The sequence below is a fragment of the Molothrus aeneus genome, chromosome 15, assembly GCF_037042795.1.
Source record: "Molothrus aeneus isolate 106 chromosome 15, BPBGC_Maene_1.0, whole genome shotgun sequence".
Classification (NCBI taxonomy): domain Eukaryota; kingdom Metazoa; phylum Chordata; class Aves; order Passeriformes; family Icteridae; genus Molothrus; species Molothrus aeneus.
Window position 1 is genome coordinate 11,831,607 of NC_089660.1, and position 139,577 is coordinate 11,971,183.

Below are 139,577 nucleotides of genomic sequence, written 5' to 3' on the forward strand. Positions count from 1 at the left end.
TTTTTTTATGGTGTTGAAGGACAGGGAGCCTTCTAATTCCTTCACATCACTGGAGCAGCAGAAATGAAATAACACTTGGACCTGAGTGCAGTGCAAGCACGTGCTGCCAAGTGTTCTTGCACTGACATGTCATTGTCCATGGAAGCCAAGGTGTCACATGAAAAATTAGCATCAACAAAGGTAAGCAGAAAGCACTCAAGTCAGCACAACTCTGCTTGACATTGCTCTCAAAGAAAAACATTTCATTCTAGAGACAGTAAAAAATTTCCTCGGAAATTATCAGGGCACAGCTTTCCTCTGTCAGTTCTCATTTTATTCTGCATTCTTTCCTAGGCAGTTTAATGAAAACTGGAGAGGTTAGGTCAGTCTGTGGTGGCCAGGAGTGACACCACAAATGTGTCACTTTCTCTTAAGCCATTTTTAATACAAATGCAGGTCCTTCTGTCTAGGAGGAATTCTGAGTAATGTTTTTTTTTCTGTGAAGTCACATGAAAAACCTGTTTGGATCTGCATAACAGGACTGCACCAAGGCTGCTGGATGGATTCTCCAGTAGGGGAAAGAAAAAAAAAAGGGCTGAGGATCAAACACACAGGAGAAGTTCTTGAACTAGAGAGCTTAAATTAGAACTGGACAGAGAAAAGAGCCTGCCTTCCCTCCTTGGGAGATTTTGATGAGCACAGATTAAATCAGAGTATTCATGTAAGTTGTGATTCTATTAAAATCAAAACATTGGTTATCAGACCTGTTTCTTTTGATCATTTTAATGCTTCTGGCTAATTTTTTTTCGGTTTGGGTCCAAAGTATACACCATCCCCACCACAGCTTCCCTAAAGATGCTGGATGATCTTTCACTAAAAAAAAAAATACTGAAAGCATTCTCTAGTGAACAAAAATTTTGTTTGTTGAAGAGAACAATTTTCCATTCAAAAACAGTATCACCAGTAATTCATCAGAACTTAGTTACCTGTAATTTGTCCCAGAGGCAAGAGAGTTGGGAAAGTAAAAAAGTGACATTCAAGGAAGTTACTTCTTTCCTAATGATGGTACAGGGATCACTTCATAGCAGAATTAATGATAAAATGCAGAACACACACCCAGAATACTATTCCTGGGATGGCATGTCTTTCACTATGAATAAATTCAGAGGTTTGTAACTCCTTTAATTTGAGACGGCAATTCTTGCTGCAAATTTAAAGGTGAAACAAAGAAAATTGGCAGGACTCTCAACACCCAATGCCATCCCCACACAGCAGAGCTGTATAAAAATGTAAAACTGCATGTAAAAATGCAGTAAAATGCATATAAAAATGCAGTGGAATCTGGAGGAAGAGCCCACATGGACCAAGAGGAATGTGGCAGCCTCCCCAGACTTTTCCAAGATGCAGAGACAAAATACAGTCAAGGGTGTCAAGAGACTTTCAAAGGGCCACAAACTGAATGAACAAAGCACCACAAACGTGCCAGCAATGTAATCTGCTCAATCTGTGGGTAAGAGGAGGAGGTGAGGACAGTCATGCACAACAGTGAGGAGTTATGACCTAATTCCAGAGAATGGTTAGAGCCTGATTTAGACAGCCAAAGGTCTTCTGTTCCAGACACTCCCTGACAGGGACCCAATGCCTCATTATTGGTGATGAGCTGCAGCTAGCTGGGACAAGCTGGGACTCTGATTCTCTCCTACCTGTGAAATCAAGCAGCCTCAGCTATTTCAGTCGTCAAACTAGCTGGCTGAGTCTGCCAAAAAAGGGTTTTTTGTCTTAGAAGGTGTCCAGGAATGTTCCAGTTCTGTGAAACTGACTGGTTCACAGATTCCTTGCTTGCTGAAGTTCACAGCAGTTTTTGATTTTGTTTGTTTGTTTTCCACTTCATTCCAATAAAAATGATGGAAAGAACAGCAAACCCCATTGTAACCCATTGAGGTGTATGGGACAGGCATTGCTGTGGCTTTTGTAACAAGGCTGTCCCGTCACCCACTGTCATCCACTCAAGGCCATGGCAGTCAGTCTCAGCATTTCTTCCTCATTTCTGCCAATGTGGTTCCCACAATCTCAGTCTCATTATCTAAAGCAGCACTCAAGAATTTTCTTCCAAAATATGAAGATGTTCATAATGCCAAAACCCCAAACTTGCTTTCTACAACTACTTAATCTCTTTTTTTCACATCATATTCTTTGTACATGTGGCTGAGTAATACAAATCATTGCTTTCTGACATTTTTGTCAACTGCTGAATACATTATTCATGAATGTTTATTTATTACTTCTGAATCAGCTCTAGAAATAGTGAAATAATATCCACTAAGTAGTTTTAGTGTGCCTTTTATTTTTATACACCAAATAATTTGGGAGTGTATTGTTTTTTAATCCAATGGGCTATGTTCATTTTTAAGGGCAGTGTACTCTGGTTAGATTTTCATAAATGCCTTCCCACAAGGAGCTGGACAAGCACATCTCCTGATAGCTATTTAAAAGACAGAAAGAAAATATTCCAAAATATGATGCCAACTATGTAGCTATGGGCAGAAAAGTGATCACCCTAAATCCCATGGTCCTTTTTGGGTACACAATTCAGTCAAATAATTATGTTATTCTAAATGCTGTGTTTTTGCAAAAACCTGAAGGTACATATACTGGGACAGGCCAAATTGAGAAAAAATTGAGATATTAAACATTTCATTACCTTACCACTAATTTAATGCCAATTCACACCCAGTGCTATTAACATGGTTTTAATAGTCCACATTTGTCACATAAACAGTGGTTTATGCCCACCTTAGAGGGAACGGTTTAGGAAAAGACAGATATCTCTGTCTTTATTTAAATACAGCATTACTTTCCATGAGCAAAGCAATATGAGCCTTTAAGTTTTTATGACACATACAATAGGGAAAAAAAATAGCAACATATATTTAATCTCTATCAAAATTTAACTGCTAAAACTTGAATTATCTGCTGCTACAAACTGTAGGAAATAGCACCTCTGATATTGCCAGCGAGCTTTTCTTCATTAGCACCACACCCCCTCAGTTTTCATGTCCTTCCAGTCCTTTAAGCAAGTTCTAAATAGGAGAGAGGCAACTTAAAAGAGTGAAGATATTTCAAGTTTTCATGAAAAAGGCCAAGGCCACTTACAAATCCTCAAATTCCAAACAAGTGCCTGTCCAATGCACAGCTCTTTACAGAAAGGAAACCCTCTGTGCAAGTCCCTTCCCGATTGCATCCAAATACAGATATTTATAGTAAATCAAAATTAATTCAGTGTTACAAAACCTTGCACTAGACTCCCATCAAATTGCTGCTGTCACTTTGGCTTAAATGTATTTTACAAATGACTCAAAGCTACTTTTTCATAATAGTTTCTTCAAGAGTTCATTTCTACCTTTCCCTATTAAATGTTTTGATTGAAAGGCTTATGAGGTCCCTGTAATTTATTGAATTTTGTCTAACTTGCAGACACACTTAAGTTCATCTGGTGTTTCAGTGAATGCAATTAAGTGCCCATAATGCTGGTTTATGAAAAGAAATGCCAGGGTTTGCTGGAAACCAGACAGTATTTCAGGTCAATACCTTATTGAGTTGCTGCACTTAAGTAATAGGATAATGCAAGAGTTGAATGTATGTGCCAGCGAACGCACAGATTAATTAATCTCACAACAAAGTAATTACTCAGAAAACGTAGAATTTAAATGTCTCCAGTCAGAACAATGTAACAGACAAATATGCTGAGAGGCCTCTAAACATCTTGTCATGCAGCAGATGGATTAACAATTACAATTAAACTCTCCAGTCCTATTTCTCTAAATGGTATCTATGTAAAAAGTGCAGACTAATCTGTGGTGAACAGGAAGAGGAAAAGAGAGCTGGGAGGTGCTTTTCAAAACTGAGAAAAAATCTGAATGCCCAAAATCTTTTACTGAAAAAAAAACCCCTACCTAAATTCTTACAGATTGTCAGAAACATATCTGCAAATTTTAAATATACCAGGGCTATCTCATTCTAATGCTGTAGTTGTATGTTATGTAATGCAGGATATAAAAATGTATTCAAGTGCATCATGAAGCACTGATGAGTCAAAAGTTCAGCACTAAGTCAGCATCTGATTTTCAGTCTAGTTCAGCTCCCAGTCTGCTATCAAATCAGATTGAGATAATCTGGGACTAAATAACACCCATTAACTTATGACCAGTATTTTCTCTCTGGAAATATTTAGAGAAATTTTAAAATGGAGTTGTCATTTTTCTACTGCTAAGAGCAAAGTGGTTCACTTCAGAAAGTGCCTTGGGTAACTCTCTGGCTGCAAATGCCACTTTGAGGAAGGTCTGAGCAAACATTTCTTTAAAGTGTCGTTTACATCTTGTTTCTATCTACTTGGCATCCATTTTGCACATTTGTTAACCCAGCTGCTTGATCCTTTAGATGTATTTGTCATTGTAGGGAGAGCAGTTTTGTGTCTCATCTATCAGCTACCTGCTGACCTGCCTGCTATCAGCTCTTCAGGCTGGGTTTATTATCCTAGTTAAAATATGAGTACCATGACAGCTTAAACCTGCAGCTCATTACTAAGCAAAAACAGTTCTAGCAAGCCTAATTTAATAACAAAAAGGAAGTTTATTTTCCTTCTAAATCTGTTAAATTGCTATATAGCCTTTGTGGTGATACTTTCTAACTGTAGATATATGTATAGTCAAGTCACTTAAATTGTGAAGCTTTTTGGACACATATTTTTCATGCTTCTGTTTAAGTACACCTACAACATCCCTCCAGTGCAAATAAACTGGCAAAAAATTAATTTCCTGCAGCCATTATTATTATTACCTTCTATTTCTTCACCTTTAAGCATAATTGACAAGTGGCACACTTCACCCCTAGTTTGGGGGCATAAGGACAGTAAAAATAGAGTATTTTCACAGTAATTTCTCAAGTTTGGCTTGAGTATAAGGCCAAGAAGAGGCAGAAAATGCGGGAGGATGAGGGCATCATTGCATACACAAAATGAAAATAAAGAAACAAATCCAACAAAATTCAAAACCACCAAACCCAAATAGGTCAAATTCATGGAAATCTGATCACTGGCATTAAAGAATAACCACTTATTTTGCCATCTCATGTAATACTTCTTTAGGGTGAAATTCCCCACCACTGCAGGAATGGAACAGGCAATGAACTCTATGATAATCCTAAACTAACCATGAAGACCCCCTTGGCAGCATTGTTCTGCTATTTGGAATGAGAAAAAATAAAAGAAGGTACAAAATACAGAATATATATATATATATACAATCAGCCCATATTCAAAATTTCCAAGCCAAAGAAATGCTATTTGGGAAAATAATTCTCAAGCAATTCAGGTTACTAAACTTTACAGGTTTTTGTGAAGGGAACAGTGTTCCTGCTTTAGGCTTGTTGGTCTTACATTTCCATCTCATTACTTCCTTGCAAATTGTGCAAAATTTGCAGTTGCCTACTAGCAGCCAAAAGCTGGTATCAAAGCTCTGCTTTAATTACCAGAAAACTGTACACAGGGCTCAGGGGCTTCACTCATTTTCCTAAACAGAGAAATTGACAGAGGTACTTTTTAATATGAGAAGATAATTATGGAAGCTCATATATAAACATACCTCTCACAGAAATTTTCACTTTGTGGCCTTATTAAAAGTGCTCAGTACTATTGCTAGCAAAGACAGGCAAAGCCTGAGGGTTGAGTGGAGAGCATCTCTCTGCTGGCTCCATTCAGCACTTCTGAGACTTTACCACTGAATTTTTCAAGGGTTAGAAGAAGCAAATTTAATTTGTATGCTGATAAATAAATTTTTACATTTAATGTAACATATCCCACTTTCATGGTGACCTTAAAATAAGGGAATTTCCATAGGCTTCAGCAATGTCAAGTTCCCCTCATTGATTTTCATGGAGCATGAGAACTCCATGTGGAAGTTTGGAAGACACTGGCTCTATAACTCACAGTCTTGATTCCAAAAGCACAAAAGAGAATTGTGAGTTTTCAAAACTAAATTCTGCATGCCACTGAATTCCTTTTAATTATAATCTCTCATCATCTGATTTACTTCCACCTGATGCAGCTTTCATTATGTAATTCTAAAAATCTGCATTTGTATTAAACATTTTTAAGATGAGACTATTAATGTGAATTTAATGTTCCATGCAAGACTGTGTATTAAATGTATGTATTAAATATAACAGTAATTTGAACATATTGTAAGGACACATTTGGTAGCACCAAATGCAGCAGCTATTGGTCATAGGAGTTCACCTCCAGTTGTGAATTATTTACTATAACAAAATAAAACATAATTGTTTGCTTTGCAATTCAGATTCTACTGGCTGCTTGTTTCAAAAGAAGAGGGAAGTGTTCTCTGATTTTTGGTTTCTACCTTTTTAATGGTTGTAGTCCTGGTGTGGATTTACACACTCCCCCCCTGCTTCCCCCCAAGCCAATAAACTAATGTTTGTTCTATGCTTCTTGATTAAAATAAGAAAAAAACCACATTGTGCTGATGAACATCTGTTCAAGACAGTTAAATGCAGATTCATGTTTATTGTTTAATTTGCTGGGTGGGCTCAACATCACTGAATTCTCTGCCCATGGGAATTCTACACCTATTGATATTCAAATAGGCCTGCATTGTTCACCCCTCACCCAGTCTGCACATCCAAATATTGACAATTTTCTTCTGCCACTGCCACACCTGTAGCTCCAATGAATAAGAATAAGCAACAACTGTCCTTTGGAAAAAAGGCATTGATTATGTCTATAAATAGGGTGAAGAAATGCAAATTAGAATCCATGTTGGAAGCAAGGGGCTTTCTGAACATAAAACTTGAAAGATTTGGGTCCAAAGTGCCAGACAATTTTCACTAATGTTTTTAAAGAATGCTTAAAATTAGAGCCATCATTTCAAAAAGTCCACATTATTTTGGTCTTGTCCAATTTTACAACATAATTATTTTTAGTAATAGATTTTTTTTCAGAAGACTTTTCTAGATAAACTACCTAATTTTACATCATTCCTGTGAGGTGAATGCCAATGTGATTGAGGTTTTGTTTGGCTTTTTATTTGTGGGTTTTTTGGGGTTCTTTAGGTTTTTTTTAGCTGATGAGCAAACAAAGATGGCAGGGTCACCACTTCAACATGACAATCAGTATCCTATGCACTGGAAAATTCTAACTCTTAATAAGTTAAGGTTGTGTATACATCTCAGATGACATAAGACATTCAAAATTACAGATCTCAATGCAATTTTCAAGGTCTGGTGAGTCAAGGCAGAAAAGAAATGAGAATTCATCACTTCCCTCCTCTGTTGCACATGTTATAGTTACCAATAGACTCACAATAACCATACAAGGAACTCCAAGGGTTGTACCATTGCGAAATAAAACATTCTGCAGAAAAGTGAAGTTCACCTGCTCCTCTTTTAGCTGGAATATTTCAACCCTTTTTTGTGTATTCAGCAAAAACTGAATTCTGGTTTTAAGGAGGCAAAGGACAGCACTCACCTATCCAATGGGTGGATTTGCTCCAAGATTTACAGAGGTGAAGAGCTAACACACAATTTCCTCAGCCACAGTCCAGACTCAGGTGTAGCAGTGAGGACCCAATTTTCATCCCAAAGAACACCAATTAGATAGTGAAGTTTCCAGTAAGTGCACTAAACAGGACTGAGGACGTTTCAATTTCTTTGCTGATGCAGTCAAAATTCTCACATATGACCTTGAGAAGTTCATGATTTCTCTGGAATTTACATCTGGGAAATCCTCACAGTAATGATTTCTGTCTCCCCTACATACACTGTAAACTCTTCAAATCAGGGTCTGTGCCTTCTTATGTTTATTTCACCAAAAATTCCCAATTAGCACCAACCCATCATTGCTCTCTGAGTTTCCACAATATATAAATACACTAAGAATTATTTGAGTATTCTAAATCATGCAAGTCAATGTCAGGAGACATTTTATCTTGTTAAAGAGAATGTCAGGAGCCTCTTCATCCCACTTATTCTGCAATTGGTGAACATTCATCCACCTCACTGTGGGTAGAAACACCTCTCACTTTCAGAAGATATGATATTTTTATGCACACACTTATATGCAGCTGTTATTAAGAATGCAGTCACATCATTTTTTATTCTAATAGTGGGAGTACATAATCAGTTCAAGTGCTTCACTAGTAAGGAGAATTCAAGACAAATTATAAGTCATAGATAATTACTATTAATAGAAAATATGCCTCAAGGAGAATGGAGTTATTAGATAAACATCACTGCAGTGCTTAGTAGCTTGGGAGTGGATAAAAAGAAAGGAGAATGACTTGCTCTGGGATTCCTTCACCCTGTAATAGTTGAAAGGATATTTTTTTAGAATCCTTTCAGTTCCTAGTCACATAAATGCAGATTTCCTTCAGGAGGCATGAGGAACTCCAGAAGTGCCATCCTGGAGCAGTGCAGCATTTGGTACCTGCTGTGGGAGATGTCCCAGCTCCCCAGCCAGAGCCAAGGCTCTCTGACACTCCTGCCCCAAAGGATCACAGCAGAGCTCCTCACAGCAGCACTGACAGAAACAGGAATCACCTATCAAAACCAAGATTTCATGTACATGACCTGGCTGCTTTAGTTTGAATTTCCATAGAGGTGACACATTGTGCTGCTTTTTGCCCTGTACTGGATGAAATGTTTCCAAGTTTGCTCCTCTTCTCTTTTTCTGAAATCTCTTATAAATTTTTTGTCCCTCCTTTTCTCCCCACCCCAAAAGCTGGACAGAGTGTCTAACTGGGGCAGTTTAACAGCAGGGAGAGGATCCCTGTGGAATATTGCCCTGCACAAGGCTGCTGGAGGCTGAGAAGGAGCTCTTAGGCAGCAGGAACATCAGAGCTGACATTAACACTGTCCTCGGTGTTTTGTGAGCGAAAAACAGTCTCCATGGGAGTTCCAGGAATCCCAATCCACATCTCTGCCTGTTTGAGCCTCTGACACATTCCATGTGACGTCCCAGACACATTCTCAGCTTCTTTATCAGCACAGCACCACAGACCCAGACCTCCCCCGTTGGACTGAGCAGCAGAACCCAGCTTGGCACGCTTTGATCCCCCTCTGTGTAAAGATGTCTCGGGACATCTGTGAACTCAAGTGGGAGGCAATGATGGCCCTCTCCTGCCAGCTGGCTGAGGGGCAGCAGGGATGGCAGCTATGAAACATCTGCTCCTCCACCTGCAAGAGCCATGGTGGCAAAGCTGCCTTCTGACCAGTGGGGGAAGAGACAAATGTATATTTTCTAATTATGCAATTGCACTCTCCCGCTTATTTTCCACTTGGGAAAGCAGAGAAAATTGGCACAACTAGAAGTTTTGCTTACTAAAGCACACATGGGATCAGCATCACATACCAGAGACAATAGTTCAAACAATTCTCAACCTCTAATCAAAGTAATGACCAGAGTTATGACATTGAGTAATTTGATGCACAGAAACTCAGCAGTGGTGTAATAGCAAAGAAATGACACGAGGAAGTATTTGAAGCCAAAGGCTAGATTTCATTGTACATATAAATGTTTCCTTTATAAGTCACAGCATTCAGAATTTGTCATTGAGACACTTGAGAGAAGAGCTAGTTCACGAATCCAGGAATCTAGGGAACTTCATTTATTCATTGGAAGTGTGCCAGAGCAGCCCTGTGGCCATCACTGGCCACAAACACACCTGGGTGGAGATTTCAGTGTTCTGCACAGCTCAGCAACACTGCAAGGTACACAAACAGGTTCTCAGAGTAGAACCTGTAACAGCTGGTTTTGGCACTCACAGCATACATATTCTCCACCAAAATACAGTGTATTTAGAACCCCTTATTGCAGTTTTGGATTGTAAAACACTTCATACAAATATAAAGTAGAAAGGTGTGACAACAAAGACTTAGGCAGCTTCAGCAAACCTTCTGAGTTTTCATACTGCTTTCAGACTCACTGAGTGCCATCCTAAAATCCTCAGTTGGTCATTCCTAGAAGGTATCATATGGAATACAGTGCTGTATCACACAGTAATAATTACCTAAATTTCCCCCTTTAAATAAATATTTTTTAAAACAGGTTCTCAAGTAAAGGAAAACTTTAGGATGAAATCTTGGGCAAATAAAACACAAAAGGAAAGCAAATAACTTTCTGCCAGCATCCTGGTGATGGGTGGCAGGCCAGAATGAGAATGTGAACATTGTGAGCAATGTGAACATGTACAGAAAGTGGAAGGATCCCTGTTAAGAAAAGTGAGGTGGGAATCATTAGATAAGGATTTAATATTTCTGAATGACCCCCCCATTTAAATCAGGGGCATGTCCAGTCCAATCCATCTTTGGAGCTGTGCCTGCCAGAAGCTCTCAGGTTTTCCAGCTCTCACTGTTGATCTTTGGAGCTGTGTTGCCAAGGGAGGAGAGCTGACAATGAAGTGCTGTCATTACAACCATAGAGCTAAACTCCTCTTTCAGGAAACAAGCACCAATATAACATAAAAATAGTTACAGATATTCAGGATTGTTTTGCTGTTGCTTTATGTATGTTTGGTTGGCTTTCTTAAAGATGGGAGTATCTCTTCCAAATCTGATGTTTGAAAAGTACCCTCATAAGGCTGGCTAAAATTAGAATGAATAGAACTAGAATAAACACAATTTCATATTAGTTTTCATCTGCTATTATTTTCAGCTCTCCATTTAACTGTGAATGATCATGAACAAAATTTATTTCTCTTACTAATGATACAGTCCTCTTACTCTTTCATGTGGGATCACTCAGATTGAAACACACTAATGAGGCTTTCAGAGCTGAGCTCACATTTCCCATTTTCTTTGAGCATTGCTTCAGAAAGCAGATTTGCTATTCGTGGAAGTAGAGAAGATGAAGAAGCTTTAAAAATGAACCCAGGGTGGGTCCCGGGGATGATCCTGAGGATGCACCAAGCAAGGATGTGGGGGTGAGATGCCAGAGGAGGCAGAGTGAGCAACCCGCACCCTACAACATTGCAGCAGTACCCAATGTTTTGCTTTTCAAAGGTGCTCACTGAGTGCTGACTCATTAATTCATACAGAATCAGGGATGATGGGCCATGCAGGTCCAGGCTGCACCAGAATAATTCAGTGTAAACCCCACACTTCCAACAGGCTGGGAAGCACAGAGACACCAGGAATGGGTAAGAAAGAATCTCCAGGAGTTCATTTGTATCAGCAATAGCAAAGCACTCTTGCTCAAACTCAGAATAAAACCAAAACCCAGAACACTCACACAGATACATTTTTATTCCATAATTGGTTTTTGCTCAAGACAAAATAAAAGTTCGAATAATGACATCTTCTTTCAGTGGTATCCATAGGACAGCAGCAGTAGATTTATTAATAACAAGCAAGCTATACCTGAATGTTTTAGGTTGGGAAGCTTTTTCTACTCTTATTTGTATACTGGAAATACACTCAGAAACCTATAATAGAGTGGTTAGAAATCAAAAAACCTACAGAAAGAGTAAAATAAAACAAAAGAGGATCAGAAACTTACACAGAAAAGATTTAGAAGAATGCAGTTCTATAAAAGGGCAAAAATAAAAACCTGTGAATATTAACAGGAAGGCAGGAAGAAAAAATGAATACTAAACATCATTTCAAACCCTTGAGAAGGTGATTTCAAAGGAAACAGAGAGATAAATGGATGACAACATGCATATTAATGAGCCCAAAGCAATTCTCAATTACAGTTCATTATCATTAACCATTTGAAAAGTAAAAAGCAGATCAACAACTCAGTCTGCTCCAGCAGGAGTTGAAAATTGCCTGGCAAGAGATGCTTCCCTCTCAGGAATTGTAAGTTAAGGCAAAGAGTGTTTCTCTGGATGTAACCCTAAGGATTCCATTCAGATAATAAAAAAAGACCTGGGGAAAGGGGAATTGAGTTGCATTGTCCAGCAGACAGCACACTAGCCACAATATTCTGAACCCTCTGGTAAATGCATCCTCCTGTGCTGGCCTGCAACAAGCAGCTGGTCTGAGCACCCAGTGCAACTCCCCTGACCTTTCCACCTTCATTTAACCTTTCTATCTCTCACCCAGCCCAGCTCACTCTGAAGTAATGCCCTGTCAGCAGCTTCCAGGGGCTGTTGATTGTTTTCCTGGTGCTCACCACTGCAGGAACCTTCCCTGAGGATTGCTGACTAAATACAATTCCCATGCAACTGCACACATGCTGGGGATCTATTCACAGCACACACATTAGAGTTCAATGTCAAAAATTTCCTGCCTTGTAACTATAAAATGAATCACCTGCCTTGCTCAGATAAAGTTTTGGAAGGGACGAGGATATCAGAAGGGGGCAGGATTTAGAAACAAAACGAGTGAAGAGACTGGTAGAGAAACTTTGGGAGCCAAGGACTCCTGTTACTTGCTGTAAAGAGTTAAGTGTGCTCTGCTTGTCAAACTGAAGTTTTAGAAACTCTTTCTCCTCTCAGGGCCTGTGACTGGCTGCTCTGGCAAGCCTAAACCATCACAATCTCCTTGGACTGTCTAGAGTTGGATAATTTGCAGAAACCTGGAAGGATTTTGGTGGCCTGCTGGAGCTGGAAATGAAGGAAGGGAGCTCAGCAGCTCCTCAGCTTCACCATCTACCAACACAAACAGGTTTTGGTAGTCTGGCATCAAGCACTTCATTCACAGAGCAGATGAGGCACCTAAAGGAAGATTCTAGGGCACCTTCCTGCAGCATAACCATGGGTTTGGCCCCAGTGCAGAGATGCCCAGAGTGCTGCCTTGGGCTCAGCCATCAGGAGGGCTGAACTGAGCCTCCCCAAGGGCCCTGCCCTCCCTGAGAGCCTGGCAAGGCTCTGGGCCTGGAGGGTGCTCTGGGTGTCCCTGTGTGGCACAGAGGATCCAGCTCCACCTCCCCAGCTGCAGCACCCACAAGGGGATGGGCCCTTCTGCCATGGCACCAGCTCCCAGCCAAAACTTCATTAATAATGTAATTTACGAACCTATTTCATCCATATTCTAAACTGATTTCATCTGTATTAATAATTTATTCTTTCTATGCCAAAGCTTCATAAATAAACAATTTATAAGCTTTTTTCCCACCAGACTTTTGACCACACAGAGATAGGAGTCTGATGAGTGACAATTTCTGTTTCCATCAGAACAGATGTATTTATGCCCTAACTGTTCCTATAAAAGTCTGTGACAAGAAAACAGTGGGTAAGAACTTGGCAAAGAAAGAGAAGCCTTGCAGTAATTTGGTGTGAAAACCAAAGGGGATCAATGCAGTACTTATTTTCATTCTTTTACTTACTAAATCTTATTTACAAACCTATAACTTTTGAGAAATTCTATGCATTCTTGATATTTTTCCTCTTTTGATGTTACAAAGTCTTTTGCTTTCATAGCTCCATTGTAGACAAAATAGAAGGCCATTTTCCTAGCCTCTAAATTTTGTAAGATTTTCATAATTGGAGCTTGAAAGAAATTCATATCCTGCCACTGGGTCCTCAGTACAATAATTACAATGATTCCCTTGATGTGAGAAACATTCATTTTAACTTTGTAAAGTAAGTTGCTTTAAACTTTTATTGCCATCATGCATCTAGTATAGAGAGAATAAAACATTTGTTGAACACTAGACCATTACAATTTCTAGGAACACTTTATTTCTTAATCAAAAGCTGAGAGTTTGTGCAAACCATCAGAAATAGAAATTGTTTGGGTTTGTTTAATGGTGCTGTCTGATAAAGTAACCAGACAAAGAATTTTTTCCAAAGATCCATTTCTTTCAACATTGCAATGTGGTTCCTCTTCTTTGTGGTGAAATCAGGCAACAATTTGGGTCTGTACAATACACACTTCATAATGCTTTTCTTACCAAAGCTGGTATTATTGTCCAGTCCTAGTCAGAATTTCAGAACAAGTGCTAAGACTTGGAACAAAGGAACAAATCTGTCCTTTTGAAACCTTTTCACTAATGAAGTCAGCAGCTTTGATGCCCAGTTCTACACAAATACTTCTACTAACACTTCTAAATGAGAATGATCTAAATTTCCAACTATTTAATAGAGTAAGCAGAAAACTGCATGTATGTAGTTGTTCAATATTTGCATTTGATCACTCAAATTTAAGAACTGTAACCTGATATTTTGAAAGCATTTGAATATTTCTTGAAAGAATTTTTTTAAACTAATTACACAGCAGCTTCTGTGTAGTACATAAATCTGATTTTGTTTTACTTTTTAATTTGGTGTTGGAATACTGTGGTATGCTTTCCCATAGGAATAATTATTTCCCAAGCAATTGAAATGTATGTGGTCAGCACAGGGTTTGGGAAAACAGAGCAGAAATGATTAATCAGGATAAAGAACTTGAACTGTAACACTTGTCCATTTGTGCAGACATCTTTCAAACACTTAAACCAGAGTTAACCTGTTATAAACTCTTGGATGAGAAGGGCTCTAATGACATTTCTTTTAGCAATTAACAGTACCTCTTCTGAATTCAAATGTGTTTAACCAGGCAGGGCTAAGGTAGAAATCAAGGAACAGAGAAGCACAGAGTTACAAAACCTATTCAAATAAAATACTAATCTTTAAAGTACCTCCCTATGCACCAAGTCCACCATGTTCAGGTAGCAATTGATAAAAATGGTTTAAATTACTTTCTGAAGCAGAAATTTCTATATGGCATTAGGAATTATCACCATTTTTTATTTGGTCTTTAAGCAACTTTCCACTTCACTTACAGGAGACCTACACAAATTCACACAACTCACTGGCATCTCACAAAATTATGAGGTTTCATTTACTCTTCATTGCAGCAGTGTGGTTGTCATGGCTTCTGGCCAAAGGGGTGGTGTGGAGAAATCACACAGCTCTTTACCAAAGCCTCTAGAGAATCCTCAATAACAGCTACTGTTCTCCTATACCTAAAGTCACTATCATATGTGGCATTAAGGAAAAAAAAAACAAAAAAAAACAAGGGGAAAAAAGCCATCTATAATTTATTTCGTATTCAATTCTTTTCCCTGCAGCTTTGATTAACAAAGTTCGCTATTGAGGGCATTTTCTGCTTTATTGCTCAATATTACAACCACGCTGTATTTTTTCATTTCAGAAGACATTTCAATGTAACATTTACTATTGAAAATGTCTTGATGACTATCAAGCCAACAACAGTTTCACCATTAATTTCAATAGGAATCAGCCTTCAAATTCATATTAAGAGATATATTTTGCTGATGTGACAGTAAGCAATGTGATTAGGGGGGTATATTACCCACTGATCATTTCAATGCATAGCTATTGCAATAAAACATTGGGTTTAACTAAAAGCTTTGATGTCATCAGTATCCATGAAAATGGAGCATAAAAAATGTGTGAATGGGAGACCTCTCCAATCTGGAAGTTAATTTGCATGACATTATGACCTTGTTTGCATAGCAGAATATTAAAATATTCCTTTTAGCAAACACTGGCATTTTGAATACCCAGGAAATGCCATGCTGAGATCTTAATAGGTTATTAGTTATATTTCAGCTTCCCCAGATTTCTTCCAGATGGGTGTAATAAAAGGAAAGAAATCCTTAATGTGAGAGAAAGGGTAGGATTTTTTTCCTTTTAAACACCCAGAATGATGTTAACATATATTAAGGGACCAGTATTAATCTATTGTCAGTCCTCCTTGTTAATATTGCACTGTATTTTATAACAATACACGTTTTCATTTTCTGTAAGAATGTCTATTGTTCAGGATAAAATTATTTCCTTTATAAAAAGCTGAATTTCTCTTATTATTATATTTGTTAATGAATGAACAGAAGGAAGTAAGGCAGGAATACATCCATCAGCACAAAATCTTCAGCACTCAAGTAAGCAATAATGCCTTATTACCCTCAAAGACAACTGAAAGGAAAAAATAACCTTGGCTCACAGCCCTGGCCCTCAGTTACCACTTTGGGCTGCCCTCCCCAGCTGCTGAGTTGAGAGCAGGCCCAGGGCTGCTCCAGGGAGAGCAGTGAAAGAGGAGCCCTGCACTGGCCAAGAACAAGCTGAGCTGCTCCCAGTGGTGGCAGCAGCTGCCAACATTCCCAAATGGATCCCTTCAGCCTGTCCCACCCCGCCTCTGATGGGGACAGACTTGACTTCTCCAACAGGAAAGCCAAGAGAGAGACAGAAGATGTACAATCACATTTAGTGTTTGAGGCAAATGGCATTTTTATGTACAAAAGTCTTTGTTATTAATGGAATCTAAGCTTCAGAAATATTTTCAGAAAGTATCATAAATCTCATCAATCTCTCACTTCTATACATAATGTCTCTGCACATGCATATAGAACTTGTACTTGAGAACTCATCAGAAGATTCAGGATGAAAGATATTTTTCCTAAATGCCCAGCTTCCAGACTAGCTCTTTGGAAAGAATTCATTCAAAACATACTGAGAAGGGGAAAAAAAAAAGTTCTGTGCCCAGGTAAAGCATTCCAAACTGCCTCAAAAAGAGACATAAATATCTCAGAAGCAGGCAGAAGATTATCTAATGGCAGTCCACAGCTAGACTCCTATTTTCATACAGAGCTATCTGCTCCTTCAAAAAGAACCCAGGAACAGCTCTTGTTTTCTGGAAAATAGTACTTAAATAACAGTCTGTTCTTTTCAAGAGTTTAGAGGTGTAGAATATTCCAACTGATGGCCAAAATGTTCTTGTTTTTCTATTTATTTTTTGCTTCTATTCTCTCCAATATGTTAGCATGCTGCTGCTAATGAAAGTGTTACAAACCATTGTATGATTCTGTGGTTAGCAGAACTTCAAGATCAGAGATAAGTGGAATCAAAAACCAGGTGGGTCATTGCCAATCTTTGGATTGGAGGGGAATGCAGAGTCGCTGGCAGGGACAGCCCAGGCCCAAGGGCAGGCTTAGCCCAACCCCTTTTGAGAAGGATTCACACATGGCTCAGACATGCAGGACACCAGGGGAGTACAGAGTCTCTGACATCAGACTTCTATGTCCAACTTATATCCCATGAGATTTTCCAGATATACAGTCATTTCATCTGCAAAACAAATATTAGCTGAATTCAGGGAAGGGGGTGAGCATTTCACTCAGAAATGCAGAGGACAGAAATTGGAGGGGAAATCTAAAGCTCTTCTCAGAAATCTTTAGAGCTTCAGAGGTTCTGACAATGGGAGGACAGGGGCCCCAGCCATTGCCAGGCTGCTGACAGAGCTGCAGGGCCATGCACCAGTCTCTCTGTTTCCCTTGTACTTATTTTCCCTTTTCTTTTTCTGCTGTGTTGCTCTTTCCCTATACTTGTTGCCTTTGCTGCTTTCTAGACTGTTTGGACAGTGTCCAGCTGCCAAGTGTCAAACCCATTTGACTGTGAGATCTCCCCTTCCCTGGGGAAGGACAGAGCCTAGGCTAATATAGGCTGGTCCTCTGACCTTGATGTTAGAGAGACCATCTTGTGCTAATTGTCTGGAAAAAAATTTTAAAAAGTATTTTTAAGTGACTTCAAGACTGACAATGCCACAGAATCCTCATGTCCATGTAGGACATGGAGCTGTTGTTCAAAGGCAAACCTTCTTTTATTCTTTATGGGCATAGAGATAAGTTCTGAAATGTTTGAAGAAAATGATTGCCTGTAGCATGTGCCAGCAGGTCTGAGTTTCTGTAACAAACGTGATAAATGCAAAGCCCAGCTCTTCCCAGCACACAGGCACTGCCTTTGAGGACTGCTGGGTGCACAGCAGGAGGGAGCCAGTGCTGGGGAGCCCCAGCTGGGTCTGGGCAGAGCAGGAGGAGTCACAGCAAACTCAAAGCCCTGCTCTTTCCCCATCATCTCAGGAGAGATGGAGACTCCATCTCTCCATCTGCATTGTGCCTGCTGTGTGCAGCACAAGGGACTGAGGTGGCTGGAGGGACCCAGGTGTCAGTTCCTGCCATGCTCTGGGGACATCAAACAGTGCCCACCTCCCTAAGGGTTTCCTCTGGTGGAGTGTTATTGGGAAAATGCACTCTGTACCATCTGAAATGAAGCAATGAAAGGTCAAAGAAAAGTAAGTGGACTATTTCCTTTAGGAAAAGGGAAAAAACCTCACCCCCTAAATGGAGGTGGCATGCCATGGCTGCTTCAAGGCTGCTGTGCTCTGCAGTTCCAGCTCGGGCCGCTGGATCCAGCCAAGCGAACGTCATTCAGCTGCTGCTGTATTTATAGGGGAACTGAAAAGGAGACTGCTAACACACATGCTGCTTCTGAATTTTGCAGCAATATTTGAAAGAAAATAGTCAGACCTTTTTTGTGATTTTTTTAATGGAAGAAGACAGTTGGACTTGAAAAGGAAGGACTAGAGCAAATTTAGCCCAAAGACAATTTGAATAGTGACTACAGAACTTAAAGGTAAACTACAGAAAGGTCACTTAGTAAATTTTCAAGATTTGGGTACTTCATAAAGCCTCTGAGGTTTTCTAGACTACTGACCCAGCTACTTTCAGAGAAAAACACATTCTGATTGAATGCTTGTTGAAAAGATACCTTGAGCAGAATGCAATGTTATACTCTTTTATCAGTGACCTGAAAATGGAGTCTTGGCTGCTGCTTCCTGCAGTGCTCCTGAAAGCATTATGCCCACTTCACATCAAAATGGGACAAACTAGATGGGCCATAAGGGCAGATAAGGCCTGGAGCAGTTTGTGTTTGGTTAGCAGGTATGATCAGGAATGTTCTGCACAGAGCCCAGGAACTTTACAAATAAAACAGCTTTTTTTACCTTTTTTTTTTGTTGTTGTTGTTTTTCATTAGAAGAAAATAATGAAATACTGAAACCATAAATTCTGCAGAATTACACAAATAATTTGAAAAGTTTTGGCTACATGAATCTGTAAATCAGCAAAATCAGTCACAGACATCTGATTTAACTTCATGCAGAAATAGATGTAGATTTAACTTCATGCAGAAATATAATTTCATGCATTTAGAAGGAGAGATTAGCATTTTCTCTCAGAAAAAAAAAAACTAAAAACAACCAAAACCTACAGACAGTTCTTTCTGTTTTGATGGTTTTCTGCAAACAGCATATTTGAGACTGTTAGCAATGAAAGAATTTGTTTTTCCTTTAGCAGCAGATGAAGGAGTTGCTTGACAAGAGTTTGTTTTAGAGAACAAAATATGAACATCCTTATTTTTACTGTGCAGATAATTTAGTTCCTTCTGCTGGTCAATCCAGTCATCCACTTATCCAATCTCGTCTATAGGTAATCCTAGATCTTGTCTGGGGTATGTTTGTTACAGCAAGAAGCCAAAGACTTAAGGGTTTTGGCTGAAATAATGATAATTTCAGATTTATTTGGTCTGTAGTACACTACTCAATACCTAATGATGAACCTAATCATCAGTACCTAATGCCACCACTGCCATTTAGAAGTAGATATTAGATATGGGATATCAGCAGTGTTGCTGACAGCTCCCATCACTCCAGTCTTTTCTTTGAGTCAACAAATATGATTTTATCAATGCATGGCATGCCATGCCCATTCAAGGGGCGGGGTTTTTCCCCTTTTCCTAAGGGGAATAGTCCACTTACTTTTCTTTGACCTTTCATTGCTTCATTTCAGATGGTACAGAGGTGCATTTTCCCAATAACATTCTGCCAGAGGAAACCTTTAGGGAGATGAACTCTACTGCAGCAAGGAATTGTGGACAGAACTCAGCTAGAAGTGCTGTGTGGGACCAAAGTGAGGTTCTGTACTGAGTCCTGTTGTGACTTAGGACCACTTAACAAGGGAAACTCTCCAAATTTGGTTCAGAGGCCTTTGTGAAACAGCCATTTCCCCTCCCTTTGCAGGGTGCCTGGGCCTGGGGGAAGCAGCAGATTCCTCCGAGCTTCAGTCACTTGGCCTGAGCAGGTGCCTCCAATTTCAGACATGAATTCTGCCCATGGTTAGATAACACATCTGAAACCCAGAGGCTCTGCTGCCTTGAGATGGCCATTCCCCCTCCCCCCAAGCTTATATATAGCAAGAATATTTGTGTGTTCTGAATCATTATTTTTCTTTGAAACATCTAAAAATACTATTGCTGGAGGAAGCCAGCCATTTGAACTATGTATATTTAGTCTTCTCCAGCTGCTGGAAATGCTGATAGGATTTGAATTTATCAGAAATTTGGTTTAGGCTGCAGGTTTTTTTCTTAGCAACAGTTGCTATGCAAATTATTCAGAGAGTTTCTGCTGCAATTGATGCTGGATAGAGATTTGGAATATCAGATTCTTAAAAATCTTTGCTGCAAGACACCAAGTTCTTAACCTTTCAATTTGCTGAAATTTGACAGCTATATAAACAGAATCACTTGCCCTTCCTCACTGCTCTTCAGTCATGAAATCTTAATATTTTCTTGATAATAGATAGAAAAATTAGTTTCTAATCTTCACAGTATTACACAAGAGAGCAGTCAAACAGAGATGAAATGGTCTTTTCTCTACCCTTTGGTTACCACAGAGGGCTCAGTCCTTTGTAAATGGTAAAACATCATTCCTGCCCAGTGACAGGGAAAAATGGGGAAAAACCAGAACTCCCATCTAGCATTATGTCTATTAACATCTTTGTGAAGTTTGGTTCAATTTTGCATTCACTGTACAGAGACATAATTCAAGTCATGACTAGGCTGAATCAACTGTTAAAACAGCACAATGGAAGTAGGAATAAAACTATCCCAAATTTCCAGCACACAATACAAGTCTGTAATAAAGAAATACTGATCATCTTTCTCAGGTCATCTCTTGAAGGTGTTGAATTTCTATTATCTGCCACTATGCATTTATGCAAAAGCATTGAATATAAACCCTCTTGTTCTGCCAAGAGTGCCAGTGGGGGAGCTGACCTAATGCTACCACTGCCATTTAGAAGTAGATATTAGATATGGGCTGAGTTCTAATCATATTTCAGTCCAGTTTAAAAGCAAGGATTCAGTGTTTGAGCTTCTGCGTGAGTTAGAGCTATAGTTCAATACTCAGTCAAAACTTGTCTTTCAAAAACCCCATGAAGTTAATACCAGGGCTTTAATTACTCAGAGATTTTGTGTTCAGTCTAGAACAAGAAAATTAACCATTAACATGTTGAGCTCATAGACACAAGCATGTTTCTAGAGCTACATATCTCCACAACCCTGCCTTAACCTAGGAAGAGGATGACTTAAAGAGACTTTTCAGCTCCCTGAGAAATTTTATATGACAAACATTATCCCTTTGCTCATTCTATTTAAATTAGATCATCACCAGTGACCTATTGATACTTCCTGAGCCACGAACACGTGGGAAGATGTGAGAACTGCAGGCCTGTGGTAATATTTGCATATTACTACAACACTGATCAGCTTAGAGGAAACCCCCAGCATTCAGCTGGAATCAGTGGCAGGTCCAAGCTGCATCCAGAGGAATGACTAAGGCAAGGAGATGCTAGGGAAAAAAGCTAACCCTGCCAAAGCTAACTAGGAAATGAAGAGTCAAATTTACAGAGATCTTCAAAAACTGAAGTTGGGCTGCTCAGAAAATTTCCCCCAAGTTCTAGTTCTGTACCTCTGCTGGATGCATTGATATTGTATAACTGGGAAGTCTGAGCTCAATCTCTATATGCCCTTCTATAATCCCTGATTACTTCTGCAAATGTCACACTGATTAGCCAGATTCTTATTGTCAGAGACTTGTGCATTTCTGTTTTGTGTAAACAATCAATGAGCAAGGAGTCCTCTTCCAAGGGCATGACAGGCAAATACATTATGTAATATCTTACATTAAGCAAGTGGTAAGCATAACACTTGGGATCTTCTAAACTCTCCAGATAAAAATGTGAAACAGAAAAAAAAAATTTATTGTGAAGAGAAAGCTGTAGATTTTAATTCTTGTGTGAAGTAGCATGCAGTGGAATAAAACTCACAGTTTAGTAATTCCTGTCCTCAGTGCCATAAGCCATTGTGGCTCAGCAGATGTGGCACTCACTCAGCCTCCTGTGTCAGCAGGGGAAGATGGGCCTTGGGAGACAACAATGAGCAGCACAGGAGCCTTTTGTAAAGGTAGCTCAGGGAGAGGGAAGGGGGTAACATCTATTGTAGTAACTTCTTTGTAAGCCATGAGCAATGAATTTACTCACTGAACTGAACTAACAGACAAAATGTTAATAAAAGCTTGCCTTGGGCAACAACTTTTTTTTTTTTTAAAGTAGTTCTTTTGCCATCATCTCAGAGCATTACAAAATCTTCCTCTGACTATTCAGCAGAAGGTTTGCTCCTGTGGCAGGAGGGCTGCAGTGCCACGCTTGGGGCAGCTCCATTTCCTCAGCAGCTCCGACTCCTTCAGGGACAAGGGACAACCAGGTTTGGGCTCGGTACAACTTCCCCCACTGTGGGGCACTGGTCTGAGCCAGCAGACACAAATTAAACCCTAGAAAGGAATCTGTGAGGAAATCTAGCTGAGCAGCTCAGATTTAACTCCCTATTTGGTATGGAGTTAAAATGAGGTGAGGAAAACTTCCCTACCATTCCATCTTCAGTCTCAGCCTAGTGCTTACCTGAAGCCATAACATATGGAAGAAGCTCTCACACAGATCAAAAATGAGTATCTTAATACCTGGTTTTGAACACTGAGTATCACCAGACAGGTTCCTTGATTCTGCCAATTCCCAATACCAAGGTAGAAGGCTTCCTTCTGTCTCAAGAATTGTCTGTTCTATTATAGCTCTGTCCATGAACATATTTCTGATCATTTGTTTCTCCCAGGAATGAGCACAGTTCTTTGCAGCCATTTGGTGTGTTTTAGGTACATCATGCTTCACAGTCAGTCACAAAACAGGGCCTTTCACTAATGGGTTCATTGGATGGGTCACCAAGGAAAAAAAAAAAGAAAAAGAAAAAGAGGAATATCCACTTGCATTGTGTCCCCATGCACAATAGGGATTAATTGTGCTCTCTGAGTGAAGAGTAAAGAAAATTACTCCCTGTTTCTTATCTGGGCATAACCATGCTCATTTAAGACAGGTAAAAAGAACTAGCTAAGTTTGGCCATTGAATTTTGAAGTACTGGCCTTATGTATAATATGTATTTTAGGCAATGGAAAATCAATTTTATCTTCAGGATTATTTCTAGAAGCACAATATAAAAATAATGAAAAACCTACAGGTATATGTTTAAAGTTATAATATGGTGTCTGGAAAGATTGAAGATAAGCCCAACTTCACATAAAGGTTTCAGCACAATAGGCTATATTTATTTAAATATTTATTCACTTTTCATTTCTCGTAGGAATTAAAGTGAACTATTATCTTATAACTTATTATAAGTGAACAAGTTAGATAAAATATTATATAGATCATTATCACATAGCAAATTTAGTGTTATTTTAATGACTTTGCTGCTAGACTGTAGGTTACTAAGATTCATAGAGAGATTTGAAAGCTAAAGTTGATTTTCCACCATAAAAGACTCTTATTCCATCCTCCTCTCAAGCCATTGCTTAGATACCTCCTATTTTGTCTTTTTACACAGCCTCAGCAACCCCAGCCTAAGAAAACTAATTGCTTTGCTGTTTTTGAAATTGCTGTGAGCATTCCACTGTAGAGAAGCTGCTTTTCTAAAGCAAACATATATGAGTTTCTGAGATAGAAAGCTTCAATTGACATCAGAGGGCTTTGGAATTGCTTCTTACTGCTCACATACTTTTTAACAAGGCTGAATTCCCTTTGTAGAAATCATTAGTGCAAAATTCTTTAGCAGACTACATTCACTTCAGTCGCTGTTTATTCTGAAATGATTTAACATTCCAAGCAAATAAAGGCCTGCTGCAGTAAAAATACAACTTCTTTCTGTGCCTCTCTGTGCCACTGCATGCAATAAATCCAGAGAAGACAGAACAGAATCAGAACAAAAGTGATTCAGACCACAGCCACTTCTCTGATATGTTCATTACTGACCACTACTGCTTGTTATGCTGATTTTAACTGACAGACTTGTGGTATTTTGCATCTCTCACTTCCTACCTGTTTCTGTAGAAGTCAGATCAATTTATCTGACCTTAATCTCATAGCTCAATAAAATGCCAAAATCCTATGCTGAGGAGTTAAATACATTTTCCAATTAAAAGTTATTATTTTCTATGAATCTGTCTCTGGTGAGAATCCTTTCCTTATGATTTTCAGCTCCTTAAGGTAGGTTTGGGACAGTATTATGTCAGACCTTCTCCAGCTTCCACAGTCTATTGAGCCAGCCTGACTGATCTGGTCCTGACAGCTGCTATGAATTGAGTAACAACTAAATCCTTCCCCAGTTCTCCTAACAGAGATCCTTCCTGCCAATGGCAGGGCCAGGCAGCCCATCCTGCAAAGCCCAATGATGCTACCACTCTGAATTTCACAAACTCAAGGCACAGGAATGGAGGGGGGCAATCTCACATCTTTTACCTTTTTACAAGCACATTTTTTGGCAGCCACCAGCTACTGAATTAAGTACGGACCTGAAGAAAGCTTTCACTTCAGGATAAAATAATAATATATGTGAAAATCTAGAAAGAAACAAAACCATGTAAAACTTCCTTTATATTAGCTTTATTGGATTCCTAACTGAAAAATTCTCAGAGACGAGCACAAGCCCACAGAGCAGTGCATTTAATGATTTCAGTATTTGATAACCTACTACTTAAATTATGAGCCAGACTTGGGGAATAAACCAGAGAAGTTTGATGTGAAGCAAAGAGGGAGCTGAGCACGTCCACTTCCATCAGCATTCCTGCAGCACAAGCTGTGGTTACCTGGAAACAACTCCTGTGGTCCTGCACAGCCCATCGTGGTGCTTAATGCAGCCGTGGGAAACATCAGTGCTGTCCTTTGCAGCTGGAAAAAAGGCTGGTGCTGGCAGGGCAGGACAATATCAGATAGAAAACTAAGAGACCCTCAAACAACTTGGGATGGAGGGAAAAAATTCTTCTCTTTACCTTCAGTTTCTTTAAACTAAAACAGAGGAACTGAAAAAAGGAAATCTGACTCTGCCTGGAAATTTTCAGTATTCAGTAAAGGTGTGTGTGGGAGACAGAAGAAAATTCCTCTGAACTATTTGTTCAACATTTTTAAATGCAACAGTTCCTGTTATTTCTCTGCTCTTTAAACTGCTTTGTCACAAGAGGCTGTCCTACACTTGATAAATTCCACTTTAATCAGCAGGTGCCTTAATTTATGACTCAGAAGAATAAAAAAATTGGTTAATCAGTCAAAAATGTATATAATCAAATAAAGAAAAACTCATAGAACCTCTGGGGCACAGTGTCTGGAGGTGATTAATAATTAAAGTTCCCATTTTCAAAGGGAAGTTTTATTCTTAGATGTGACTAATTTTCCAATCCAAGATTCCATTTTCCTTATTGCTTTAATATCTTCTTGGAGTGAGGAGAAATGTTATTCACAAAAAATCATAATTCTCAAATAAAGTGAAAATGGAAATGCATTTTAGTACCAACACTTGCTTTCCTGAGGTTAATGTGGAAATAGTTTGTCATTTCCCTCACTTTATGTATTTCAAAGGAGAGGAGGCTGATACCGTACAGGAAGAATATATTCAGAAATTAATGAAATTAACTAATAATAAACACTGCAAAAATATATTCTTACCTGTCAAAATGGCCTCCATCTTAAAACAATGCCTATAGCATAGTATTTGCCACAATGCCATTCACAGCTTTCTCTATTCTCTCTCACTCCATACAGAGATGTTTGAGAACTGAGATGGATGATTAAAGACTGTGCTCCCATTGTAATATACAATTTAAAAAAAAAATAGGCGAGGTAGAAGATATTTGATACATAGTAAAGAAATCAAGATGCTGCAACATTTTCTCCTGCCTGCAGAACAGATTAGCAGAACTGTGACAAACTATCCCTACCTAAAAAGAATCCACTTAACAGTTTCTAGTGGACCATGGTCAATAGAAATTACTTGTGGTTTTACTATCCAGAACTCTAACGCTTAAAACTCTGTGACTTAATGAAAAGCACAGCATAACCTTCAGCAATAAACCTTTCTCAGAAAGAACTTGTGTGCTCAGACTGCCAAGTGAATTTAAATACCTTCCTGTCAGAGAAACAGAACTGCCCCGTGTGGAGTGAGCAGCTCCACCCAGCTCCTCCAGCCCAGCTGTGCCAGAGGGCTCTCAGGGCTCCCCAGCCTTCCTTGGAATCCCACCACCAAAGCCAAGGCAGGACTGATTTCCTGTGCCCAGCACAGCACATCCCTTACTGGATACTGCTTCATCATCCCTGCTAGAAATTACTTTTCCCTGGCGCTTAGGGCGAGGTTTCTGCAGAGGAAAATCTCTCTTTTGCAGTGTATCAGGCTGCCCCAAACGGCAGGCATTTCACAGGACTTGTTCCTGAAGGAGGATAACCTCCCTACAAGGTCTTTACTCCTCTGCTTTGCCCATCTCCCCCAGCTGAGCTCTGCACCAGCATATTAGCATGCACAGCATCCCCTTCTGAAAAGCAAAACATTTCCAGCAAGGGCACTCTCTGGGAGTTGCTCTGCTAAGTGGCTTTGCCTTCTCCTTAAAATATGCTTAAAAGAAAGCGGATCTCAGCAAAATAGTTCCCTGTTATTCCTTTCCCTGTGCAATGCATTCAGAGCCAGGACATTTTAGACCCTGAGTGTGCACCCAGCCCCTCTCTCTGGTTCTGGAGGAGATGCTGCTCCAGGCTGTGGCAGCAGTTCAGAGCAGGCAGCCCCTGCCCTGGGCTCTGTCAGCAGGGCCAGCCTGGGGAGCGGCTCTGAGCCGTCACCTCAGGGTCAGGACAGAGGACAGGGCTGATCTGAGGGCTGCACGTGGCGCTGGAGTGGCCTTCAGTGCTGCTGATGCTGCTCTCCACCTGGGAGAAATACCAAGAGGAAATTTATGGGCCCTGTTTAGTCTTTAGGTCCTAATTAGCAATCTTCAAGGGCCAAAATCGTTTGCCAGATCCTTTCAGATTTTGCCATACAAAGTACAGTTTCTGGGTGGGTTCACAACCACTGCTGACTTTAACATATCAGAAGTTGTTATACTCTTTTCTCACGCCAAGAAGAGACTTCACAATTAGGTTCTGCAGCCAAGGCTTTCTTTTCAAAGATAAATTCAACTGTGACCTGAAGCTATTACTATTAATTTATAATAATTATTTTTATTTTTCAGTAATCATGGCTACAGATCAGAAATTCATACCAGTTTGCTTTCATTTAATAAAAAAAAAAAATCAAATGAGGCCAAAATTTACTTATATTGCTACATTTATATAAATCTCTGGAGATTCAAAAGCCACCTGGATGAGTTCCTCTGTCACCAGCTCTGGGTGACCCTCCCTTGCACTGGACAATCCCCAGAGGTCCCTCCCAACCCCAAGGATTCTGTGCACATGCATCCTGCAGGTCCACATCTACTTCAAAGAGCAGATACTGAACAAGACTATTCTAAATAGTTGTTTTTTTTTTTTTAATGCACAATGGTACAACAAAATCTCTGATTTAATGTAATGACACAACTGGATTTGAGCTACTAAAATTTCACCCCAGCAGAAATATCCATTTCTTACTTTGTCATAGAGTATGGATTTTATTCTGTTAGATCTTAACTACAATTTGAAATATTTAAAATCCTTTACACAATCCCTATGAATTTTATATTTGCCATTTATCTTTGACACTGCACAGAGGAGTTAAGAAATTAAAAATATCTATTACATAAATAGAAACAACACAAGACAATCAAAGACAAAAGATCCAGGTGGATGTTTCAGTTCAGTAAGATACTCAAGCTTCAGCTCCTCTGAATTAACTGGGACTATTTACATACTTCATTATACATTAACTTTATCATATATTATTTATTATATATTTCATATATATAATAAATAGTATCTATCTATATAATATTTATTATATATTATACTTTATTATACTATTAACTGGGACTATTTACATACTTCAAGCTGTGTGCTTTGGGCTGAAGGCCAAAGGAGAGAGCGGCTGTGCTGGTGATGAGTTTGGAAAGATTTCCCTTTGTGACCCTCTCCTGGCCCCAGCTCAGCCTGGAGTGGCTCTCACAGCCCAGAGGGGCTCTCCAGCCCGACTGCACAGCTCTGACTCCAACCCAGGACCAAGACACTCAGGAGCAGAGCCAGGCTCTGCCCCCTCCAGGGGCTGCTTTGCTGTCCCAGCCAGCGCAGCTGGAGCTCCAGCAGAGCAGATGGAAACATCCAGGCAATGTTGGTGTTTGCCACTTCACCTCTCACAGGTGCTCAGACTTGATTATGCTGAGCACAGAATAGCAATGAGACTGGCAGAGAATAGAATACAAGCTTAATGAAGAATACCTGTTAAAATACTGACTGGTATCTTTTTTAAATTGTTATAAATATAGACAATACAATCTCTGGCAAAGCCCTCAGACCTTCAAATCTATACTTAGCTCATCAAGTGAACAGGAGTAGAAGCTAAAATGGAAGTGATGGTATGTATTTTAAGAGAGCTAATAAATCATTCATCAGTCTCTAATTATCCTACTCTCTAATCAGAGAATCAAGCAATAAGTATTTTGTACCCAAATTGAACACTTCTACCTGGCCATTGACTAAAATTGGGAAGCACTTAAAGACTTCTGTTTTGGTTTAATTATAGACAGCCCAATTTCAATCTATTTATTATGTCATTTGCATCTCATCCTGAAAAACCCATATGCATTTCAGCATCTTTAATTGTGTGATTAGACCAATGACATTAATATCTGCAAGACTTTTTCTTTTATTTGACTAACATTACTCTGGTATGAGGCTTATTCTGAAAATACTTAGTCACACCTTACTGTATTTTAATAATATTCTTCAGCACTCAAATGTAAGGGTTCTTATTTTGCTGACCTGCTTAGACATATTTGCAGGGAAACTGGGTTTTCTGGGCATATGGTAAAATTAATATTAAAAAACCAATAATATCCATCCCCCACAAACAAACAAAAAGCCCATTGCCTAAAGACAAGGTCCAGATCTCCTAAATGTTCTGGCAGTAGATGCCTCCAGCAGGGCTGGGGCTTACCAGCCTCATCTCAGAGATGCTGTTGACAAAACAACTTTAAGTCTTGAAAACCTTCCAACCAATTAGGTCACCAACACAACTGAAACCAAGAGGAAAAATGTTCACTGATCTCAAAGGCAGAATGATTTGGCTGATTTATTTTTAACCTGCTTAAAATATGAAGTCCTCCAAGACTGTGTGCAGGCACTGTGATGTAATTGAATCCATTCTGAGGAGAAGATATTGGTAACAAAGGTGCTGGGAAAAGATTTTCATATTCATCTTTAAAAAAGACTTTCTTTAAGTGTTTTTAGACCTTCCAGTGAAGGATGCTTGTATACACTGGCTAAATATACTGTAGAAATTGTAGATCTGGATGTGATTGTGTAAACTGAATACCAAAAGCAGCCTATGGTCATGCTTTAAACAGACTATCAAGATTGCTACTTTATTTAGGTTCTGTTAGAGCCTTTTATGTCTGTTAGACATAACAACTGAAATAAAATGTGAATGCACAATTTTGACTGAGTAAATCTTTAAATGTCTCGGAGATTCTCCATTATTGTTAAAGTTCCATTAACATAATTAAAAAAATCTTGCACATATCATTATAGATTTTAAGCCCTATTCTGTTCATAATCTTAAAATTTAATGATGAATTTTTACATAAACATCTCCTTACAGCACAGAAGCATAACAATGCTAAGAGGAAAATACCCTTTAAGAGAGTCAAACCTGCATATTTACTAATATATTCTGTTTGTAGATGTTGTGGTTTGACACTGGCCCAACACCAGGCACCCATCAAAGCTCCTTGCTCACCCTTCCCTGCCCCAGCTGGGCAGAGGAGAGAATAAAAAGTTGTCAAAGTGTTCATGAGTTAAGGACTGAGACAAACACTGCTAGGGCAAAAGAGGCTCAGCTTAGAGGTGCAAACTGAATTTCTTACTAAGAGAGGTCCTTAAATTTTAGCAAGGGAAGAAAGCTGACATTATTCTCTGCTTATTGAAATCTCATCCATATTATCTTCATAATGTAAATTTTCATTGGGAAGATGAAAAATAACACCATGAACTAGCAGCTTGACAATCCATACCAGTTTTATGTCTTGACACACAAATAACTGGTATTGACATGCAAGGGAAAGAAATAGAAACAAAGCTTCACATTTTCTATCAGTTCCTGTGCTTTATTCTGCTACTGACTTTATTGACTGGACATGAATGTCAGCAGGTGTCCAGGTACTGATAGGAAGAATAAAAAGAAGAGATTCTTTTAAATTTTTTTCTTGTTTTAAAAAGAATGAATGTAGGTTACAAAGAATTTGTTTTATAAACTCATGTATTTCCTTTTTGATTGATTTTATTAGGTGTCTAGTCAAAAGCTGTGTTTTTAGAATGTAGATGCAGAATAATAATTTTGCTGGAAAAAGCTGTAGCATTAAGTCAATGTTTAATGCTAGAGATTTTCTTATTTATGAAGTATGACTTGAAATCCTGGAGACACTGAAAATTAGGATATTTTGAGTGCATGTGTTTTTATACTTCTCTTGATAGTCTTACCAAAAAAAAAAATCACAAAACCTGCAAAGCTTCTCCTAAAAGACACACACATTTTTCCTGGGAAGGTTAGTTATCTGTCTACTTACTCATGCCTGGTGCTAATCTTCTGAAGAGTTTTGAAAGGGGCTTTGAAGTGGCAGCAAGACAAGTGCCAATATCCCCAGCAAGTCAATATATTAATTCCTCTGCATACCAACTCAAGGCTTTGGAAATGCACATAAAAGGCCGAGGCAGAAATGACACTTAGAACTGCATTCATTAGGAGCAAGTTCATACCCATTTTCTGCCTAATGAGCATCCAAGATAAATCAAAATTACTGAGCTCCCCAAGCTTTGATTTAGAGAGATCCTTAATAACCTAGGGCATAAGATATAAGTGCAACTATAGTTACACCATCAAAACCAGGCCAAGAATAAGGTCTTGATCCTTTGTAATGGCTAAACATCAATTACCATACACTGACACACTGAATTTCAGAAACCTTGATTTACTTCCTGATTTGTGAGTAGTTTCTATTCTAAGCAAACAACTGCAAATTCTGAGTTGATGAAAAATGTTGCAATATAAATAAATGTTTAGAATATTTAATTGCTTCCATAATTCATCCATGGCATGAGTTCACTACATCTCTAGCCCTGTATAAGAACTTATTTAACTAAACATATTAGTAGCTGAAGAATGGTGCTGGGAGATTAAGACTAGGAATTGAGCATATAATGCATGTATTAAAATTACATAATGTTAATGCTCTTTTAAAGAGCAATTTCTGCAGAGGAATTTAACAAATATTCTGGCTAAAAAAATGATGGATGCAAAGCTCAAGACCAGACCCAATAATAGTGCTGCAATATTTTCTTTCAGTACAAATTGGACAGTGTTTCATAGCTTTGACTTTCAATTCCCCACATTTTGTTACAGTAGGATCCTTAAGGTGTTTGGTTAGATTTACTCTCAGCTTAATTCAGAAGCACACATCCCATATTTCCAAAGGAGCAGTAGCTGCATCATGATTGTGTTTCACATCTTGCTTCTCCTACTGTGGTGCTACGCCTCTGCTGATCCTTTTCTGTGCAAGCCTTGTCTTTAATTCTCTTGCTATACTTTTTACTGTCAAATTTCCTTTACTTAGCCCTCAGACCTTCAAATCTATAAGTTTATGTCTCATGATTGCACACTCGAAACATAGGTGTCAATGCAGGGACACTCTCAGGTGTCACAGGTTGTTTTTGCACTTGTTGTGACCAGCTCAGGGGGATAAAGTCTGCTCCCTTGCTGACACACAAATGCTTCTGCACAGGCCATGCTGGGACCAAGGCTGCCTGTTGCTGAGGCAAGAAAAACTGAAATAAAACTTTCTATCAGTGCTGGTAGGGCATAAACCACCCCTTTTGTGTGGGACTGTTCTACCCTACAGTAGTCTGATAGAATTATCAAGGAGTGGAGAATACATGTAGATACTATATTTGAAGGTCAGAGAGGAAAAGGATGACAATTCACCCTTCAGGATCTTTTAAAGATTATATTTTTCAATGCTTTAATGTTTCTTCCTCCACAGCAGTAAATGTGTGTTAAGACAAGTTGAAGGGAGCTTGCCTGTTGTGCATTTCTATTAATTGCCTGTCCCCATCATTTCACTGGAAAAACTCTTATGTGGTTATAATAATGGAAGAATCCAGTATATTTTCCAGCAAATTTAAAGAGCTTCAATATAAATTTTGTTCTGCAGTGGTTTGTTTCCTTTTTTTTTATTTTGCTAAATGTAATACAAATTGAGTAGAATTACCTGAAATGCCTGTTCAGTTCTGAATCTTTGCTATTGCTTTAAAGTTTCACTCCTACTGTAAAGCACAGCATCCAAACTACAGCATTTAAAAGTCTTCCAAGTTATTCCTACTGTATGAGTGACATAACAGCATCTGATATTGATATTTATTTCTTACCATGATGTCATCATTGCCATCAAACAAGAACACCTTATAGTTGAAAAGTATTTGCTTCTTACTCATTATCAGGACAGCTCTGTCTACATCTTTGCATTTTGACATTGAATTCTTTAATAGATAATTTTGTGAGGAATGGACATCTCACAAACATATTTCACATTTCTCTGCAGTACCTTCAAACACCTCTCACTTGAATTTCAACTGCAGTGGTTGCTATATAGTAAATGAATAGACACAATCTGATAAGGACTTCCTTGTTACATTGGCTGACTCTTGCCCTCTGAGAGCTTTAGCTTTCAATTTCTTCCTCCTGTAAAAAACTAATGAGGTCCCTTCTGTGCTGCTCATATTGTCAGTCATTCTTCATTGCAGTGGTCTTTAAAAATCTTTTCTGTCAAAGAAGCTGCTCTGAAGGTATTAACTTGGCATACTGAAATAAATGCATCCATTCACCCTAATTATAAAAACTGTCTCTTTGTATAACTCAGTAAAAATCTATTTGGGTAAATAATGCTTTAAGTTATAATCCAATTTTAGCACACATTTTCCCAAACAGATTTTTTTCCTTTCATTGTTGAGAGCAGTATTTTTTCACTATATAACAGCAATTATATTTAGTTTACATACTTTTTCTAATTTCATATAAAGAGATCTCATACACCAATATAGTTTGGGGTTTTGTCCTGAAAAAACAGAGAGTATTGTTGTGGCATCACACATTTCTCAGTGTCAAAATACTGTTGTATTGTATATTTGTCCTCAAACTCTCAACTGATGAGATACAAATTTAAAAAGTGTGAAACGCACAACCCACCAAAGCTGCTACAAAACAGAGGCAATATTTTATAGGTCTAACTTTACAGATTTTTATTGCATTTATACAACTAAGTTTTAGCTAAATGTTTATTGGTATTGTGAGGGTACATCTCATTTTTTGTCTATTAAAAATGGTGTCTACATGAGGCTTTTAATCTAATTAGTCACAGCTGAAGATGGGTGAGATGAACCCTGCCTTTAATAACCTGCATAACAGTTTTACTTTGAAAATAAACTGCTTTAGTGGTTACCTTACCACAGAATGAGAAAGTCATGAAAACTTTTTTGTCAGTCTCTGAAATATTGCCAATAATAACTTTGTGTTGTCCAAAGCCTGTGCAGTCTCGTTCTCTTTGCTAAGAGTAGACCATGGCAATCAAGAGGATGGTTCCACAACCATGGCAGCCAGTTACTCCCAAGAATACAGATCTCTTTTGCCCACAGCAGAACACAAGTGAAACAGTGGCTTCCCTCCCAGTCAGACCAGTAACTGTTAGCCCAAATACTCCTCAAATTTCGATTGCTTTGCTCTTGACTGGCAGCAGTAAAAATAGAAAAGGCTCAATAACCCTTTTTAGGGAACCAGTACTGACCTAGGAGGCCCAGTTTCTATGCAGACACATTTGCTAATTTGCATAAACAACAGTTGAAGTTCTAAACCAAAACCAATGCTGGGACATGAAATCTCGAAAGGGGTAAAAATGCACACCAATATCCCTGCAGCAAAGGCTTGGCAAATATTAAGAGTTTTTATGAAAGCAGCAAGTAAAGACTATGGATGCTGAATATGGGTTCATATGAACTTGGCTCATTTCACACATGACCTTAGCAGGCCTCCCTGCTTGAATCAGCTCCCAGTTTGTTTGAACAGGGAGGAGGGCAGGAACCAGACCAAGCTGTAACAACCCAGCTCAGCTGGGCTGGGTACAGGAACTGGGCAGCTAATCCTTACACCTACAGCACTGCTGATACTATTCAACAGTAAAAAACTATGTAGTTGCATTCAAAAATATCACTTGGATCATCTTGGATTATCAGAGACCTTCAGAAATTGTATTGGTAGAGCTCTCCCTTAGAATAAAGGGCAGAATTAGATGATAAAACAGTTTCAATTCCAACTAATATTTACATTTATTAATAATGGCCAAAAATACTGATTTTCAATTGTTTGGGAGTTTGACTCTATAGCCCTGTGATTATTTTGTCTGCTTCTGGATGAAAACAATCATTTCCCAGTATAATATAAGTATCCATGCAAACTATTGCAAAGGCAGATTTGATGTTGAAAAACCTGCCACAAAAATACAACAACTGTGAGGTATTTTTCTATTAATTAAATAGATGGAATAGAACTTGTAGTTGAATCAGTGTGGTTCAATGAACAAGAATAAAAAAATTAAAAGTTCATCAAGCAGATCTCTAGCTAACATCAAAATTGAAGTTCTGCCTAATACCAGGGGGTCTGCAAGGAAATTCACAACATATAAATCATGATTTAATCTGTAGCAGCAAAATCAAGCAACGCAAACCAGAAAATAAATCAGGAGGAACCCACCTTAGAAGGAAAATGAGTAGAAACAAGGATCCCTGGGCAGAAGAAAGGCTTCCATCAACCATACTCTGCTCTTCTATTGCCTTTAAATGCCTGCCACTAACACCTGGAGCTTCAATTTCCCAGCACAGCTGTTCTGGGAAAATTACACAGGTTTTGCCCATGTAATTTCAGTACATATAAAGCTAAACATAAATAATTTTAAAATAGGAGGAAAATGAAGAAGATTTGTCTTTTGGACAAGGCCTATAAAAGAGATGACTGCAAAAGCTAAGCTAAAAATCATATAATTACATCCCTTTGTTAATGATTGCCCCAGTGTATTCCCCATCTCCATGTGCTATTGCTCACTACAATTTTTAGCACTGAACAGGTCATGCAAAAGTTAAATTTGAAAATGTGAATATCACTGCAGTATGCACGTGGCTGTTTCTGAAGCAGGACCTCTGGAGCAGGACAGTGCAGGCAGGGCAGCTCTGACAGGGTGTGCCAGCAGAGCTCCATGCAGTGACACCAGCAGCCAGGGAGAGGATGCTGCTCACAACTGGAGGGCAAATCCATCTTGGGAGTCCCCTGGGCACCATCCCTAGGAAGTGAGGGAGGGGCTGGGGCAGGAGGAGCAGGTGAGGGAACTCTCTGCCCTGACTGGGGAGGGATCCAGCAATGGGTGCCTCACCTCTGCTCCACAAACTTCCCTGGCTTCATTTCTGCAGGAAAGTTCCAGCAAATAGTCCAGGAAAGTGCTCAGCACTGCTCCCACTGAAATCTGAAAGTTCAGATTGGCATTTGGGCTAATTGAACTTCACGAGCTGCAACTCTTCTCAGTCCAGATAAAGGCACAGAGACAGGGAGAGAAAGTAAATGTGTCTGAGGTCACCTGAGAAGTCAGCAGGGTATTTGGCTTGCAAAGCAGCAAAGCAGCAAAATTCAACCTAGAGGGACACATTTAAGTTTAAGAATATTTATGACCCATGGCCTTAAGTGGATTCTGAAATGTTTGGCTGAGAAGGGATGGATTTAAACATGTTTTAAGCATCTACCTGAATATAGATTGAGATATTCTGACTCTACATTTCTAGGTCAATCAAAGGCAAGTATTTATAGAAGGACAGGTGAACTGAAGTTTTTCTTAAAGATTTTTTGTTACTTTTAAAAAATATGTTCTATTTTTTTCTTATTTCTGTAAATATTTATTTCAATTTACTCCCATTCCTTTCATAATCACTAATTTTCCTTATCCTCAAATAATCAGTATCAAGGCTTCTTAATGCACTAAACATTGTATGGTTTGATCATTTTTTTCAAGAAAAGAAGTGTAGGCATTCAAGAATTTTGAATAATCTAGAACTTCACCTGTCATAGATTTTTGTCTTATCCAACTTTAGGAAAAAAATAATCAGTATTGTTACTTAAGAAACTATGAAGATACAGGTGAATTCACTGGTCCATAGGAACATGAAGTGTCATTAAGTATACCAAACAGCAAGTCATTATTCTGAGTCCTTAAGTCCATCTTTTCTTCCATCTGCAGAGCAGGAACAGCAGTAAGCCACAAAATTATTCACTTCTTTTTGAAGTATAACTGATAAGTTATACTTAAAACAGTAAGCCACAAAATTAGTCACTTCTTTTTGAAGTATAACTGATAAGTTATACTTAAAACAGTAAGCCACAAAATTAGTCACTTCTTTTTGAAGTATAACTGATAGAGCACAAGGCCAGGAGTCCACACCTCCCTTTCTGTGGGGAGAGCTGCCTTGCTGTTCAAGCACAGCTGATGTTGTGCTGTGAAAGCTCCAGGGGACTGCAGATCTCTGGCCAGGACTTCAGCTCAGCAGCAGAGTGAGAGTGTAGGGGATAACCCCACATGGTGCTTGTATTCCCCTGCAGATGAGTCCAGCTGCTGGAGGAAAAGCCTCCTGACAAAGCTCTCAGTGATCACCACTGCATTTACAAGTCTCCTGTAATCCATAAAAGTTCCCAGTTGTCACCTTTGTTCTTTTTGGTGGTTTTTTGTGAATTCCACAATGGGTTTTTTAGAAAATAGATTCATTTTCCACTCTTCCTTACTGACATCAAACAAGAAATCCTATTATTATTTAGGGAAGAATCCTGCACTTTTGGCTTTACAGATTAAACTTGGTGGTGATGTTTGGCAACAGCATGGCAAGGCATAATTAATTGTTGCCTCTGTGGATTAGAAAATGTGAGGAACTTGTCAGTAACTGGGTTTTCTGTTTGAAATACTGTACTCAAAGACTTTAAAACTCAAGAGACAATCATCATCTCTAAGTTTCTGGGCATCAGCTATTTTTTCTCTTTATTCCATTTTTAATATTAAAGGGGTTCAAAGAAGTGCTACTTCCAATTTTCACACAGTTCTAGAAAGAAATGTCTTTAATGGACATTGTAAGTGAGACTGAAACTTTGAAAAGAGTGTAACTTGTTTTGATGAAGATTCTCAGTTGTATGTCCCTGAAAGTTTGTACTCTTTTTTTCCCTATCTACTAATTTTTTGAAGAGGAAAGAGATGATGAATAAAACCTTATTTTAAAATGAAAGAGGAATAAAAAGAATGAACTTTTTTATATATCATCGCTTGCCTTTTACAAAAACAAAACAAAACAAAAATACACCACTAAGTGACAAGTATATGTCCCATTTTCTTCACTGTGGCTATAAATTAAAGGGGGAAAAAATTAAACCACTGAATTTTTTTATGTCTACTAAAAGTTTAACAACTGTGCTTTTGATATATTACTGAAACACATTAAAATAGAAATCAAATTGGAGTCATATATTTTACAAAATATTTCCATTTAATCACACGAGCAGGACTTGTAAATAACAGAGCTCAAAGCTTTGGAGCAGATGGTCTTTCTGCTTTAATTCTTCATCTGATCTGCTGTATGCCAGTAAATCTCTGAGTTTCATTTGCTTTATTCAAATCCCTTGGCTATTCAGGACACATTGTGTCAAAGTGTTCTGCTATGGAATTTCAGTTGTTTTATATATTCCTAAACTAAAATAAAACATATGTATACTTTGCCTACAGAAAGACAAATATGATAAAAACCACAAGACTGAAAAAATATATTCTTTCCAGGTGACCTATTTAAATACAATATATATGTATATGAATATATACCAAAGGAATAGGCCAGACTTCAAAAAGTGCCAACTAGAAATTTAAAAGCAAAAATAATTCTAACTATGCTGAAAATCTTTCTCTATGTCAATTTTAATCCATAATTTAATAAATATATTTTACCAAATTAAGATTCTATTGGTCTAACTTCACTGCTACTAATCCCTTTCACTAACATCAGGGTTCAAAGCCTTGCACAGAGCTGTGCCAGGCTGGCTTTGGCTGACTGTTTATATTTAATAATATTGTTTATAAAGGATATAGTTCTACATTCCTGTGTAACATGAAAGACATAAACTGTTTTCTGAAAACTTTATTGAGTCATAAAGCTGGCATGAAAAAAACACATCTGCCTGACGTCTTCCTTTTCCAAATGTGCCTGTAAAGCTGCAGAGATGCACATCACCTGTTACCTGGAGACGTGTGTTCAAAGGCATCTTTCCTCTCTCATTTGAACAATTTGTTCAGCAATGAAATCATATGACCCTAAGACTCCCTGGTACTCTGCACATTCCTATATATAGCTTGAGATTTTCAAAGATATTCTCTTAAGTTAGGTGCTTGAAATCCACAGACAGACTTATTTGATAAATGCATTACCCCTAGTTGTGTTTGGATTAGGTCAGTGGAATTCAGATGGAAAAGGAAAAAAGTTAAGAATTGCGAGACACAGCTTTTTTCCTTCAAAAGAGCACTTTTGCTGGTAAAAACAATTTGTATTTTCTTTTATTCCTTTAAGCAGTTGTTTTGATAACACAACCCATACACCAGCCTATTTGTTTGATTACATCCAAATATTTTTAGCATTTACTATGGAATGACATGATAACTGCGATAACAGCTTCTGAAAGGAAAAGATAAAATCTGGGTTACATGTGAGCACTGATGGACAGGAATCTCAGCCATGGAGGAAAAATAGTTTTGTCCTACTTTCTGAGCAGATGCGAATTAGAGAGAGAATGAGCAACTTCCAATTTTAGGTCAATATTTTCACCCAGTAAAAACTCAGGAAAACATAAAATCCTTTGGCACACAGCAATTGTGTCCATGGAGGCAAAAAGGCAAAGAACATCATGTGTAACCCTTGACACCTTAGTAAACTAAAACCAGTTGCCATTGTTTATATACTAATTAAAATAAGTCAAGAAAACTATAGGGTGCAAGGCTGTGTCTCATGGGCTCTGAAACTGCACAGAGGTACATGAATCTCTGTCCATTCAGTCACCCACCTTTCAGCCCATCTTTCTGTCCAGCTGCCTATGACAAACACAGAGCAAATATACTTAGAACCCTCTTCTTCATGAATAATGAAGGACAAAATGAAATAGCAAAGCTATGTTGAATATTTAATTATTTTAGTAAATATATATTATGAATCTAGAAAATATAGTTTAAAGTCATTTTAAGAATGCAATTAATGCCTTATTGACAGGGGAAGGGATCTCAGTGGTTTTACAACCACAAAATGTCCATATACTTCAATAAAAATCCATTCTGTTGTTTTTGTATACTCAGCTGAGTTTACCTTGGTTTACTTGTTGCTTAAGCAAAGCTCTCTTGTGCTTCAGTGAAAGAACAAAAACAGTAAAATGTGTTAGCTAAGAGCAAATGAAGGTGAAAATGTCGCAGATCTGAAAAAAATCCCTCTAGCCACCAAGCCTACGTCTATGCAATAGTGATTTGAAAAGTTGCTACTTATCATTTCCTTGGGAAGTGGGTAGGTTTTTCTGTTCCCTACTTTTCTGTGCACTGCTAACAGCCTTGAATCAGAATGAGATGAAGCACATTGGAAATGCCAAGAAACTAAGCCCAAAGTCCATTGCAGGCTTTTAAAATGACCTGTGGCTGTTCAGTGCTGATCATAATGACTGGCTAACTTGCTGCACCAGGGGACTTTGATAAACAAAATTTCAGTTTTCCTTGTGCTTAGGGAAATCATTGCAGTGTTTGGACTGTTATATCAGGCACTTATCCAAAATGACTGCCACCTTAGAAATTATTGCCAGCCTTAGCTATGAATGTCATTGGTTTCTTGGGTCAAATCAAAACCTTCTTTTGCTGTTACAACAGATAATGCATTTCATGAGGATGCACAGAATGTGAAATATTTAATTTAAAAATCTGGATAAAGCTTGCTTAACTGTAATATAAGATATCAGTTAGGTTATCTCTGACAAGATATATGGATTTTGATCTTCCTTGGAGCAGCATCATAGGAAGGAAGAGAAACTGAATCAGTGATGGCGTTGAAAGGAGAAGAGGGAAAGCAGATGTTATTTCAAATCCAGTAGGTGCATATGATTTAAGGAAATTTTTTTTCACCCCTCACATGCTGGTAGTGCTTTATAAGGAAGAGCTACTGTTGACGAAGGACTTCATTTTATCTTTACCAGAGCAAGGACAGCTGACCACGCCGTGCTCGTGGCAGCAGGGTCTGATAGCTCTGCAGAAGGCTTGGCGCTGGTGAGAGGCGCCTCGAGCTCAAGGCGCGGCAGCCTGCGCCGGGCAGGTGAGCGCTGCCCGCGTTCCCCGCACACCGGCACCTCCCCGGACCTGATGCATCAACTTTCTCCTTGTTCTCCGCACAAGTGCCGGCGCCCGCCGGGCTCGCCCAGCTCGCTCCCATCTCAGGGAGGAGGTGTGCAGGGGGGTTAAAGTGATGCTCGTGTGGGGCAGGACTATGTCCGTCTGTCCCGCGGCTGGGGCAGGGCAGGGCAGGCAGGGCAGGGCAGGCAGGGCAGGGCAAGCAGGGCAAGGCAGGGTAGGGCAGGGCAAGGCAGGGCAGGGTAGGGCAAGCAGGGCAGGGCAGGGCAGGGCAGGGTAGGGCAGGGCAGGGTAGGGCAGAGCGGGTAGGGCAGGCAGGGCAGGGCAGGGCAGAGCAGGCACCGCGCTCTCGGCGGGGCGCCCGCAGCTCCCGGGCCGCCAGACCGAGCCGGGCGCTCCGCGGGCTCCGCCGGGAATGTCCCGGCTCCGGTGCCCGGCAGGGCCCCGAGGGACAGCGGGACAGCGGGCAGGGGCTGGCAGCCCCCGAGCACAGCGCTCGGCAGAGCCCCCGGACCGCGTCGGGCAGACGCGGCACCTGCCCGCTAAAGGCGAGTGGAAGTAGGGGAGAGGCGCCTGCTCCTGCTGCCGATCTCCTACGGGGCTCGCCCAAAATGTGTGTTACCTGCGTTTAATTAGTATTGCACAGCATCTCTGTGCCCGTCTGCCTAGAGCCGTGGTCTGCCGCCTGGTCCCTATAGGTACACACAGTCTATAGGCACACGCGCGTAGTGCTGCATCCTCTACACCCCTGGCCAGCCTTCATTCATATTTATGCCGCGACTAAATATTCGATCAAAGGTTGAACGCTAACGCAGATCGGTTATATTTTTAATGTACGACCCTTAAAATAGACTGTTTTGTAAACTGCGAGTGCCTAAAGATGCTCGGCGCAGCCTCCCCCGGCCGCTCAGCCTCCCCCCCAGTAATAATAATGCTGCAGATTGTAGAAGGATTTGAGTCTGCAGCCAGAGAGAAAGGGATTAGGGCGAGAGCACTGGAAGTTAAATTGTGCTGCATATAAAAAATGGGCGGATTGGTCTCTAGATGAGAGCTTGGTACCACCTTCCTTTCTAAAATAAAATCTCTCTGGCATGAAGTCACAGCCTATTTCACATCCGGTTTACCCTGGGACGTATTACTACTGTCTTGGTAAAGAGAAAGCTTTTGTTGTATAGCGGCGGTCGGAATATTGGGAAGAGAAATTCGGGTGCTGAGCCCGGAGGAGCGGAGCAGCGGCGGCGATGGCCGAGGCGGAGTGAGCGGCGGAGCCGGAGCCGCGCAGCCTCCGCGCCGGCGGGCGGGCACCCGGCAGGGCAGCGGCGCCGCGGACCCGCGCCCGAGGGCTCCGGTAAGGGCGGCTGCTGGCTCGCACCCCCGGGCACACGCGGGCACCCCCGGACACAGGCGGGCACACGCGGACACACGGACGCACACGGACACACGCCCGCGGCGCTCCGGGCGCTCCCGGCTGCGGGCACCGCGTCCAGGCGCGCGGGCGGCTCCTCTGCTCTCCGTCCGCAGGTACCGCCGGATCGGGGTGGTTTTTTTTTTCTCTCTCTATCCCTCCAGCTTGAAAATCCGCAGCGATCGATGGGCTTTGTCAATTCTCTTATTTATTTATTTTTTAGCGCGGACTGATTTCCGCCGGTCCCTCGCAGAAGGGGTTTGGGTTTGGGTTTTTCCCTCCCGCGGGCGCGGTGGGAGGGGTGGATGCTCCGGGCCGGGGGATGCAAAGTTGAAATGCCGGGAGGAAAACAAGTCTCGATTTAAGCCTCCGAGAGGAGCAAATCTCTCGCAGTGAGTCAAAATGCATCAAAATGCCCCCCTTTTACTCCCGATTTTGTTTTCAGTCGTGCCCCCCCCCTTTTTTTTATTTTTTTTTTTCCAGTTGGCGCTGCTGAAACGCTCCCAAAGCGTGGCTCTTGCTCCCATTTTGAATGGGAGAGCCGGCGCTGGTTTCTCAGGCGGTGCGGGCAGGGGAGGCCGGGGGCTGCTGGGCTTTAACGCTCAACTCAGTCAAAGCCTTAATTAACATTTGCTTTTTCCAGCTGCAAGAAACTTTCCTTCTTCGGGATTTATTGTGCCTGGATGGGTTTATCGAAGCAGAGGGTGGTGTTGGGAGAAGGGGAGCGAGCGTGAAGCTCAACAGATCAAAATAGTTCAGAATAATTCACTTTCCCTTCTTCATCTCGAGGAGCCTTTTGCAAAGGCAGAAGTTGGCAGGACCGGGGGAAGGTGATTTTTGAAGCCACAGATGTTGTCTTTCCCTTTGTAAAAGGGCTGATTCCAGGGCAAGTTAGGATGCAGTGTCGTCCCTGAAGATCTTTATCCACACTTTCCTGCCACAGCCAGCTCGTTCCTATTCAGTCAGATTAGCTCAGCCCCATCCAATGCATATCTGCCGATCATTTGGCTATAAACGCATTAATTATAGCTCATTGCTTACATACCACTTTGAAACGGTATTTTATTGATTTAAATTGTCCCTGAGAGTGTGCAGTGAATTGGGGGAGCTTTATTTAAAGCTACAACAACATTTCTATGAACAGTGCTTCATTTTCTCAGGCACGTAAAAACCCTTCCAATTCACTGCTGGGGGAAAACAGAGGATTTGTATTTGTTAACCTTATTTATGTAATGAATCCTAAAAATGGACTGTATTCCAGCACACTTTGAATTGATATGTAAAGGGACCTGCAACATCTCCTGGGCAGTTAGTTGAATCTGCAGCACTGATGCCACAAATATCAGCTAACTTTTTATTTTATAGTTTATTAGAAAGCAGAAGTAACTTTGTGAGTTTGTTACGTCTTACTCAAAGGTAAACTGAGAGTAACTCAGTGAAGTCTGGAGAGAGTACAGGAGATGTTTGGAGAGGAGGAGAAGGCTGCTAATGCAGAAACATTTCCCAGCAGCGTTCAGAGACTGGTAGAGATTCAGGAGAGAGTTAGTGTGTAGGTTGTCAGCACATGGTTTCGTTATGAATTGTGTCCTTTAGCCCTAAAGTGTGCCTATGTAGCAGCAAATCATAGAGTTAGAATCTGCTCATTTTAGTCTTTTTCTGATGCTGTATTTCAGGGAAGAGGAGGATTGTTGTATCTCTAGAAGAAAGTTGCTCCCATCACATCAAAGCAGAGCAGTGGTTGTGAGGAAAGCACCACTCTCCTCAGTCACACAACCACACTCTGACACCTTCCCAGAGGTTTGGAAGGGTTCAGGCTGGTTCAAGTCAAACAAAAAAGACAATTACACTTGGTTATCTGGAAATGCAATGGAGGTGCCTTGACACATTTTCAACTCAGGGGAGAAACTGAGTAAGAATTGCCACAGAGTTTGGGGACAGCAGCTTTTACTTGTAATTGTTTTTGCTAAAGTTCAAGAGTAATGCATAAAGAATACACCCTTACCACAAAATAAATAATACCACACCCCATCCTCGGTCTGTGGGTCTAAAAGTAAAAGGTAACCAGGAGAGCAGCCAAGGCCATGCTGCACCCTTATTCAGAATGGCATCAGCTCTGCTCTTGTGAGGTCATTGCCTGACATCAAATTATTCTGCAGAAGTTTCCAATGTCAGATTTTTTTACCTAATACCTGCTTTAATGTGGGGGATGTTAATGGTTATTTTCCTTCTAGTTCCAGAGTCCACCATGAAGAGATTCCTGGTGCTTTGTGACTGCCTCTGGGCCTGGAGCCTCCTCCTGAATGCACTGACTGAGAGAAGGTGGGGAGATATTTTCTAACGCACCAACATATTTCAGGAGCCTTTAATTTAATGTAGCAGCATAAGACAAATACTGCATGGGCTGCAGTACCACTGAGTGTATTGAGGGAAGTTAATCCCCGCTCAAGTCCCACATAAGTGGGACTAATCTAAGTGAAGTTCAAAAGAAAACTACAATTTGTTTGCATAAAACTTTTTTGTTCAATATGGTGAAGAGAATAAGCAAAAGCTTTCTGAAAACAAATTGAAACTAATCTACCTCTTAAACACCTGTGCAATCTTTTTCTATTCTTATATAAAGACTACTCAGAAATACAAGTTTCTTCAGAGGGGAAAAAATATAATAAAGGGTTATTTTTAATCTAATTTAAGTGCTTTCAGTAACTATTGTGCCTGCAAGCAGAGGCATAATTTAACTTTGTCAGTCAGGACTGTGTGCTAACTTAGTAGTTGTATTGGAAATCTGAAGTAGATCTTCTGCTGAAGGGGGACTGCTTGCGTGAAGAAGAGTTTGTAAGCTCAAAGCCCAAAGTTATGCTTGACAGACCATTCTGCACTGAATATTTGTGAAATATTTGGTGAAATCATAATGTAAAAATAATGTTAGTATTAAGAAAAATCTGTAACCATACAACACCTCATCAAACAACTATTAGCAGAGACTATAAAGCAGTTTGGAATATGCTTGAAGTGCTGCCTGCAATTCAAAATTCAGTGAAGACATTTAAGAAGACTCTCAGATGTATTTCTGTATTATAAAAAACATTAATGTGCTTGTCAATGATGTTACCTAATGACCAGAAAGCAGTAGAATATTTCTATTGTCAATAGTGATCTCTAAAAGATGTATTTGTGCCTTGATCTCCACAGTGTCTTCTTATGCATTTACAGTTCTAGAGGAACTTCTTTTCTAACTGCCTTGAATATTTTACATTTGTGTGGAGTGGTAATGGATAAAGATTCATCTCCACAAGCATTTCCTTTAAAAAAAAAAGAGAGAGGGTGATTCATATAACAGCTGCTGTATCAAATACTCTTTAAGGAAAAAAACCTTTTATTTTTATAATTTATTAAGATTTGAAGTATTCCTGTAGTGCTTCATCTGACCTAACTAGAGAATTTTGTGAAAACACAGTTATTCTATAGATATTTGCACATATATCTGTGTACATATATTTATTGTAGCTGTAATGGGTGCATGTGCATTGTTAATGTGAGAATTAAAACACATTGGACCAGAGTTTAGAAATCCAATGGTGTGTCAGGAGTATAATGACCTGTAGATGGAGTCCGTGCACAGTTTTTTATGAGACTGGGGTTTAATGTGAAAACACAATTGCATGCAGTAATTTTTTCTTCAAAATGTACACACCTCACGTGAAGTAGATCTGGGTTTAAAGCCCTTTTGTCATTGTCAGTTGCCTTGCTTTCCCTCTGGAGTGCTGTTGGTGCTTTATGATAAAAAACAGCTGATAAATTAAATAAGGTGTCTTTTTTACAGAAAGACAGTCTTCCCATGCCACGCTTATAATAAAAAAGCCCTGCAATAGGACTATTTTAATATGTGTGTTTTGAATGAAAAATCCCAATCCCTCTGGAGTTACAGTCTACTCCAAATGTGCAGAAATGTTCAGAATCTTCCTGTTGTGCCCATGTCAGTCAAACCTCACGGTGCTTTTTACCTTGGCTAAGATGGTGGGAAGAGCAGGTGAGGGCACTGACAAATGGGACTTGCACATGGGAGTGGGGCACAACTGCACTGCCTCCAGCCCATCTTCCTGCTGCTCCTCACAAACATACTCATTTATTTACCATTAACATTTCTGAAGTGGTTTTGTATCCTTTTTCCACCTCAATACTGATGACCTTCTGCTATCCTTGAGATATGTATGAAGAGCAGCTTTTTTCCTGACAATGAGTGTTAATTTAAAATTTCATCCACTAAAGGTCATGTGTTGAAATTCTGGGGAAGGTGTATGAGGAAAGATCCTTTAAAAGATAAAATGCTTGCTATAGAGACAGCAGGAGAACTTGTTATTTGGTAAGATAGAGGGAGCATAAAAAAATATTGTCTGTGACTTAAAATTCAATTGTAGGCATGATCAATAAATATAAATCAACCTACTTTTTTATTAAATGAAGTTGTATGATATTGTTAGAGGAAATTAATACTATTTTTTAAAAAACTGTTAGGTATTTTGTATTTTCAATAGAAATAATGATTTCTATGCATTAAAACATACCACCCTATGGAAATAAACCAAAAATTATTCAAACTTCGGTGGATGTCAGTCCTGAAACTGATCTAAATTTGTAGTGTTAAATACTCAAACCTGTTCTGCAAAATTAACCTGGAAGCACTTCCAGGTACCTATGTACAGGGTATCCTTCCTCCTTCCCTCTCTATTTGATCCGAGTGGAACACAAGTGTGGGATACACAAAGGATGTCAGACTGATGCAGCTCACAGAAAAAACGTTTCAGAGGTATTTTAACAGAATCTGATCATTTTGTGTACCATATTCCTCCTGAGAGGGTCTTTGGTGGTTAGAGCAGCAAGGGCTGGCAGGGCACCAAGAATCACATATCCCAAACAGAAAACAGGCTGACCAGTGGAAGAGTCACTTTTGTCACTAGACCTGATCCTAAAGGAAGTGTTTGGTGCTGCACTGTCTCTCCAGTTCAGCAGTAATGTGTGCAATAAAATGATGTTTTGAAAAGCAGCACTTTTGCTTTTATCCCTGATGACTCCACGTGTTTGTAATGGAAGTCTTCTCAGCAATGAATGAAAAACCACTGCTGGTTTAGGATTTAAGACAAGTGTAATCTATGATTAAGGGAATCATCTGTGACAGGGTATTAGGTAAAGGTCTCAGATTTAAGAAAAAGGTTGATTCTGGTGTCATCTACAGCAGACAGAAACCATTAAGCCTAAGGATTTCATTCTGATTTGTATTGATGGAAGTAAGATTTTGGTAGCTGAGTTCAAAGAGCTTTAATTTTATCCTTCTTCAAGTAAAATTTCAGGACCTTTGACTGAGTTAGAGATATACATAGGGATCTATCAGGGAAGCTTTATAGACACAAGAGATTTTCATAACAGCAGATGGTTTTGTTACGTATTTGAAAGGCAAAGATGGAGATATTCCTCCAAATCTAACTGCTACAGGAAAATGAGAAATAAAAGCAAAATTACATCTACTTCTGTATTTAAAAAGAAGATATCTCTATTTCTGTCAGTATTTTTCAGTGTTCTTAATTACTTTATCTTTCTTTGTATGCAAACCGTATAGAGCTATTATGAATTAAACACACTACTCTTGGCTGACAAATGAGCATTTTCCTGAGGAAAACACATATTAGCACATTATAAACATTAAGGAATAATGAGAGAAACATTAAGGAACTGGCATTCTTTTTGTTCACCATTTATGTAGGGGCACTGATTTTTTATCATTTTAAAATCTTACAATTGGAGGAGAAAATAGAAACATGCAAGAACTCTACAAAGCACTCCAACCTGGTTATACAGAGGAGGTTATGAGACCATAAACCTGTATGAGCGAGATTAAATGGATTTTGGAATTTTACTGTTTCCTAAGGTTATTGGTGGATTACTGTTTTTCAGTGTTAACTGTTGTGTATTTCAGCTATGGACAAACCTCATCACAAGATGAACTTAAAGACAACACCACAGTGTTCACCAGAATATTGGATCGTCTCCTGGATGGCTACGACAACCGCTTGAGACCAGGACTGGGAGGTGTGTTGTATTATGATTTTCAATGTTACATGATAGATAAAAATTCAGTTAAAATTTTATCATTTTTTCCCTGCTATACTTGTTTTAATTCTGTTTATATATACACATAAAGTAATGCTGATATATAGCTTTTTTCCCCCAAAAGCCATGCCTTCCCTGTCTTTTGCGTACTTGGTTTTCTCACACATATACCCAAAAGAAGAAAATGGTTCACAATTCAAGAACACCTCTGAATGGGTAATAAAACTTTGAATGTATAAAGAATAGAAGATAAAAAATACAACCTGTGACCTGACAAATGACAAGTTGATGAATGAGGCCTAAATAGGCCTCATATATCTATGACTATTTTCATGAGGATTTGTTTTTTTTTTTGAAGTGAAAGTATCAATCTATCCTAGTAGATTGTCTCAGAGAAGTTTTTAAGATTTTTTTTCCCTACTTAGATATGTAAGGATTTCTTTCTGTAACATTTTTTCTTCACAGTTTGGTAAAAATGTCTTTCTTCTTCTGCTCTTGGTGCTGAATCCAGAGAAAGGCATAAAACCACACAGCAATTATGTCTTTATAAAAGCATTGCTACAAAACCTGGTCTTCATCAGCATCTCTGTGTTCACTCTTTGATTTGTTCTACTGTGACATGGTCCCAAAATTGGGTCTTAAAAGCTTACTGTTCGCAAACATGGAAATTCTAAATGGACAAGCACAAATCTATTATTTCCAGCGCATGGAAACGTTGGCTTTACTTCTTTCAGACAGCCTTTTTCTGTTTTCCTTTTGGACTCTTCTGATAAAATAAAACAGAGCAACCCACCCCACAAAATATAGTTCAGAGTGTTTTCCTGTACTCACTCTCAGAGGAAGTGCAATATAAGGGGGTATCACATTAGGAATTCTTCTATCATCTCCTGTGGATGAAATGGAAGGTAATTAAGTGTAAGGTTATTCTGTGGTTTGAGGCTACCATCCTGCAACTGTTCTTGAATTGTGAGCCAGGCTCTTCAATAAACTGACTTCACTGATTTTGAGGAATGGCTAAAGATAAAATTCTGATTAAAAAGTATTAATTACCACATTTAAAAATGTCCTGGTGTATAAATCTTTTTCTGCCATTTCAGGTAATAGACAACAAAATAAGAGCAATTTTTTACTTTTATCTGCCCGTATTATTGCCTGCTTTCTTGTGAACCCTTGACCTAGGGTAGACAAATGTTCCTTTATTCTTTGTTTAATGGAACTGTAGAGTTCAGTCAGCTACTCTATCACAGTAAATAAAGCACAGAAGGCAATAAATAAATGAGACTGTAAACTGAGTCTGGTACATGTCTACAAGAAAAATCTGAGCATATGATGATTTCTTATATGAGTTTTATTGCTACTATGATGTTTTTAACAGATACTAGAACGGAAAACAAAGGGAGATGCAGGGAAAGGATTTTCTCTCACTCTGGATTGCAATTTAGAGAACTAAGCATATCAGTATCAGCTCCTATGTCTGTGTCTTCATAGAGATGTTTCTGAATTCAGACTTCAAAGGTCTACTCATGAAAGAATCATCTGGTCCAGTTAAAACTTACTCCTGACAGAAAGGAAATTAACCTCTTCACAAAGTTAAATGGCAATGTCCATGGCTTTTGAAAGCAACAATGAGTGATGGGAAATATGGGATGGAGGGAAGGAGGGATTGGAGTAGTTTCTCTAATTAAGTGTTAGAGAAATTTAAATAATCTTTGCATCCTTCCTTTTTGGAATTGTGTTGCCAGTTTCTGCCTGTAAACAAGAACCTTGAATTAACAATTTTCCTTCTGCACAGTATACCATATTTTCATGGTATCAGATCAGCAAATTTCTCTCTTATGTTTGTCAGCTTTGAACACTAGAAATAAGAGTACCATGGCTTTAAAAAAACTCCAACATCTGATTAAATTGTGAGCAGTAAATTGATGTTTGAAATCAAGTATAGTAAGAAGCAGATAAACTCTTTCAACTATTGAGTAAGGCATTATTGAAAAGATATAAATTATAGATTTCAAAAACTAGGGACAAATACCTAGTTTTATAGGCATAACCTGATGTTTTCAGTCCTGGTAGCAACTTATAATAAAGGGTGTGCTCAGGAATTTGGAAATTCACATCTTCAAAATCTCCTTTCTAAGGTATCTAAATCTGAGTGAAGAACCTCAGGATGACTCAATTTTGACAGCTAAGTTAGATTCTCGGTATAATGGGAAAATGTATTCTTGAAATGTTCCATGCATAAAAATATTCAGTGACAAATCTAAATCAATATATAAAATATAGCATGGGTTTTGGAGTTGGAAGTTCAGTAGCCTTCCATCTTAGCATGATTTGATACAGGAAATTTTAAAATGCATGGACAAGCAGTGGTTTCGTTTTTCTTCCCAACATCAGTGATGGCTTCCTGTTAAATATTTTGATCAGAACACAATTTTATCCACTCTGAAGCAAAAGTCAAGAAATCTACCGATGTAACAATATTTTTAGATATGTATTATATCTAAAAATATATAATTATTTCTATAATTATATAAAAATTACTAGCTCTAAAACAGATTCCTTCAGTTTTAGCTGTGATGTAGCTATTGGAGAATTTAAGAGGCCAGAGAACCTCATTATATCTTATGTTGATAAATTTCATGCTGTTAGGCACAGTGTACATCTGTGTATCACTGAGGGCACTATAGCATTTTTCCAATCATCCAACACTGTCTATTCCATTCTTTCTATGCCTTCTGAGAAGCCGAAGCTGAAGTAAAACAATGCCTGGTGCAGTCTCTTACAGAAAAGGGCACAGTGGGGAAAACTCTGGTTATCCCAGTACAACCTCTCCTCCTGTAGTGCAGGTTTTCAAATCTGTACACCCACAGAAACAGAAAATAAACCAATTTCTCTTTCTTGCCTATGGAATAAAAGGTAGATGATAGTTCCTTCAGTAAGGTTATTTGGTTTTCCTTCCTTGCCATTATGTATGAAGAATTCAGTGATGAAAAGCTATCTCTAGTTACTGGAAAATTGTAATGAATTGTGAAAGGGATTTGATCTTCATCTTGGTTCTACTTATTTAGAAGAGTAAATGAATCCTTTTTGAAATAAACACGATGATGTTTTTCAATCGCAAGTTTGCAAACATCCTGTGAGTGTGGTGAACAGTTTCACTGTTTGGTAGAAGTGCTCTGGTGCAGCCAATGAGGCACCGTGAAGCCAAGAACAACCATCTGGAGAAATCTCATGGCAAAGATTCATTGTAGAGCTGTTCTATGTACTCATGGGAAAGCCAGGCTAAGAGGTGGAGCATTAAGATAAGGAAAGGTTTAGAGGTGTTGAGTTTTGAATCACTCTTTGAGCATGCTCAGAATAAGTACCAGATTACAAATAACTCTGCCCTGCCTTTTTCTGCATCTTGAGGTATTACTTCAAAAGGAAAACTAAAAGTCATATATGGTCCATAAAGAGTATGGGAATGGAAGTTACCATCAGATAACCCAAGGAAGCCATATCTGAAGTTAAATGAGAACCTCTGAGCAGTTTGCCATTAAACAAGGGGGAAAGAAAGAATTATTTCTCATTAACCAGAATATTATACAGTGGAGCTGGTGACCCACAGGGGAAAATTATAGTGATTGAATGTGCTTGTTATTCAAAAAATGGCATCATTGATAAAATTAATCTGATTATTTTTTAAAAGAGCATGCAACATCATGTTATGCATTAGCACATTTGCACTTCTTATCAATAATTATTGATATAAATTATGTTATTTACTTGTTTTGCCTCCTTCACATGTGGGCTTAGTCACTTAGGCAGACACTGCTAGGAAATAGCATCTGTTGTACCCATCCATAAACATGAACAAATAGTTACATTTAGTTATTTATGCATGGAAAATAGAACTTCCAAAATGAATGTAAAAATGTTGTGAATGATACTAGAGGACACCTATTGACTCTATGAGAGGATAATCATTTACAAAAAGCAAGGAGGTGGATTTGCAGAGAGTAACATATTGAAGCTGAAAAGAGGAAATCATGTCAGACATTAGGGGGAAAAAACAGAGGGAAGTCACTGAGGTAATGGCATAATTTTCTGTGGAAACTGCCTGGTTTGTAGAACTAGAGGTGATAAAAAATGGCCTAAATAATAAAGATGCTGATCTCTATTCAAATATACAGTCCTGAAAAAACCAAAGGATCAAACAGAAATAAGAAGCACAATTCACTTCAGTGTCTAGTGATCTCTCCTTGTAGTGCACTGTGTCTAGAGTGGGAGTTAAAAAAAATTGAAGAGCAATAAAAAAGGGTGGAAAAAATAAGTTCTTCTACCAGGTTTGAAATGCCACAGGGAGACAGGGAAGACTTGCTTAGGGCAGGTTGTATTTGATGATGAGGTTCATTTACATGAAATCAGGGGCAGCTACGGATTTTCTAAGACTGTTACGATTTTCATCTCATCTCCCTAAAACTAAAGGATCCACATGCTCTGAGACCTTTTAAATCAGAATAAAGGTAAATGTGGCTTATACCTTTGGAAGGGATTTTGTAGTAGAAAGGTTAATACAGAACAAACAACAATGAGTTTGATTTGAGAGACCAGAATATTCCTGAATTAGATTTGGTTTTACTGTTGGGTTGAATGCTTGGTAGATCATCTCAAGTAGATTATCAACTTGAATATTGGACAGAATTATACTTATTTTATGCTGTCAGTAAAAGATATTTGTTGATGTCTCCTGTGTGATGTTTATCAAGATTGAGTGGGGCTGTCCTTAAGTGGAATGTCAGTCAATCTCAGGCAATTCATTACTTCCACAGAGTGGAAGGGATGGGAAATGAACCTCATGGTATTATGTGAATTAGATTTTAAGTTTCAGTGGTATGAGAACATTATATATAAACATAAGTTTCCTCTTGGCTATTGAAGTCCCAATGGAAATTGTTGGATTTTTACATATCTGAGCTAATATAAAGTTTAGGGAAAATAAGGGATTTGTTTGTATGCATAATAAAAAGTTAAACTTAAATGATTCTACTCTAAATGAAAAGACCTCACCCCTACACATTATTCTACATATTATACACATAAGTAAAGGAGGACCAGATGCTACACTTGACTTTGTAAAATTGAGGGGGCTGATTTCTGTCTTTTTTTCCACTCTGTAGGCACCAGATTAATGCAAAGACAATTGTAAAAAGCCTTAGAAAACCCTAGGAAAATAGATTTAATACATGAGTGGGGAGGTAGGTAGGATGTGAGCAGCTTTGAGCTGTTAATTGGCATGTGCAGGTCCCAGTAACCTCAGCACAGACTGCAGTGGCTGATCACAGGACAGCTCACTCTTCTCCCTTTTGGTCTACTCTTACCAATGCAGCAGCACAAAATTCCTAGGAGTGCATTTGTTGTTGTTCTTCAATTAAAATACCTCACGGGACATAGCTGGGCTGATTAGCCTAAGTGTACAGGTATCACAATTCCTTTCATTCAAAGCCAGAGGAAATGTCTCCTCCGTATAAATAATTATAGCACAGACAGACATGAGACATACAGGAAGAACAAGTGCATTACCAAAAAATGGAATTAACTTCAACCACCAACATGTGCAATTCAAATAAACCTTGTGCTCAAATACTGGCAGATCAGAAAGGGAAATATTTCATGTATGGTCTCTCCTGATAAATAGGCTTATTTCCTACTGTTAAAATAAATCTGTATTTCTTATTTTGTTCTCTGTTTATAATCCAGTCACAATTCTAGCAATAATGAGATCCCTGGGAGTTTAAATCAAAATATTTATTGTTACTAATTTTGAGTTTACGCTAGTCTAGCATTTTTAGCAAAACACATTATTTGTTAACAGTAAAATTACAGCAGTTGAGGTTGACTGATGCTTTCATAGCTGTACATGGATCAATTGCCCAAAGCTGTGTTCCACAGTGTCTGGGTGTGGTGCTCAGCTGCTTTTTTGCTGCTCAGTAACTGCTTGGACCCTGTGATTGCCTTACAGTCAAACCAGTGAGTCATTATTAATTTCCTTAGGGCTTTTGACTGCAATTGTTACATGTTCTACAGATATCCCTACGTTACTTACTCCTGGTTCATGAGACAGATGTCATAGTCAAGAGACAGTTATGCATCTTTAGAGCTGCTGGATTTCCCTTCAGCAATCCCAGCAGCTCCTGACCTGAGCCTGGTTTGGGCAATAAGACTTTTCTCCAGTTCTCAGGAATATTGTGAAGGTTTTGAATCCAGCTCAGGATTCGTGGCTCCTGAAAAAAACATTCTGAGCATTTGCAGCACAATTTGAACCTTCCCATGGTAATCAAGATGCAAATTGAACATGGGTAACCTTGATTCTAAATATATATATAGCTCAACTGTATTAGTAAACACATGTCCTTTGCAGGAGTGACTCAGAACTTCTGAAGCACTTAACTAAGCACAGTTGAATCATCTAATTAGTGAAACAGTAAACAAAAATTTCAAAACTTCCATATGGCTTTGGAGCTAGTAATCTCTTTCTGTGCTTTGATACACCCTTTTTCATTGGTCTTGAAAGTGAGGCACACACCAAAGGAAAAAAAAAAGTCGTGGTCTGTACATTGATTTATCTGCATGTGAGGGGGTTAGGTGCACTGCAAAAGTGTAATCAGTGTTAAGATAACAATCTCATCTGAGTTCACAATCTGAATTTTCTAATTTTCATGTGATTTATGTGCCATTTAAAATACTTTAAACATTGTACAGAAATAAAAGGCATCACTTATTTTTTCACTCCCTTGGAAATCTTCCTTCTTAGTGCAAAAGTCTCAAGTTTCCATTTTGTGTCCTCAAGTGGTTGCCTTAAGCATCAGCCTCTCTTCCACGAGTCCATGTCTCCCAAAGCCAGAATTGAGGATAGCACATGGTATGCTGCTGATTCAAGGAGCCTATTCTGTGTTTGTGCGGGCAAACCAGCTGAATTATATTAAACAGAACCTTGCTCAGAGCTGGGACCCTTAAGGGACTCACCATCCCTTTGTGTTTGAAGAGCTTCTAGAATCGTCTCTCTCCCAAAGTGCCTCAGAGGAAAGAGGACAAGAGGAGTGAGGAACCAGGATGAAAGATCTTTAAAAGGCCATTTGAGATTCACTTTCCAGTATGTGAGAGGCTGATAGGGTTCAGGATGGTCTCAGTTTCTCAGTCCTAAGGAAAGGTGATTGGGCAGCTGGAGTCCCCTCAGCAATGTTTTACCTGTGGAACCTCCCTGTCCTTTTCCTGCCCTCTGTTCCCACATGACCTGAACTGAGCTGAGCCTCCTCAGCTTCTGGGACAGGGATGGGCTAAAGGACAGAATCCTTTCCTCCCAATGCCTCTTTCAGTTCCAGAAAGTCAAATTCTCACCATGAGCTGCTTTAAGTCCAGAGACAATTAGATGTCAAGAAAATACTGAAATTACGTTAAGTCAATTAAAAATTTGTAAATAACTATAATGTCACATATTAATTCAACTGGACACCTAAGGAGGAAATTTCACCCTATCCAGTGCTTTTCTCAATAGTCACTGTATTTTGTACACCTCTCAGTCACAGATATAAAGAATAAAAATAATATAAAGCAGTTCAGCCACATCACAGTATTTTACTTTCCTTGAGTTTGAATAATAAATTGGAAATGTCACCATTTTAATGAGTCCTGAAGATTACTTTTGATACCACCTAATTTTTGCATTAATTTATTAACAGAATATAGTTCATCAGCTGCATTCCTAGACCAACAGGAGAATCTACTCTAATATTACCTTTTGATTTTTTGTTGTCTCACAAAAGGTAATATTTTATTGTATCTATACTAGCTATTTATAGGAAACTGTTTCCATTTTTACATCTTTAGAAGTTGCACACTTCTTGAATGAAAGACCTGAATGAGCATTGTGGAACACTGATTCTCTTTGGAACTCTTGCACAGATACAGAAATGTAAATTGTAACTGGCTGCTTAATCCTGAGTTCATTTTCTTCCCTTCAGTCAGAATTTTCTTGTCAGATGGAACAAATTTTATATAAACTGTCCAAAGTCTTTTGAAATCAGATGGTTGTGTTAAATTTTTCATTAAATTCATTAATTATTTTGCAATAATTTAATTAATTATTTTGCACTATTTAAATAACATTATACAAATAGCTACACATATACATTTCTTACTCTTAGGAAAAATTTTGCCTGCTGCATGTCTGTTTACTATACATGTACTATAGTGTTTTCTCTAGGATTACTTTTAATATTCCAGATTGCTCAATTTATTTATTTTTGAAAGTTATTTCAAAAACGTTATCACTTTTTCCATGTCTGAAACTCCTACCAAAACCCCTAATGCTGGCTTGTGGAGCACAATAGTAAATGTACTCAGACTTAGATCACCGTAACTTTGGGAAGCTGGTGGGGTTAGCTGCAACCAGCACTGCTTGGATTCCTGCTGCAGGTGGTGTTACTCCCTGCAGCTATATTTTATTCAACAGGATTATTGTGATATATGGCATCCTGGGGGAATATTTTGCTCTGTGTGCCCTAGAAAACACCAGCATGCTCAGAGGTGACTGATCCTGTGTGTGTGTGTAGAGGGAGAGGAGAGGAAGGGAGGAAGTTAAGCCTGGGTGTTTCTCAAGATGCCTTTTGCCACTCCAAATAGAGAAGCCAGATCTTTGACCTCTTTCTTGAGATCACCACCAGTTAAGGCATCTCAGCACTTGTGACCATTAAAATCACTGATTTCTTCTGAAATATCCAATTTCACTGTGCCATGGGGAACATGGACATCCTGGAAATCATGGAGGAGTCCAGCTCTATGATGCAGCATATGCATATAGCCTGTGTCATGTACATGTTACAGATTTCTGAAGTATTATTTGTACTAATCTATCATTTAGGTTTATAGGACTGGAGAGCTCACGTTCTGAAAACATTTACACAGATGATTCCAGAAAGGAAGCTTAGCTGATGTTTATTTGGAAAAGCTTTAACTCTTTTTTGTTTGTTGAAGTAAAGGGTAATACAGCCATTTCTAACTCAGATCAATAAAGTATATTCATGTTTGTATACACCATGATATATTCTCTCTGTTGCTTCTGTGTTCTTGGTCTCAATACAAAATACATAACTCACAAAGCCGGGGTAATTATTAGAGACCTTATTTTAGCTTGCCCAGAAACTGAGAACCCAATGAGATATTAGAGTACTGTGTACAATATTCAGCACTAGTTATAGTATCAGACAAGAAGATTTATCAGTGAAAGGATGAAAAGATTTCGACAACAGCAGAACTGTTTCCATTGCAGCTGCTGTGCCTCAAAAAGTTCTGGGGAAAAACTGTAAAAAAAACCCCATTGCTGACAATATTGACTGTGAAATTACTTCTACAGTAAATTCTCAAGATTGTATTGCAGACCAATTTCAGAATGGCTAATCAAAGCCAATAATTTCTCTATTTATTGTGAAAATTGGTAGTGGTTAGATCTAATGAAGGCTGTTTATAGACACTCACTGTCCTAATTTCCTGCTTCATCAGAGCGTGTAACTGAAGTGAAGACTGACATCTTCGTCACCAGTTTTGGGCCTGTTTCAGACCATGATATGGTAAGTGATGGCCTGTATTTCTACAGCACTCATTTTCTCTTGACTTTTTCATTTGGAGGATAAAAGATCTATGCAATAACTTATTTACCCCCTTTAAGGCTGGGCTCTCTTTGAGCCCCTGATTCAAGGATGCCATCAGGTTTTATGTGCTGCCGTTCCTGCTGCTGTGACTGCATTTAAGTGCCCTGAAATTAGAAGCCTCAGTAACTTTAATAATGTGTTTTAACAGACTTTATATTTGCTACATAATATATTATGAAATGCATTAGGGTTTGGATCTGTATTCTTCTGAGAGTGATTGCAGAGGTCCTTGCTGGCACATCACTGATCCAATTTGCCAAGAAAGATCATCATCTTAAAATGCAATTAACACTTATGCCTATGGTGTGACATCTGTACAGTCTAACCTGTATTTTTATATTAAAAGCTACTGATCAATGGAAAGTGACTTTCCTAGATCTTGGCTGCTAAAAAGAGAAGATTAATGAGAGAATTAGTGTCACTGCTTTACGGAATGAATATTAAAATCAAATTGCCAGATAACTGCAGGGAATGGAGATGTTCAGAAAACTGAATGAAGATGCTGTGAGTCCTGGTCTTAAGAGATACCAAGAGTTGTGTAGAAATATGGATAAGGTACTTAAAATTTTCCATATAAATGAGGTGTGCACAAGTAGGTGGCGATTGAGAGGGGTAAAGCCTGGTCTGCAGCCACCAGTGTCTGCTGGATGCTCTATTAGGATGAATGCTAGAAACATCCTTGTTGATTTAAATGAAGAAATGAAAGCAATTCCAACTTGTATCTGGCTACATTTAGCAAAAGAAAGATTCAAGAAAAAAAAGAAAAAAATAAGTAGAGGAAAGGGAACAAGTTCCATTTCTGACTACAAAATGGTCAGCTGCTTAATTTGAACTAGAAATGTAGCTAAGCCTTAAACACCAGGTTATTACAAGGTTCTGACTACTCAAAACCACGTTAAGGAATAGAAAACCAGAAAAAGTAACTTTTACAAGACAGTTTATGTTTCTAACTGAACTTTATGAAAAGACACCATCTTTTGATTGCTTGGAAGGAAGTACTTCTAAAAGTACAGTTAAACGTATAAATGGTATGATATCCTGATATCCATACCATGTTGACTCCTGTTTTTCAGTCATTTAAACAGGAGAAAGAATTCATCATCCTCTTAATAAAATGTGTGACCAAGAAACACAGAGGCAGGTGTTCATATATTTTGAAAACTAAAGAATTCACAGAAAAGTATTTAGTGTAAAACTCCTACTCACCTCCCATAAAAAGTAATGTGTGTGCAGCCCACTCATGTTAAACCTTTGCTTGAGGAACTAGGTGTGAAACCAGAGACAGAAAGATAAATTGAAGAGTTTGCCAGAATGCAGAGTTTATCTGAATTTCACTGCACACTCGGTGCAGTGTGCTCTGTGCACAGACAGCTTGGACACCTCAGCTGGGGCTCCCCTGATCCCCATGTGCAGCCCGGGCTGGGGCTGGGGGAGGCTTTTGGCAGGCAAGGGGGGCATGAGCTGAGCCTGAGCCTGGGCTGGGGCTGGCCAGGGGCTGGGCTGGGGCTGGGGCTGGCTTTTGGCAGGCAAGGGGGGCATGAGCTGAGCCTGAGCCTGGGCTGGGGCTGGCCAGGGGCTCCTCCAGCTCTCGCTGAGTGTTGGGAAGGCACAGCCACCCTGAGCTGCCAGCACACCTCAGCCATTTGCGGTTTGCAGAACCCAGGGAGGCGCCTCCATGGACAAGTGAGGGTGCTCCTGCCCACTCTCAATGCACTCCTCTAAGAGCAGCATGGACACAACCTCTTAATCTATAAAGAGGTTGTCTTGGGTTGTTCTTATACTTGCAAATAAAGTTATATGGGAGAAGAGCATTTTTTAAAATAAAATCAACATTTTTGGGAGAGCTTTGCAGGTTTTCAGGCATGGGAAAGGTAAAAGACATGCCTGAAAACCTGCAAAGTGACATCATTTCAGCATGTTTGCAGGTTTTCAGGCATGCTTACATGGTGGACTGAACTGAACAACAGATACCTGCTACTCTCATACTGTCATTTTTGTGAAAATTTTTGATGTGTGTTATTTGGTATAAGAAGTGTTTCAAAATTAACTTTCTCAGACAGGATTTTTTTTCTATTAAACCTTCATTCCCAGTTTTTCTGTACAGTAAGCTTTTGGGGAATGATTATCTACCTTACTATCTTCCTGTAGAGAACCTCATGTAGGCCATAGAGTGGTCTACCCTGTGAATAAACAATCTCCAGGGAGAAGTATTAAAACAGTAAAATAGAGAACATTTAAGCCAAAATGTTATAAATATTCAATACCATAAAATTTATTCAAAGTGCAGATAGAAATCTTGTTTTTTAACCTGCATACAGTGGAATGAAGAGTCTCTGCTGTGGAGAATTTATTCCAAATTCCACCTCACTCATGTGTCTGCACATGGGCCACTGCTATTGTACAGAGTCTAGAGAAAATCCTTCTGCTCCCTTGTTCTCTATGCCCCTCTGCTGTAGAAAAAAGCCCTAATTAGAGTATCTGATGGCTCTAAAGATCAGCTGTCTGTCAGGATTCATTTGAGGAGAATTAATGTACATGCTTAAGTGGGTAGTGAAAGCTGAGGAGCTGAGATATCTCAGCCAAAATTAATTCACTCTGTATGGCGTGATGACCTGGGATAGGGAAAGATTCAGCCTGTGCCAAGCATGACCTGGCAGCTACTTTTTAATTGAATTTTATCTTATGCTCTCAGGACCCTTATCAAATCTCTCCGACTCCTTGTCCTTTTCCAACAAGTGAACCTTGTGTTTGTATGAAGTGAAAAACCAGACTCTCTGTTCTCAACCTGTTCCACCTCCCACTCACCCCTTTGCAGCTGAGGGAGAAAAAGGGAATGGCTTACATGCTGAAGTGATGTCACCTTCTGGGCATGTCTTTTACCTTTCCCATGTGTGTAGGAGGAAATTTTCTTTGGTGCTAGTAAAACATGGAGGAAATCCAAAATTTTAATGATGGATACTGTCTCCTACACCTCCTTCTGTCCTACTCCACTGCACAGCTGGGACAGGATTTGATCACAATTCAACCTAAGGCCATGACCCAGCAAAATTCTGAAGCAAATAATTGGTTATAAGTACAAACTGCTTTCAATGAAGCTGAATAAACTCAGGCTTCAGCAGTTCACTGAGCAAGTGATTAAAAAAATAGAAATACAACTAAGTATGCACCAAAATGACTCACAGGTCTGGGATATAAATAAAATAAAATTAAATTTAAAAATCCACCAAACGACCCAAAATTAGAACAACCCATGCAACTAAATTTCCATGCCAAAAAAAAATTTACTCAGATATTTCATACCCTAAAAGCAGGAAAAACACACATCAGTAAGAATCACCATTCTTTCTTGCTAATATTTACACAAGGAATAAACAGCTCAAAAGTGCTTATGCTGTATGGAATGATGCTGATTAAAATGAAAAAACACAAATCTAAAGGAATTTGATGTGGAGACACTTTGCATGCTCCTTCCAGAATGTTCCCCTTTACTATCATGTTTTTCAGGACAGCTCTATTCCTTATAGCCCTGTGTGCCCTCACACACAGTTCCAGGATTTGGCATCTCCATTTGCAGGAGATCTCAGCAAAGGTTCCCTTTGTCAGCCAAGAGAGTCTCATTCAGAGTAACTCAGAACCACGCTGGATAACTGCTTTTGATGTTTATCACAATATCAAAGATGGAAGGGGCAGGGTGATCCAATGCTGCACTTCCACATGAGGATGGAATTTTTCCCTGGGAAATGCTGTACTATGCTGCATTCACGGTTTTCCACCCCATCTATATTTGTTGTATAATATTCCAACCTATCTTTCTTACTTTCACCCTCTCCCTCTTAACTTGGTTCCTGTTGCTTTGTCACGAATATTTCTTTCATTTCATAGTGAATGTTGGTTATTTTGGTTGTCCCTGTGCCCACTGAGTCAGCCACTGCTTCTGTGCCCCCAGCCCAGTCCCTGTGCAGCCAGACTGTCACTCCTGGCCCAAAGGTGCCCTCAGCTCGTGCTCTTTGTAGCCCAGCCATTTCACCCAATGGACCATTCCTGATCTCACCAGTCAGACCATAGAATTTCAGTGAACTGTGAACTTTCTGCAGGTTGATTACAAGTTTATGCTAATGAGACATTTAGCACAGAAGGCTGTAGAAAGACCCTGCCTCACAAGGCTTATTTTACTCTGACACACGTTTCCTGTGCCACACATACTGACCACCTATCTGCAGCTTCAAATCACATTTCAAGTGGGAAAAGAATGAATTCTTTTTTATCCATTTTATTATATCTAACTCGTGGGCAACTTTTGAAATACTTCCTGATGTTTATTGTGTTGAACACAGCAATGATATTGTAACTGTTTTATAACCAGTAAGTAATACAGAAAATAAACTTTCTGATAATGACTAATTTCATTAATAGTCATCTTGCTTCTAGGGAATGGTAAGAAGATACTTGTCAAGTTCTCATATTGCAACATGTGACATCATAAGTGTTTCCCTTTTTTTCTGAATTGATGTAGGAATACACTATAGATGTATTTTTCCGCCAAAGCTGGAAAGATGAGAGATTAAAATTCAAAGGACCTATGACTGTTCTCCGGTTAAATAATTTAATGGCCAGCAAAATTTGGACGCCTGATACCTTTTTCCACAATGGAAAGAAGTCAGTAGCTCATAACATGACAATGCCAAATAAACTATTACGAATCACAGAGGATGGGACATTGCTATACACAATGAGGTGAGCCCTAAAGTATTACATCCTTCATTTTGTTTTACAATTTAACTTGTGAAAGCGTATTTTCCAGATAGAAAACTGGTTCCTTTGTGAGCATTATTTGATTCTTGCTTAATAATTATTTTCACAATAGGCCTTGGGATGATGGACAAATGGAGCTGTTTGCAGTGTTTATTTTTTGTCTCCTGCTGCGCTACCTCTACAGTCCCTGGATGCATCTTAATGCTTGATTTTAAAAAGGTTCTTACAGTATTAGGAACCCATCAGTTTGCAGAGAATCTCGATTTGGCATTGCTTTCAAGGATTCCATCAGCAAGTATAATAAAGCCTGAAAGTTTAGTGTAATCTGTACTCCTAAATTGTGTGCAAGGGTCTTTAATCTTTGGATCATACAGAAAGCAGATTCTGCGAACTAACAGATGCACACAGAATTCATTGACCATTCTTAATATTTCTTGTGCTTGGGAGCATAAAGCATCATAGCATAAAAATAGACATTTCTTTTGCCATTGATTAAAGCATTCAGGAAGTTAGGAGAAAAAATTATTTTTGTGCTGACAGCATTCATTGGAAATATATTATTCTCTTCATGGATAACTGAACTTTAGCTGTCCATTTGTTAGAGGACTTAAATAAATCCTTTTGAAATAATGATGATATACAGTCATTCTGGATTAAAAACCTACAAATTAAAAAATGAAAAAAAAGGGTATGTTGCCTCTGTAGAGGTGCACATCCCCTCTTCATGTCTCCCATGGAATGAAAACAAGGTATAAAGGGACTCGGTTGACTTCAAGCCAAGATGGATAACTTAGCACATAGGTGAACACTGCTTTTTCTTTAAAAAATTTAAAGATGTTTTTAAAATCAGCACAAGTGTTTGAAGAAAACAAATTCTCCAAGCATTTGGGATGTTCAATTTATTGTGCAATATCTTTCAAGACTGGCTAGACGAAAGTAGAATCATCTTGGCTGGTAGCTACACAAGTCTAGGTCGATTTTTCTTGTCTTTCTAAAAGCTCAGCTGGTAGGGATTTAATCCACAGGAACACTATCTTGGCAGCACATTGTCCACATGTGTCTCTTCTTTTGATCATAACCATTCCTATTTCCTCACCTTTGCAAGTGCCTTAATGCAATCTTCAGCCTACTCCTCAAGTATTACTGTTCATTCTCTGCTGATGTGTGGTATATGACTGTTTCTAGCTCATTTAACCTCTTTTATTGAGAAACATGTTTGCACTCAAGCTGATAGCAATGAAATGATTTCAGCAAATGTCTGAGCATCCAGAGTGGGCCAATTTAATGATGGCAGCAAGGAAGCAATTGCAGTTGCTAATAGATTTTAATCCTCACACCAAATGAGAAGCCTGAGCATGCCTCTGATGGACCAAGAGGAAGGGCAGAGGGGCAGAACAGTTGCACCCTCAGCCAGATAATTCAAGTCCAGTTGTAATTAATCACATAACAGATACTGTGCTGTACTTATGCTATGTGTCTTAATAGAAGTCTATTTGCAATTTCTATGAAACTAGAATAAATGTGTCCTTTTGCTCATTAATCCATTGTAGATTGACTGTGAGAGCAGAATGTCCAATGCATTTAGAAGACTTTCCTATGGATGCACATGCTTGCCCCTTGAAATTTGGAAGCTGTAAGTTTATTTTAAATGGAGGTTTCTCCCATTTTTAGGCCACTTGAAAAGAATATTCTGAAACTCAGAAAACCTCAAGGTTTTAATCTTGTGTATTTTTCAAGTTTTTGTCAGGGTTGTATCTTTATTCTTTTATATATATATATAAGAATATATATACTCTTATATTTTATATATATATATATATATATATATAAAATATGATATAATGGACCTTTTTTATGTGTGTTAAATATTCTACAATGTGATGCCTGGACATTCAGCAAAGATGAAAATGACAGTGCTCTAAATATCTAGAAAAGTATTTTGTCACATAGAAAATGTTGTTAATCTTGTTGCTTTGTTTTGTTAAAACCCAATATCAGTCCTAAAGAAAAGCAATACATGCTATGGAAAACTGAATTGGTTTAGGTGAAAACTGTTTTGCTACTGTAGTCTTGGTATGTTTAGTCTAACATTTTTCCTAGGATTAGAAGATACTCTTACACACTCATGGAACATTTTTGGAAGTGAAAAATCTCAGAGATCTTCAAATAGAGTGCTACACTTGCAGCATAGATAGCCCTAGATGAGAGAACATACTGAACAAAGTCATTGAAATATAATTGAATCAGAATTATTGAAATCAGTGCAATCTCTGACAAAGCTTTTGATAAATTGAGAGAATTTCCCCCGAAACTTCAATGTGAATAGCAACCAGCCTGACACTTAACTAAACGAACTATTTTTGGAAATAACACATAGAGAGAAAAAAAGGTGACGATCTAATTTACTCTAGTTTGTTTAACACAAACAAGGAAGTTAAAATATATGGAAGATGTAATAGTGTACAAATTGTTTCCTCAATGCTACTTTTTTTCTAACAGAAATGGGTCATTTCACTGATAATGGTTTCTTAGTGGCTTGATCAATTTTACAAGTCAACAAACAGAAAACCCGATTCATTCTTCACATGGTACCCGACAGGGTGATAATTTACTTCGGGCTGAATTGCTCTATGTTTGCCATGAGACAGCCCTAATGTTTTGTCTTTAAAGAGCTGCTAATCTCCTAGATAAGGCTTAGAGAACAAAAAGCTCATACAACCTTGGAGTACAACTGACAAGAATTGTTTGCTCCTTAAACGTTAAGTTTTCTTGGAGAGCACTTAGAATAAATCTTTCCAAACACCTCGTGAAAGAGAGTGGAGTGGGGGGAAGCTTTACTCCAGTTTATAACAGGACAGATGCTGCAGTGGCTCTTGATTAATAAGAAACCTGTGCACCCAAGATCCCGGTGAGATCAGGAGTGGCTGCAGGATCGAATTTCTTGTGATGTGCTCACTAAAGTGTCCCTGCAGGCATCGTGCTGGAGCTGCAGGCAGGGAGAGATTGCTGATCCTGCAACAAACCTGCTAATGACAATTTAAACCAGGAGCAGTTTCTGAACAAATTTGATTTACTAGACTGAATTTTATAGACACGACAAGACACCTATCAGGGCATCTGTGCATCACTGAACCATAGCCCAAACACCAGACCTTCCCTAGTATGAACAGTATTTCCCATTCTTTTCCTACACTGAGTTCTTTCTGGCTCGCTGTGTCCCAGATTAATGGACTCTTTGTTCACACACTGCACAGCTTTCCAGATTACTGAGGACTGTGCCTCAGTTAAATGACTAAGATTTGCAGAAATTATTAAATAAAAGGGATAGATAATATGGATTTGCTTAAAAGTCCAGAACCACACCAGAAGGCAAGAACAAGACAGCAGAAAAACATGCAAGTGTATCTGCATCTTTTGTATCAAAATTGATCTTTTTATCCATAAAAAATTATTCATAATATACTTAATTTTCTTAATTGAACAAAAAAAATAACTGATATTTCTGATAGACCATTTCTTACACTACTCAAAGGCAATAACTGACATTCTATACTCAGAGTACAGTTGAGGACTGTCATGTTCTATAGGATTTTTTGTTGTTGTTGTTGGTTTTTTTTGGTTTTTTTTTTTGTTTGAACACTAATGTTCTGTGGCAGCTGTCCTAAAAAAAACAAGTAACTACAAATGCTTGGAAAGATCATTAGACAAAATCAAGGAGTCTTCGAGCAAACTTTTCATTCACCCACTAGATTCAGGCGAGCTTCTAATTTGGGATCCTCGTGGGGAGGAGTTCCTCCTGTAACATGGTTTTACTGCAAACACTGCATGAAGAACTCACTGTTGAAAACAGCCCTTAAAGCTGGATCTCCCCCTTCCTTCTCATCAGATCATATGCCATAATTATCAAGTTACAGAATATTTCTTTCAATATTTAATTCTTCATAGAAATATCTCCAACAGAACAAATGGCTGGACCCAAGCAAGTTATGAAAGTGGGACTCACTGTTACACATAAAAAAAGAACAGATCTTATAATTAATTTCCACTTTTTAAGTGAGAATCATATTTAAATACGTTTGGGACATTTTAGTCAAACTAAAGCAATTAATTATAATAATCTTAATGGACTGGAAAATTTACTAGGAATGAATTTAATTGTCACAAAATCCATGCTTAAAGTGCAGACTACAATCTAACACTTAGCTCCCTAAGGTAGTGTTTGCCTAGCTCCATTTGTTTTAGATTAAATTGGATAAGAGGTTTTTTATGTCCTCCACTGTTACTCATCACTTCTTGGAGCTGGATTCCTAAAAGCCTGACAGTGAAGGAGCTGCACATCTCCTGTGGACTCTGCCCATACTGGAGGGACCAATAAATGGTTGACCCAGCTCCAAGGCTAAAGTGATTTGCCAAAGAGCAGCTTAAGCTAGAGGTTATTCCAGTGTAAATTCAATGTGACAAATGCTAAAGAAATTCTGGAACCACAAAATGCCATATGTTGGCAAAACAAAATCAGAAAGGCAGATGCTCTCCTCAACTCTTACCACAAACATCTGATTGTCAGTTTAAAACTGAGGCCACTCTGGAAACCAGCAGTGATGGGAGCAGATGGCTGCATTGCTGCTTATGCAACGTGAACGGGAAGCTGAGGAGGGCAGCAGAATTGAGCACCAAATCTGGCAGCTCAATTCTAGCACTGCCCAGTGCAGCCCCTTCCCTCTAAACCAATCCAGTCATTCTCAGTAGCTCAGAAAAGCACTCCTCTCTCTTCCAAGCTCATATTCCAGAACAAATGCTTGAAAATTAATTTTATTACTGTCTTTATGTGACTAGATTAGCAAGTCAATTTCTGTGTTTACTCTGGCCATTATTTTTAAAGTCAGAATTATTAAGACGTAGATTTGCTTTTGCCATTGACTCCAAAAACATATTCCAAGATATGTTACAGTGCTTAGGGAATATGAAGCCCAAAGATAAAAGCACCCTTCAGCTTCAATAATGCAGAATCAAATGCTATGCAATTAATTTACCAGCACATTCTACCCAACTGACTCTTCAATTACTAGCTGTTATCTCTTACACTGATAAGGTAAAATTGCTAACTCACAAATGAGGTCAAGTGAATGAGATTCTTCCCTTTCACTTCCTGCTTGTCAGTCTGAAAAAAGGGAAATTCTCATCTTGTAGGTAGAGTCCTTCTGTTATTTTGGATGCCCCATCCTGCTCCCGCTGCCTTTGGTGGGTGCAAGCTTGATGCAGGTTCTGGCCACACATTGATTCCCATTCAAGCCCTTGGGTACCTTTTAGGTGTAAAGAATTACATGAGCTGCCTCTGTGTAGTCAATTAACTCCCACCCAACTGCTCCAAGTGAGAGCTGCCAGATTCCAGACCCCACAAAATGACAGCAGAATTTTACTATGGAATTAGGATTAAAAATATTTATGTGTAGCTCAATTCTGGAAAGAAGATAAATAACAGCACAAAGCCCCTCAATGGCATGTGTAGATGCTGCTGAATGATTTGTATAAGACACCACACTGCTTGGGCTTGGAGAGCCCACAGTACTTTTCTTTTGCCTTGCTCCAAACTCAAGTCATGAGTGTGAGGACTAATAAGAAATAACCAAAACCAAAAGATAAACTAATTGTGATTTAAACTCACTTTCTCCTAGGCAGCCTCAGAAGTGTCTGCTAGGCCCATTTCACAGCAAGGACAGTGTTATGGGGCATGACCAAAATGGAGCTGTAGCCAGGCTAAGGATGAGAGGATCACTGAAGCCACTCTGAGAAGGATTTACAGAGGCCCAGAAAACAGCACACTATGAAAAATTGAAAAGTTTGGGGCTCATCTTTCTTTACAGTAGCTAGGAGTGAGAAAAAGCATTGGGGTTCTTGCATGCTCGTGAAATTCCACTTCTCACTCTCACTTCTTTACGTAAGCAGGAAATAGATGAGAGAAATAGTTTCATGCCATGGAGGACCAACCTTAATCCAGCCCCACAGCAGCTATTTAGCTATTTTGGAAAAATCAGTTGTACTTCCTATAGATAAATTCCAGTAAGATAGTTGTGGGTTCCTACAGATAATTAAAGAGAATTAAATATTCAAACTACTGCTCAAAACACTGTTCTGACAAAACCATAAGGCAACAGAAAGTGCAAAGCTTACATGCAATGTATTTCTTTTGAATCAGATGCTTATACCAGAGCAGAGGTTGTGTATGAGTGGACACGGGAGCCAGCGAGGTCGGTGGTTGTGGCTGAAGATGGCTCTCGACTGAACCAGTACGACCTGCTGGGACAAACTGTGGACTCTGGGATTGTGCAGTCCAGCACAGGTCTGTGACAGATACTTTGGAAGGGTGATATTTGGTTGTCAAGATATAATTCAGAGCAGATCTTTGTAAAAAATACAAAGACATAAGAGTGAGGGGTAAATTGTAGTACATGTACTTCAGATTTGGAAAACATGACTCTGAAAAGATAATACATCCTGGGATTATTTTCCTACTTCAACTGGTGGTAAAAATGTTTGAACAATTAAAAAGCTTCCTACAGTGTCAGATCTAGTCAGAAAAACCAATAATTTATGTAATAAAGAAGCACTCCTCATGTTCTTCTCATATTATTTGCTTACTATATAGGCTGACAAAAATAGCATAACAATATGAATCCTCAAAGATTGATATTTCTGGGGACAGTTGCTAAAAGCAAGTACATAGTTTCTCAAGTAAGTATTTAGAGAATGAAAAAAACTGTCATAAACTCAAAACCATCTGAAACACGATTTTCACAAAAAAAAACATGATGTTTTTTTCAAAAACATCCAAACACGATTTCCTTTAATCCTGGCACCAGCTTTAACTCCAAAAATTTAATGAGATACAGAAATACAGCTGACATTTATAGTATGACATACCTGAAACCTTGAAGCTGGCTACAGCCCCTTGTGTTTTTAACTTGGCAATGCTTGTTTCAAGATGTCAATTTTTTAGTTTATTTTCTGATAATTTGGACGATCTAAATGCAGTAAGAATCTGAGCACTGGCATGAACAAGAGCTCTGCTGATCAGATTGACTAGTCAGTGGACCAAAAGCAATTTATCTAAGAAGAAATACCTTTCATTCTAACTTCCTTGGGTAAGAAAAGATAAGAGATAAGAGAATATAAGATGTGTAAGCTACAACTTGTGAAAGCCCAGCCATCAGACACTGTGAATATAGGCAATATTTTGCTCAAGAGCTATTTGAAATCTTAGATTGTAGGGAATTTTATGACTGCATTGCAACGCTTTCAAAACAGAACCCCAGAGGAATTGGAAAGTTATGAGTGATCAGCAGCTGTCACAAATGTGGTGATGCTATTCAATTAAAGAAAGCCAGAAAACATGGGGAGCCAAAGCTGCAGTGAATAACTGGAGTGCTTTCATGCCCTGCAGTCAGCTCAGTCAATCTTATCAAACATCTACTATCTTTTAATGAGTGGCTGCCCAATGAGTGCAGTCCATGGGTACTGTGGAAACTTTAGAACAGGGTTGTGCCTTGTAACTGAAGTGCAGAGCATTATTGCAGGCCTCTGCTTCGCCCAGTTCACTCCCTCAGCATCACCTTTATCTGACTCCCAGCTCAGACCTGCTGCAGTGCTTAACAGATGAGAGTAATCCCTGTCTTTTTAATTGCCTTTATGCTTTGGATCTTGTTCTCATTTTCCAGAGGTTAAAAATACTTTGATAATTTAGGCAGCTAAATAAAGCATCAGAGTACAGTGGTGTGTTCACTCTGTATTCTTAGCTTGCCATCTACAATCAGTGAATTAATTCTGACACACCGTTGTGCACATTCTATATCTGATTGCATTAAAATAGTTTCCCACGTCATATTTTAAGTAGATAAAATTAAATTGTTGGCTCTCCTAGCCAAGACTGGCACCTTTTGTAAGATCATAATCTCTGGTACAGAGGAGAAGGAGTTTGTTTCAGTGAAAGTTAAAGAAAGATGAGCAAAATTTAAGTAATAATTCCCACTACAGCTGTTCCTATTTAAAAAAAAAAAATCCTTATATATCCTTTGCTTTACCATTCAATTTAAAATTTCTTCTCTTCTCTCCCTTGGCTGCTGTCTTTTATATTGAAAGGATATTGTCATATCTTATAAATAAGCTTTCCTTGGGGTTAGAAATTGAGCAAGATTGCTCAAATGAATGTTCTTCTGGACTCTGCATTACAGAAATGGGCATTTGACATGCTCTGTGCATAAGCAGTCAATGTCTAGACATAGTTTTTCAATCAAGTTTAAGCTTTTCCTGTACAAGAGCAGTTTTCTCCTTCCATCTGCCTACATTTTAAAATAGAACTACAGTAATTTCACATGTCATCTCTAATCTAGACAGAAGTTTCCACTCAGTTACGTGTCTACTTGTTTCATTCCTAAGACATTCATTGCATAATAAGAAGAATCAGTCTACTAAAAAATATAGATATAAAAAATAAAAACAATAGGTTTTTCAGACTTTGGAGAACATACTGTTTGTCAAAATTCATTTTAAATTACATAAATAATAATCTGAAAATGAGCAATATTTGCTCTGCTGGCAAGAAAGGTTTATGGAATGACGTAATTGTATTAGAATATTAGATATATTTATATTTATTATTGAAAGTATAAATAAAATTTATTTATATATAAAAAACCGATTAATTTTCATTGCACTTGGAGTACCCAGCTCATACAGCTTTGCAGCTCCAAAAGCATTAGGGCTAATGAAAATATTGCATGCTATTCTTGTAGTAATCATTTATTTCAGGAGAGAATAATCATTTACTAAGGTCCTAAATTAGCAGAACAGGGACACTTCAGCGTACATAAAGCACAAATGGTAATGTGGTAATGTAAACACCATCACACCAGCAATTACATCTTAAGCTTGGCCCAACAGAAACATTTTTGGAGGCTGTCTTGATTTAGTCTTTAGGTTGCATTTACATGGTTATGCTGTGGTGGCTTTCCATCCTCTAATGGAATAAGACTTTTACAAGAGCTTTAAACAGCCACCAGTTAATGCAGACTTTCATTCACTACCCAGCAGAGCAAATATGCAAATTTAATTAACATTTCCCAGAAATGTCTAATTTTTTATTTTTAAGGAAAAATTTACAAACCCAACAGGTTTATTAAGTGTTTTCTTCAGAGCTGACCCATTTTGATTTAAGGATTTCTATTTTATAATAGGGGTGAATGGAATGGAAAACACTTCCTTCAAAGACCTCTGCTGTGTATATTTATAAAAGCTTTAATGCTCTTTTTTCTTGGTTTTAGGGGAATATGTTGTTATGACTACACATTTTCATTTGAAGAGGAAGATTGGTTACTTTGTCATCCAGACTTATCTGCCATGCATCATGACAGTGATACTGTCACAGGTGTCCTTCTGGCTAAACAGAGAATCTGTCCCAGCAAGAACTGTGTTTGGTAAGCAAGACCTGTAAACCTCCTGGCAACCATGAGGCAATTGGGTTTCAGAAATGCTGTGGTAAATGTAGTTATTGTAACGTGGTACTGGAGAACAGTGTGAGCCTGGACATGTTGCAGCACACAAGAGCTAACAAATTTCATTGTGAAGATATAGGTCCAAAGCTTTTAAACTGATTTGGAACTGACTGTAAAAAGAGACCTGAAAATACCTCAAGCCATCCATTACCATTAGAATATTCCAAAACAATCAGATTATGAATAAAACATCTCTGACAATGGCAATAATGTTAATCATGGGATTATCAAAAAGGCTTTAATCAATGGGTATCTGTCATTTGACATCTTTAGGCCCTTGGAAAATTCTTATTTTAATTTTTTTTTTCCTTAATCCCTTTTACAGGCTACTGTTAGATCAGCAACAATTTATTGTGCTTAGAGCAGTGAATACATGCACTGAAGGAATGCAGTGAGCAGGCAATCTAAAAGACCCTCCAGTTTATACAGCTGGTCCCTAGAGTTTAACCACTGCTTGGAAATGCTCATCTTAAAAATATTCTTTCATATACTTTGGTGATATTAACCCAAGTCAAGTATATATTAAAAAAAAAAAAAGGCAATGAATTTTCATTTAGGAAAGCTAGAGCCTGAGATTTCTGCTCTGTGACCTAGTCCTTGGTGATATCCAGATGGGACTGCTGAACACCTTTGGCAGGAGGTGGAAGCATCCCCAGCCAAGCTGGCTTGGACACTCGTTTTGCTGCCTCAGGGCACTGCAAGGACAGGATGCTTTGGCCCTCTGGCTTTGCCAAAGAGAATTAACCCATTTATTCTGAACGTGGCAAAGTCAGAGAGTCACTGTTGAGAAATGCAGCCTCTGAAGCTTGTGTTGAACAAGAGCTATTTTTATGGATCTTTTCTTGCACCATTCACAGGGGTGCTTAATTTCTCAATTTCTCTGGAAATAAATCACAACTTGCACAGCCTTAGACCTCATGAACCAAGCAGTGACTTTCTCTTGATATATAGATGTGCATTTACAGAACAGTGGTTTAGACTACAGTATAATTAAATTTGATTCACATAATGTTGTTTAGATTAGCAACTAAAATTAATTCTGAATTTTTAACATCAGCTTTGCTGAGAACTACTCTGCTAGGGAGTTTTATAGTCAAATCCATTGAAATTATAACTATTTTACCTCTTTTTGCACATACCATTTAAAAAGAAATGTCTGATAATCAGTTTGAAATGCTGTACTTCACACTCATTACATGGAGAACAGAATTTCCTAGTCTCAATGGATAATATATAATACTGCACAGTTTTCAAACTGCTATCTTCACAGGCTCAAGAACCCACAAATTTCTCAGTTTTCATTTTAGAAGACAGTTATTTAGTAAATACTCTTGGGTTTGCTCCATCATTATATATCAAGATAGCTTTTTCATTTCAAAATGGCAGTGAAACAAAGCTTCAGAACATCTTGCATGAATGCATATACATACAGAAGCGCAACATTGATCTTTTAGCCCATTTAGTACCACACATAATAAAAGTTATAAATCTTTCCTCTGCTGCTATGTGAGAGAAACATAAGGTCACTAGCAATAAGTCAAAGAACACATTTGGTTACATCTCAAGAAGGAGAAATTGCTTCCTCATTAGGCACTAATAATTCAAGCTCTTCACACTACCACGTAAATACGTTGATCATTAATTGACCTATTTTAGAGCACTGCTCATTTCCACTAACACTCAGTGCAGCAAAGATGAACTTGCCAGACACATTGGAGACATGACAGTGCAGTTGTCAAGGTAACTTGTGGACATGTGATTTGATGTAAATGCCTTGCGTGCACTCGGAGATTAATTTTTCCAAGCAGCTGCAAGCAGAGTGAATCAGTGCAGTCCTGCTTGCTCTCTGGGGCCAGGTGAGAGGAAAGGTTCGTGAGGAGGCTCTGATATCAGAAATGCAAATTATACTGTCAGTCTTACATAAAATGTTTGCTATATTCAGGGTGTCAGTGAATAAAGGGACAGAAATCTGTAAAACCATCATTTAAAAAAAAATGAAATAACACAAATCTTGATGCCCTTGAGTATAGCTTTGAAGTAAAATATCCCAAAGAGGATGAAACAAGTTTTTTTTTGTTTTCTAACTATCTCATAACTGCTGCAAGAAAGAACTAAGATGTTGAATTGTTACATCTGTAGTATAAATTGCAACGCATGAATTAAGAACTGCAATGAAATCCTTCAAATACCAGGAAGAGTAAAGTAGTTCAGAAATCACATTTCCATTCCAACTTTAAAAATAATATTCTATTATAACAACATGAAAGAACAAAAGTATAAAAAACATTTTGATAATCCTGCAACTTCCACAGAACTCAAACCTGATATCCTCATTTACAAACTGAGCTCAGGCGGGGAAGTTTGTAAGAACCGGGGGTGTAGAAAAGGCTGTACCACCTACAACAGCTGGGAAATGAAGCACAAACACAACCTGAAGACCCAAACTCTGCTTTGCAGGAGTAACAACTGTGCTGACCATGACCACCCTGAGCATCAGTGCCAGGAACTCTCTGCCCAAGGTGGCCTATGCCACGGCCATGGACTGGTTCATCGCCGTCTGCTACGCCTTCGTCTTCTCGGCGCTCATCGAGTTCGCCACTGTCAACTACTTCACCAAGAGGGGCTACGCCTGGGACGGCAAGAGCGTGGTGCCAGAAAAGGTAACCCCTCCCCACAGCCACCCCAAAAGGCCACACACACTCTGACGTGACTGGTCACTCTATGGGAAGGGGTTTAGCACGTTAAAAATTGTTATTATGTACAAGAGTTATTGCTCCAAAGGAGTTTGCTGCTGTGTCCACACACAGCATTTCTATGCCATGATTACTTAGACATTTAATACCTAAATACTACTTCTGACATGCTGGGTGATACTTCATGCAATTCATAATGAAATGTTCTACTGAGATTTTGACTTCAGGAATTGAGCAGAAAAAAAAAATCAACATGTATTATTTTAAGGGAAGGCAATTATGTTTTGCTATTTGAACAAGAGAAAGCGTGGATGCCTCAGTGTAAACGTAAGAAAAACAATTCTGTAGCTGCAGTTTTTGACAGTTCCCAAGGTATAGTGCTCCCCAGCACGAAATTCAGAAGTGCTGCTCTATCATCATGACCAAGTAAATCATCATAGGGGTTCTTTTTTCCTTTCTTAGCTATAGGAAATATGTGTTTATTTAGAAGGAGGAATTGAGAGCTGTGCTGGGAGCATGCAATCCTGATCTGTACCTCCATGAATGCACTGGAGAAAACTCCCACTGATTCCTTTAGGTCTGGGATCAGACCTGGTCCACAAACCACAAGTGCACCAAGAAATTGTTGAGGACATTTAGGGGATAAAAGAGAAGTTTGCTGTTTCCTGGGAATTACCATATCAGCTGCTTCTGTGAGCAAGCTCATTCAGTTGGGTTTACTTCCCCAGCTGGTAATCATGAACACTCACAGACTAGAGATCCAACAGAACAGGTATTTGGAGGAGCAGATATTACTCACTGGTATGCAAAGATTTGTTTTTAATTCAGGATTATATGTATATATATTATTTATGTATATTCGTTGTGTAAGTCAGTGAAAAAACCTCCAAATTATATTATGGCATTTATACTGTGGCAACTACTACAAAAGTATTGTAGAACAAGGGACTGAAATATCAAAACAAACTTACAGTAATGATCTCCACACCTGCTGCTCAATGTTGAGTTTTCAGTTATTGATGATACTTTCACTGAAAATAATATTTTTGATTCTTTGTTTTCATGATATTTGTTATAAAAATGAACTGCATTGATAAAACTTTATCCTTAAATATTGCCTTGCTAATTTATCCTCCCTTGTAATGTAGTTACTATAATGAGCTGCTTCATTTGTTACCAAGACAATTACATTCTTAAAAAACTCCTACACAACATGCACCACTACAAACATAATTTAAAACTATGGAAGATTTATGGCTTTGTGCTTGTTAGCAGGTAAGGGGCTTTATGTGTCATTTGCTGGTACCTGTGAGTTTTCTGCAGTGAGGAAAAGACAGCAAGGCAAGATCTCAATGATCAGAGCATCACAGCCTAATCAAATTTAGAGCTCTAATTAGCTGTCATATTGCTTGTTCATGAAGTTGAATTTGACATGAAATATTAAGACCCAGGCTGGTGTCAGGGTTTTCTGTGGATCGAATTTCTAGTGACATTTAAATCTATTGAAAGGGTTTCCTCTGAGACTTCAGTGAAGCTGCTCTTTGTCTGCTGGATTTATTGCTGCTCACCTGTGTATCTGAATGAGCAGCAAACAGGATTGCCTTTGCACTCAGCAACCATGTTAGCAGCCTCCCTACCTGGGAAGGGAAAAAATGGACAGCCAAAAACAAACAAACAAACAAACAAAAACCCAACAAACCCCAAAACAAACAAAAAAGCCAAACAAAAAACAAAACAACAACAACAAAAAGAACAAAATAAACAAAAAACCCAAACAAAATAAAACCTGACACGCCTTTTTTTGTTGGAATATTTTTTAACCTGTTTGTTCTGAAGATTTGAAGCTTTTTCTTGGCCTGAAGCTAAGAATTTTATTGCCATGAATTAAAGAACATCTACATCAGAATCATTAGGTGAATCCCTTTCTTTACTAAGTGGCATAGTTTTAACATTTGAGCCTACATTTCCTTCCAGCATGGGTCTCCAAAGCTGTTCCTCCACAAGCCTTGCCCCATCTGCCCTGAGGTTTCTGCAGCTTCATTTCCTGTTCCCAGGTGTGCAGCAGGAGTCTGTCCACTCCCTGAAATGTTCACCTCTTGAACAAGAATTTTTGAATCAAAACTCCATTATTAGGGGGTCAAAGTAGCCATTACCCTATAGTTGATCTGTCATTAAAGGTACTGTGACCACAATATTGCCTCCCTGGGACAGCTGCTTCTTGAAAACAGAGAATTGTGTTTGCTGCCTTGTGAATGGCCTAACAGATTAAATTCCACTGATATTTTCTCTTCAACCATATCCGCCCCCCATCCCAAGAGGATAAAGTGGATAACATTTGCCTTTTCTTTTTGTGGCAAATACTGCCTGCAGATTTTGCTAAGCTGTTGGAATTGGTTTTTGCTATATGTTTTGTTGTTGGAGTTTTTTTCTCACGATTGGAGGAATCCTGATACCTTCTTAATGACCCACTACATCTCTCTCCTGTGATTATCCTTGGGCAGTGGCTGAAGAACAGGTTTGGTCTGCCAGAAACTGGACAGTTGAATTCTAACTGATATGCTCAGATGTCAAAATTTATTTTTTTTCCTACAAGTAGGTCCCAAAAATAGAATGCTAGAAAATATAAGGACCTATGGATAAACTAAGTTTAAGTAAGCTCAGTAAGTCTTCCTCCCCTAGAAGATATTCAATATATTCTTGCTTTAGCAATATAAGTAGGTGGATGAAAAAGTCATACAGACATTAAAGTCTTTGCATATGGAATGCCATTTCAGCCATTATGATCCAATTATAAGATTCAGAGAAGAACATTAAGTTCCTAATCCATAATTCATGTGCCTCTGGTGTAAACCATTAGTGAGCAGAATACTGACAGCTTTTCATCTTATTGAGTAAACCACTCCTTTAGTGCATGGTTACATGATAATTTAGTGTGTATTTTTGTGTATAAATTATGTTAAAACTCTTCATATCACAATATTTGCCTTAATGTTGGAAGGCTATATTTAGAATTTGGCATCGTGTAAGTTTTTATCCGGATCAAGGAAAACAGATTGTGAGAATATTGAACTATGAGTGCTTTGTCATTGCTATTATCATTAAAGGTGATTTTGCCAGTGAGCCTAGCTATCAGGTCTCATTTTTATCTATCATCTAATTTGGTTTACCTAATACAAGTAATACAAATGGATGATTTTGTATTTGTTGTCACCTAAATATTTTGCATGAGTTATATACCCAGAACTAACTTCTCTCTTACAGCTTATTACACTTTGTGCTATGAATTGGATTAATTGCAAAATGTTGCCGTGCTTTTTGATAATTTCATCTGTTGAGAAGGTATTGAGAATGAAATATTTTCTTCTTTCTTCAGCCAAAGAAAGTGAAGGATCCTCTCATCAAGAAAAACAACACATACACAGCTGCAGCGACGAGCTACACCCCTAATATTGCAAGGGACCCTGGGCTGGCAACCATTGCTAAAAGTGCAACAATTGAGCCCAAAGAAGTGAAGCCAGAAACAAAACCTGCAGAGCCCAAGAAAACTTTTAACAGCGTCAGTAAAATTGATCGGCTATCAAGAATAGCCTTCCCTCTGCTTTTTGGAATCTTTAATTTAGTCTACTGGGCCACCTATTTAAACAGGGAGCCCCAGCTAAAGGTTCAAACTCCACATCAATAACCTCATTTATTCATATAGTTCTGTTTTGTCTTTTGCTCTGGGAATTGCTTCCCTTTTTCACATACAGTAATTCCCATTTGCTTCATTGCCTCTGTCTTAAAGAAAATAAAGGTTTCTTTAGTTAGCAAAAGGTAAAATATAACTGTATATTTGAAAAAAAAAACTGTGTGTGAGGGAGAGAATGTTATAAACTATATACTTTGAAAAAGTGATTTTGGAGATGGAAGAGTTGTAGAGTAATGGGAGGTTGGAAAAAAAAGAAAAAAGAAACCATTTGTAGCAAGCTTAGTACTGAATATCCCCAAAAGATAGTGTATATGTATATGAAAAAGATATTTTTATTCAGAAGATTTTAGGGATGGGGGAAATATTCTTTATGACATTCCTGATGCACATCTTAGACTGTATCATTTATTCAGGCACTGTTTATAATCTTTTCAAGGATGTAAAGCTTTCCATTTGCTGAATCCCATAAAATATGTTATTTTCCTAATCCCTTTTCTCTTCTATGTTCCAAACTACCTGACTTATAATATTAAATAGTCTTTAATGAGAAAGGAAATCTACTCACTCTAGGTACAGTTTGTCACTGTATAGCACATAAGATCTAATGGTAACAAATGCTTTAATCTGCTCTCTTACTGCAAGCTCGTTCCAAGCATTAAGTTGTCACTAGACTAGATTTAAAATCAGTTGCACAACCAAGTGCAGATCCCAAATTTCTACTATCACCTGTGTAATCCAAACAATTCCTGGATGCTTTAAAGATAGCTTTTACTCATCACTATGTTTTAGAGAGTTAAAACAAAAAAAAACCAAACAAAATTTTTGCAAGCTCTAGATATGTTGAATGTATTCTTTTATAAAATGATACATTAAAAGAAGCTTTAGACTGAGATTTATGAATAGCAGAAAGATAAAATATAGTATTTAAATAATATCTGTAAATATGCAGCATGAGATTGTACATTTTTTTACTTTTTTAAAGTTGTGTTCTTAAAACATTGTGTAGGATTCACCTCTTAGCTCTTAATATGTTGTTAAATGCTCAATAAAACATATTTAGAGCCTGAATTAAAGGAAAAAAAATCAATCAGTGGTACTGGAAAGCTTACAAAAATAAATAAGCAGAAAGTGCTTGGAATTTATTCCATTTGTAAAGTGGTTAAGTGTACAGCAGCTTGCAATTTGACAATGTCATCCAATGTATACTATTAGATTAATGACTGGTCTGCTCAGGTCATGCATAAACACTAAAGTATGGGATTATATTTGGTAGGTAAAAATGGTGAAATATTTGTTAAGACAGAAGTTCATCTGTATATTACTGCTATATTTGCTGAAACATAACTGTTACAATAAGCGATGTAATATATGTAGCATTAAATACAAAGAAGTCATACATAAAAGAATGTACAGGAAAATAGATTTTATTGAGTAAACTTACTACATTTCATTTTTACTGTAGCAATATATTTGTAGGAACAATATGTAAGGGCTTTAAATACAAGATGTCCATTTTGCAGGTATTGTGCTCCCTTTAAAAAAATTCTAGTCAGTATCATTACTGCTAACTCTTAGAAATAAACTTTTAGATAAAGTTTTTTCAAAGAGACTGGAAGAATGGTGGATATTTGCAAGAATCAATTAAAAAATGTAATTTATGCTATTGAATGGATTTTGAAACAGTGCTACATGAGTCTCTAGAGAAACAGCTACTGAGAGTCAAGTTTAATAGGCAGTGATTTCTAAACTCTTAATAAATCAAAAAGTTCACATTCTCTATCTACAAAATGAAATATTTAATGTTTGATTTAGAGATTTATTTTTTTTAATAATTCTTCATTGTCTAACATTTAGTCCTGTCTGAACTTAATAAGTTATCTGATTGGATATTATTTAAAAGGGGATGTTTCATCTCTGGTATCATGTGTAGATATATGTATAGAAAAAAATAAACTATGGCTCTTTAACTTCTGTGTACTTGTTTATCTTGTTATTTTTGGCGTTAAACTAGTGTGTTCATTTAGGGCATTTTATCTTTCTAGCAATTCATGGCTACCTTTTGGTCTGCATTTTGCACATTAGATGTGAATATTACTTACCTAGTCTGCTTTTTGCTATGCAAGGATTGCATTATATCACCTCTTAGTTAGTCTATGCCAATAGTATTATACTGTATAAACTTGACTGCACAGTTTATCAAAGACAAGGTATTCTCTATGTAGCTTTTTTACAATGCTTTGCTAAACCATGTAATAATAGTAAGTCTTCCTTGAAAATAATGATACACTCTTATAGAGGACAGTTTCTGTTTACTCCTGAGATAATTTTAAAAAGATGACATTGAATGTTTATTGCACCTCAGTGCAGTGATGTGGCAATAAAACCTAAATCTAATAGAGGTTGTTTATGGCAGAAGCATGTATTGCTTTACAGAGTTTAGCAAAAGCTCTTTATTTTATGTCAGACTGTAATTCTATTATAATAATAAAGCTAAAAATGTTCAATAATGCAAGTGAATGTTTTACTTTGGTTTTCTTTAGTTACTGCCTTTTATGACACATTGCCTGATTAGCTGCTATTCATTCAAAGCCTTCGTTTCCTTGGATTTGGTAATGAATGCAGTTTTAATAGATGTGATTTTCTGTCCAGTGTTTTCCAGGGACAAATATAACAGGAATGTTTCCCAAATCTGATTTGACATTCAGAAAAGATAGCTCAGTCTGTACCATGTATCTCCAGAAAGGCAATTAATTGCATCAGATGAACAATTGTTAAGGTTTTGTACCACAACTTTGACTCATACAAGGTAGGAACAAAATAAAATGCATTTTCTCCCAGATAAAATGGCAGATAGACCAGAGATTGAGAGTAAAAGTATGACTATTTAAGCTAGATATTTAACTGGTTAAATAAACACACAGATCTAAGAAAGACTGTTAGAACAGAACCTCAGGCTATATAAAATACTATTTCCTTTATTAAAATAGTTGTAGGAATAGCTTTCAAACAAGCAACTAAAATCTTGGAAATTTTCGTTTTCAACTCCTCTTTCTTTCCCAAATAGAAAAAAGGAGAGATGAAAAGTCATTCCAGTGCATTCAGCCCCCAAACTCTCTTGGAAATGATCCTGGAAGCAAGGCTTGTGGTCTTCATGTACAGACACACAGCTTCAGAGGGTCCCAAAGGCTGCTAGAAGTGTACATTTTACATAACAATATTCATAGTGTTCTCAAGCATGACTCCTAGAGAAGGCTTCTTCAAAATGGAAGCCAAGTCTGGAAGGACTCAGTTTCTATTAATTTATTATGCTTTCCTCTGTTTTGAATGAGGATAATGCAGTCTGAATCCCTGCTCCTTGCCTCCTACAAGTGACTCCACGGAGATGAATCCTTATGAAAACCCACACGGGCTTTTCTGGAAGAGGATGGTAAAGAAAGTGTTTGAACACCCACCTCCTATGCTCACATGCCAGATGCAGAGCATACATGGGGATTCTCACATCTTTGTCACTGCTCAGACATTTTTAGGCAGAATTTTACTCAAGTAAAAATGAGTCAAAATGTCTAGAGGCAACGAGATTTGACTCAGAGGAAAAAAAAAAATTATAACATTATTCAGTTTCACAATGTGGAAGAACAGCCTCATCAGGTGACAGATTCACAGCCACCAGTCAGTCCAGCATGGCACCCTGACATGGGAGTTCTGTGTTTGTTCTGATGTAACATCAACAGAGGCTCCTTCATTTTTCCTTGAATCATCCCTAGAAGCTACTTCAGGACTTTCTTAGTGGTCAAGAACCTTTTTTACAGCACCCATGACTTTTCTAATTAAATTCTTTCTCTTGGACTCTAAGACCTGAAAAAACTGATTTTCTTTCTATCTCCTTCTATTTTTCATCAATATGATAAATAATAACAACTTATGAAACACCCTAATGTCTGGAAAATGGGGCACACATGCTTCAAGGAGCAAGTAATAAGATAACTTCTTTCAGCCTCTGCTTTGTATCTGAACGACTGTCCAAATAAATTAGTGTGACTGGGCAAAATCAAACATTTTCTTATGGGCTGTAAAAATTCAGTCATACTTTAAAATATAAAAATGCTAGATCTCCTCTGCCTTTCTATAGCAGATCCACTGAAGAAAACATCCTCGTGCTATGCATAAAGATGACATAGCTTAAATAAAAATGTGTTTACAGTCCTAGCACATGAATTTTGCAAGTGAAGTGTATTATCAGCCTGTCAAGCTGTTGATGTCATGTTCCATCTGATTACAAACTACGTCAAACACAACAAGAGAGGTAAAAGCCTTGAAACAATGAGTTTCTGTAGGCTCATTCTCTCTGGCCATAGTCCCATCCAAACTGGCAGGATGACTTCACAAATGCTGATAAATTTATTTGATTAAACTGCTCTAGGGCATTTGAAGATGCTCTGAGTGGGCTTTGCACTTGCAGCACAGCTATTATGGGCATCTCACCCAAAGACTAGAGATACTTCCCCACAGAAACCTGCAGATCAGCCAACACAGGGCGCAGCTTTTCTCAATGTGCTGTCAAGGGAGCAAATATGTGTTTGCTGAGCTCCTTCTTCAGCCAAGGATGTTTGAATACAAACAGGTACAATGAATTTCTTTTCAAGTGTCCTTATAATGCAGTATTTGATCGGCCTCAAGTGGTACAAGCCTAAGGATCTAAAGCAGCCCCAAGATGTTCCATTTGTTTAGCAGTGATTTGCTGCTGGCTCCCCAGCACTCTACCTTTGCCACACTCTTGAATTTACATGTATCATCTGATTAGCACCAGATCCCTGAAATGCCTCATAGGAAAAAATAATTCAGCTGCCATAGAATTAATGAAAGTTACTTTGGAGAGCCTGTTCCATTACTGGCCATAGCAGCAGAACCACACTTCAGAGAAGGGATTGGTGAGCTTCTAGGATGGCTCTCCATTGTAGTGATATTTATTAATGTAACTAATTTACTGCAAGGATACGAAAACTTCCAGGAAAAGAATATAAGGGAAGGAAATCTTTTATGGTTATCTAAAACCAAATATTAAAAACCATGAAATACAATAGAAAGATCTTTTTCCTAAATTATCTTTTTATGAAATACTTTATAAAAATAGTGAAATGGACTTCAGCCAAGAATCTTGCAAATGAATACACCTTTTGAATCAGAGAAAAAGACAATGGAGGTCACAGTAAAAGCCACTACCAATTATTAGGACCTGCTGTAGGCACATAAATTTAAGAAAGAAAACTACTATTTCTCAATTAAACATAAATAAGAGTTAATCTCTTTTTCTTGATGAAATTGTTAATAATTCAGGAGGCATTTCAAACAGGGTTTTGCTTTGATTTTTTTGTACAAAACCCCCCAAACCTCATGCTCGGGTTTAATCTTTCTCCTGCCTGAGCAGCTGTGAGGGACACCATTCTTCAAGGTAGTGACGTATTTCAGAGGAAATAGAAATCTTACGACAAACATTAGCTTTAACATGACCATGTAAAGTATTTTTGTAGCTACACCTCCTGCACATGACAAAATAATACACAGATTAATGTAAAATTTGTTTTCCATTGATGGAAATCCATCCCTACCTTGCCTCACCAGCCCTGATTTGTGTAGGAGCTCTGCTAATTTAGACCAAGTAAAATCTGACTTTGGGCTATTAAGGCCTTTACCCGCTTGTTCCTCACCAACCTCTCATCTCTGTGGAAGGCAAAGAAAACTTTAATGAAGTTACTGGAGCAATGTATGCTCTTTCCACAGTTAAAGGACAGGGTGAGCCATGTGAGTTATGAATGTACTGATGCAATGTTTAATGGCTGCAAAGCCAGAATGGTCACACCTGCAAGAACTTTTTACATCCATGTCATCTATCCATCAAAAGATAGCCAGATTTGCAGAAAAGGTAAGTATTTTCCAGTTCAGAGGATGCCAGCCATGACTTCACTAGCAGCTTTCTAAAAATTGGAGCTGTGTACTGGAGCTGTGTTCTGATCACTGAATATCAATGCTTATGTTCATCTCTGGTCCTAACCCAGGCTTTCTTTTCCAAGAAGTTTGCAGGGCCAAAAGTTCTGCATCCATTTAACAGTTTTTGAACAGATTTTTGGCTTGCAACTCCCAAGCAGTGTAGAGAAGAATAATTTTAAGACTACTGGGACAGAAGAGAAAGGTCACTATGGACAATACAAAGAACTGGTAAAGCAGAAAGTCCTTATCATAGCTTTAGTTGATAACTAACCATCCATCATTCAGTCCCCCGGTCTGCTCCTAGCAAATGAGTTAATAAAACAACAAAAATGCTTTCAGGTGGATATGGGCAGAATTAAACAGGTGCCCGATTCTTTTGAAAACCTCATTATTTCTATCCGTGTAGAGAATGACTTTTAAAAGCATACTGGTGAGGCTAAAAAGCAATTATAACACAAAAACATCATTGGATTGTGCAGTTCTACTAACAAAATTTTCTGAGCCTGAATTCTACCAGAGCATGCAGCTAAAAATCTTCCTCTTGCAGATACATGGACAATGCCATAAATACTTAGGGGGCAAGCCATGGGTTTCAAGATTTTGAAAGAGACAAAGAATTCTAGGTTATCTTCACATTGCTGCAAAACATTTTCTTAATTATATAACAGAGCTCGAAATTTATGTTGAGGGTTTTCATGGATCTGCATGGAACCCTTGATCAGACAAATCTAAGACCCAAGTTACTTGTCATGTTCCTGTATCAGGCCTTAGTAGAGGCAGTAGGAATAACAATTAGATATCCAAGTCAATTCTGTGAGATATTTTTACACACATTATTCTAAACTGACAAAATTTATCTTTTAATACAACTTTTATTTTCCTGAATACTGTCCTTGGTTGACTGAAAAGTAAAAGATACAAAAAGTGAGAATATTAATTTTGTTAAAGCCTTAGGTTCAAAAGGAATAAATAAGCTTCAAGAAAAATAACCTAGAGAAAAGCAGTTTTATCTGGCTACTGCAAGAAATAAATGGAAAGAAGTTTATAAATAAACATGATTCATTTATTTATAAATGTCTAGAGATAAGAAATAATAATAATTCTCTGATGTAACAAAAGCTGACGTATTTATTACTAAACATAATGTACTTAACAACAAGAGCTGTAAGACAACAGGCTGTTTTACTACTGCCTCTTAATGGGAATTACATGAATAATGAGTCTCAGAAGGCACTTACCAGTGATAAAGGTAAATATTGGCTCTAAAAAATGTCAGACAAGGTATTATATCTCTGTATTGCAAGCAAGCTACACAGATTATTAGCTATTATTTTGTTTTATTATATCTAGCATTTAATAGCTGGGAATGTATATTTAAAAGATAAAACAGCTGATAATATCTGAAAGCACAGTCAGTGCAAAGCAAATAATAATCGATTTCTTTTCACACCATAACTGTGGCTGGATGGTGTTAGGGAATAAAGGAAAACAAGCTTACATCAAGGTCAGTGCAGTGAAGGATCTTGAACAGAAACCAGCACAGAACAAACAGAATTGCAACAAATCACATTAAAATCTCAGATGGAAAATACAACTTGTTTCTACTACTATGAATTTCTATATAGGAACAGAGAAGAACTTGCCTGAGATCTGAGCTCTGCTACTTGACCCATCACAGAGTGTACTTTGCATAGCTGGAATGGACACCCTGTTCTTATCAGTGCACACAGCAGAAAACAACACACAGAAACTCTGCCTGTACCACCCAGAGGGAATAACTGAAAGTAAGGAAGGTGTAAAGTCAGACTTGAAGCAGCTCAACACAGGCTGAAGGAGGCTGGCAAGCAGCAAATGCTCCTCTCTGTGAAGAGAGGAGGAGGTGATGTCGGAGCTGCTGACCCACGACTCCTGGGGTTCAGCAGGAGCCAGTGCCTGCGTGCCCAAGCCACTGGACAATGCTCCCCTGGCCACTGCTCTGCCTGGCAGCCCCTGACCCAAAGAGTCTCCCTGCAGGGGTGACCTGACACAGAGCAGGCTCTGGGGAAAAGCCTCAGCCTTGGTGTGGTGTTCACAGGGATGAGGGAAGAGACGAGAATGTTGACTCCATGTTTCTGAGGACTGGTTTATTATTTTATGGTATATATTATATTAAAAGTAAATAATATATTAAAAATACACTAAAAGAATAGAAGAAAGGATTTCATCAGAAGGCTAGCAAGGAAAGGAAAGGAAAGGAATGATGATAAAATCTTGTGACTGACCAACAAGCCCGAAACTGTGATTGGCCATTAATTAGAAACAACCACATAAGCCCAATCACAGATGCATTCCACAGCAGCAGATAACCATTGGTTACATTTTGTTCCTGAGGCCTCTCAGCTTCTCAGGAGGAAAAATCCTAAGGAAAGGATTTTTCAGAAAATGTGTCTGTGACAGTGTGGGGCTTGCTCTGAGGGGGACCACTAAACAATAAGATTGAAAAGGACACAAAGTTATCCTTGGGCACTTCTTGCTCCAAAGAGGGACAAATGATTCTCACAGGAAACACCATTCCTTATCTCTGAATAATTCTTATTTAAATGTATTAATTTGATTATTTCTAAAGTTAACCAAAGTGTTTCAGAAAGGCCAAGAAACCACTAACACTGGATGCATGCCAACAGTTTTCTGTCCAAGAAACTCAGACTTCTACAGGCAAAAAACCAGGCAGACCAGACCATGACCTATTAGCTGCAATAACTGGTAACTCAGGATGTCTGAAATTTAGGAAACTGTTCATGTGAACATAACTTTCAGTGCACTTCTGCACAGTCAAGAGAAAAACATCCACTGTGGTCACAATACCATATTTTTGGTGCTATAACCCAAAGGTTTAGCTGTCCAAAGACTCAAATTATCAAGTGTTTTTGAGTAATGTGAAATGGTAATAATAATGCTGAGCTGCTCAGCTCACACTTCCCTCTTTAAATGAATTATGTTTAAGAGGGAGAATTGTTTGCAGTACTCCAGATTTGAAAAAATCATGCAAGGAACTGCTCACTTTGCTCTTCCAAGCTTCTTCAATGACCTTTATATTCTGCTGAGAAAAAATGTCAGGTATCAGCTGGTATTAGTGCTGTTAGCTCTAACAGCAGCTAGATCTGTGGTGTGCAACTGGGACTTCTCAGCAGTGAATGCTGTACAAAGAGCTAAGAGGCAGGTAATTAGAAAAAGGCAGGGAAAGCTGAAAACCTCACCACAGTAATGGTAATGTTCATTACAAGTCTCAGCACTGGAATGTGCTATTAATACCCAAAATTCTAGCCCGTACTAGGCAATAGCATGCAAGCACATTGTGGCTAAGTCAGTTTTAAAAGAGAATTCTAAATTAAACAGAAACACATTTTGTGGAGAACTTTTTCACCCCAGCCTGTTTCTGGTGAAAAAATCAAAGACAAAGATTTTTGAGATAGATGGTTCTCACACAGTTTATGGAATTCTTAGCAGAAGCCTAAAATGTCTTGACAACACCTTTGGGTTTTGTGGTTGCAGGGTAGACACGTTGCCTTCCTTGCAGTGAATTTCCTCATAAAGAAGAAAGTTCCCTAAGTTTGAATGGTCTCCCTGTGGCGAGTGATTCCCTGCTGCAATATATTTCAAAAGAACAGTCTTAACTCACGGTACCCATCACTTCTACTCTACAGTTGTCATTTCTGATGTTCCAGAAATCACCAGCCTGACTTACATTTCCTTTGCCACTTGTGTCACTGCTGGCCAGTGCAGAGCAACAGAGGTCAAGGGGCAGAGCTGTAAAAATATGCCAAGATGAGGAAAATCAATTCTGGAGCCCAAAAGGCAAAACTGCTGATGCAGAAGATTATTAAATACAACCAGTTGCCTTATGGCTCTTGAATCTTCCGAGGAGGACACTGTGAGACTGCTGGTCAATAAATATGAAACACAGTCTAGGGCAAGTCAGAAAAAAAATCAGATTCTTCTTTTTTCATTGCTCCTAATTACTGTTTGCTTCGGGGGGGAGGGAGGGAGGGGAGGATGGCAGAGTGCTTATCTCTATGAAATGCTTTAAAAGTATTTCTATGGCTAACATAACAGAGTGCAAAACCTGCTGACCCTTAGAGAAATTTGCATCAGCTCTGGGACTCTGCCAAGGGCACAAAGTAATTGAAGAAAAATAACTATGTCTTAAATATGTGTATTTAGAGCTTAAATTGTGGTATGATGAGGATGAACTCTCAAACCTAATGAAACAGTTCTAAACCTCTAATCAAATTATTAAAATGCTATTAAATTATTTTTAATTTATACATGTAAATATGAATTTTCTCCCCAAGTTCAAGTGATTTTTCTATCTGCCATAGCTTTAGTGTTAATTTGCACTTCAACTTTGATGTCTAGACACCTGCAACACAACAGAATTCATGCACAGAATACTGCACTGCATAATTTGCTGAGGAGGATGAACAAACCACAGAACCACAGTTCCTTCTAAATTTTATGGAAACCAATGGAAAGTTTGGGGCTTGACACTCCAAGCTTTCTTTTTTACTTAAAGCCATATGGACAACATAACCACGATTTTAAATGAGCCAGAACAAGCTACTCATGAGTGATGTCCATCTCAGTAACCCCCAAAATTTTGTTCTAATTTCCCATGGAGATAAATGGTGAGCTACTCAAATGTGTGAATGCCATTGATGCACAAAACCTGGAAGTCTAAGTGGATATTCCAGTATGTGCACAGAGGCAGAACTCTTCACTCATTTGCCACCTTTTTCTCCTCCTTTCTCCATAAATTCTCATTGTGTGGGCATAATTTGCTTCACAGTCTTGAAGCTTTCTACAAAGTTCTTTTTCAAGCTGTGTGTACCTAGACAGAATTCTCATGACCTAGGAAAATTAGTGTGGCCAAATGTGATAAAGGAGCACATGATCTATCTCAACCACAGTTAACCTCTGAAACGTGGGTGCCTAAACCAGTTTGAGGTCTTGGTCCATGTAGGCTGAAGTGTATTGAATTTTACTCTTGACAGAACTTGGTAAAACAATAAATCATGGAAATTCTGTTCTCAGTGGTATTAATGGAACATTTGAGCTAGAAGTTCCTTGCAGATCCCCTCAGTTTTGCTAAACCTTCAATTGCTTGCCTTTGTTTCACTCTTGCTTTTGCCAAGAGCTGTTAGGGCAAGATATAGGGAAGAGAGTCAGGAAAAAAGTGAGATGACAGATTGTTTCATGCCACAAAGGACTGTGGGATCAAGAAACACAACAAGCTTGTGGAAAGATTTTGTGGCTGCAGGCAACCTATGTCAGAATTAGAGAGCAGCAGTCCTGGGACAGCAGTGCCCCAGAGCTGTGACTTGTAACAACTGTATATGGCCTAAATACCAAAACAAATCCCCATTTAGTCATCTCCAATCTAGTCAAAGGAGACAGTAAGACATAGAAAGGAATAACTAAGTAGTTGCTGCATTCCAGTCCATTCTGAGACACTTATCCTGAACTAACGCAGCCTTTGTATGTGATAAAAAAATTAGCTTCTGGAGCAAAAGTTTATTGTTACTCTCTGTAAGATGCTGAATCACCAAACTGGATCTGTTTCCATGAAAACAAACTCCCTTTTGTTTTTTTTTGGATTTTTTAACATATTTTTTCTCCATATGATAAATGTATTTGGACTCAAAAAATGGCGAAATGAGTTTGACCCTGGTGAGTATTAAACAAATACTGGAATTTACTTGGATTAGATGATACTGGATGAGCAGATAAAACATCAACCTTTGTGTAGTCCAATCTTAATGAATCAGGAACACACCATGTGAGAAACCTGAATTAGGAAGACCAATGTAAGTTGCTGTAGTCTAAACTGTGTTTAGACTGCAATCTGTGCAAGACTGAGCTACCAGTATAAAAAATAGCCTGGTAAATACTCAAACATAAAATTTTACTGCCTGTGCTCCATAAGTTTTTTTTTCTTTAAAAGATACATATATACTCTCTTTTGAGCAATATATTTTTGCTCTAAAAAAGATTTTGATGAAATGATGTTGGTATTTTATTTGTAAGTTAATAGGCAATATAAGATGCTATGGAAACAAAAGTGAGTTTATATATGATCACTAAAATGCAAGGTTGATAATGTGGCAATACGATTATTGTGTTATCAAATGATTCCCATGAAATGCTGGCAGACCAATAAAATCCTGCTCAACTTTCATGAGTTAATAAAGTATATTATAAATGTTAGGTATATTTTGCTATATAAAACATTCTTTTATCTGTAGTCTGTGTTGTATTTTATACTGAATAGTATAAAAAATGCATTCTGTACAAAACACAAGAAGAAAAATGAAGAAAACAGCAGCACAGATGATGGATTCCAGAGATTCAGCTGGAAAGCATTAAGAAGTAAAAAAGCCCTATGTGAAATACGAGGAAGATTCAAAGAAGCTAGAGCAGAAAAAAATAAGGGGGAATGAGCTTCCACCCACCAGTAATGAGGTTTGAGAATATTAATATACATCCCAGTATGTTAGTTGAATTTGTGTTTCTACATTTTTGATTCATGCTCAGAAAGCAAGACCTAAGTAGTGATTTGACTTAGGATCCTCTCCAGCTACATCACAAAATTTTGCTAGTGTAGTAATTGAGTCAACATAAATATAATTAAAATGGAATTTAATTCCTTATTAACTTGGAGAAAATATATCCCCAACCTCAAAAAAAAAAACCACCAAGAAAAACATTCCTGCACCCTAATCAATATAATTCCCATGATCATTTCCTACCTGACCAAAATATCCAATGAGAAATTTCAGCCCTAATTAGAAGTATCAGATGGAATCACCCAGCTCCAGACACACAATCAGAGTTGGTAATTAGGAGGGTTTTATCTGTGAGCTTTTTGCACCTCAGCATTAAACAGATTTGAAAATTTGATACAATTTGCAGGTCCTATGGTGCTGAGTCATGTGTGGAAAAAAGTGAGTGCCAGATTCAGGCTGGGATAAAAGAAAATGTTTTTAATGAAGTAACATGCTCAATTATGTAGAAATAGAGGATTCCAGGGAGATCCAGTGGCCCTATTGACAGCATGGGTGGCAGTTTTTAAGCAAAACTCCATCATCATAATCTTATGAGGTGATTAAAGACAAAGACTCAATTAATAAGGATTGTTATAATGTGATTTGAAGTGGATTATAGTATCATTTTACTTCCTGGGCTTAGCAGATAGAAATAGCAGATGAGTGTGGGATCCTATGAGCTAGCAATAAAATAAAAAACTACAAGCCCAAACTGGGAAAATAAAACAGAAAAACAAATTGTCAGTAAAACAAATGTCAGTAAAATTACTGACATGAGGTCTAGGCTTATGCTGCTGCAAAATAACCAGGGAAGGGATTTGAGAGCTGCTGCTGAAAATTTACAAACTTCAACCCAATACAATGCATTCATGAAGCAGGAAAATGAAAATTGGAATCAGAGCACCAGAGACTGAAGTGGAGAATAAATAAAAATAATTAGTGTAGGTATCTACTTTTTTTCATCTACAGTAATAGGATGTTAAATACAGAAATCCTGTTCAATTCTGGATGAGAAAACTGAACCAAAAAATGAGAAGCAGGTCCTGAGCAACACAACTAATGTACATCATAAGACTTAATATAGATCAGAAAGATTTCTTAAAATATAATAAATTAAAAATTAAAAACTGTCTCTGGTAGAAGAGGAGAGATTAAAATATGTGGTATGAATAAGGAATCTGTGCAGTAGTTTGAACAACTATACATAAAATGACATGCTACCTGTTTCATTAAGAAGCAGTAATCAAGCAAGTTGACTAAACCAATTAATATTATGCAGCAAAATCAAATTAATTGCCCTACTGGGATACTCTCTGTAAAGGTAGAATTATTATTTGTCAGGAAAGCCAAATTCCCAATCTGAAGTGAGGAAATTAATCTGCTTCATCACCAAATCCTGCTGACATGTCAAGTGAAAGCCTCTAGGGCTAATTCTCCATCACAGCACAGCCTGATGAGGAGCACAGGAGCAGATCAGGCTGGGAGTGCTCCCTGTGTCACCCTGATTGATGACCAGCTCAAAGAGATATTTGTAAATGCTTATTTGGCCCCCCCATGAGTTTCAGTCAGCACAACAGACAGCTCAGAGTCCCAGACAATGCTGGGGCTTCCTTGAAAAAGGCACTTTAATATAAATGAGAGCTCTCCAGGAAATGACCATTAGCAAAGGAAGAGAGAGAAAGGTTGATAAGGGAGCCAGACACACAGATAAGAGCAGATTATTATCAGAAAGAGAAGCAGTTCTTCCAAGTTTTGCCCAGTGTCACTCCCATACTATCTCCATCATGATATAAAAATGCTATCTTAGACTCTTCCCCCTCACCCCCTGCCTCCTCCACCCCATCCCAATCACTGATTATTTCCATGTCCTTTCAGACACTGAAAGATGCTGAGACAACAGATTGGAGGCTCACTTCCCAGCTCTGCTGGAACCATCATCCAAAGATTGGAGAGATTGCATATAACCTCTTTATAAAATTAATCTCCATCCCCAACAGACCTCACACTCAGATACAAAATCAGTCTCTTCTGAATCCCCAGGATAATCAAAGTGCTACAGCCCTTGTTATAAATAGATTTAAGTGATCTTAGCTCACTTGTTCCGTCACTCTGCCAGACAATCTTGCCATCACAAAAGGATTATCATAAATGACCTGGAAAATTCTGTTAACCCACAATGGCTCCAGAACAGTTATAGTGCAGGACACATTAAAGAAGTTATTTCTGCCCTTAACCATTATTCATAAAAGAAAAATCTGTACTTGGGAGCATTCTTATTCTTTTATCTACTTTTCTTTCTCCAGATCTGACTTATCATACAGAAAAACACTCTGAAAACCACAGACAACCAAAAACTGAAACACATCTTTCCTTATTTTGGCTTTAAGATAAAAGTCAAGGTTAGTTCTAAGGCATTTTCTTCAACATATAACTGACTCTAAGCTCCTTGCACAGATACACTCCAATTAGCCTGTGACTGACAGCTGTCAGACTGGTTCATAATCAGGATTCTTTAGAGGAGATATTCAACGAGACTAAAAGAAAAAGTCATAGAAAATTGAATTTTGCTAATAACCAGACTAGCGCTAGCTCAGTGAGATTTTGTTGCTGCACACGCTTCTTTTTTCATTTCAAAGACAGACATTTAAAGACATTGTCAGCTTTTCCATAGCAGAGACATCTAGTGAGGTTTATAGACGAATGAAGTCACCCAGGAATGAAAAATTAAATGAGTTCAGCTACACAGAATAATTCACTTCATAAATACCTGTGCAATAGCTTAAACTAATGAACAACCTATGCAAAGAAAACAAGTATATGCAAATATGCAGCAAGCACACACAAAGTATAATTTGACAAACCATAAAAAGGGAACTTACTACTGGATTGAACATTCCTAAAATTAAGAATGTCTTCTTCTTCCAGACTTCTGATAATGCAATATTTTCTTTATTTAAACAAAGGGAAGTTAGCAGGAATGGCCACTTCTTCTTCCTGAATGCCTCATAATCAAGGCCTGAGATTATTCATTCTCCCTGCCTTTATCATTATTCATATCACAATCAGGGGCAATACTGTGTTGTTCCAGGTACTACACACACATGGGCTAAAGAAATTAGTGTGGTCTTACTGACTTTTCAAAGCAACTTGAAAGCTGGTTTTACTCACCAGCTTTTTGACACAAAAAAAAGCAGTCTTCTGTTTAAGGATCAGTGTAGCTGGAAATCACCAAATCCATTTTCACACCTTCTCTCACTCCCTGCCTTCAGCAACAGTAATGTTTAAATTGATATATTCTAGGAATTTTTAGCACTGAATTTTACCACCAGTGACTAGTCCAGAGAACCAGCTTGGTACAGCTTGAAACAAAAGCAGCCATGAAATGAAAATTACAGATATGATCACATCATTTTGGACTGAGAACAATGGCCCTAATTTCCACTCTCTTTGCTTAAAAATTACCTCTGTGTTTCCCCTCTCTCATGTATTCTCCTGTAGACCAGAAAAAGAAGCTAAGTATTCTAAGAAGCCAAGTAGACACAATCTGGGAATGGCCTTGTCTCACTGTGCTGATTTCATTGTGCTTCTAATTGTAGCATCAGTGGTCATAATTAAAATGTCACCAAGAAATTAAAAATGTTCCTTCTCTGCAACATAAATAAATCTGTTTATTCAACCAGGAGAAGGATTTGTGACACAAAATACCCTTCTACACTAATTTAATGAGCTCATTTTCTGGGGAGGATTAACTGATAAGATGTTTAGATGGAACTTAATTATTCTTTGTGAGATAAAGTAGCAAATTAGGGTATACTGTGTGGATTAGTAAATAAGTAATTTATTTTTCAATAATTAAGACCCAAGTTCAAGCATGAAGTAAGATGGGTTGTGTTATCAAGGGACTGTATGCTACATTTTCCCAACATTCCTGAGTTTCAGCATATTAGTTTATTATCCAGAATTGAAAGGCATTAAAAAAAAAAAAAGGAAGATACAGGGAAAAAATAAGTGGAAAAAAGCTACAAGCTTTCATGATAAATATTTACATGTGAAGCACATTTTGTATTCAGATTTCAGAAGCATTTGAACTATAGAGTCCAACTATTTTCAGAATTAGAAGATGACAAATGGAGTCTTTCATCTCTGTTCTATTGTTTATGTGAGGTTTTTATAGTGTGGTAAGTATGAATTAGCTATATCTATATAATCACAAAGATTGTTAATTCAGATTGTGTAGTTATTCAGACTCTTAGCACTCCCATAGCATTTTACATGATCATTCAGTACTCCATCATGAGGATAGAAGCCATAGATAAAAATATGGATGTTTTTCCATGGTTTTCTTGCTGTGATTTTTGAGTCATTTCATAAAATGCTTAAGATCAGTGGAAGCTCTTGTTTTAGGTAAGCTTCAGCACATTCAGCATGTTTAAGCTGCACACCTGTGGCTGGAGTACAAAAACCATAGAACCACAGGACAAATGCAAACCACTGCTGGGGTTTTGGGAGTTCTCTTTTTGGCTTTTTTTTCCCCTCTCAAGAGTGTGTCACATTTTCCATTCTAAGGGAGGCTCCTGCCTCCTTTAGCAGACACCTGTCTTTCAAACCAAGACAATCACCTAACAGAAACTATCAATTTTTCAGTTGGGTTTCATTTGAGTTGACATATGTCCATAATTTAAAGCCTTCTGCACCACATCACCAGCTGAAGGGACACACCAGGGTCTGTTGAACAATGCTCTAACCCTGGTTCATTCAGGGATTAAAGCAAACAGAAAGGGCATCAGCATCCAAAGCATCTTCATTGTGCCCTTGCCAGAGAACCAGAGAGACCATGCAGAGCAGGCAGACCTAAAGTCAGTCAACAACACAAGTTCATAACCTCCTGAAACTCACTTTGTTCTCCTGTATTAGCATTTGCAATCAAGCTGTTGGCTGCAATTTCTGAAAACAAATGCATAAATAATGACTGATACGTAAATTAGATCATCTATTAGAATGTCTCATAGAACTCTCATTTAGTGGGTGCATGTAGTCTCTAAAAACATCCTAGGGCTCAGTCTGCCCGTGGCAGGAAGGTGGGGAAGGTCATGCCTTTGCCAGTGCCTTGAGCCGTTAGAGTCTGAGCTCTGCCACACTGTGCATGTCCTCCTCTAGTGCCCAGCAAGAGCCGTGGCAAAGAGAACACCCGCTGCCTTTTGACTTTCAGCAAGGCCACAGAATTTACTCCAAGTGTTTTCTTGAATTCTCAGGTGTTTTAGCTTCAGATTCCTTCCTTTTGGTATTTTTCTCAATAAACTCAATATTGCTAACAACTAACCAACCAGATGGGTGCAATGATTAACCTGCTAACACACACAAATGGACAGAGAACATAAGCTACAAATAGTTTAAAGGCAGAATATATATATTTGACTTTTACCTTTTTCACCAAAGCCTCAATATATATAAGACCACAACACATAAATGCTGCTTCTCCAATATTTTTCTACTCTGTCTCTAATGCTTTTCTGGGTTAACTCAACCTCATTTGTTTTGCTCCCTACAAGATACTCAGGTTTCCAGTCTGTTTGATTCTTCCAGGAGATGGCACAAAACTGGCTTTCAGATATCTTGTGTCCATATTGGAGAAACTACTGGGCAATTCATTCACAGCACAGGGGCAGAAAGGGAGGCAAATGGCTCCAACCTGGCTTCACACTGCTACTTTACCTTCCACAGGCAAAGAAATCTCACATGTTGTTAGTTATGTGGCTTAAATCAATGAGAATATTCTAGTCATATTTGGATCTGTCCAACTGCAATTTTTCTTTCTATAAATTTATTATTCCTTTCCTACAAGACAAACATTTATCTTTTGGTGAAATACAAAAGATACAGCTTTTGTATTTCACCAAAAGCTCCCCTACCACAAAATTTCATTTCAACCACTGTTATTTTACAGATGTCTGCTGCTTCTTTGCCTTAAAGCTTTAATACTCTTTCCTCAGAGTTAACTTCAGACACTCAAAACACCCCAATGTTTATACCCAGACACCTTGCTTTGTTTCTGCTGTTCCACAGTTGCCAACAGGAACAACAAATCAACAAATAGAGAGAGAGAAAGTACAATCTGGTAACCATGTGAAAAATACATTACTTTTTTTCTGGCTACTGTGTTACTCTATTCAGTTTATAAACTACCTCAACCCTTGAGCCACCTCTTCTCAGAGACAGTCCCCCAACCTTTTAAAATTTAACACATTGTGTTATGACTAAATCTAATGACATGCTTGTTGCTCTTTTGTAACATTCACCAAAAGAATTCAGGTGATTCTGTATTGGTGAACTTTCCTTTTCCTTCATTTGCCACCTGAAATTATGGTTTCACTAAAAACAAAACAGAACTTCATCTAGGGTAACAAGTGGTGTAACAGTGCCAGTGCAGTGATAACACATCTTTATAAAATTTACACAGCTTCTGTTCTTGGCAATGCCCTCAGTCTCATGGTGGGATTCTTGGGATTTTCCTGTACAGGGCCAGTACCTGGATTTCAATGATCCCTGTGGGTCACAGTCCATGATCCCCTGCAAAAATGTGCAGTTTTCCCTGAGATAAAAATCAGTACAAGTTCCAGGGCAGCAATGGTCATAAGAACTACTTTAAGAAATCATCTTTTGCTCCAATGGAAAATGGGACAGACAAGGGAAAGGAGCTGTTTCAATCCAATTAATAACTAATCTGTCATCATCTATTCTGTTCAATCCTAAACAGTATCACCATGTCCCTGTTTATTTTGAACTTGTCACTTAAGGCAGCAGACAAATTATTGATCTCTTCATCAAGCATCTCAGTGTAAACTTTGATTAATTGCTTGTGTTTCTTTCTGGGAGTGAGGAAATGGCTGAACTGCAGTGGCAGATGAGAGGAAGCTGTGAGAGGCTGCTCCCAAAGTCACGAGCGTTCACCTGAAAGCCCTCAGAGCACGAACTCTGTGCTTGGGCACACTTGCCCTTGGACCTCATTTGAAACATGAGCAACTACTACAGCATTCTCTCAAAGTCAACCCAAGGTCAAAAAAGCAAAACTTCGAGAATGCTTATAGGTTTCAAAAGCAAGTGCAGCTGAAGCAAAGCTTCCCACATCTCACTCACTGAACTAAAACAAAGGTCCTCAAAAAGATTTTGCCAAAACAAGACTTTATTCACAGAACAAAGTTCAGAAAGAATGAACAGAATTTTTTTTGCTGCTGCTGGTTTTAGAAAAGTTTTTGTTGGTCTAACACAGAAATTTGCAGTGAGACTTTTCTTTAACAAAAGGAATTACACCCCCTTAAAAGACCAGGACCCATAAGGAAAAATGAGAAACTCAACTTGATGGAAGAGGACACAAAGCACCAGCCTCCCCTCAGAGGCCACTGTATTTTTGTGAGGTGAGGAGTAAAAGGTGAGGAGTGTTATCAAGAAATACCCTCAGTTTCCCTTTTATCATAATGAAAGGCCTGCTCTTCTCTGGGAGATGTTCTTAGATATATTTTTTTTTTGCCTTTTCCCTTTTTTTACCTCTTTTTTGTTCTAGTCACTATTGTTTCTCTGCAGAAGGAATTGCTTTCCTTCCACTTTTAGTTAACTGCATGTCATGGAACAAAGTTATCATTGATAAGTGAATTGAAATAAATGCAGTGCTTCAGTGTGCAATTCACTGAGGCTCCTGTGCCTGGAAGCCAGCTCTGTGCCCACTGAACATTAAATTTCCCAAAAAGTTCACAAAACCATGGCAGGCTCAGAAGTGGAAAACTGAAAGGTCAGAGGCTGAGTGGGTGGAGGTCAATGACCAAAAGGAAGAAACCTCAACCAATACATGAAACTTGTTTGAGTATCCAATAGCTACACAGGAGACAAATTGAAGAAAAATGAAGAACTGGAATATCTCTATTAGCTTGGTGATATTTTTAGGACAGCACTGTGTGTGTATATATACGTAGGCTTAAATATATTTTTTTTAATGATCGTATCTCAAAGAAATGTTACACATTATTTCTGTACTTCCATTCTTTGGAGAGGAGAGGAAATCATAAAAATTAATTTAGTGAATTTGGAAAAGGTTGAGATACATTCAAGCCTATCTCTTGTGATCTTTCTCTGTCCAAAAGCCCTGAAGTAATTGATGCCCATAGTTTCAAGAGTTCAATGTGGAAAGTAGAATAATCTGAAGTAGAATCCATCAGAAAAAGCTGAGCAACCAGGGACCCTTTTCAAACTGCTTTTTACTCTCTGCTGATACTTGTCTGATCCCTGCAATTCCAATGCAGGAGAAGTTTCATTGACTTAAAAACCTTATTTAGCCTTATCTCTTGAATTAAATAGCTGGACTCTGATTCTTCCATGAAAGGAACTTTCAAAACATGATTTATTGTCATCTCTACTCAGGATGGAGGGACTGCACTGTATCTCCTTTCCAGCTTGCCCAAGAGTAGCAGCTTGCAAGGTCATGTTGAGCCTCACAATTACTGTCTCCCCTCCCTCTGATGGGCAGAGGAGAGTGAGAGAAGAGTTAACCCATGGTGGGGATAAGATCAACTGGAAAATGGTGGGAAACAGTCTGAGAGAGGGATAAGGAATTTTCAAAAAATGTGTTTGCCAATAGTTAATAAGTCACTTGAGTAGATAACCTTGCTAAGGTAAAACTCCTCAGGAGTGGAGAAAAACCCTGTAAGATGACTGATGCTTTCACAACTTTTACCATTTTTCAACCAGATGTGACCTTTTCCAAAATAAATATTTTCCTTTAACTGATTTTATCATGTGATATTACATTCACAGAGCAGAAAGAAGCTTCTTGTTCCTAACCAGTTCCATTAAAGAGCAATGTACTAGAGAAGAGATCTAGCATGGCAATCCTATGGAGTTCAGCAGCACACAAACATCACCAGCAAAATGCCTTTTCAGTTTTAGTCATTTTGAGCAAATGTAAATAGCTATCATTGCAGAAAGACCAAAGCAACCAAGGTTCCAAACCATGCTGGGTTTTATCTAGTACCTAAATAATTGTTTAAATAATTCATCTTTAGTATAAAGTACTGCTAGGTGCTTTTATTCCCTCACAGAGAATCGAGCGGGCTTTCCCTTCTCTCTCCATTTCATGGACCTTTTTTCAACTAGAAAGTTCATCAAGTGGATCAAATTGTGATTCTGTTGAAGTCAGCTACAAATTATCACTGAGAGGATTTCAAGCTTCAAAGATGATTACATGCATATATGTAATGTTATCCCTGAATTTCCTCTATCTCTATAGGACTAGGAAGAAGGTATAAACAGGTAGACTGATCTCCACATTTCTCAGATGGTCCTTCTTCAAAGATTCTTATATCTTTGAATTTTTAACTTTGAAGTGCTTAGATTCAAGGCAGCAAATATGATTATTCTCTGGGAGACTTTAACCATCTTAAGATTTTTTTTCCTTGAAGTGTTCTACTTATAGCAGTAAACTAATTATATGCAATTAGAACACAGCAAAATCTCAGAAAATGAGAAGCTGATAGAAAGCTACAAAATCATAATAAAATGAAAGCATAACTATTTTTGAAAACAGAGTTCCATCTTTCAGGCTTAATCTTTTAAATCCTGCATTGTATAAAACAATTATATAATTTAACTTTGCCAAGTGAACAAAAATGAATATACATGTATATTCTAAATCAATTAACTGACAACTTTGTGTTTGCTTTTCATGAATATTTTAGTAAATAGCCTAAAATGATAAAAATTGCAGAAGCGGCAATGTTAATATCAAAGTTACAAAGTATTTACAAAAACGCACTCATGAAAGCAAAGGCATATATATGAACATCTATTAAAATAAATTCTTTGTATTTTCCCCATTGAAAGAGAAACATCTCTAAGTATCTGGGGTTGAATCAGTCAGGTAAGAAAGTAAGCAGAACTCAAGTGACTTCAGCATGTTTGTGTAATTTTTTAGAAAATCACTATTCTTGTTATTTTAAAATAAATTCTGACACAGTTTCATCTGAGCTCAGCTGAGGTACTAAATAATGGTATACATACTGTGTGAGAGACCCAAATAACCTAGTAAAGTGGCCAATATTGAAATCCTGAAAATTAGTAGGTGTACTAATCCACAAGCCACATTCCAGTCAGTCACTTAGCACCCAAAGCCTCACGATGTTTGCTGTGCAAACACAAATATTGTCAGCCTCCCTCAAAAAATTACAAAATACTTTACCAACATTCACACAAGAGGAAAAAAAATCCATTTGTATAGTTTCACTGATTTCAGAGAAGCAAAACTCATTTACTCACTCCTGTCTCTACTCCATCACTGTATCAAATAATGATAAGAAGAGAACAGGAGAGGAGGAAATGACACAGTCACACCCATTAGTTTGGCTGGTCATGATTGTTTTCAACATTGCATTTACAACTACTACTGTTCCTTAAAGTTTCTACAACATATAATTAGAGAAACACAATTTTTATATTCCCATTAAGGAAGAACCTTGGGAAACAAAGCAAAGACCCTGCGGTTGGCAGAGAATGTCTCTGCTGCTGCTTGCTCCTTGATGCAAGAGCTGGTATTGAAAAATGAAAACACTAGCCTGGGGGCTGGGAATGTCATCTGTCTTCATTAACCACCATCTCCAGTGCTATGGACTCCGAGATAGCCTGAGGGGAAGCAATGTGCCACAGAAAAATCTCCTCCAAATAAATCACATTTTTAAAGAAACAAGTCAAGCACTCAAACAAATGGCAGCCAGCTGCTAGTGTTAAAAAAAGAAATCCAGCCTTTACTTTTTATGTATACTTTCCTAAGCTTGTAATGGGAAATTATTGCCATTTGGAAGGAAAAAGAAACCAGCACCAGAGCCCTATTTGGCACCATCCTACATTATATCACAAATCAGACTTTCTGGGGACAGGTGTATATACCTCAATATTCTCATCCTAAATTTTAGACATGATAGGTGTGTGTGATAAAAGGACCTGATATAAATCTTGGTACAGTGACTGTGTTTTTGCTATCTCAATATTAGGTGTCCAACCCCAGTGAAGTGCCAAATCAAATGCCAAATGCTTTTGCCTGCTCATGACACTGAGCAAACCTTTAGGATCCCTTTAGATCAGCTCATTGATATTTCCACATTTGAGTGCCTGTACTCTTTCTACACTTGGGGGGAGCCATGGTAAAGGCCAGAAAAAACCTGAGCTAGAGCTCCTCTATTTATAGAAGTGTTGACATGTTGCTCATGGTGAAAAATTATTATTCTTAGGACTTTCTGTTCTCTGGCATCCAGCAGGAGCATAGCTCGCCTCGAACAACAAACACCTGTTGTCTCACAGACTGAGAAAAGAGTGAGCTGTGCTAAAAAGGCAGCAGTGACTAATCCTGATTTTGTGGATTTTAGCTGATGTGACAGTCACCTCCATATGACTGTTGGAGTGCTCTGCACAGACACAGCACCTGCTCCCACGCCCAGCGTGACTGGGGGTGCTGCCCACGGCTCCGCAGCGCTGGCCCCCGCCAGCTCATCCCCCCTGCACTACCAACGGGCTGGCAGCTATCACCACCTTCAGACACAGAGTGAAGTCACCACTCTTGCTGCTCTAATTTGTCCCTTTGAAGTATCTGAAACGCCAAAAGCCAGCAGTTTATTTTGCTCAATGCAGTCTTGCTCAATTTTTAAAATAAGACTGGCTCACCTTCCTTGGCTTAGTGAAATGGAAGCAGAACCTGACAAAAATTCAGAATTTGGCAGGAAGGGGAAGTTTTACTTTTGCAAAAAAAATAGATGAGCTTCTAAAATATCATTCTTTTTGGATCACATACTCCAAACCCCCTAGATTTAACCAGTGTGGGACTCCAGAAATAGCTATTGCTATAGCTTGCCAAAGATTTCCAAGACATACTTTTCTGTATGCTTGGCTCTTTTGTAAACATGTATGCTGCACCTAAGTGTTGGGAATGCCCAAGAACAGGATCAAGTCACAAATGATTAGAATTTATTTCAAAATTATATTTCATATTTTAATATAAGTTGTACTTTATATATAATCTTGCTTTGCAAATCATAGTTTTTCTTCAAGTTTTATTGTTATAAAGCACTTATTTGAAATAAGTGTGCACAGATATTTAAAGAAAATTCTTCCCAATGTCAAAGTACAACAAGAAAACAGAATTTTTGTATGGAGTAGCTCCAATCATCATGCATGGCACTGAGGAGCCTGCATATTGCAGGTCATACTTGTTCTTCAGCTACAAATTGCTGCTGTGTTTAGAGCGAACTGGAACACCATGATCTCCCTCCCAGCCAAGCTGTGGGACGGGTGTGGGACTGGCTTTAAGTCAGCTTGGAGCTGCTTTGAGATCTCCAGACTCAGAAAAAAGGCTCAGTGAGCTCAAAAGCTCAAAGTGTGCCATGGAAAGAAAAGAACAGACACGTGGCCTACCTTTAAAGGGTTAGAATTTCCCTGGAGACCTAAGAGCAGACTGAGAGAATTGCTTTAACCAAGAAAACCCCTGATTTAGCAGTGTGAGTCTGATGATGACGTTTAAAGGAGACACAAGGGAGGGTGTGTGCAAAAAAGGATGTGCCATGCCTTACTCCAAGCTCTCAGTTTCCAAAAGAGCTATTCAGTACACATAAATCTCTCTTTTGAAGCCTACACACCTTTTTGGACATTCCAAGTTTCTCACTGCAAAAGAAAGTCTGGGGACTCCCACACAAACTGTGCCCAAACTGAATTTTAGCACAGACACTTTCATCACTAAAGCAAGGCAATCATGTAAAATTTAATGTTCATGAAACTTTCTGCTGTGGGATAACTGAGATCTATCTATGGAAATGTGGGGATGTATCATGCTTATGAAAGCACACCACAAACATCTAGAGAATAAATTAACTCCTAAAAACTGAGGCAAACTAGAACAACACACTACTTGCTAGCTAATCACATGGTTAAAGAGTTCCAGCTTGAGACTGTCTAAACAAGTAGAAGGGTGGCTGAACAGATGAACAGAAAACTGAGATATCTGAACAGGTCTCAGAATATCAAGTGACACATGAGAATGCAGTGTGTGGTAACTTTACCACTATTCACTGCTCTTTACACTGTGCTGCCTTTTACACTATGGACAAAAACCAGCAGCAAAACCATGAGGTCTGACAGGCTGTCTCAAGCAACAACTTCAGCAGCTTCCTAGTATTCTTTTAATTCTCTATTTTTGGCACTCTCTGCTAGGGATAGGTTAAAAAAAATATTCAGCTGACAGTTCTGTAAAAACTCTGTCCTGTACATTTCACTTTTAGAAAATTTTGGGTGAAGTAGGGCGTCCTTAAACAGTGCCAGGGTGTGAGGAGGGGTCATCTGCAAAAGTAAAAGAAATAGAACAAAAAATTATATGAAATAGTGCAAAATAATGTACATGATATGAGTATATGGTAAACTGTAGACTCATGAAAAGACTTGTTAACACAGACCTGGAATCTTTAAAAGGCTCACTGCTTTAGTTAAGCTAATGACACACATTTTAAATAAAGGTGTTTTTATAGCAATGAAACTTGTGATTGAATTAAATCAGCTTATGTTTTTTGATAATCAATCAGATAATTTGATCTTTGTCATATGTCTGAATCAGTGTAATTGCACTGTCCTTTATAAACCAACCCCACCTCAATTAATTATTGCAGACATTTCTACTAAATTAAATGAGGAAAAGAAGGCATTTGATAGAAACCACACTGCACAGAACCCTTTGGCAAAGATCCTCTGAGTCAAAATTTGAAGCTTTATTTCTATTGTATTGAAAACTGAGACAATGACCAGCCTGATTCAGGCCACTATTTATAAAATGGCACAGCAGTGACTTCTGGACCTTAAATGTTGTTTATTGTCATGCAGGAAGTCATTATGCAGCACACCTTGTCTTGACACTGCTTGTGGGAATTGAAAGATTTTGCTTGTCTCAGCTCCTTTCCAGTGGAATTCTATTCTTTAAAAACCAGAAAAGCCTAAAGCCAGTTCCTGTGCAATTAGGACACCAGTTGAGAAAAGACACCATCACCTACAGGGTGCACTGGAAAGGATCTTATTTTACTTCCAGAATGTTAGATGCTGTTGGAACAGTCATCAACTGTTTTCTCTCAACTATGCATGTCTTAATGCAAAGTCTGGAGTGACATTTGCAGAAAATAAAACACTTTCCCCCAAAATTATGCTGCAAGGGTCTAAGAATCAGTTGTACAAGTGCTTTGAAAATAGGGAGGTATAATTAATGTTTGATGTAGAGGAACATGACAAAGGGAGAACAAAGACACAAGCAAGTGAAAAGAGCAGACTAGAAAAAGGTCCTTGACCCAAATAGAGAACAGAATAGCATAAACTGTCCTAATAGGAAATCATAAAAAAAAATACCCCTTACTTTTCATGCTGCTCAGTAGAAGATACCAAGTTCATGGGATAAACTGGCAAGTGAGAAGCACATAGTAATTAAGTATTGATGGAAGCATGTAATTAGTAGGTCCTACTATATGTGAGTAGTTTAGAAATCAAAATAAGTCATCTATTGCATCATTCTAGAATTTAAGTGACCCTTTTCATACTAGAATTGGACAAGTTAATTGTAGCAAACATTAGCTTAATTCATTCTTTTAAATTATTTTAACAGACTAATTAGTTGAACTGACTTCTAAGCTATGCAAATTTGCTCATTTAAAATTATTTAGTGAATGATTTATGCACCATAATTATCCTGAATAAAGGTAAATATTTAAGTTCATCATCTAGATACCTTGAACATATTGACTATGTAAACAGAACGACACAAATGTACCCTGACTGTTGGAAGTGGCCTTCTCCTACAATTACTGAAGAGGAAGATTATATATTTTTCAGACTGAGATAATTAGATAAATGAATTCTACTCTAAGACCCTCTCTTCATGAATGGAGATGGAAGAATGAAGAGCCTTTTTCTTTATAGACAGCAGGTATGAGATTTAACAAGCTGTAAGACCTAAAATTTGGTATGAATAAACATCCAGGAAATGCATATTAGTTGTAACACACCCTTGTTCAATGCCAGAAAACTGATACTTCATGACCACCCTTTAATTCATTTCTGACTCAGACTGTGAGGAATGTTTTACCACCACTTCTCAGAGACACAGAAGCATGGCTGCTGAGCAGCCACATTCAAATGCAGTGCTCTAGGCTGCCTGGTCTGGATTTCGTCCCTTTCTCACCTTGTCCACTAATTTATTTATTTAAATATTAGAGATCCTCAGACACTGCTCTAGCTCAGTTGGTGCTTTGGATTTCAAAGAAGACTGAAAATAGAATTGGGCCTACTGTGATTTAGCTCAAAACCACCAGCTGTCTTCAAACTCTGACGTTAGGAACATATGGCATTTTTATTTATCACAGCCACCCTTCTGGAATATGTAAGAACCAAACATATGTACACATTTTGGCCAGGAAACTAAAAACACTCATGGAGGAACTTAATGAACAGATTTGGCTTGTGTTAAACCTGCTTTTTACCTTGCACTCCTCTCACTATGCAAATGAGACAGTGATTATCTAAATAATGATATACATCACAGGATTCCAAAGGGTGGAGAAATTCAATATAAAGCCATACACTGTTCTTTTGACAGCTTTCAGCAGAAAGACATCAGGTATGAGCAGGCTTGTGATGGTGTCCATCTGTTAAATAGCCCCTCAGAGATTATCACAGCTGGATGTGAAACAGCAGCCACCAGGGAGCTCTTATTTACACCTGTGATTGAAGTGCCCAGCAGTAACATTGTGATAGAAAACTGCCTTTGCCATAACTGCCATCTGTTTCTTTGCCAAATGTAGTCCCACTGATTCAAATGGCTCTAAAACTCACCACACTTTTGTACAAAATATGAGTCTAGTCACAGCTTGTAGAAATCACTTAATCATAATTCATTAGATTACAATAACTATTTATTTTAACAAGATGTGATTATTTCAAATTTGTTTCAAGGTGACTCTGCTCTAAGTTAAAAATAAATAAAGCAAAGAAATAGCAGAGAAGCCCAACAGTCTCTTCCTATCAACCTGCTCCAGGCTGCTGTACCCAGCAAGCCCATTCTTTTACTGGTGACAGCTTGAATTAAAACACATTCTCCACGTTTGTGGAGAACATTTTGTCATTTTAAATTAAGATTCTGTTTTGTCCTCCTTACCCAGACCAGTGAGTAGAGACACACATTCAGCTGAAGTGAAAAAGCGCTGGGATCTATATGACTGGAATCTAGAAGTCTTTATTATAAGCCAAATATTCGATTTAGTCCAGCCATCTTTTCATTGTGTAAATGCTCCCTGCATACAGATTTGACTTTGCAAAAAGAGCAGCTTTGCACGCAAGTTCCTGCATGCTAATGCAGGCAGAGAGGGGATGCATTTGTGAGCAGCTCAGGATGGCACTCAGTGCTTCCAGAGACACTCCCTCTAAAGAAAAATGCTCCTCCTCATGGCACGCACCTGAAGAGTATTAGAACACTTTTTTCCAGTATCTAAGTATGGATTTCACTGTAAAATAATCTGCAGAAGAAATGTGCGCTTGGCTCTGAAACATTCCAAATGTGATTGTCTCAGATAAAGGTGCACCAAAGCCTTTCAGTGACATGGTGAGACCATTCAAATTAGGAGACACAGAGCAGCAAATACAGGAAATTTTTCCCATATTCCTTTTCCAACATTTCTTTTTTCTCTTTTTTTTTTTTCCCTCCCCGACTCCATACGTCCCCCCTCTCCCCCCCCATTTGTTTTTTGGTTTGTTTTTTTTTCCTCTTTCTGTTAGCTCCATTAGGAGGAGCTCTTGCAGTATTTGGCCTGGATGGGATTCTGGTTTATCTAGTATCATCCAAATTGATGATCACCCAGTAGGAAGGGACACACTGAGGTTTAAAACACAAAATACACTGCAAGAAGTATGACTTCAACCATACAGCTTTCACTAACATTACCTGAAGACAGCAGACTGGTCAGTAAAAAGCAAAGACCCAGTGCTAACATTTTTGTATTTCAGGGCATATGCACACCTTCAGACATTCCCACACAGATCAGCCTTAAAGCAACATCACAGATCTATTATATAGATATCTATTCTATATATGTATATATATTCTGGAAACATACATAAATACTAAATTATGAAATGCAGAAACAGTTACTCATAAAGCACACCCTCTACATGGAAACAGTGAAAATAAATCTTCACAGAAACGTAGCAAGACCTTCTGGTATTGCAACAAATACTATGGTGTGGTCCAATTTCTGGGATATTTGCTGACTCTGTTGTACTCCTTGATGGCACTGAATTGACAAAACTCAATGGACAACACGCTAAAGGTGGTTCTGAGAAATGAAATGGAATTCATCCAGCTCCTGCCACACAAAGACAAGGAACTAATGTGAAAACTCTGATTTCTGCACACACTAACCACAGCACATAGGATCTCTAGATATTAATGGGTTGGTGAGACAACTTCAGCTCCAAACCTGCTGATTTCAGCACTACAGAATTCAGCAGACTGAAACTGTTAAGTAATGGGTATTGCTACCCTGGGTGTGTATTCCTACTTATTGACCGACACAGAATCTGACATCTCTTGACGAAGGAAACACTTTCCCCTCCTACAAAATATTCAGCTGCTGAGCACCTACTGCAAGGTGCTTCAGATGCAGAACTGTGTGTAAATCAAAGCAGAAAGGAGGGGAGATTGGACATTTGCATATCTCCTGTCACATGCTCAGATGCTATTAAATATAGAGCAGTGTATATTTATTTATTTATTCAGAGACTCTTCCTGAGTCCAACCTAAAAAATCTCTAGATGCAAAGGAACTTAAAGGTAAATTGGATTTAATAATTGAACAGCAATTTTCATAAAAATTTCAGCTTTGGCTGTGCTTACATTCAGTGACATGGTGATTCTTTTTATGTAACTCCACTTGAGAGAAATGAACCATTAGCTTCTTCAGTAAAATAACATTTATTGTACTTTTTGGAGAAAGGTAGGATACAGTGTGTCATAAACCTTTCTGTCTGATGAAAATATTTAATAAGGGGATTTTTCAGCTAGTACTTGTTTTTTCAAAGTATCTCATTTGAAGAAGCTTACATTTTAAGTCTGCCAAAATAAGGATCAATTGTAAGGAAGAATAGTGTGAAATAAACATTTGTCAGTTCTGAAAAGCATTATATAAGTCTACTCAAGCTTTTTCTTTTTCTCTTCATTTTTTTTCTTTTTTATTCAACCCTGATACTGTATCCAAGTCCATTCAATATATTTAAGGCAAAAGACAGTTTAATTACAGGCTCAAGATTCTCTTTCCACAGCAAAAATACTGAAACATGGACCTCAGCTAGATTAGCAGAATGCTGCATAAGTGGGAAAAACTGAGAGTTAAACTTTATTTAGCAGTTCAGCATCCTTAATGTGAGGAGTCCCCATTGGTAATATCCGATTCATCTGCACAAACATTTTTTTTTGGTTATAATTCTACAGAAAAGACTTCTAGTATTATTCTTATTTCTCTCTAATTGCAAAAATATAATCTGAGAAAGAACTGCCACCTGATGAATGGACAAACACCTAAAGCTACATTCTCTGGCCATTTTCTTCTCAGAAGTTATTGGCTTAGACATGGTACAATATCACCTTGGGATAGATAAAATCCTCTCTGTGCAATGCAGAAAGGGCCATTGTCCTTTATTCTTGCCAGCAGCCCTTCCACACCACCTCAAACTGATGTCTTGCACAGTTGCTGGGAAAGATCTACAGGCTGAGGTATGGAAAGAAAAATGACATCAAGTGTCTCAGCAGTTTTCACCCTATTGAGCCCCTGCCATCTGCTCTATTATACAAAACCTCCACAGAGCTCACAAATCTCAATGCTTTATTTCAAAAAGGAATGTGATGGAGGGCAAAATTTGTGTCAACAGCTCCTCTCAATCTCTGACTATATTGTTCTTTTTTCTGATGGACATATGGGTATATAGTAAGAAAGTTGTGGGGGTTTTTTTTCTGTATTTACACCATTTTAAAAGCTATTTTAAACACATTTCTTCATCTTCTACAGACTAAAGAGAAAGTGATATTTACCTCAAGGACTTTGTAAAAACAAAGTCTGCAATACTGAAGGTCTAATTTCAAAGGCAAGAGTTTTCATAGTTTATCTCAAATACCTATAAACAACCCTGCAGAACCCATACCAAAATTTGAAAAACAATAAAACTAAATCCTTTTCAAAGGGCAACTATTAGGCTAACAAGACAAAGAATGATTTAAACTCTAACCCTCCTAGTGGGTTAATTTACTCCTGTTGGTTCAAAGCCAAATTTTAATGCAGTTGTGCCATAAGGTTTTGTTAGCTAATATAAGAAAATAACAACAATTTAGCGACTAATTGGAAATATTAAGACAGTTCTTGTCTCAAAGAGCAAAGGTGGAGATAGTTACAGACAATCTTCTGAAACATAATTTAAAAAAAAAGTTAACATAACTGTGCATCATATTTCTGAGTGTGAAATGCTGGAAGACAAACTAACAATGAGATAATATCACCCTGAAAGTTCATCAGCAGCCAGTGTCTTTTAGAAAACATGCCTGTTAACCATTTGCTGAAGTGAACTCACAATATTTAGCCATGACAGCTTACTTTACAAAAGTTTTCGTACCTTAGAGCTGTTCTGGTAAAATTTAAAAATCAATATATGACAGACAAGTCTGTCATGACCATTTTATGAAAAAATCTGAAAAATCATGCAAAAAAAATCTGAGCTTAGAGGCATGAGATGCCCAGAAAGGTCTGTCTGAAGTACTTGTGCAAATATGATCACAAGCAACTATCAATAGAGCATTTCTTTGCTCGAACGTGTAGATTAGAGTCTGACATCACAAGTGCAGGATGTGATGACTGATCTCTGGGTTCTGACTGACAGCTTATGGAAAAGTTGACTGTAAAATGAAAATGGAGATAAGCAGCTTGTGTTTGATGTGAGAGGGAAGGAAAGGCACATCAATAAAGTTACAGGGTAAGGAAAAACATTTGTGAGGCAAATTACTTTTCACAGTGGTATTCTGGATATCCCCATTAAGTGTTTTAGGCCAACAGTAATGTAAATTACAGCAACTAGAGGCTAGAAGAAGAGATTGGAGAAAAGCCTTACTGATTGTACAGATAAGAAGGCCTATCAAACAGATCTTGGTTCATGATAATCATAACAACCTAGATGCAAATGCCTTGATAAAAGCCTGAGCAAAACAGTGATGCACAGGAGACAAATCAAAGAGCTGCTGTCTTTGAGAAAGGAGACAGCAAAAGGAAAACATGTATGTTTTTGTCTAAAGAGGAGAGAGAGTTGTGTGTGAGGACAAGTCAGAAAAACATGTCATGATTTTCCATTGAACAGGTGGAATCATGTCACACTGTCATTCTAGAGGTGGGTTGAAACATCTGTGCTTGTAAATAAGAACCTCCATAAATCTGGCATGAGGCTAGAAAATCAAATAGCAGAAGTTCTGGGAAATGTGAAAAAAATATTGAGGAAATGAGTGGCAGCAGATCAAAGATCAAGAAAAGACAATGACAAATAGCATAATGCATTTTCAGTATCTGGAAAACCAGAACCAAATAGTAAATGAATGTTAGAGAAAAATTTCTAAAGGGAAGCTTACTTATGCTGACTATGAGACAAGTTGCTTCTTACCAAGTGACTTAATTATTACTGAATGACACTTATTCCAAGCCAGATCACCCAATTTCTGCAAAAATCTAATTAAGGAATTCACTTGACCTTCTTTTGTGACATTAAACATTTTATGCTGTGCTTTTACATGAAGCAGTGATGTAAAATGCACCATCAGTCCCTGTGTGAACATTCACAGTATCATTTATTCTTGTAGATGTGTGTACAAGCTACTTAACACACCTTTATAAGATAAGCAGACACGTACATGAGAAATACTCAGAAACCTTCAAACTAATTATTTCAAACCATTTCACGAATCCTAAACATCTAAAGGAAATAATTGTCTGATTATTCTATGAAGTGTTTGTCTTCAAGTAGAAGTGAAGGGACATGGCCAAAGGGACATACATTGCAAATTAAATGGGAATGGCAGTGGCAGACCAGGCTTTCAAAAAAACCCTCCAAATATTTCACCTAAAGGGATATTCACAGAGGGTATTAACATATACTCATATTTAGTGATTTCACATTCTTTTTAAAAACAGAAATTCCATATGACAACCTCAGCATTCAGTAGAAAGGTTTTGTTAGTCAAATTAGATGAGAACTCAAGAACCCTTTTTCATTAAAGTCTACTAGAACAATTAATCACTTGAAATATATTTTTACACCCTAAGAGTTCTTTTTTAAAAATTCCTTGAAAAACAATGTTAATAAATTCAATTGCCAAGTTAAGCTAAAATAAAAGAGAAATCATTAATACTTCAAGAAATTCTTATGAACAATTGAATGCCATTATAAAAAAAATATGAAAATACAAATAGAGAGTACTTAAAACCACACAAAAACTTGAAATCTCCCAGCAATCCCTTTTTTAACAATCTTAGAGCAAGCCTAATTGAATTAGACTGCAAAATGCTGATCTCACTCTTAAACATGAATACAGACTTCTTCAGACACTGAAATAGCAAAAGGAATGTTAGGTGTTCTAATGGCAAAACATAATCCTGTATGAACCTAAAGGAGAGGAATGGAATCAGATCAGATCCAGCTGAGTTGCATCTCCCTTGGCCACTACTATCCTTAGACAGCAGTGATGGATCAGTCGGAATCTGCTGACCCTGCCTGCATTATTTTGAATTTCCCTCATCCTAAACTTAACTCTGGCAGCATCACAAAGCTTTGGAAAGTGTAATTCCATGACACTGTGCAACTTGGAGCCACAAATCTTAATGCAGAGGCCAGAAAGGACCATGTGGATCCAGAGAAGAAATTAAGAGTGATAGGAAAACCATGGGCAGAAAGCAGTCAAAAAGGAAAACAGGTGCAGTTCTACAAATTTGGAGACAGCCATGATTAGCATTATATGGGAGCCAAGTTTTCAATAACTCTGGTTTCCAAATCTACATCATTTACAGAACTCAAAAATTACCTACTCATCAGAAGATATATTTTCTAAGTCTGCTTTTCTCTCAGATTTTCTTTAAAAGGATGGTTAGTTTGTGCTGTACAGAAAATTATTTAAGTTTTCTAAGTACATAAGATATGATAGAGAAAAAGCTCATACATGTCCTTCAAGCACCCAACTTCAGAGCTTGTGGCAGTGAAAAGGCTGGACTCTAAGTATGTCACACTCAAATGAGAGATACTTGAAAGGGAGTGAAATTATAGGAACAGGAGCAGGAAGGGTGTTGGTTTAAAAGGAAATCTCGCCCATGGTGTTTACATTAAGAGTGACAGCAAAATTACAGATTGACTTCAACATTCATAAATTTGGGTGGCTTCAGGGTAGTCAGCATAACAGACACCACACCAGTGCTAGACTGTTTACAGACATTAGAGTTCAAGGGATTCTTAAACCTACAGCAAACTTGGGCTTTCTTCTGTAATTTTTTATGTAGAAGAAAAAGGATTTACAATATAATGCATTTCACCAACCCTGCAAAGGTTGATAAAACCAGAAATCACTATTCTTATAGCCAGAACAAAAGCTATTTCAAACCAACCATAGAAAATGAATCACCTGTAAAAGTCAGAAGTAAAACTTTTCTTACTTTGTGTTGAATTGTGTCACAGTCAGGATAGCCACAATCCACAGAGTATCACCACACAACTTCAGAAGGCTACAAGCATCTCCCACACTGAGTAACATCATGCCAATTCAGAAGACTGCAAACGTTTGCCCTTTCTTGTTCTCTAGCCCAACCTTTTATGCCCTCGTGTTGATGCATTGCACCTGTGTGCCCTCTGTTCCCTTTGCTCAGTGCCCCTGCGTGCTCCATGGCTCATGTCAGCGCTGCTCACCTGCTCCTCTCAGCTGTAGCTCATTAAGGATGAGGCTGGGCCACAGCCCCACTTCCACTCACCACAAACTATGCTGTTAAATCCCTGAAGAAACATCATAAGTCTAATTTGCATTAGTTTCTATGATATTTTTCTATTTCCCTTCTCTTTAGCAAAAATGTTTGTCAATTCTGTTTTCAACCATGGGATAAGGAATTCTCCAACATGATTTTCCTCTCTAAGCATTCTTCAATTTACCATCTTGATGCTAAAGTTTAGCTGCTTTGGTCTTAAGCTTTTTAGGCACAAGTTTAAAGAGGAAAGAACTTTAAATGATTACAGAGGAAGTTGTTATCCATTATTACCCAACTGGACATTCATTCCTGAGCAAAGACTTGCTATAAAAGAGCATCCTGACCTGACCAGCCTCCATCTCCCAAGGGTGAGGGACTCTGGGCATTTGGAAATACTCTGAATGCCTCCATATGAATTTGGAGGAGCAAAAGAAGTCACAGTAGAGAAAAGAGAATTAAGAGACCTTTTAAAGCCTATTTCAAACACTTTTTCAAGTATCTTCAACCCCTTTGCTGTGGTGCCAGTCTTTTATTGAGTCTGGTGCTTCCCCAAAGTGCTCCACACCTGAACTCACTTGGACTGAGGACACAATCAACCACCTGCAGATGTGAGCTCCTGAGTACAAACTACTCCTAAGGAGACAGCCTCTGCCTTTCCCACAAGTATTCATACAAACCAAACCTCTACAAGAATTAGTTTTATTGCAAAAGACCAGGAGCTGGATTTCAAAGGTATTTAGGAGTCTGAACACAAATATACGTTTAGTGCACTTTCCAAAGCACTTCTCCTCACTTGGTGCACAATCACTTGAGCCATCAGTAAATCCAAGGACTGATGTGCAGCTAACTGCAGACAAGTGATACTTATTAAAGGTGCTTTTCAGGAGCTTAGAAGCAAAACCAGCTAATATTTATTTTATATTGACCTTATAATTCATTGAGAAGGCTGGAGTGATACATTTGTGGTATTGTTATTGCAGGCCTTTCAGTGGACTGAAATGCAGAAGAGAGTCCACTCAAAGAAGAAAGTTATGCCCACTGTATTTGTGTCCAGAATAAGATTTCTCTCTTCTGTCTTCATGGGTCTATCACAGCAATCATAACTAAACTTAACTTGTCCCATACAATTCATGACTGGAACGGACCCTGCATTGAAATTGTAGAACATTGAAGTATAAATTTTCAAGACAAATTATTTTCTTCCTATAATACGTAATCATTTACCCCTCCTTAAAGTTCTGTATTGTTAAATTGAATCCATATCCATAAAAATATATTTCTTGTTTCTCAGTCTTGTTCAACTTTTGCCTACCTTTGGATCATTTCTATGCTGTGGCAGGTAAAAATATTTTTCCCCCAAGTCTTTTCATTAAGTTCAGTGAATAATTGCATCCAAATTATCCTAGAGGAGCACTTATGCAACTTGTCTTATAAATATGTAGTATTTAATTAATAATTTTAAGTTTATGGTTATGTATTATGAGAATTATCCAGAAAATACAAGAAAAATTTCAAAGCATAATCCAGTCACTGGAAAAAACCCAATTCATCAGCAAGTGACCTTTAATATCTAGTGATGATGGCCCCCAAAGGAAGCTAAACTTCACTTTAGAAGTTAAAGAAAAATGATTTAAAATTTAAAAAATTGTCTCATTGCATGCATGGCTTTATTCTACCAAGAACAACTTTTGCCAAAGGAATGAATGAATCAGGCAGACAGAGGAATCGAAATAATCTTTTGGATGTCTATTATTTAATAGCATGGAATGTTCTCTCATCAAGGTCACCTCACTGTTGTGTATCGTTGCTGAAGGGGAACATTAATCAAAATCACTGATGATGAATACTGCATCTTTAGATATTAATAAATGAAGCTAAATGCTTGTTAGATTTTCCAGAATTCAATCACAGCTTTAAATTAAATATTACACTAAATACCCCAAACTGGCAGAGTGCTTTTCTAAGACCAGTACTAGAATACAAATTAAATAGAATGGTACATTTATATATTATCCTGAGCTGATTTTTTTTTAACTTATTTTTCTTCATTCATTTGAATGACTTTATTTTAATATTTTCCCCTTTTATATGGTGGACAGATCAGCATTATCAATGTGTCCCACTAATCACATATCTAAAGAAGGGTATGTGCCTGTTAACCTTGGGCACAATACTGTCACACAGGATGTGATATTGCTATGGAACACCCTACCATTTCCATTAATGCCCCCTGCCCTTAGAAAAGTAATTTTAGAGCCAGCTCATTTTTCCCTCTTATCTTTTTCTATAAAAGTCAAGGTTGCAGGATTCTTCTCGTTACTTGTATTTTTCTACCAAGATATTCAGTGGAGCTCATCAAATTCAACCATTCTACTTTTCATTTGGTTCTCAATTGTGCTAAGTAAGGATTTAATTTCCTAGAGCATAAGCAGGTTTCTTACCCTTGCTGCCACATGTGCAAGGCCAGCAGGAGTCCCAGGGAACGGCAACCTCACTGAAGTGAGTAACAGGCTCTAAAATAAATAAACCACCCCTGAATATTCAGAGGTTGTCTCTGTTGTCACTAACAGTGTGTAGCATCTCTCCTTCATGCTGCTTCCCTCCAGTGTCACTTTTTAAATTCAGAGGCAGGCAGGATGTCAGTTTATTCCTTGAGGAGCCTGATCTCAACTACATCCTCTGCTATTGACTTGCTGGTGATGAAGGCAACACATAGGCATCAAAACTCAGTCTGTTGTCTAGTTCCTATTGATTTCAACAGATTAATAGGCTACCAGATGATGGTATCTCCATTAATATGGATTTACACTTAAAAATATCCCATTTTTCCTGTGACAGACAGTACATCCCATCCAGACACACAATTTATTAGAGCTCTGGAGCCCCAGTGAATGTTGCAGATAGTTACTTCCTCAGTTCTTTATTTTTTTCCATGTTCCATTAGTACTTGGGACTGAGGGTCAAATCTTAATCTCAAATCCAAAACAACGAATACAAAAGACAGGTTCTGCCTTTACAGGAAGATAGCATGCTGTGAAATGCCTTTACTGGGCTTTAAGAGCTTGAAGTGCCTCATTTTTTTAGATTTCCTAAGTAACTTCCAGTGCATCACTTTTTTCACTGAGGTTATTAGGCAATGATATAAAAACAGGGTCTATTCCTTATTTCTCTTCCTCCCCAGCTCTAAATAATGGCTGTAAATCAATCAGGTTCACCTTCCTCATTAATGTGGCTTATCTCTTATCCCTTGACTATTCAGCCTTCCTTTTTATTTTGTTAGCTGCTTTTCTTTTTTTTTAATCCTGATAATACCATTTTAGTATTTTCCTTTTTTCCCCCCTCTTCCTCCTCTTAATGAGAAAAAGAATCATTATTTACCCAGTGGAATCCTAAAGCAAGCAGTTAATAGAAAGTGTCTGCAATTTAAAGACCATTACCAAGAGCTACCTTGTTTGCCTTCCTTGTACACCACCTCCCAAGCTCCAGCAAGAAGATCATGTGAGTGCAGTACAGCTGGGCAAGTCCTTCAGGCAACAAGGACATTTCAGAGAGAAAGAAAAACTCTGTAGGGTATGATGAAATTACACTTTCTGCAGGCTGGACTTGCCTCAGAGTACAGTGAAAATAATTCCTATTTCTGTTTCAAACCCTCCAGTTAAAGGAATAGAATACCTCAGGGTATACAGGTAGAACACTTCACTCGGGTATTACTGTGGAGTGGGATTTTTAAGAAAGAAGTCATGAGTAAACTCTGAAGCAATTAAAGTTAAGGAGTTTTGCCAATTCTGTCACAGCTGTACACAAGTCTTCAAAGCACATCCATAGTCCAGGATTTCAAATCTCAGCTGTGTAAAATTTATAAACTGCCACCTTTTACTACACCATTGTGTCAGACCTCTGGTGTCTGTAGAACAGTGCTGGTCCCATACTTAGGAATCAAAACAAACAATTTCAACAAGAGCTGTGAAATTAGGAAAAAAAAAAAAAGGGGGAAGCTGGCAGAAGGGAAAAATAAGGTCATTTGTCAGATAAAGCCTCTTTATCCCCTCCATCCTTCACAAGATCACCTGGACACTGTAACTGTCCTGGCAAATATTTTCCTTATTGAACTGCAAATGTGGGATCTTGTCAATACACACTGAATGATGGGCTGTTGAATTCTGTACCAGCTGGCCCAGCTCAAGTCTTTTCCATACTCTCAGCTAAACATCTCCTAATGACTCAAAACTGGAAAGCCAATGTGCATTTAGGAAATCCTGGGGTGTCATGCAGAAGAAGCTCAACCTTCCCCCATGAATTCCTGCCTGAGGACAGAGCAAAGCATGTACATCTCTAATTTCTTCATTTCCTCACTCACTCCATAGGAAGAAAAAGAGCAAGACAGAAAAACCACGCTTTTTCCTAAAAAAATTTTGATAGAAATGAATGTCATTGTCAATAAATTATCTGAGCCCTCAGATAAGTCACTGACCATCTGGCAGCTGGCAATGTAATAACTCATGAAACTACTTTGGGGAAGCTGTGGATGGAAATATGACGTCCTTGATTTCTTTTGCTTTTAACTGACACATAAAACTGAACATCTTAGAAATTCCGTCACAACAAATGTAACAGCTCCTATCTTCTTCACCATCTTAAATTCATTTTTTAAATAGTACTTTTCAGCAATCCACAGTGACATGCTGTAGGTGGGCTAGTGGCTCAGAATAACTTTTACATACCTTCTGATTTCATGAAGTATTTGGAATAGAAGCCTGTAGGAGGGAAAACCCTTTGCTGATACATTATTTGCAGGTCATGATGTATATGCCCCTATATAATTGCAAGATGACAATGTTAACATTGCTAAAATTAGGTATAACATTTAGGAAAAAAATATGTATAAGCAGTTTAGCAGTTTCAGCTTTCCAGAATATCATGTGCTTGGCAGTTGATACCAAGAATACAGCAGATAATTTTAAACATAATCTAAAATTGAAATTGAGCTACAAAAAGAACAATCAAGTAACAGACTGCTGCAGACATTTGAACAATAAGACTATGTTTTCAGCCAACAGAACAGAATTTTTAATATGTATATGTTTCTCTAATTTTTAAAAGAACTGATGAAATCAGATATTGACTAGTCAGCTCTGAAGACACAAACATAATAAAGCACTTAGAATTGATAGAAATTTTCTTTGATGAGTATGACAGTACTTGTCATTTTAGAAATTCCTTCCATAATTTTTGGACTTTTCCAAAATCTTGTGTTGAATTACATTACTCAAAATAAAATTAAATAGACTTTAAGGCAAAAAGCAACAGAGGCTGAGTAAGCAACAGAAATACAAACATATTGTAATTGAAATGTATAAACAGGAGTAAAAATATTCAGACTAATGCATAATTCAGGATTATGTGATTTAAAAGCAAAATCTCACTGATAAATTGAACACATCACTTGTTTTCTTAAATTCATCAAATTTTATGTATTTACAGCCTGACATACATTTTTTTCCCAGGCTGGCTGCACTGCTTTGTGTAATGCTGGAATTCCTCCTGGCTGTACTGGGCCAGGCCTGCTCCTCCCTGAGCCTGCTGCTCCTGCAGTGAGAGCACAGCCCCACAGGGGAGCATCCCACCCACCTGCCCGGGGATGCAGGGGCTGCTGGGCTGGGAGCTCTCTGGCCACCTGCTGCAGGTACTGGGAGCTGGTTTTGCTGTCATCATCACAGCTGCCTTTGTAAATGTTCTTGTGGGATGTGACTGGTGTGCCAGACACGGAGAAAAGGGGCAACAAATGTCATCAAAGTCAAACTCCTGCTAGGGCAAACAAGGCCAGGATTTTCTTCCATGTGTTCCAGTGTGACGTCCCTTAGTAGGAATTTGAATAAATAATTTTTATTATTTTATTTATTTTAATTTTATTGTTTTATTTATTTTATTTGAATAAATGAATTTTTAAAGAAATTTTTATAAAACTAGAAATTCCAGCCTTTCCAGCAAAACACAAAATAAAACCATACAAAACATAGAATATAGTGCTCAAATAATATAAAATGGACACAGATGAAGCTGTTCTCTGTTCTCTGCTAATAAAATAAATGTCTGGTTTCCTTCCTTCTGTGATTAAATCTTACCTGTCAAATTAATAAAGAGAATTTATCATTGTAGCAGCTACAGCTGTTTATTTGCAGAGAGTAAAATTCAACTCTCTTGCATCAGAGGAAAACAAATAAATCTGTGCTTGAAATGTCCTTCATAGTTTGAGTTGCTGCTATTTCTCACACATGCCTGTTACTAAGAGGGTTAGGAGACCATATATTTTGTGTTTAATTAAAATTTGTAATATAAAGATTTATTACAGGCAGCATAATATCAATTGCCTCATGTTTTCTTAAGATCTTCAATCAGATTGAGCAAGAGGGGTAACAAGATAGACTTTGCTTACGCTGAATGGCATTTAATTTAGTGTGAGAAACATCTGAGACCTGAGTGAAAAGAATAATGCTACTGTTTGCTCACATGAGGCTTTTAGAATAAATTTTTAAAAATTTAGATACAACCTGATATCACAACGATGGTTGGTAACTCCAAAAGGAACCAATACCACCAACTTTCTCAGCATATTCACCTTCATTTTCTTCTGGTCTGAATTGCAAAAATAATTATTCACAGTTATTGTCAGAATTGCTTCTGTGAGCAAAATAATTCCTCCCTAGGAAATAAAACCAGAGAGAAACACACACTACAAGTGATGGAAACATCCTCTTAGCAGGTAAAGGAGGAAGTAAAACTCCAGACCAATTTTCTTACACCTGGCATAGATGTGCCAAGTGCAGAATATTATGTCTTGATTTGAAAGCTTCATGGAAAAAAGAAAATGATGTGCCTGTTGTGAAGAACAGCTCATTTAATCATCAAAATTACTTTTAAGTGTCACTTAATAACGCAACCAAACTGAAAGAGGAAGTGGTGATTTGATTATGAGTGGCAAACCTGCATACAGTAACTCCTGTCATGATGTCAGGGTGTTATTAACAGGATCCAGCTCGGTTTTGACCTTAAGGGAGAGCCAGCGTGATCCTATGCACAGGAGGAAAGCTCAAATGGTTAACAAAGATTTCTGTGGCATTTATAAGCCTAATATGATTTAAAGTCTTGCGATTTAATTTATCTCAATTGCAATAGGACTCACAACTGAGAACAGAAGTGGCACATGTAGTCCAAAAATATATAATGAACTGAATATTCCCTCTGAGATCTTACAACACACTTTGAAAAAAACCAGAGAAATGCATGTGATTTTTAACTGTCTTTACAGAGAGGGAACTGAGAGATACAAAGTTGGTGGCAGAAGAGGTAACCCAAATTATCTCCCTACTTGTAAACTCTCCTCCTCTTTTGATATAAAAGTACACCATCCTTATTTCCATTGATTAATATAATAAACTGGTAGTTACCAGATTCTTTTGTAGGAGGTAGATGAAGTTATATTGATTTTTCTAGTTTTATCTGGTTTAGAATGGGGATTAGAAGCAAAGATCCTGATGACAACACTACAGATTTGCTCTTCCTTAGTTCTTCCTTGTTTAAAAGAATATTCCACAATCAGAAACATAACAGAGGGGAAACGGTGAGAATCTTTCTCTCTGTACCCCACAATGTGCTGGACAGAAGGATTTTGGAGGTGTCATAGGTTGAGATCCTTGAGATCCTATTTTTAATTTTTTTTTTAATTTTTATTTCCCCTTTTTTGACCTAAGAAAACAGAAGAAGGGTCTTCCCTGTGCTTTTGGCAATTTGTGAATTGTTGCCTTGCTATTGCTTCAAGTGTTGGATAATTTAAAAAAAAGGAAACATTTGGGTTATATGAAGGTTTGCACTAATTCACATTTCCTTTTCTGTTAGGCAGCTGAACTGAAACCATAAATTTTAAGCAGTTTTAATAAAAAACCTGTATACAAAGGTGCTCTCCATTCATTGCTGGCAAAAAAGTGATGTTTAAAAAAACCATAAGCATAAGTGATAGTAGGATAGATGAACAAGGAAAAAAAGTACTGTAAATTATTTAACAATCATATATCAACTCCCATGCTCCCTTGTACTCATTGTGAATGTTTCATGTTAATATTGATTTAGATTTGGCTCATAAAGTATTCTGATACCTAAAATCCTAGCAGTAGGTAGGAATATTTTTTCTTGAAGCATATGACTTGCCATGAAAATTTCTGTAGCAAATTTCTCTTCCCATTCAGAAAAAAGTTAATTTATTACAAGTTTATTCACATTACTAATTTTTTAAATTGTGATTTAGTGTACTTTGAAATGTTTTGAAACTTTCCATTCTTATCCTCCTGCACAGAATCTGTCATTGGCATTGTAATTGCTAATGGAGTTCATGTGAGAATGGTAAGTAATCATGGGAAAAAATTGGGTTATTGCTAAGTTCCATTATAGTTGTCCAAAATGAAAAATCCTTGCAGTTAACTCACATCTCCCTTGTTTTCATTATTGAAAATAACTACACAAAATAGCAGAAAAGAGGCTATTTCTAACAAACCTGAGTTATTACAAAAGGGAAATAAAAAATACAAGAGTGAAAATAAAACTAAAATGCAAGTAGGAATTCAAAAGCAACTAGAGAAGAAAAATGTAACCAGTACTGTCCCATTGATATCCAACAATACGCAAAGACTCAATACATCAGTCTACTTTCCTTGCTGCTGTGGCCATCAAACAATAGATATAGAGCTGCATATTTGTTGTCACTGTGTTACAAACCCTTCAGCCATGACTGAAAAGAAGGAAGGAGTTGATTTGGCACAGGAGAGATTTGTGACTCCAGCAGCTCCAGTGGGATGGATTTGCACACAGCAAGAAGTTTTAAAAGTTGCCAGAACCACAGGAACCAAATATGCTCAGTACTGAAAACTTTCATGTCATGCTTTTTACCCAGCTTTATTTCATCAGTTTTTTTGCAATGCCTGTCCAATCAAAGGGAATAAACTTAACTAAAACTAAAGAATAGAGTGTATGGTTCCTAAACTATAAGAGAGTTTATAAAAGAACTTTGAATATTATTTTAATAGCATGATATGGATAGTCTATGGCAGTGAGGCACTCTTCTCAAGAAGAAAAGCACACCTACAATAACTAACAAAATTCAGATGCTGGATGATGACTGACAGTTAAAGCTCTTTTTCTGCTCAGTCTCACTGCAGGATCAATAATGTAATAGTAGATTCTTCACCTTGCCTTGAGGCTTGTTTATTGTATTTCCACAAGTGTTTTCATCCCTCTGATAGGATTAACATATATTGCAGGCTCAGCAGAGCCTGAACAAAGTTTATGGGAACATTTAAATCAAAACCAGTTATATTTAACAGACAGTGTATTTTGTTCAATTGCTATGGGAAAAATATTGATTGTCTCTTGACTTCAGGTTTTTTCCTCTACCCCTAGCCTAAATAGGAATTATTTTGCAACAAATTAAAATTGGTCTCCCTGTAAATAAGTCATTACCATTTTTATGGCCTTCTTGGAGGGGAGCATGTGTAGATAATTGTTGAAAATATATATATTTGTTTTAATTATATTTCTTCTCTTAGTATTATAAAACAATGTCAACAATAAAATGAAATAAATATGGCACACAGCTAAAAAATCAGGCCAGATCTGAAAATACATTTAATTCCTACAACAATTTATTATGGTCAGATTTGTTTATAGATTTATCTAGCATTTGATTAAATTGATCACTCTGAGACATCACTGATAAAGAAGAGATATTTTAAATGCTAAAGTATTTTAAAATATTGTCTGACAATGAGAAGCTTTCCAAAAAGCTGCAAAGAATAAAAAACCTTTGGTTGAGTTTAGGTAGCGAGTGGTGTATTTTGAAAGGTTCATTTCCTAAGTTCTTTCTTCATATGATGCCTCTGACGCAATGTAAGTCCCCTAAAAAATTATTTTTCCTTTTTTTCCCTGGTATAGACAAAGCTTCTAAAAGAAGAGATGGTTTCTTCAGGCAGCAAGAAATGTTAGTGATGAGCCTCATTCACAGCACTCATTAAAATAATGTTATCTTAAGAAATTATGTAATTTTATTACCCATTTTCTATTTGAAAATACTTCTTGGAAATATATAATAAGAGCATGATATTGAATATAATTCAAAACCAAAATGTAAAATGACACAAATAAATTATTTATGCATTCATTCTCATTGCACAGATGAACAGAGCTGCTCACAGAAGAACTTTGATTCCCATGACATTCTGACTATCATTGCAAATGACAAATTCTTGGAAAGGCAAAGACATCAAAAGGTAAAGGAAAATGACTTTTTCTAATGTAGGAGAGCATTACTTTGTTCAAAGCCATGAATATAATGACACTATCTGACTTTGATATGAAATAGGTACAGTCATAAAGAGGTGTATGGCTAAATTCTGACCAGCTATTCAGGTGTTATCTAACTGGAAAGATGAATTGTGGCCAAACTCACTGGTTCAGTGAAATGTGTTTAATACTTGTATTAAAAATTGCTTTATACAGGAATGGACAGACAGGATGTCTTAAATTATTAAGTAGAAAAAGTTTCTTAGCTAATAAATTAGTGAAGAACATCTGACTTCAATACTAAGTTTACCATCTAAAGATGTAACTTATAATATGTTTGGGCCTTAAAGGATTTACTAAAATGCTCAACCATTGGTAGGTATATGCTTACCATGGAATTTTTTTTTTAATTTTACTCTTTCTTTGTCTTCTGTTCTTAATTATATCTTCTGTGTATTTTGCCAGACTCATAAAAAGTTTCAAGGACCTTGAAGGAGCTTTGATTTTAGGTGGAGGCACCTGTGGTTTTGACTCTGAGAGCAGTCATTCTGCTCCTGTGTGACTGGGATGGGGCCCAGCTGCTGTCAGCAGGAGATTCCTGATGCTTCTGGTTCTGCCTTTGCTCCCAGGGCCTGTTTGGACCACGCTGACCTGGCTGTCCCTGCTCTTCCTCAGCATCACCAGAAGCAGCACTTTGTGTCCTGCTCCCAGTCTCATCCTGGCTAATCACACTGCTGAGTGAGTTTGGAAGGGTATTATGACAAATCTCAGATATGGCTGATTTCTTCTCTAACATTAAAATACTCCAGGTTTAACAATTCATTTCTGTTACAGGTTCAAGGCCTCTTATACCAAAATAAATTAAAATCCACATTGCATACTTCCAAAGATCATATCCTAACCTCTTGTCTAAATGCTGAGTACTTCAAAATACCTCAGGGTTTTGGATTGCCACTTTCTCAGCAATGATGGGATGATTAATCACTCTCCCAGATCATTTTCAGAAATATTGCATCTCTTGTGACTCTCCTTTACACTTTTAGACACGACCTACAGTGTTTAATCCTATATATATATTTTCGTGCTCTAATATGTGTTCTAATATGACAATTTAAAAATCCCCTGAGGAGGTATCCAGGTTCCACATATTCACACACAAACAAAAAAAGCTTTTGTCTCGTCCCAGCCAGTATGTTAAACAACCTTTCTCTGCAAAAAAATAAAATATGCAAGTGAGTCTACTCTGTTTTTCTTTTCACACAATAAAATAAGAAGTGCTGCCAGCATTCACCTGAAAGTTTCTTGGCAATGTTACAAAAGTTTGCATGGTAACTGAGCTCCTAAATAAAGAGTCAGGCACTGGAGAAGTCACACATGAAGTGTGGTAGACAGCTTCAAGCCAGAAACTGCAGACACTCCTTTGAAGGCACATTGTGGCAGAGTGTCTCTGAAGAATATTATTGTGCACTTAATTTGCAAATCAGCTGTGCAGATAAGATCACAAAAAACCAATAAATGTTTCCTTTCAAAGAAATGCGGAAGTCTTAAAAAACCACAGAGATACTCATAAATGTTGTAGGTATCCTTACAATTCCAATTTAACCAATTAACCAGTTAAATGTTGAAACTTGTACTGTTTAGCAGTGTGGTTTTCAGTTTTCATATCCATACAATACAGAGAGAGTATCAACAGAAAACTTCTACTATTAAAAAGGTTGGTATTTACCTTTTTTAGTTTCCCTCCTACCACTTTATGTAATATAATATCTAAAAATGCTAACTTAGGCCATCTGTTCTTATTCCTATTTCCAGCCCACTCCTTTTTTTTTTTTTTTTGCTTCATTCCCCTAGTTAAACTGATTTTAGCAGCACTGGAGCTCATTCTGTGACATTTTGCTACAGGGAAAATCCATGTTTATTTCCATACAATTTAATAGACCAAATCAAACAATGAATATGCAAATTCCAAAAATAGCAAGATTTTTGAAAAATAGCTGTGGAAAAAGGGGAAAATATTGGCTTATAGAAACAGAACCAAAATGTTAGTGAGCAGTTTTAATGGATGTTACAACAAAGAACAAAAGGAGTATGATTAGGCTCTAGACCATACAAAGGAATATGAGTCACTGCCCAGATCAATAAATAGAATAGAGAAAATATGATTTAGTTGCACTAAAAAAAGTTTGAGAAATGCACTAGAACTCTGTGAAGTTTTACATATTAATAGTTTATTCACTGCCAAAAGGAGAACAGAAGTGACGAGATATATTTGCATATGAGGATGGCATTGAAAGAAAGAAAAGGGAGAATTCTCTCAACATTTTACTTTCCATGTTGGTGAGAAGGACAAGAAAAAGTGGCAAAACACATGGCATCACCTTGGCTGGCATTACCTTTTGGATCCTGATGCCAGGAATTCCCCAGCTGATGAAGCAAATTTCTGCCCATATTCTGAAGCAGTGCAAAAGAACCAGGGCTGGGAATATGATCTGACAGACCCCATCTGAAATTTCAGTTAAACCATCCATAAACAAAATGGAAGAAGTAACTAAGCAAATGTTGTTGTGCACAAATAACTTCGGGCAGTCATTTGCCAGTTTAAAAGAGCCTAATTTATTTGTTTTCCCAGGATTTCCTTTCACAGATGCTGCAGAGATTTTTTCCCCTCCTTCTTTCTGTAGGATTGTCACTGCAATGTCCATTAGGGAGGATTATTTTGAGAAACAGTCTCTCCATATGTTGTCTCTTTTAAATTCTGTTAAGTAGTATTTTGCCTCCATGGAAAAAAAATCAAAACTGTCCACATATCCCATTCCTGCTGTTCAGCAGCAGCAGCTTGGAATGAACACCTGGGAAGTGAAACTCAGTGGAGCAGGTTCAAAGAACAGCATTTGTTTGACAGAAGGTAAGGGTGGTCTTACCTCATAGAACATGATGCTCACAAACCCAAAGAGTGCACCGAACCCTGTGCCTGCAATCCTTCCACATCCCAACCATGCACAGCCCTGGGGTAGGTGTGTGCTATTTTCGGGGTCTCCCATCGTGGGGAGGAAAGATGAATCTGACTCCATGTTCTTAGAAGGATATGATATGATATGATATATTATATATGATATGATATATGATATGACATGATATGATGCTATACTGAAGAATAGAGAACGGATACTTACAGAAGGCTTAACAAGATACTTATGAAAAACTCGTGACTCTCTCTTCAGAGTCCGACACAGCCTGACCATGACTGGTCATTAAGTCAAAACAATTCACATGTTGGATAAACAATCTCCAAACACTTTCCAAAGCAGCAAAACACAGGAGAAGCAAATGAGATTATATTGTTTTCCTTTTTCTCTGAGGCTTCTCAGCTTCCCAGGAGAAGAATCCTAGGCAAAGAGGATTTTCCAGAAAATATGACAGTGACAGCAGGTGCATCCTTCCCGTCCTGGGTATTTCAAAGCCAAACTCTGTGCAGTGGAGTGAGCTCATCTATTTCAAGATGGCCGGTAGGATTACCAGCTTTAAAACAAGTTCCATGACCAGCAGAATAATCAGCTTTAAACAAGTTAAAATTTCTGAATTTTTGATTTCCATATCTCCTTTGAGAAGGTCTGTGAAATTTCAGTTTTGATTCTAAACGTGTAATATTCACCACCCCTCTCTGTATCTTCCCATAACCTGTAACACAGACTCAGGTGAATAACACATAAACAAAGAAATGTTTTCCCTGTGATCATACAAACTTGCTAATTCAGAGGCATAAAAACCTGATTCCACTTTTTTTTCCTCGGGATTGTTATGAAACAATACAAAACTTAGTTAAGTAGTATCTCTTAAAACCCCAACCAATTTAATCTCCATTTGACTTCTGGCTCAAATGATGGCTCAGGTGCCACTGCTAAACTTCAGGCAGAAAAGCAGCAGGTTAATCTCTATTTCTTGATTCAGCCTGACATTCACTGCTGTTGACATCATCTGATAAAGATCAACGTGTGCAGTCCATTGGTTTCTTGGCTTGTTCTTTGGGAGAAATATGAAAGATTAAATCAATATTTGCTGAATGGAAAAAGATCAAAAGTTTCAGTAAAATAAATCTTGGTTTACAGCTCCTGAGACACTATTCTAAATAAAGAGGGATGTGTAACATCTAACCAATAATTAAAAAGAACTTGAAAGCCTCCTTTGAATGGTCTCTTGCTGTATCAATTCACTTGTGGGTTCACTGCTGTGTCAGAAAGGACACTTCATTTTCAAGTGGATACATTTTTGGATTCTCCTAATTTAATTTCTACCTGGTTCAATGTATCTGACAGTGACAATGGATAGAGGAATATTCAAAATAAGCTTTCTCATTGCTAATAATTTCTCATTTGGTTTAATTAATTTTTTCTTAATTTAGTTTGTTATTAGTATACACATTGATATTTAGTTTAGTCCAAGACCCTGGAATGATAGCACACACATCATTTCAAACTAAGCAATGCTGCCTCATCAGGATTATCACATGATCAACTTTAATAATAGCACAATTGTTTAATATTTATCATTGTAATGATAATATGTAACCTCACCTGATTATGCATCACAATGTTTTTTATGTTAAAACTTCTTTGAACTTTTTTTTTAGTTATTTTTGCTTCAAAATGCAGCTTAATTTACTGAAGTACTAATGGGATTGTATTGAAACATGAGCATAGCACTGTATGGTCTCATTAGGTGTAACAGCCCCTCTGATAATAAAGTCTTTAGTGTAAAAGAACCAGGAAACTAAATGAGTACCCTTTGAAAATAAAGATTAATTATTTTAAATAAATTTTCCATGAGAAGATGCACAAACGCTACACAAAAAAGGTAGCATTCAAAGCAGGCACAAATAAATAAAATCAAGCTGGAAACTCCCAGTGATGGTACTTTACAGTATTTTTTTTAATTTTTAGTGTAAAAGGAAAATTAACATAGTTGTTATCCCTCTAGTTTAGCCAGATCCTTTAGATTTTGCATTTTGTGGTTTATAAAATTGGGCACTAAAGGAAGCTGGATGCAGCCCCATCAAGTTTGTGGATGACAGCAGCAAGGGCATGGTGTCAATGTGCTTGTGAGTAGGGCTGCCATCCAGAGACGCTGCATTTGGCTGAAGGAATAAAATGAAATTTAGTAAGAATAGCTAAAAAATACTGCAATAGGATGGAATAATCCCTCCCCAAATAGTGCTGGGGACTGACTGGCAGGGAAACAGGAGTCATGGCAGGGATGAAGGCAAACCTGAGGAGGTCCTCACTCCCTTTTACCTGGCCTTCATCAGACCACAGGGGATCATTGTGTCCTTTTTGGGGGCTTCAAGACAAGAAATTGTACAGTTAATCAACTGATAAACACGAGTGAGCCCCCAGAGGACCATGGAAGGGGCTGCACGTGGAGCAGCTCCCTGGGGTCAGGAGGCAGCGCCAGAAATAAGGGCGGCTGTCAAAGGGGGAGAACAAATGGTTCACTCTCAGCACAATTAAAGATTAGAATGAATTGCACAGAGAGGCTGTGAAATTTCTAACCTTGATGCTTTTCTAGACCTGAACAGCAAGGTCTGGTTTAAATCCAATCAGCACTGACAGCTCTTTTGAGTAGGAGCTGGATGAGGGATATCATGCTGTCCCTTCCTGCCTGTCTGATTCCCTGTGTACATCCCAACCCAGACCCCAGGCTTCAGCCTGGTGATGTTACATTTTTCTATGACAGGTTTTTAGAGAGATTTTGTGTTCTCTGTCCTAGTTCTGAGAGCTTTATAGTGCTGAAAAGAGTCAAATACTAAATTCCTACAATTTCTATACTTCCTATCACTGTATGGTCTCAGAGCAGTCTCTGAATCCTTATTTCATCTGAAAAAATAAACTGTGGTAGCCAGTCAGGGGCAGAGAAGGGAGTATAACCCTTCACAGTTTCTTTCAATATGAGCTTGACTTATTAAGTGGAGTATATGGAACTACATCACTTCAGCACTTTTCCCTTGATGTGTCACTGCTTATATTAGGAAATTTATATTTTGGGCCAAGAGGATTCTTGAAAGCTTAAAACTATATAGAGACATTGCAGCAGAAATCTGTTAACATAGGTAAAAGCTAGGATCTGGTCTGCAACTGAGATCATCACACAATCTACATTTCAGAAGGAGAAGGGATGATTCAGGTTCATTTTTTGTTGTCATGAGTATATGGGCCATGTCACTTAGAGATGCAAAGAATCCACTCTATATGCAAGCAGGAAAGAAGAATAAAAGACTTGTCTCTTGTAGTCCATGCAGTTTGAAGAGATTTTCAATGCAGTTACTGTTCTGAGTATGTTGTAAGTTACACAAGATCAAATAACATGAAAAGTAACAGGGTTCAAGTTCCTCTTAGCAATATTTTCCTGGAAGTCATTGCTTAGTGGTGAACTTTCATGTCACAAAACTGAACTTAAGAGACAGAGATGGAAAGTGACAATGAACTTTATATAACATCCTTGGAAATCACATTTTTGCTTCCATTTACTTTTGATCTTGCAAGCAATATACTTTTTTTTTCTCATCTAAATAATGAATATTGCATACCTTTATTTTTGTGGCAACGAAAGCTTTCATTGCCCCTATTAAATGAATTAATTTCCATTAGTTCTTTCAGATAAAAATATATGTATGAGACTGTCTTTTTTCTTTTTTGTTTAAAAGCTTAACTGAACAGTGCTCTATTTAATTTCAGCCCATTATTTAGCTTATACAGAGCACTTACCTATCAGTCATAGAAAGCAACACTGAAGGAACCTAATATTTGATCTCAGAAAACTGTTTCAGTGCTCTGGAATTCCCACCATAGGGCATTTTTTTGACTTATCCAAAGATAATTAATCTAAGAAGCTGTGATAAATCTTAATCACCCTACAAAGCAGAAACACCAGCTATTCATGCTTAATTATACCTGCACATATTTGAAAACTTGACATAACTCCTCTCAGACTAAACTGCATTTACCCCCTTTTCTCATGTTTCCTTTGACAACAGTTTTCAAGATTTCTGGCCATTCTTTCTGCATGTTCTGAATTTTTTTTCTCAGATCAGCTTTTGTTTTTCAGGTCTAATCCTATTCCCACCACCCTCCTGCCTGTGGCTTGGCATCCTTACTGAATATATGAATATAGTAAGCATACTATTCATACTACCATCCAGATCATTATTTAATATATTTAGTACTAAAAAGAATAATCCTATTCAGTTCCCAACTGCACTGAAAAGCAAACCACTAAAAATTACTGTGGAGAAATTTCTAGAACTAGATCAAATACCCCTAGTTTGCCCATGAGAATGTCATAGCATGACGTCAAAAGTCCAGAGGCAAAAAAAATGTATTCCTGGTAGCACACATGGACTGTTATCAGCTATCACTCCCATTTACATCCACTGCACAGAAAGTGATCCTTCCCAATGCTGCAAGATCAAAAGAGCTTACTCTGAACAGAAACATGGCCAAACTATGAGATTTCTTCTTCAGCTTTATGTAAATTTAAAAGTATTAACCCAAAATAAACCAATCTTATAGCTCAAATGCAGACGTGAAAAACAGATGTTGAATACTGTATTGAAAACTCTGCTCTTGTGTATCCTTTCATTGCAGAATTAGTATAATGAGTTAGCATAATTTTTTTTCTATTTTTTCTTCTTTCTCAGAGACAATGTGTTGCCTCCTTCTGCATGAAGAAAACATTTTTTATGGCCTTTTACTTCAATTACTTCCTGTTTTTTGGAGGAAGAATCGAAAACCATTTGCAATGATAATACAGAATGGACACAACATTCCCTTGGCAGGGCTGGCTGTAAGGCTTTCCCCTGGATCCATTCCCATGGAGCCATTCCTGCTCCACTCAGCCTATATGGAACCATATTTGTGTCCCAGTGTGGTCCTACACAAATGGCAGGAAGATTTCCTCACAGTTACTTTGGGAGCAGATACTGCTTTGCTGCTGGAAAGAGACTTTGAATATTGCAATCATAGGAAATAATGACACACCAAAATAGATCTTAAGATTATGTAAACTGTCTAAAGGAAATACCAAATCTGGCCTGGAAACACAGAGCTTTTGGATCAGTGTTAGTGAACACTAAGCAAAATGCCAGACAAACAACACATATCAAATAGATTTTCTATACAAAAGGGATAACAGCTACAGAAAGTCAGTGATGCTGTGTCTGATAGAAGGAGTGGCATCCCTGAGTGTCTGCTATCACACAGGCTTTGGAGGCTGGTGTCTTAAAATATTCACTGCTGAACAAATTCAGGATTTACATTACCAAATCTCACCTTTTTTACTTTTAGATCTCACTTTCTTGGTAAGAAAGAAAAACAGAAACAGTAAAAATATCTTTACTGAAAATATAGAGAGTATGCTTGTGAAAAATGACATTCTGAGGCTTAAGTTTTCTGTCAAGTAGTGGCCTTTTCCTGCAATAATGAAAAAGAAGGTTGCACCTCCTTGTGCAAAGCCCTGGGCTCAGACAGCAGTTAAATATACTCTTAAATTGCATTAAGGTTTGTTGAGACTTCCTAAGAATGCATTTCACACTGCTTCCTTTGGCCTCTTGTCAGGATTTCTAGACTACTTTTCTGAAAAAAAAAATCTATTTGTAGGAAAATTGATAATTCATTTATTGTTGAAAGAAGTAATCATTCTCTTAAGGTAGCCAAGTTATTTTTATCAGGCAGAAACCAAGTATATGATTTTGATGTTCTTGTTGCATTATATATTGTGAAAAACTAATAAATGAATGATGATTTCCTGGTCTATGAGAATTTTCATTCTTCATATGGGAATAAAAATAATACTGTAGATGTGCACAGTTTAAATAAACAGATTTAGCAACCTCAAGAGCACTATTTCTTTGTAGTAGTAAATAAGAACAAATTATATATACAATGACTTAGAACAAAAACATATCATTTACAGAACACATTAATCCTGCCAAATGTGAGTATACACTGATGAAATTACATTTGCAAGCATATTGGTCCATGAAATGTACTGTATCATAGCTGATTTGAAGAAGACCTGTTTCATTTCATTCCAATACACATATATTCAAGTACTAGATCACAGTTATGGAAAAGCACCCTTTCAAAATTTGAAATGTGTTTTTCCCTTTGGTATTTAGTGCTGACTGTGCACAGGGTGTTTTTTCCTTTCTCATTGCTGAATAGAGAATATGTACAATTACAAGTTACATGCAGGTAAATATCCAAAACAAGGTTGAGTGGTCATGGGTAATAATCACATTTATGAACAATAGAATTCAACTTCTCCCACTCAAAATGCAAATTATCTAAAAAGGGTTCCCTTGCCCCTTCATGTAGAGATTCTGTCATCACCCCAGAAAGGAGCCCAGCATTGCCACCCTCTCTCAGCCCCGGGAGTGAGAGCTGGACACCTCCAAGATTCTCCTTTCCCTTTTGGCTGGTGCTTGAGTACAGGGAGCAGGGTCTGGCTTCCAGGGACAGTTTCAAAGTGGTCTTAAACTTAGAAATTCAGTACAAGGCAAACATGGGGAGGAAGCTGTAGTTTGAACACAAGGTTTAGATCTAAGCCCTTAGTATAAACGTGTGCAGTACTGTGCACAAGACTGACATATGTGAATACATATCAATAAATGACTCCTCAAAATCGTCCTTCTTTGAAAGTCTTGGGAAGCAGAAACTTCTCCTAGGCATTAACAAAACTGTTCAGAAAAACACCATTATTTATTCCTCTGGAAGGACCTTAGCATGGTGATTTCTTCCCATAAGAATTCAGTGTGAAGGAGCTGGGCTCTCTAGGTAAGGTTACAGGGTAAGGAAGCTTAATCAGGTCAGGTGCAGGGAGATGGGGAATGCAGTTTGCTCCAAGAGTTTGATGATAACAGAATCTTAGATGTTTGCAGCATAAAATTGCATTTGGTAAGTCTGTTCTTGGCAGGAGCTTGTACATCTAAGCACAGTGTGAGAGCTCTTAGCCAACAACTTGTTTTCTTTACTGTTTTAGCACAAGATCAAAGCACGTAAGCAAACAGAGTATTTTCGGGTTGTGCTTTGGTTGTATTAGGCTACCAGAATTCTTTCTTTTAAGTCAAGTGCTTGGAAAGTGATTGCTTTGAATAGAAACCTGGTGATGCAGATTGAATAATATCTATCTGTAAAAATGTTCACTTTGCATTAAATTCTGAAGTACCACTGTATGTGGTAGTGTCTTAGGAAATACTTCTCAATTTTAATTGCTAAGCTTTAAAATAAGTCTTTAAAAATAATTTTCCAAGCAGCATAAGATTTTGGCTTTTTTTTTGAAAAATGCAACTGGTTGAATACTCTAAGAAGGTGGCTCAGCTCAAAGGGTTTTTTGAAAGAATTACTGTTTTTAACCCATTTAGTCTTTTTTTTCTTTTATTCTGACAGTTTAAGTGAATCATCTTCCAAAGAAACAGGACTGAAACAATGCTTAAACAATACTTTTCTAGTTAAATAATTAAATATACCTTAGAGTCCTACTTCAAAATTCTGTGGCATTCATATTCGACACAATGATGGGCAATATTTCTGACTCCATCCAGTATTTACCAGGGAAAAGCAGCAGCGAGATTCAGTATTAGGATAGGACTATTTTTAGTATTATAACAAATAGTTATATTTGGGTTAAATTTGGAAAAATAGACAGAACTACGGTTGGATACACTCTGCACTGTACTACTGAGTTCATCTACTTGGTACTGACATGAATGAATGTGTTTGTGCAGATGCAATAATGGTGTTGGACTTGGTTCACAAAGCTCTTTGAAAGGTCCAGATTTTACATTGATTCAGTCAATAATCATCTCCAAACTATGATTTTAGTCTAGCACTTATCTGGTGCAGTTTTTGTTCAGCCCACCCCCATACCCCTCCTTCACAGACTCGCTGTATTTTGAGCACATGGATTGAAAGAGAACGAGGTGTCTGGGTGTTCTAAATGAAATCCTCCCATGCACAACCATGAACACACATGTACAGTAATAAATGTATCAAACCATGACCTACCTTTCTCCTAGAAGTGTTTCAAGATTAATTTTTATGTTTTCCATGTCTCAATATGCCTTTATACACCTATGGATGACCAGAAAATGTGTCAGAAGATAGACCATGGGAAAAAAAAAGAGAGATTATATCAAATCCTAGATCACATCAAAGAAATGCCTTATATTGGATGCTATTTTCCTCAGGAGTTCAGTATTAATACATTTACCCAGGGCTAAAATATGCTGGGAGATTTTTTGAAGAAAGCAAAATTTTATCAATGTTATAACTACTATTATAAAAGATATATATAAATATAGCTTTATACAAGCTATTTTTAAAAATATGTGGATTCATGCAGTTTAAAAGTCTTTTTATTTATAATTAGGATATTTTATTTCAGAATAAGAATAATTTAAAACAGTAGTTAAGGTATTTTTCTAAGCATCAAAACGTTACTTCATACGTAATAAATAGTCTCATAAAGCATAGTAATAGAAAATTTAACTACCTAGATGTTTCCTTCTTATGCCTTTAAGAAAGCATCCTCAGCATGACCCATATAAACCAGTTACCTCTACCCAAATCATGTGCCATTTGAGAGAGAGTGAAATTGGCACTTTATTTTTGGTGGTTTGCTTTGTTTTTGTCTAAAGCAACAGAAGGAACAACAAGCTGAAACAGAAAGAATTTCCAGATAGGAACACGTGATAAAAACAATCTGGCAAGATATTGACATTGACAGAGTCCTTCTTTTTACTTTTTGCATCTTTTGTAACACCTACTTTTACATTTACTTGTTTACGTGTATCTTTTTCTTCTTCCTTTCTGATGTGTGATCTAATATTTGATACTCAGAAAATAAATAATTTTAGGGTAAGGAAAAGCCAGGTTTTCCTTGGACACACAGGGAAATCATAGGAGCTGAGAACCCCCTTGTAAACAAATAAAGTGTCTGCCAAATTGACTAAGATACTCTTATAATATTCTAGTCTGCTACAGAATGCATCTTTTTGGAACAATGACTCCTGTGTTTAATTATTCTTCATAAGACAATTTTCTCAAAAACTTGAAATGATTTGTTGTGAAGATACCACATTTGTGCCCAGGGACAAGTTACTATGTGGGATTGGTTTATCACACCAAAGGTGTCAGGAAAACATCTCACACTAGGCAGTGTCCTCATGTAAATTTGATCCTTTGTGATAATTTATTATGATGGAATCCTAAAATATCAGTGTCTGATAGAGCTTGTGGGTAGAGAAAAAAGAACACTGTGCTTCAAAGACAATGTGTGTTCAGAGAGAAAACAGCCTGGTACATTTTTGTTTTCTATGGCAGTTTTATCTGCTACAGATAAACAAAGTTTTTCCTAGCAGAGTATATCAGCATAATATAATAACACTGAAATTCTTTAAGCATAAAATGTGGGGTTACATTCCCTTCCTTCAGGCTGAGGTTGCAAAGAACTGCAAGGACAAATTTGCATTTAAAATTACTTAGAGCCAAATTGGTATTGCTTGATTATTGGTGGATAAGTTTTATGTATTGGGGTCAAGTATTTTAGCATTGAAATGATCTTATCTAGGAGCACTCAAAAGCCTGACTTGGCCATTGTGTGGTCCACTGACTGTAAGAGAGGCCAAAGATCCTAATTCCCACCACCTAAGCCAATGCCTTAATGTCAATTGCAGGCAGCTGAAATAAAAATTAAAGCTGATGTGTCTGGGATGAATAATTGATCATGATATGGTGCTGCAAGTTTTAATATGCAAAAAAATCCCCACAATCTTGAGAGTATGCTTGTCTATCAAAACCCACTGATAACCAATTAAGAATGTGAATAGAATGTACAGCTACTAAAGCACCCATAGGAATATTATTATCAATGGTCTTCTACATCTTTTAGCAATCCAGGATTAGTATTACAGCATCCAACTCTTTTTGCCTTACCATCTGTGTGATGAGGAGCCTGGAAAACTTTCTCAAGCTTTGACACCTGCAGGTTTTTCTTCTATTGCAGACCCCTTGCCTCTGCTAGCAAGAATAACGAGCTGACCCTCTGGAATGAAAGTGCATAAGAATTTTATAGGAATCCAAGAGCTCTTTCCAGACAATTTGCTAATGGAACAAATTTTCAGTAAAAAAAGCGCAGATTAAAGCTGCCATGCTCATGCAGACACAGCTGCAGTAGCCAAGACAATAAATAAGTGTTTGCACAGTTGAAATTCTTAGCTATCAACAATTTTGATTCCCTCACCAAAATATACACAGCACTTTTATCCTTCAAAGGAATGTTGTGATAACTGATGAGAGAGATTACACCAATAAAATCACAGAAGTGTCATGTTTGCAGGTAATGAATTGAACCATCAGCAAATGTTGATATTTGAGCATACATACATATGTAAACACACACACATATATATATATATAGACTGAAAGGAAGAGAGATATGGGGAGAGTATTTAAAATATTTTATAGCTTTTTATCACTGAAGAGGTTGTATTTCACAAATTGGTGGAATAACTTAATTAACAATAAGACCATTGACTGGAAATATTAAGTAACAGGTTTACAACTTGTCACTTTGTTTGTAAACAATGATAAAAATACAGTGACTGGGTTGGATATTGGCTCCAATAATCATCAAACTATACAAGAACCAAAGTGTATTTAATTCAACAATTCAGCTAATGATATAGGTCTTTTGATTATTGTTCAAGTTAAATGCATTGTGTTTGGAGACAGAAAAAATTAACTTGATGGCTGAAGGCTGGATCTGTGTTTTTAGAGGTTCTGAGAAAGAAACTACTGTATCTAATTCTGATGGATAAATTTCATTCTGCATTTGGACATTGGGAACTAACAGATTGTCCAGGGTATTAGAAGGTTTGAGCAGATTCCAAGTGTCATATTTGGTTCAGACAAGACTAAGTCCAGCAGGAAATTTTGATGTTTTTATTTTCTTGGCAACAATTCACTTTCCCGTCATTTAAGTTTTTTTTAGGATAATTTTTTATTTATTTCTCCCTGAAGTTTTAGAAAAGTGAGCTTGGGATGGAAAAAAAATATTCCTGGTGATTGAATTTGCCCAATCTTCCAGTTCATAAATGTCATTGGGTAGGCTTGCCATTGTCTATATTTACTTTGATCTAGACAGAAAAAATAGGGGAGGTAAAAAAATGCTATTGTAGATCGTAGTCCAAGTACCTATTTTAGACTGAAGCACTCTTACTTTAGGAAATCGTGAGATTCCCTAAATTATATACTCCAGTAGTAGTTGCTAAATTGCATTTTTGGACAACGGAATTTGGGATTCTGGTGCCAAAGTTTGGCAGCATTCATCTTCCATAGTCCTCTAGTGTTTCCCCTCTGGCCAGGAAGTGTTTCCTGTGCCTGTGTAGCCTCTTTTATTAGGGGGAGGGGAGATAAAAACCTTGCACATTCCCCCTGATCCTATCACACACTAAATCACCTCATTCATACTGACTCCACCAATGCTGCTTTCCCCATTTCCTGAGTTACTTAGCAACAACCATCCCTCCCTTTTCCACTCCCCCATCCAACCTTTCATTTTTTTCCCCCTTTGCAATCACGATTTCCACGCTGTTTAGAAAAATGAGGATGCTCAGCAGCATAGGGCGAGCTTTTCCTTCCAACCTCCTTTTTTATGCCTGCCAAATCCTTCTCAGCTCCAAAATGAAAATCCAGGCTGCCTGCATATGTGTAATCAAAGGTTAAAAAGCACCCTGGCTGACACCACGCATGTGTTAATCTGTGCTGCAGCAGAGTGCATCATTTCCACTTTGACCTCAGAGTTAATCTGCATTCAGGCAGCAGCTCCATTGCTTTATTCTTTTTATTTTTCCCCTCTCATTTACTCTTTGTTGCTTTATTGGATTTTCCTGCATGTGTGTCGGCGGTTCCGTAAATGTGTATGTGCTCCTTTCCTTGATGTTTTTATTCTGTGAGCGTCTGTGATTTTCGCTTTTTGTTTGGGTTTCATTTTTTTTTCTTTTCTCCCAATTATATTATTTCCCTAGATTTGGAAGCTGCTGCCTG

General features: G+C 37.9%; 1 protein-coding gene across 3 annotated transcripts; it reads left to right on the forward strand.

Moving 5' to 3' along the window:
• The first annotated feature begins 41,810 nt into the window (after positions 1–41,810).
• On the forward strand, positions 41,811–81,019 carry GABRA1 (gamma-aminobutyric acid type A receptor subunit alpha1). Of its 3 annotated transcripts, none has more exons than XM_066560388.1 (10): positions 41,811–41,987; positions 44,276–44,363; positions 48,013–48,125; positions 57,681–57,748; positions 62,343–62,563; positions 64,132–64,214; positions 68,775–68,918; positions 71,896–72,048; positions 74,584–74,786; positions 78,193–81,019. In XM_066560388.1, exons 2-10 carry the CDS (start codon positions 44,290–44,292, stop codon positions 78,499–78,501), a joined length of 1,368 nt encoding a protein of 455 aa, XP_066416485.1. In that variant the 5' UTR covers positions 41,811–41,987; positions 44,276–44,289; the 3' UTR covers positions 78,502–81,019. The 3 variants fall into 3 exon arrangements, with proteins under 3 accessions (XP_066416485.1, XP_066416487.1, XP_066416488.1); XM_066560390.1 differs by lacking the exon at positions 41,811–41,987 and adding an exon at positions 42,035–42,160; XM_066560391.1 differs by lacking the exon at positions 41,811–41,987 and adding an exon at positions 42,335–42,436.
• The last annotated feature ends 58,558 nt before the right edge of the window (positions 81,020–139,577 follow it).

Bases quoted from the DNA above. Each gene is read 5' to 3' on its own strand.
- GABRA1 (XM_066560388.1), top strand. From the start codon at position 44,290: ATGAAGAGATTCCTGGTGCTTTGTGACTGCCTCTGGGCCTGGAGCCTC. The intron at 44,364-48,012 runs GTGGGGAGATAT...TGTGTATTTCAG, and splicing joins AATGCACTGACTGAGAGAAG to CTATGGACAAACCTCATCAC. The intron at 62,564-64,131 runs GTGAGCCCTAAA...AATCCATTGTAG, and splicing joins ACATTGCTATACACAATGAG to ATTGACTGTGAGAGCAGAAT.